The following is a 106915-nucleotide window of genomic DNA, read 5'->3' on the forward strand; positions in this document are numbered from 1 at the left end:
AAAAACAGAAAGTTGAAATTCTGTAAAAAGAAAGAAAAAAAAACTACGTAAAGTAAAAAATAAAGTAAAAAAAAAGTTAAAAATCAAAAAAAGAAAAAAAAAAACGGCAGAAATTAAAGCCGCTTTTCATAAAGTGCAATCATTTGTAGAAGACACCCCCGAAAAGGCTCACACAGGAACATTGTGAAAAGTAGGCAGAAGCAATCTTCCTTGGATAGTTACGTATGTATATTTTTTAAAGTGTACGTACGTACATATGTATCTGCCGTTTGTCCTCCTCCTCCTCTGCCGCCACTTTCGGAGATAGCCTCACTCGAAAGGTAAGCTTCCACATTTTACATACAGTATATTTCTTGTTACCATGTACACTAATATATACTTTATTTACAGCTTATATTTTGCATTTTTTTTTATTAATTTAGGTATTGAATGGTCCAAATTGTTGTAGTATTTCATTGTTTATAGGTCAATTTAGCTTTATTATGAAATTTACTGGGGTGTTTTTGGAGGGCTTGGAATGGATTAGCCATTTTACATGTAACATGTGGTCCAAGATACAAAAACCTCATGATACGAAGGGCGCCTCGGAACGGATTAATTTCGTATCTCGAGGTACTACTGTTCAGAAAATATCATCCACATACCTAAACCATATAAATTTTTGGGGCAAAATTCTTGGTAAGAGTTTTGTCTCAAAAAATGCCATGTAAATATTGCTAAGGACAGGATATAAGGGATTACCCATAGCAATGCCAAACTTTTGTACAAAAAATTCCCCATTACAACAAAATTTACTATCTTTGATACATAACCTTATGAAGCTAATGAGGTTTGCTACAGTTAAGGGAATAATGTTCTAATTCATCCTCCAAAAATTCAAGTAAATCATCTACAGGCACTCTTGTAAATAAAGAGAAAACATCAAAACTAACCATATTAAAATCAAAATTCAAATTTAAACTATTCAATTTGTTTATAAAATCAACATTTTTTTTTTTTTTACATTCATGTTAGAAATGTTTCCTACCAAAGGTCAAGTGTGCACTCTCGACCACAATGCGGTAAAAAGACCTGCTTCCTTAAAACACCATGATCTGGACACAGCTGGATTAAGCGGTCACAATGCCCCGAGTAATACGACGAGAAATCCTTGTAACTTAAGTTACAGGCCAGTGGTAGAGTGTCCTTAGGAAGGGACTCGGAGGAGCAGGAGGTTCCAGGGTTGCAGGCAGCCATGGGGTCCAGATGATCAGTGGACATGGATTAAGGTATAAAGGGAGGTATTGGCAGAAGGAAATTATGGTAGTGGATCGTAAGGAACAGGGTAGGTAGGATGGGATGGGTGTTAAGGGCAATAAAAAATAAACTGCCGGGAACAAAGCTAATGGCAAATGTGTAATAAATTTGCAATACCCATTAATATACACATACATATATACATATACATACATAACGAACACGATTAATGGTATATACTACTTAGTAATAAATGTTGAAACAACAATTAATTGTAATTAACACGTAAGAATATCAAGTAAACATTGTAAATAAACAGACATAAACATCTATACATATACATATTTAACGAACAGGTTATCATACTAACCTCTTAAAATTAACAAAATGATATTGTTATGATACAATAAAGTTTCATACATACTTACCTGGCAGATATATACTTAGCTATAGACTCCGTCGTACCCGACAGAAATTCAAATTTCGCACCACTCGCTACAGGTAGGTCAGGTGATCTACCGCCCTGCCCTGGGTGGCAGGACTAGGAACCATTCCTTTCTATCAGATTTTCTCTCTTCCACCTGTCTCCTGCGGGGAGGCTGGGTGGGCCATTAATCGTATATATCTGCCAGGTAAGTATGTATGAAACTTTATTGTATCATAACAATATCATTTTCATACAATCAACTTACCTGTCAGATATATACTTAGCTGATTGGCACCCTTTGGTGGAGGGTAAGAGACAGCTAATTACTGAAATAGACAGGTAAACAACATATGCTGTAGGTATTAATAAACCTTGGTTCCTACCTGATAGGTGGTAGACTTCATGGCTGTAGCCCAGGAGTCTGCATCACCTCAAGAGCCTTAGCAAGATATTTGATCTATGGCCAAGAGTTCTTGTGGGTCTGCCGATGGGGTCTTATCCCCTTACTCGGCAGAGCCTAAATGGTATTTGTCAATGGGTGCTGATCCACTTATATGACAACACACCTTATGAAGGAGCACACAACCGATCCCGATCACCTGATCCTAACCACCATGTTAGTACTAACGATTGTTAAGAGTTATCCCCCAACTCTTCACAAACAACCAGAACTCGAATAACACAGTACACACGCATACATAAAATTCAAAAAAAAAAATAAATACTCTTCTAAGAAGTTATCACAAGAGTTCCTCACTGAACAAAAATGAACGGCCGCCTGTGCGACATCCAGCACCTTTGCCAGCAGAAAGTCAAGAACATATCTAATAGAAGGTACGCAAGAAAATTAAGGATCAGTGCTAGCTCCCATACCCAGGATCGTATCCGCAGACACAAACGGACCCAGAGAAAAACATTTCTCGTAAGTCACACGAACGTCTTTTAAATAGTGCGATGCAAACACAGAGTTGCACCTCCAATAGGTCGCTTCAAAGATATTCTTTAGCGACATATTCCTTTGAAAAGAGATAGACGTCGCTACTGCTCTAACTTCATGAGCTCTTACTCTCAAAAGTTTATAAGCGTCATCAGGGCAGATCTTGTGTGCATCTGTGATGACACTTCTCACAAAGAAGGCCAAAGCATTCTTAGACATAAGTCTTGTTGGATCTTTAACAGAGCACCAAAGACCTTGTCTAGAACCTCCCATTTGTTTCTTTTTATCTAGGTAGAATTTAAGAGCTCTCACAGGGCAAAGAGACCTTTCTGCCTCTCTACCTACAAGATTCGACAAGCCTTTAACTTCGAAGTTTCTGGGCCAGGGTTTCGAAGGATTTTCGTTCTTTGCCATAAACAGTGCTTTAAACGAGCAGATGGCTGAGTCTCCTTTGAATCCTACCCTAGCATCTTGGGCGTGTAGCTCACTAACTCTTTTGGCTGTCGCCAGCGACAAAAGAAACAAGCACTTTCTTGTTACGTCTCGAAAAGAGGCAAGATGAGGAGGTTCGAACCTTTTGGAAGTCAGAAACTTCAGGACTACATCAAGGTTCCAGCTAGGAGGACCTGGTTCCTTAGACTTTGAAGTCTCAAAGGACCTAATTAGATTGTGTAGATCCTTATTTTCTGCAAGATCTAGGCCTCTATTTCTGAATACGGCCGAAAGCATACTCCTGTATCCTTTTATGGTTGATACAGAAAGGTGTGATTCCTCTCTAAGGAACAGCAGGAAATCAGCGATTTCGGTCACAGAGGTAGTGGAGGAGGACAGCTTCTTCGACCTACACCATCTTCTAAATACCTCCCACTTGGATTGATAGACTCGCATAGTGGAAGATCTGCGGGCTCTAGCGGTCGCGCTTGCAGCCTTGCGAGAAAAGCCTCTCGCTCTGACAAGTCTTTCAATAGTCGAAAGGCAGTCAGAGTGAGAGTGGGGAGGTTTTGATGATACCTCTCGAAGTGTGGTTGCCTGAGAAGATCCATCCTTCTTGGAAGGGATCTGGGGAAGTCCACTGTCAACTCCACCACCTCTGTGAACCAATCGTGTGCCGGCCAAAAGGGGGCTATCAGGGTCATTTTCGTCCCCTTTGAGGCCACAAACTTCTTTAGCACTTGCCCCAGAATCTTGAATGGGGGAAATGCATATACGTCTACATTGGACCAATCTAGAAGGAAGGCGTCGACTACTAGGGCTCTGGGGTCTTCTACCACTGAGCAAAAGACTTCCAGTCTCTTGGAGAGGAACGTGGCAAACAGGTCTACATGAGGAGTCCCCCAAAGAGACCAGAGACTCTGACACACTTCTGAGTGGAGGGTCCATTCTGTGTGAAGGACCTGGCTCCTCCTGCTCAGCCTGTCTGCTCTCACGTTCCTTACTCCCTGAACAAACCTTGTCAGGAGGGAGATGTTCCTTTGGGAAGCCCAAACTAGCAGATCTCTTGCGAGCTCGTACAGGAAAAACGAGTGCGTCCCTCCTTGCTTCCGAATGTAGGCTAGAGCGGTGGTGTTGTCCGAGTTTACTTGGACTACACCGTTTGTAACTAAAGGCTCGAAGCCCTTTAGAGCTAGGTGAACGGTAAAAGCTCCTAGCAGTTTATGTGCCAGGACACCTGGGCTGCACTCCAGGTGCCTGACACCTCTCTCGTTCCCAAGGTTGCTCCCCAACCCGTCTCCGACGTGTCGCAAAACAACACAAGGTTTGGGTTCCGAATCTCCAGGGAAATTCCCTTGTTCTCTTTTAACGGGGGCAACCACCATTCCAAGTGTTGTATCATCTCCACTGGAATGGGAAAAACGTCCGAGAGAAGTCCTGTCTTCCAGTTCCAAGATCTCTTGAGGAAGAACTGAAGAGGACGAAGATGAAGTCTTCCTAGAGGAAAGAACTGTTCAAGCGAGGAAAGGGTCCCTAGAAGGCTCAACCATTCCCTAGCCGAAGTGCGCTCTTTCCCTAAGAAGAGAGAGACTTTCTCTAAGCCTCTCACGAGTCTCTCTTGAGAAGGAAATACTCGAAAACCCCGAGAATCCATCTGAATCCCCAGATAGACCATGTTCTGGCTGGGGATCAGCTGCGACTTCTCGAGGTTTACGAGTAATCCCAACGACTTTATCAGGTTTAGGGCCAAAGCAAGGTCCTCCAAACACCGTTTCTCTGATCTGGCTCTGATGAGCCAGTCGTGTAGATAAAGAGAGATATTGACGCCCTTCAGGTGAAGCCATCTCGCCACATTCTTCATTAGGCTTGTGAATACCTGAGGAGCTGTGGACAGGGCGAAACACAAGGCCCTGAACTGATAGATCCTTCCCCCCATCATGAAACGGAGGTACTTCTTCAACGAAGGATGAATCGGGACGTGAAAATATGCATCCTGGAGATCTAGGGATACCATCCAATCCCCTTGGCGAAGAGCCGCAAGGACCGACGCGGAAGTCTCCATAGAGAACTTCTCCTTCTGAACAAATTTGTTCAGAGCGCTGACGTCTAGAACTGGTCTCCATCCCCCCGAGGCCTTTGCAACCAGAAAAAGGTGATTGTAAAACCCCGGGGAGTTTTGATCCAGCACTAGCTCTATTGCTCTCTTGTCCCACATCTGATCCACCATTAGCCGAAGAGTATCTCTCAGAACAGGGTCCTTGTAATTGGCGGACAGCTCCCGCCGAGTGTAAGTCAGAGGAGGACTGTCCTGGAAGAGGATGAAATATCCCTTCTTTATCACAGACATCGACCAAGCATCGGCATCTATGTGTGCCCAGGCCTCTGCAAATCCTTGGAGCCTGGCACCTACTGGTGTTTGGAGGCTCGTCATATTATTTCCCCCTTTTAAAGGGATGGAAGGAAGATCTACCTCTTTTCTCAGGTGCTTTCCTTTTTGAGGGAGCTCTGGAGGAAGGGCCTCCTCGAAAGGGCTGAAGAGAAGTACTCGTCCCTTTCTTCTTCTCTCCCACTACAGCAGGCCTCTTGTTCCGGGAAGACTGAAGGAGAAGGTCCTGGGTCGCCTTCTCAGTTAGTGAACGGGAAATGTCCTTCACCAACTGAGAAGGGAACAAAAAGTCAGACATGGGAGCAAACATAAAAGCTGCTCTTTGTGAGTGAGATACCGATTTAGTTAGAAAAGCGCTGAAAACAGCCCTCTTCTTTAAGAGTCCCACTCCAAAGAGAGAGGAGACTTCTCCTGAGCCATCCTGCACAGCCTTGTCTATGCATGACAAGATGCAGAGGAGAACTTCAGGGTCGAGACCCTCCGAGTCATGGGCCTTTTTGGCCATCACCCCAAGGGACCAATCCAGGAAATTGAATACTTCCAATACCTGGAAGAGTCCCTTGAGGAGACGATCAAGCTCTGAAAGGCCCCAAGTCACACGAGCCGAGTTCAGGCCCTGCCTTCTAGACGCATCCACCAGGCTAGAAAAATCCCCTTCCGCAGAAGCAGGGAGAGAAAGTCCCATATTCTCTCCTGTCCGGTACCAGATACCCCTTCTGCCTGTAAGCCTAGCAGGGGGCATACAGAAGACAGTTCTGACCAGATCCTTCTTCGTCTTCATCCAGGTATTGAGAGACTGGAGAGCTCTCTTCATAGAGATGGTCGGTCTCATCTTGAGAAAAGAAGAAGACTTCGGCGCCTTAGAACTTGAAAAGAGCGAGCGCGGAGAAGGAGGAGCGGCAGGAGTTAATGAATCTCCATATTCCTGTAGAAGAAGGGCTGTCAAGACTTTGTAGTTCGAAAGTCCTTCTCTACCGTGAGCCTCGTCTTCTGAGCCTTCGTCTATAAAAGGATCAGAAGGAGAATCAGCCTTGAAGTCTGGAGGATCTTTCCAAACATCTCTCTCTGAAGGAGACAAACTCCTAACCGGAGAGGGACTCCTAGTTCGATCCTGTAACAAAGCTGGCGTCTCGCGCCTGGCTAGCTCTTCGCGCCTGGCTGGCGCCTCAATCCTGGCTGGCGCCTCGCGCCTAGCTGACTCCTCGCGCCTGGAAAGCGCCTCGCGCCTGCTGGCGCCTCGCACCTGGTTGGCGCCTCGCGCCTGGCTGACACCTCGCTCCTGACTGACGCCTCGCGCCTGGCCGGATCCTCGCGCCTGGCTGACGCTTCGCTGCAAGTTGGATCCTCACGCTTGGCTGGCGCTTCACGCTTGGCTGGTGCTTCACGCCTGGCTGACGTCTCGCACCTGAAAGATGTCTCACGTTCGTTATGCATCTCGCGCCTGGCTGACGCCTCGCGCTTGGCAGGAGAATGAAGACGAGACTTTTTGACAGGAAGTCCGACGTCCTTCTTGCGAGGAGGATCTTTCGAAAGCACTCCAACCAAGGAAGCAAGCTGTTCTTGTACAGCCAAAAGGATCCTCTTGGAAGCCTCTCCTGCGTCCTCTTCAATAGGAGGAGAGGGAGACCTCGAAGGAGTTTGACCAACTCTGTCGGAACAGGGGGACGTCAAAACACACTTCGCCTTCTTGATCGAGGAGGGAGCTTCATCAGAAAAGCGCTCGGGACTTGAGTCGAACGAAGGCTCTTTCCAGTGCCTTTTCAGGGGCCTGGAAAGGTCCGAATCCTTCCACCCTCATTTAGGTGAAGGAGAACCAGACGACGAGAAGCAATCTCGGAGGACGCTTTTTCGAAAGCGGTCCTTAGCAGTCTGTTGCGCTACAGAGCCTGCTGAAGGGACGCCTGACCGGTGGGGATTCTCCACAACCTCCGTAAGGCTTTCGACTTTCCTTCTCCTCTGGGCTAGGGAGCTTGGAAGAGGTCTAGGCCTGGGAGCGTCGCACTCACTTCACTTAACAAGTCACTTTCAGTATCCTTACCTTCCAAGGCAGCCATTATGGATTTCATCCTTTGAAGAGTAGCCTTCAGATCAGCGATCTCAGAAGCCGAATCTGAAGGAAAAACCTGTGAGGGCCCTGATACAGAGGGAGAATCAAATACATGATGTACAGAAGAGTTAGAATCAGGAAAAGGCTCAATAGGCCTTATACTACCCACACCCTTAGATGCAGCCCTTCTTACTCTATCCCTCTCTAACTTCTTCAAGTAAGAAGTTAGAGTCTTCCATTCCTCAGCACTCAACCTTTCACACTCATGACAGGTGTTAGCTAAAGAACAATCAAACCCTCTACACTTACGGCATACAGTGTGAGGATCAACCGAAGCCTTCGGTATCCTCACCTTGCAGCCTACATTCACACAAACTCTCACACCAACATTCGAATCGAATCAGACATTCTGCAGAAAAATCCAAAGCAAGTCCAAATCCAGTCCATGGTAGCGAATGCCAAAACAACGATCCAGGTACGTCACCAAAATATCAGTCGAAAGAAGATCAATTGCCTTGAAAAAACAAATTCTAGTCAGGAGGTAGTAACAACAATGTTGATACCACCAGCGACAGAGAAAATCTGATAGAAAACGGGAATGGTTCCTAGTCCTGCCACCCAGGTAGATCACCTGACCTACCTGTAGCGAGTGGCGCGAAATTTGAATTTCTGTCGGGTACGACGGAGTCTATAGCTAAGTATATATCTGACAGGTAAGTTGATTGTATGAAAATTAAGGTTATCACAATAACGTAACCCACCTCACGTACCTAATGTACAAGAACACATTAACTGACTGTGGGGCTCTGACCCCCATACCCCTTCAAAGAAAATTTTTTAAAAGAGGACTGACATACAGGTTAGCATACTAACCTAACCAATGTAACCTAACATAACCTAGTACAAAGTATTACCTAGACCTGACCTGGGGAGGGGGCACTCCGTCCCCGTAACCCCCCTTAAGAAAAACAAACTTTTAAAGGAAGACTGATATACTATAGGTTAGGATACTAATTTAAGAAGACTAACATATAGGTTAGCATACTAACCTAATGCCAGTGGTGAATCGGCCCCCTTAACAAGTGCATAAAATTAAGGTGATCATAATTACCTAAACCACCTAACTCGCAAATTTAAATATTTGTAAATAGGAATAATACAATATAATATGAATATTATATAAATCATATGAAACAAAAATAATGGAAAACTAAAGTAATGGTTGGGTAACGCGTTGTAAACTCATGAAATGTAAATAGGACAAATGATGTATAAATCACGTAAGAAATAGTAGCTCCAGACAACGTCCAACTTGACATTGGCAAGAGAAAAGTATCGAAGTGTCCTAAAACCGTCTTCTAGTCCCACCCTTTAGGAATTCTCCAGGGGCCTGTCCTCAATTGTTAAGCAATAACCTAAGCTATATCTGGAGAGATTATGAAGTGAGCACACATCATTGCACACATTAATCAAATACTATGAGAAACAGAATAGAAATAAATGCTTGAAATAATATAACACGGTTATAAAAGAAACATGGAAAATAGTACATATAACTTGGTGCATGAATCCACCCAAAACCCATGATAATGTAGGTTTAATATTTTGGCATGATTGGCTAAATACATGTACCCCCCAAAAAAAACACCCTCCTTTGCTACCATCTTCTAGTTAAGTTTAAAAAAGTAAGAGAATGCAAAAAGTATTTGTAGTAATGATATACTTGTTTGGAAAATCCATACAGCCAGAAACAGATGACTTGCTATGAACAACCAATCCGATAAAAACAGCCTTTCTGCTTGCATTTCAACCATCATACAATAGTAAAAAATTACCATAGTTATGTTACAAATGACGTTAATGAGAATAGGACTGATATATTTTTACATTACAAGTAGTAGTCGACTTACTACCGCAATTGGTCACGAACAACCAGTCATAAATCGATTTGGACGTATGTCGGCCCATGTTAATTTACCGTAAGAATATTATACTAGCGTAGCCTACACTAGGGTAATCAGTACCATCTTTACATACAGAATAGCCTAGCCTACACTACACAGCATACTTTATAAATATATGCCATGTTAATTATTAATTTCAGCTAATTCTCTACGTTCAATGCACATTGGATCATGATGATTCAGTACAAAGAGAAATTGAATAACATTTAACAAGTTAGCCTCGCCTATACGATGATGATATCATGATACATATATCGTATATAAACGAATACAGTAGCCTAGCCTTCAGTATACTGTATACTACATAAACGATATAATTTAGTAATTTATTAATAAAAGCCTTGGAGTTTCAATGCATTCTGATTAAGACATAAGGCACATATGTATAAAAAAAAAAAAAAAAAAAAAAAACATGAAACGGGAATCAGAATCAGAGCGACATCACCATACCTAATTGAGCGATGTCAGGCTGCTGACGGCTAGTATATTTATGAAATAAATACACAATGAATATGTATTTTTTCTGATTCTTTTAAAAAGTTATACATTACAGTATCTAATAATATTGTGTGTATTCTCACATTGTATCATAAAATACTAACAAAGCAGTCAGTGTTTTGGTTTGGAAATCAGCTGATGGCAAATACAAGTTTATGTCTCCGTATTTAACTCAATTCAGAGCGAATTGCCTTTCTTATAGTTAGCGTAAAATATCTAGATACAGGCAGTCCCCGGGTTATGACGGGGGTTCCGTTCTTGAGACGCGTTGTAACCCGAAAATCGTCGTAAGCCGGAACATCATCAAAAATCCTAAGAAAACCATACTTTTAATGCTTTGGGTGCATTGAAAACTATGTAAACTGCATTCTAATTGCATTTTTCATCAAAAAACCCTCAAATATTGATTATTTTGCATTTTTGGTGTCATATTTCTTCTGCCAGATGAGCATTGTAGGCGTCGTAACCCTGGAAATAATTTCTGATGAATATAATTGAAAACGCCTTAACCTCGGAACATCGTAAGCCGAACCCGTCGTAACCCGGGGACTGCCTGTACTCTACTTATATAAGACAAGGTAATTTGTCATTATACGACGTGTTTTTAAGTCGAAATATGAATTTCATGCGTCTCATGAACTAAAGTATTTATTTCGTTAACAGATTGCTTTGTGGGCATGTTTATTGTGTAAAAATATTACATGATTCCATTCGCTATTTTCACTTCAATTCATTGTAGTACGAACTTTACCGTTACGTGACTTATCTTTAATCAGCGTGAAAACATCAGTAAAATGTGTTCTTTCAAGACCTGAAGTTTTGATTAAAATCATTTTCTCTCAATTTTATCTAAGGTTGTGTTTGATGGCATAAGTTTATTGGAGTTATAGCCTTACTCGCTATGGATAAAAGATCAGCAAGGGCATATACTGCTAAATTTAATCTGTAAGTTTTAGCTGAAGTTGAAGATAGAATGTTGATACGCTAACGACTATTATCATGCATCGGCAATGTGGAGGAAATTTTCGCAAACTTCGGTATAGTACCATCAAACTCGACCGTAAACAAAATTTGAGAGAAACGTGTTTTAATCAAAACTATTGGGCATGAAAAGAACACATATTACTGTTTTCACTCCAATAAAAGATAAATACGTAAAGCTCGTAGTATTCTGATGAGTTAAAGTGAAAATATCAAACAGAATGCTGATTTTTGTTTATGCAATAAACATGCCCTCAGCGCCATCTATAAACAAAAAAAAAACTAAATTTTGTTCACGAGATACGTTTTCTAGTGATATTTTCACTTGAAAACACTGTATATCGTAAAATAACCTAGTCTCATATAAATAGAGTATCTTGAGATTCATTTGCGTAACTACAGGCAAGAAAGTCGCTCTGATTTCAGTTCAACACAACAAAACAAACTTAATTCGCAATAGCCCTCAGCTGATTTCCAAAACAAAACATTGATTGCTATGTTTGTATTTTATAATACAAACAAATACAAAACTTTTTAAAATAACAATGGAAAAGATGCATAACTATTATGCTTGTATTTTATCATATGATACTAATATATGATTATTATATACTCGTACACTAATTAGTGATTATTTATCGTTGGAAAAACCCACGAATCCGGAGAACGTGAATATGGGGGCCCATTGTATATACCCACACACACAGATGTGTGCGTGTATGTGTGTGTGTGTGTGTGTGTGTGTGTATATATATATATATATATATATATATATATATAGAATGACAAAAAATTACTAATCTTACCTAATAGAGCAAAAGCTAAGAGTAAACACCATTCAAGATGAAATACTTTACCAAATTCCCTGGAAAATATTCGATCGATGTAATAAGGACTGCATACAGATACCGATGTTGGTCGGGAGCCGGCAGAAACCAAATTGGGATGTTTTGCTAAATTGTACCTGGCTATCCCAAAGGTGGGAGGGTCCCATTCACCTACACTTGTGATGGCAGCGCCACGGCTGAGGTAGGAAGCTTTCAGCTATGTAAATACTCGGTAAGTTACACCCTGCCAGGTTTCTAAACATAACAGATTAACCCTCTTACGCCAAAGCCCTAAAAATCAAAACCTCTCCCGTATGCCGGGGCGGGTTTGGAGTGAGCGCGGAAGCGGAAAAAATAATTTTTTCAAAAAATCACAGCGTGCTTAAGTTCAAGATTAAGAGTTCATTTTTGGCTCCTTTTTTTGGCATTGCCTCAAGTTTAGTATGCAACCATCAGAAAGGAAAAGAAATATCATTATCATATGTAAATAATGCGATATATGGTAGCAAAAAAAAAAATTCATACATAATTGTATTCAAATCGCGCTGTGCGAAAAACGGTTAAAGCTAACGAGTTACTTTTTTTTTTTATTTTACACTAAATTGCGATCATTTTGATATATAATACATTGTAAAACGATAAAAGCAACACTGGAAAAATATTATCACAAAATGATGCACGAATTTGTAACGCGCAGATGTAAAAAAATGTTTTTTTCAAAAATTCACTGTAAATCTAAATATTGTTCTAGAGACTTCCAATTTGTTTCAAAAAGAAGAAAAATTATTGATTATTATGATACTGTAAGATTTTTAGATTAGAATTGCAGATTTCAACCATTTCGGACGAGTTAAAGTTGACTGAATATCAAAATTTTTATATACTATATATATTTTTTCATATGCAAATATTTTGGAAATGAGAAAAGCTACAACCTTCAATTATTTTTTTTTTTTTATTCTTCATGAATTTGCGCACATTTTCATATTAGAAACTCTATAAAACGGCTAATATGAAAAGGAGCAAATATTAGGATAATGCGACGTACGCATTTCGGAGATTTTCGGCCGCTAATCTGCACGAGGAGGGAAAGAAAGTTTTTTTTTTAAATTCACCATAAATCTAAATATTGAGCTAGACACTTCGAATTTGTTTCAAAATGAAGATAAATGACTGTATATTACTAGATTGTAAGAGTTTTAGCTTACAATTGTGTTTTTCGACTGTTTCAGTAGAGTCAAATTTGACCAAACAGGGTTTTTTTTTTATTTATCGTGATTTATATGCAAATATTTCGAAAAAGAGAAAAGCTACAACCTTCAATCATTTTTTGTTGTATTCTACATGAAATTGCACACATTTTCATATATAAAACTTTATGTAACAGCTAATTTTAAATGGTGCAAACATTTCGACAATCGCACGAAAAAAATTCTGATTTTTTCGGAAGTTACCGCGCGGACGTAAGGAAAATTTTTTTTTTTTTCATAAATTCACCATAAATCGAAATATTGTGCTAGAGACTTCCAATTCATTGCAAAATGAAGGTAAATGATTGAATATTACTAGAATATAAGAGTTTTAGCTTACAAATGCATTTTTCGACCATTTCGGTAGAGTCAAAGTTGACCTAAGGTTGAAATTTTTGCACTTATCGTTATTTATATGAAAATATTTCAAAACTGATAAAAGCTACAACCATGGGTTGTTTTTAATTGTATTGTGCATGAAATTGCGCACATTTCCAAATATAAAACTTTATGTAACGGCTAATTTTAAATGGTGCAAACATTAGGACAATCGCACGAAAAAATTTATCAGATGAGTTACCGCGCAGACGTAAGGAAAAAGTTTTTTCATAAATTCACCATAAATCAAAATATTGTGATAGAGACGTCCAATTTGTTGCAAAATGAAGGCAAATGATTGAATATTACTAAAATATAAGAGTTTTTGCTTACAATTGCGTTTTTCTACCATTTCGGTAGAGTCAAAGTTGACCGAAGGTTGAAATTTTGGCATTTATCGTTATTTATATGAAAATATTTCAAAAATGATAAAAGCTACAATCATGAGTATTTTTTGTTGTATTTTCCATGAAATTGCGCACATTTTCATATATAATACTCCATATAACGGATAATTTAAAATGGTGCAAAAATTATGTCAAAGTGACGAAATAATTTTTGAGATGTCACTGATACTTTTTAGTGCGATAAGAAAGAAATTCGCGCTTTGCGCCTGCGTAACGATTGTAAACAAAACAACGCCTTGATCCGTGAACTCCCAGCATCCCCCAAGGCACGTGATTCAAAAGTTTTCGGCTGGTAGGCCTATAAGTACTTTTCCGCGAATTTAAAAAAAAAAACTTTTTTGAGTCGACGTATAATACGTCCAATCGGCATACGGGAGACATTTTGACTCGACGTTTAATACGTCCAGTCGCGTAAGAGGGTTAATCTAAATGTTAAAGATCACTATTTTATATGAAATACAGGCTCTTTACCAAGTAGACAAGTTCAGATGAGTATGAGAAAGGAGCAATGGAAGGCATATGTCAGTTACCCTGAAAACAAAGAAACCAACTACCCAGGTTTGACAGGGAAGTATTTGCCATGGTTTTTCTAGCATACGTAACAAATTATTCCATCAATTATGAAATCTATGAACTGTGATTTGTATTTTTCTAAATGTATCAGGCAACAAAGTATGATAACTTGCAGTCTTTTTAACCAACGTGCCAGTGTTACATACAAATGTGTAATGCCTTCTAACATGTGATGTACAAATAACACAACACCACATACATTGATGCTTTATTCACATTAAATAATTAAAAGATGCACTTCATAAAAAAACTACAATTACAAATATATCCAAAAACATACAAAAGTTTTGATATGGCACTAAATATAACTAATATTTCAGCAATAAAAAAACATCAGAAAAATATTCCAATTTACAAATTGTCATTGGGAACAAAGTTAAATAAAGTTATTGCATTATTTTACAAAGCTGTCTGTAGTATAGTTTATGAGTTTACGGGAATAATTCTTAGAAAAAATACTCCCTTAAACCAATGCATTGTATTCATCAATACAAGTAATGTCTTTATTAAAAAAGGAAAATATGGGCTAGAGCATGTACAACAAATAAAAACTAGAACACACATATGGTCAGTGATATAATGATAATGAAACATTATTGATAGTAAAATCTAGGAATGCTGCAAAACATCAGTAATGGAATGAACATGTGATTGAGAAAGGTTTGAACTTGCAAATAATGCATTAAATTAATATTATTTACCTGTACTGTACTCTAATGGGCGAAGGTCTGATGCCAGAGCGGGGAGGCAGTTTTGGAGGAGTTTCGGTGTTCTTTCCAATGGCTTTAAACTGGCTGAAAGGCCGAATGGGGGTTACTGGTGCAACAGGTGGCTTAAAACTTTTCTCAATACATGTTGGTGCTGGTGGAATTGTGGCTTCACCTTTAAAAGCCTTTGGTACTTCATGGGCATGTTCCTGTTGAACATTGATCCATGTGCTTTCCTTCAAGGGTGAAACTACTGCAACTTTGGCTAAATTAATGGGGGATCTATCAAACTGGAATGACCTCTGTCTTGCCTTTATCAACTCTCTTGGTGTTAAAGTACTTCGATTATTCATACTTTTTGAATAACTCAACCTAACATTGCGCCTTTCAGAAGCTGTACTATGAGGTGGAATGTTTTGCTGGGGTGTAGTAGAACGAAGTCGTGAATTACTTTGATGCATTGGAGATACAGTGTGCAAGTTATTAAAAAGCTGCACATTGGCAGTAACTTTTTTCTGCTTCATCAACGCAGCCAGTGAAGGCCTTCCATGATTTCCCTCAATTGCAAAAGCTCCTTGTTGTTCCTCCTTGTCTCCATAACTGAACTCTGCTGCTGGCACCCACTGTTCTTCCTCTACATCTTTGCCTGCCAAAATCACTGCTGGTAGAGCCATGACAGAAGACTGATTACCATGGTCATTTATGGGAGATTCTTGATTCTCAGTTCCACTCAAGTCCATATGATCCTTTGAGGAACTAATGCTGCTGTCTACGTCTGCAGAGTCAAAACCACTAAAGCTCTCAGAGGATGGAATTTTCAAAATAGGAAAAGACGACACCAATGATGAAAGGAGACTAGATCTCCTGCGGGTTAAGGGTCCAGGTAAAAGTTCAACAATGCTATCCATAAAATTTTCATCCAAACTTTGGTTAGATATACTCTGGCTTAGGAATGGTGTATCTCCCAGACTTCCTTTTAAGTCCAATTCTATGCTGTTTTTACTACTCTCATGACTACATGGCTGCTGGTGGGGACTTTTAGCAGAGGAAACCATATCAACCCTCTTACTGACAATGACTGTGCGATTTGAACAGTTTGCCAAGGCCTCCTCCTTCTGCAGAGGTGAAAATGAGCGCACTACAAAAGGAAGACCAGATTTGACAGAATTTGGTTTCCCCCTTCGTAGAGAGCCATTTACAGGAGTTTGCATGAGGGGTTCCTTCATTTTTGGGGTCTGGTGTGCTTGTGCTTTGGGAGTGTCTTCTATATTAATCATACTTTTAGCAGCATTCTGCACTAGTTCCCTTGAGCGGCGTCTTATAGTACCAATTTTACGTTCACTCGGGGATCTCATAACCCTGTGTTCGCCACTCCTACGATTACGTATCTTCAACTCCTTATCTAATCGCTTTGAGAGATTCTGGGATGGACTGCTGCCCAGATCTTTACTCTCCACTTTCATGCGTTCATAAGCACTCTGAATCATTTCTGAGTAACTCATGTTTTCTGAAGTCAGAGAACTATTTGGAAAGTAAGTTTCCTTCATCTGCTGTACATTTGTTTTGTCCATTTCAGCTTCCATTGTTTTGACAACTGCTTTTATGTCATCATAATGCTGTTCTAGTTCTTCCAGTGAGCTACTTACTTTTGGTTTGGGCATCATGCCATCACGTAAATTGCACTCTGCCCCGTCAGGTATGCCTCGAGGCCCTAATGTTGAGACATCAGCACCATCTGGTTCATTTCCAGTAGATCTCCAGTCCAAACTGCTCCGCCTCACAATCCGTTCTGGCTCTTCAAAATTACCAGCTCTTTTAACACCACCAAGAGGAACATCACAGCTCCTACGCTTCACAGCTCTAGTCTTTTTCAGTGGCATCAATTCAACAGAGAGATCAGAGTATGCTCGAGGATAACCTTTATCCTCTTTTGGTTGCCCTAAAGGTTCGACTCTATCAAAGCTTTGACGGTTCATACAACTGTGGACTGTGTGAACATTAAAACCCGGGGATTTGGAGAGTGTTCGGATCTTTGATGAAAATGACTCCTTAAAGCTCGATTTAGGGGTTGTTCTACATGGCGACTGGGAGAGTACATCCCATGTGTCTTCGATCTCTCGAATGGTAACGGGCTTAACAACTTTATTCCTCTGCCTCTCCTGGAAAATAAACAACCAATAAAAATGCAAGGCCAAAATACTCGACCATGTCACTGTCAAATGATAACTATCATGCATCCTGCTTTGTAATCTTGGATATTCTTTACATTAAACTTTCTCCTGACTAAAATCATCTTTAGAAAAATAAGTCAGATTAAATAGTTGAATTTTCAAATGTATCCCAAACCTCATTTTCCTAAACTCATAAAATAGAATAAATAAAAATGTAAAGTACTGTACTCCTGCCAATCAGTTACTGATCTCTCTTACTTATCAATGCATTTTCTTCAAAGTTAAACAAAAGTAAAGAGTCGCCTTCCTATAAATCTGGCAGCAGCCTTTTGAGTTCATTTTCATTAGAAAATGTGTGCTCACATCAGCTAAAAGAAACTTCAATAATTATATGAACTGTAGCGACATGCTTATTGTGTTGGAGTGGCTATGAAAAGTGTTTACAATCAGTAGCTGAAATATCACCTGAAAAACAAATCAAATCCCTAAATCAAACAATGCCTCTGTTTCAAAGTAGAACTGTCTGTAATAGACTTGGAAGTCAATATTTCTAGAAGTACTGTACTGTTACTACCCCACTTAAGAATGAGTTATGTTCTGGACAGCTACTCATATCTTGAATTGTTCACAAATTGGTTTATTTAATATGTAAGGCAAAATTTTTGTTCATGTTGACATTTCCGAGTTAACTCAAGAGTCATAGATTATAATATTTTCAATGCATTTTTAAATCATGCAGCACCATAAAGAATTACTTTGGATGCTAGAAAGCTAAAAGAAGAAAATAAAATTCAGATTCATGCAACAATAAAAATTTTGCTATTTTTTCCATGCTTTGAAAGCTATGAACTTGGAGAGAATTTTGCAGGGGCAGCGTCTGACATTGGAAATTCACAAAGTATACAATGCACACCTCCATCTATTGGGGAGAGGAAATTTAAGCAATGGGGATTCATCAAAGAATGAATTAAATCAGGAAGACAGCAATAAGTAGGAATATTTTACACATGTGAACGGATATTCCCTTGATTTTGAAAATATACATGGTGGTTAATCACAAGAATATTCAGGATAATCAGGGAAAGGGTAAAAGGAACAGGTTCTTCTTCTTTCTCACATTTTTCTGTTCTTTGCAAAATTTCTTACTAGCAGAATAGGCGTGCAGAAAAAAATTTGAACTTGTGATCCTGTCTGTTTGTATTTCTCAATGCTCGTAAGTAGGGTGGTGACTCTACACCCAACTGAAATATCTAATCTTCACTGACTACCAGTGCCATAAATGTCCCTTAAAACTATTGTCCTATAAACTCTCATTACATAAATCATGACGCTGGTACAAACAATGAAATATGTTGTCTGTGTGGGGATAAAGGGAGATGAAGATGCCATTAAAGCAGCTGGAGTGGCAAATACTATAACCTTACAAATAACATCCATTCCCATTATTGACTTTAAAATTTCTAAAAGCCATTTTAATAAATGACAAACTTCATGGAATCTGAAATTGATCAAAACCATCATTGGATTGTAGTATGCTGTCTTCAAACCAAAACAAGTGACTTGTCAAAGAAACTACCCAGTCTTTGAATTGATCACACTTATTGACACTGATATTAATAAATAACCCATATGACCTATCCTCCTATTGCAGAGAATGCAGACCAACACTAACAATTAAATACATTTTATGTGTATACCAAAACTTAACTAAGAGCAAATGTTGGAATGTAATGGAATACAGAATTTAAGCCAAAGGCCAAGCACTGGAACCTGTGATGTCATTCAGCACTGAAAGGGAAACCGAGAGCTGAAAGATTTTAAAATTGTAACAGGAGGAAAACCTCGCAGGTGCACTATGCAACAATTATTAGAAGAGGGTGGATAGCAAGATGAAAGAGACTATGAATGGCAGTACAGTAAAAGGAATGAAAGGGGTTGCAGGTACGGGCCAATGGAACGCAGCACAGAACCTTAAGTAAACCCTACAATACTCTGCCTGAGGTGCAATGACGGCACAGCACCCCCTACAAGGAACACCAAATGTTGAGCTTTGGAGAGACATAAATACAGGAAATTTCCTGTTAATCATATTCAACTTGACAGATAAGCAAATTAAAAAAAAAAAAAAAACTGCAATTATACCAGGAAATTTAATTTTCGGTACAAAAGATTTGCAGATTTCTCTCTGGACCATATATATCCATTATTCGCGGAAAATTCACCTAATCACAGTATTTTTCTACGATAAATGTCCAAAAAGGGATTTTGACGAAGGAAAAATCTATTTCTGGGCAACGACCTGTGTCGCCCTGTGAAATGGTTCCTTTGATACTATTTCTGAAGAATAAATATTGCTATTCATCCTAGAGAAAAAAAGAAACAATATAATGCCAAGATAAATGGCTCGCTCACTTCTTATAGAAGTGTCGTATAGTAAGGAGCGAGTGGAATCACTACCAGAGGTCCCTTGCCATTTAGCTTCTTCCTTCGACAAAACCCCGAACTACGGAGGAGCCGTGCTACAGCTCCCCGGTCTACTACTACCGTGAGCGCCTCCGACGCCTGAGACGTCATTCCTGAAGATAGCCTCCAAGCTTGGGTAAGCTGGGTGAGGATAATCTAACTACAGGGTGGGGTTTCACAGGGCGACACAGGTCGTTGCCCAGAAATAGATTTTTCCTTCGTCAAAATCCCTTTTCTGGGCTTGACCTGTGTCGGCCTGTGAAATAGTACCAGAGAATGCCAAACAACCAAGCGTTGAGGAACAGTACAGATAAATTAAGAAGGTAAAGTTAAACACTTGTAAGGTTAATAGTATAATAATCAACTAAAATTACAGTCTTACCCTAAGGGAAGTATAAGCCCTAAACACGGGTTATCACTTAAAATTAGTTAGCCTAACAACAAACAATAACAATACAGGTTAGGCAAAGACAAGATATAAGTTGATATATACAAAAGAATGGAACTGAATCCGATTAGAATGATGAACAAAAGCAAACTCAAGGTAACCCAATACATGGAGGCGACTAAACTAAGTAAGGGTGCAATGGGGCAGGTAGAAGGGAAGGCTACAAGAAGTTATAGTAAAAATTAAGAATCAGGAGAAACTGTGTTTCCAGCTGCCACTGCTGGAAATTTGAGGGCTTCTAAGGGTTTTAGGTAGTGCCGTTTGAAAACTGTCGGAGATTTCCAGCCTGTATACTTCTTAAGATCGTCAAAATTCATGTGTTGGAAATAATTAATAGATGTGGCCACCGCCCTAACATCGTGGGCCCGAGGAAAGGACTCTGGATTGGCCTGTTTAATGAAGTATAAAATTTGTTGCCTGATCCCTTTTAGGGATAAGTACCACCTCCCTTCCTAATGAACAATGGGCCTGAAGATTTCAGAGTTGTTCTGCTTAGGTAGGCTCTTAATGAGTTGACAGGACAAAGGGAAATGTCTTGAGGTAGTGGTAGGATTTTCCACGAGGACCATCTGTCCTGTGGGTCTTCATTTTTGGCTAGAAAATGGCGATCTGGGGATAAGAGGACTTCCCCTGAGGGGAGGAACTCAATGTGGCCTGGTTCCCTTGATAAAGCTGACAGTTCTGATATTCTAGCTCCGGAGGCTAAACTTAATAAGAATAGGGTTTTCCTCAGGAGGGATATATAATTGCAAGAGTCATTGTTAATGTCCGAGGCCAGTTTGAGGACATCATTTAAGAACCAAGAGACTGATTTAGGTCTCGTTGATGGTCTTAATCTAGCACAAGCTTTTTGGTATGGACGTAAAGTACGAATCCGTAAGGTCTATGCTAAAACCAAATTGGAAGATCTTTTTAAGAGCTGATTTGGTCGTAGTGATAGTGCTTGCTGCTAAGCCTTTCTCAAACAATGATCTGAAGAAAGTTATGGCTAGGTTCGTTGTCATGACTTGAGAATTTGACAACTTAAGGAACTCTGCTAGTTTCTTGACAGATGAATCATATTGTCGGAGAGTAGATTCTCTTTTTATCTGATTCCAAGAATGAGATATTCTGGGGATCAATTTCTGCATTCCTCATGGCTGCGAATTTCAGAAAATCCATAAAGTTAGGGTTTTCTGAATTCTTGAGGAAGCGGACACAGTCTGAGTTTTGCACTAACTGGGTTAGTTTGGGGTTGGGAATCCGTAGTGGTCGGAGTCTCAACTCTAGGAGTAGAGGGAACCAATTGCTCTTGGGCCAGTTGGGAGCTACTAGAGCTACTTGGCCTTTGAATGTCCTGAGTTTGTCTAAAACTTTCATGAGAAGGTTCACCGGAGGGAAGAGGTAAATATTCTTCCATTCGTTCCAATCGAGGATCATTGCATCCGTAGCGTATGCTAGAGGATCGAGGTTGGGTGCCACGTAACAAGGGAGTTTGTGGTTTGACTCCGTGGCGAAGAGGTCTACTTGGAGTCCGGGACTTGTAGACTGATCCAATTGAATGAACCTCCTGTCCAGTCCACTCCGATTCCAACGGAGCGGAGCGTGATAGAGCGTCTGCTACTACGTTCTTGACTCCTGCCAGGTGAGTGGCTGACAGGTGCCATTTGTTTTTGCATGCCAGAGAAAAGATGGCTATCATGACATGGTTCAAGTGGCTTGACTTGGATCCGCCCCTGTTGATGCAGTGTACTACTACTGCACTGTCCAGAACTAATTTGAAATGAGAGTTCTTGGGCGGACGGAGTCGTTTCAGTGTGAGGAATACTGCCATGGCCTCCAGTACATTGATATGTAGCTGGCGGAATGTTAACGACCAAGTTCCTTGAACTTTTTCGTACTGGGAGTATCCTCCCCACCCTTAGTGAGGCGTCTGTGTGGATCACTAATGATGGAGGGGGAAACTGTAGAGGAATTGCTTTTGAAAGGTTCTTTGTCTCCGTCCAGGGGCGGAGACGTTTCCGTAAGATTGCTGGGATAAAGGCTAGTTTGTCCCGTGATCTGCAATTCGCTCTTGAGCGCCATACTCTGTTTATATCTTTGAGTTTGGCTCTGAGCAGAACGTCTGTGACTGATGCAAAACTGGAGTGAGCCCAGGATCCTCTCCTGGCACCTCCTGGATGTTTGTTGTCGTTTGAGAAATTGTTTTGTAGCTCTTGCAATTTCTTTCCTTTCAACAACGGAATTGATAGAGTGTGCGATTGTAAGTCCCACTGAAAGGCCTAACCACTGGAATCGAGATTCCGGTGTTAGTCTGGACTTGGTTTTGTTTATTTGAAAAACCTACATGTTCCAGAATTTGATCACTCTGACCGTTGCTTCTTTGCATTCTTTGGGGTCTTTGCCCAAATAAGCCAATCGTCCAGATAAGCCACTAACATTATTCCCTGTTTCCTTAGCTCTTGCACTACTGCTTCCGCCAATTTGGTGATGAAGATCCTGGGGCTATGTTGAGCCCGAATGGCATTACCTTGAAGGAGTAGGATCTGTTGCCTAGTTTGAAGCCTAGGAATGGACGGAAGTGTCTGGCTATGGGAACATGATAGTAGGCATCTGTAAGATCTATAGAGGTTGTTGTGACGGCCCCACGGGGAAGTAAGGTCCGTACCTGCGAAACGGTCAGCATCCTGAACTTGTCGCAATGAATGAATAAGTTCAGATGGGACAAGTCTAAGATGATTCTTCGGTTTACCGAGTCTTTCTTTGGCACGCTGAACAAGCGTCCTTGAAATTTTAAATTGTTGACTCTTGAGACTACTCCTTTGAGAAGGAGGTCTTCGGTATACTCTACCAATTCCGTTGTTGGTGCTTGATAGAATCTGTTGTTGAGGAGGGCCCTCTAGCCAACTCCAACCTAGTCCCTTTGTTACTATACTTTGAGCCCAAGGGCAACTGAACCCCCACCGCTGGCGGAAGAGGTACAGCCTCCCTCCTACCTTGGGATTCTCACTGCTGGTTTGCCGAGGGGCGGCCGGCCACCTCTTGCTCCTCGGAAACCTCTTCCCTGTTAGCAGCCCTGCCGGATCCTCTGAATCAAGAGGCACCTCTTGCTCTACTGCCTCTCGCAAACCTATTGAAAGCCTGAAAGTTCTGGCTTTCATAGTTGGAATTGTAGGCTTGGCGAGACAGCAAAGGAAGTGGAGGGTTGAGATTGCTGGGACTGAGGGGTCAGAAACAAGGTATTGTTGTTTGACCCTTCGACGATGGTTGCCCTTGTTGATGCTGCACGGGTGCCTGAACGCTTTGTTGAGAAGGCTGGAAGGGAGAGAACTTCCTTGGTTTCTTCTTGTTCCTTGGGTTAGGACCAGAAGATTCCTGCCTCCGCTTTGCTACCAGTCCCCACCTGACTTTGAGGCACTGGTTGACCTTAGAAGCCTCATGAAGGACTTCTGCTACTACTGGTGCTGGAAAGAGGTCCGTTCCCAAATTGAGGAAGCAATCAGTTTATTCGGTTCATGGCGGATAGTAGCTTCCGCCAGAACGTGCTTCCTACAATTTTCTCCTGGCTATGAGGAAGTCGTAAAGGTCACACTGCATGGTGTGCAGCAGACCTTAGCCAAAACTTTAAATAACGGCTCTTGTTGGTATACAAGAGCCGTCATCTCCGCCATAGTCATGGAGGAAAGGGATCTCGCGAGCCTAGTCCGGGCGTCGTACTCCTCTGGATGAGAGAGTCGACAACCTGGGGAGTCTCTCACTAAAGAGAGAGGTGGCACAGTCCGCCTTTAGTTTTCCTACTGAGAAAGTAGGAACTGCCCCTTCGAAGTACGTCTCGGAGCCTGGGACTAAGAGAGAGGTGGGCTTTCGTCTCTCGTAGTTGAGGCAGGGGCTCGTCTTTCAGGGCGGCCTGAAAGGTTGCTTCCACTACCTTAAGGGTCAGTGGTAGCGGAGTCCCTTCCACCGGAGTAAAAATGGTGAAAGGACTCCTAAAGGCTGTGATGCGGGTGTTTTCACACCCCCATCTTCCAGACTTCTCATTAGAGTCTGCTGTGCTGTTCCCTCGGAAGGATCACTGTTTCCTTGGGAACCTTGCCTCTCTCATCATCGCTGCTTCCGTTAGTTCGACGTAGCCAATGAATGGTGGTTGAAGGTCTCTGGGGTGGAACTCGAAGTCCTCACGCCTTCGAGTTCCTATGCCTTCGATTGTCAACATTCCGTTGACAAACGGGGCATACGAAGCGATCCTCCAAGGGTTGGCCGCCTTGAATTCCGGCAGTTGGCTGGAATCTGGCATTGGAAGAGGAGAAGGTGGCACAGATAGAGGGGAACCTGCCGCAATCGAGGTTTGGATCCCGGCGATGGCATTCTCCTGAGCGGCCAGCCGTTCCGCCAGCGATTGGATCGACTGGCCGGAAGACGTAACAGAACTGGAGAGCTGGGAGAGCACCGAGCCGACCTTGTTGTCAACCAAGGCCCTACGATCACTCCCACCTGCTCCAGAATGTTAGCCGAAAAGGATTCGGGCGGATCAAAAAGAGGGACTTGAGCCCGATCCTTACGTGATCTATGTTTGGGGACCTCGACGCAGAGAAGAGGCCTCCCTTGACCTAACTGATCCGGGGTGGTGAGCCGGAGTTATAGTGTCTGTCAGGATGACCGATTTCTTGGGGAGAGACTTTTTAAGTTTCTCCTCGGTCATCTTAGCCTTGGGGATCACTGAAGTAGCCTTAGGACGGACAGACCGCTGCTCTTCAGTGAAGCCCCGGAAAGAAGTGGAAGTAGAAGGATCAGTAGAAGGTGATGGAGAAAGGGAATTCAGGAAAGGGCCCTGAGAACCCACAGGAGCTGCCCCTACTACACCCTTACCTGTACCCATGGAGTCAATAGCCATGGGTTTCAACGTCGAGGTTCATTGCCGCAACGTCTTCTGCAACGTCCTCTGGGAAATCCCCCTCCTGTAGGGAGATCATGACTTGAGGTCGGCCAGCAAAGGGGCGGCCGCTATCTGGGTCCACCACTGATCCTTTCTTGGCTCCTGGGAATATTAGGTCCGCCATATCCTGGGTAAGAATGTAGGGGCGGCCCTTAGAATTCCGGCCAAACCTCCCCCTACCCAAGCTTTGAGAGTCGACAAAGCTTTCTTCTTTTCTTCATCGGAACCCTGTAAAAAAGGGTCTAGAGTTAGGGAGAGGATAGGGGAGGAATGTCTGTTGTGTTGAGATTATATGAATATGTGTCTCATATGTGAAAGGTATAATATAACAACAAGTATTCCAGGTGACGAATGAATGAAGAAAGTGCTAAGTTAAACTTACTACTAGTGAGGCATCTCCTACTAGCAAGTAGCAGGTTTGGCAAGCTTCATGATGCCAAACGATAAAATCCTCCACTTTCACTGCACATCCTGCATGAGAACGGCATACTATATGGCCGCACAGGTCTTGGAGGATGGCACTGCACCCAATCTCCTGGCACAACATCTGTAAGTCAAAGGATACATGAGTACCAATGACAACCTCCGGTGGAATAATATGCAAACTATCCGTGGGTGGGCCGGAGTAGGACCGACGGATAGAGATCTACGTATGAATATTACGTAGAAAAATTACGAGGGGGGAAGAAAGTCTCTGCCTCCGCCTAAGCTCACTTTTGTCATATGACTAAAAATAGACTCCGTAGGGCCCGGAGTTCTCCGTATGGCCCGGAGTTAATTAATATTGAGTGAGCAATGTCAAACTTCTAACGAAGCAAGGGATAGTACGAGGCGAGGCGGAAATAAAAAAACCCCCCGGAGTAACGCAAAAGATTCTAAACATTAAATAACACAAAATAAAACAAAATAAAAACCCCTTATATCAGTAAGTGCTCGTGTGAACTATCCTAAGTGGATAGGAAACCCAGTGATTCCCTCCCCCCTCTCTATGTTCGGTAGCGGCGGATAGACACCTGCCGGACTGAACTGAGGGGGAAAGAGTAGGGAAGAATGTGGGGTAGGGGAGCCCTCCCCCCTGAGCGGCCAGTTAAGGACGGGAGAAGAAGGGGGAGGTCCCGAGCCCCCGAGGCACGTGACGAGTGAGAGTACCAGTAGGGGAGGGGAGATCCCCACCAGTCCCGTGAGTCACCCCCTCTCATGCAGACTCGGACGCTAGCTGTGAGAAACGAGTCATCACCCATCGACGTGGATGGCAATGTATGGAGGGGGGGAATGGGGGGACGGGAGGGGGACCCCGTAACCGGGTGGCTCACCGTGATAAACCGGTGGTCTTCCCAGCCAGGTAAAAGATACGAGGTGGGAAGAACCGTCGGAACAACATCAATATCACTGATATAAATAGGATTATTTATAATAATCAATCAAATAAAATAAAATTAAGCGATATCTTAAGCTAGACTAACACGGGGAAACACGAAGCTAAGCAAACAGAAAATTAGGTTAATCGCCGATCCGAAGAAAGGGGTATGTTAGCCTAATTTAACCTCTAGTTCAAGAAAACGGGGGCAGGCTAATCACAATCGACAATTGGGGTATGAAAGCCTAACTAAACGGTTAAAATAAATTATAACAATGGGAAGCTAAGTCGCCATCATACCGAAGCATGGTGTATGTTAGCCAACCTAGTACCTATAATATTATTAAAGGTAATCAGGAACTAGAGAAGGAAAGAGAGAACATCAGAATAATTAAGATGATATGACTCTCAATCGTGACTGATAAAACTCCTAACAATGTAAGGCGTAGCTAGACTAAGGTCCGAAACGTGCGGTCGGAGCGTGCCCCGTGGAGGCCTAACTAAAAAACTAACTGCATAAAGATATAGACTATGTATAAGTAACCATATCTAAAGTACTGAGAAAAGGGGAAATCTCTAACGGTATGGAAGACCGAAAGAGATAACCCGTACCGCCATGCGGTCGAGGGGCATACCGGCCGATAAGGCTCCGAATATGTATAAAACACGAAGATCATCATAAAATGAGATCAGTAACCCCAAACAGTACTTAACTTAGAAGCAGAAGTTGAAGACATCTTGAAAATAAATCCAAATAAATCCAAATAGAGCGAAACACAGCACCGAAAAAATTTAACGTTTGGTGTAACGCGCGCTATCGAAAGGAATGTCGTCTCAGGCGTCGGAGGCGCTCACGGTAGTAGTAGACCGGGAGCTGTAGCACGGCTCCTCCGTAGTTCGGGGTTTTGTCGAAGGAAGAAGCTAAATGGCAAGGGACCTCTGGTAGTGATTCCACTCGCTCCTTACTATACCGACACTTCTATAAGAAGTGAGCGAGCCATTTATCTTGGCATTATATTGTTTCTTTTTTTCTCTAGGATGAATAGCAATATTTATTCTTCAGAAATAGTATCAAAGGAACCATTTCACAGGCCGACACAGGTCAAGCCCAGAAATTAATGTTATTTTTTTTTTATCAATTTAATCATAAAATGCATTTTTTGAGGGTAAAACAAAAAAAAAAAAAATAGGTATAAACATTTATAGTGGGTTTTTCTTGAGTTTTAACTAACAAATAGGTAGTTTTAAATTTTTTTTATAGGGATTTCAACTATCCATGGGAAGGTCTGGTACCAAACCCCCATGAATACAGGGGGAACACTGTATTATTACTGTACGTATTAGATTTAGGTAAACTCTTTAAGCCAGGCCTATTAGAGTCAAAATGTTGTCTTAGCACTCAACTTATATTTCACCTTCTCAACTTGGCAAATGTTTCTTTGTTACAGCAAGTGACTTGTAAAGAAGCTATCAAAAGTTCATTTATTATCTGGTGTCAATAGTCGCTTGCTACCGCCGAAGGAAGTGACTGGCACCATGGGCACATGCAGGGAGTATTTATGTATACCAGAAAATGAGATTTCAAAAGAAGGGAAGATTTCTCATTGGTCGGTCATACTCCAAGAGCTCTCCTACTGGCTGCAACTCTGGCTAATTGGTTGGTGCTGGGGGGCTTCCTGAGTAATATTTAGAGTAGGTTTCCAACGTAGAAGGGTGAGGGTCCCCTTATAGTGGAGGCAGCATTGGCCTACATTGCCATTGAGGATTCTGGTGTTCATTACAATCTGCTGACTTTGCCTTGTTCCCTTGTGAGTATTGACACACCACCCCTTCCAGCAAATGGACAGCGATCCTCTTAGAAAGGCAAGTCATGTCATACCAATGTTAGAATGGTGGCAATTATTCTCAGGGCACAGTATTTGATATGATACTCTTCTCCTCCTCATGGGATCACTGCTGACAAAGGGACTGTTCTTCATGGGGCATTAGGCAGTTCTCCAATCATTCATGCAGCCCCTGTAGAATAATTTTCTGGTCCTTGTGCCCTCCTGAAAGGCACAGCTCTTCAGCTCATACCACCTGTCAACGCTGTTCCTCAACATCCTCACTACAGGCGGTCCCTTGTTAACGGCGGGGCTTCTGTTCCTGGACAAGCACTGCTAACCGAAAATAGCCAATAACCAAAAATCGGCAAAAATTATGATAATGAATTGCATTTACAACATCTTAACCACCAATAAACCGTTTATTGGCGCCAATAAACAACTTACTGATGCAAAACATTGCTTACCATCATTAGCCAAGCTCTGTAAAATCCCAATTTTTGATAGTATATTGTATTTTTCCTAACTATACAAACCTGAAGTCCTTTACGTAAGGAATCAAACCTGAGGTCCTTTACGTAAGGAATTACTTTCAGTGTACGCTGGAATATGGCCGTTAAATTCATGAACAAGGTGGTTAGGCAGTAACTACCCATCTGGTACCTACCTGCCTGCCCAGATGTAAACACTCCACTTTGCCTTTCGGCCCAAGTTTCAGATTGAAGAGTGGCATGAAGTGGGTATTAATGTGAAGGACCTCAGGTTTGTATAGTTAGGAAAAATACAATATAATTTCAAAAATTGTGATTTGTTCCTACACAATATACAAACCCTCGGTCCTTTACATAAGGAAGCCTCACAGATTGGTGGGAAGAATGTGAGTGAACCTCTAGAACTGACTGGAGTTCAGCACACCTGGGCTATTCCTCCTGGTCATAAGAACAAGGAGTGCCCTGCCTCTGACAACTTGATTGGAGTATAGGAGCTCCATGATCAAGAGCCAGACTTCTGGGCCTTTTCAAAATGAGTGAGGAGTTGTAACTCATCCGAAAAAGGGCTGGAAAGAACATTTAGAGTCGGAGGCACTAATGCAAAGTTCTGGGAAGGGATTGCATTATTGCCAGTCTCCCTCCCCTTGCTAGAGGAAGAGGTGGGATTGCTTCTATGATTCTGATAGGAAAAATAGAAATGAAGCTCAATGTGTAAGCTTACCGTATCAATCGCCCGACCAGCCAGTGTAAGTTCGAGTCCTATCCTCAACCTGAAGGAAGAGGAGTAGAAGGACGAGGAGGGGAAAGTGGAGAGGCCAGTCACCTCTAGAACCACACACCATAGGCGAGATGCAATTTGTCCTCTTGAAGGAGCTGAGTAAGCAAACACAACCTGTGAGCATCCACCACTGGTCCAAGTCCAAGGAAAAGAAGTTTCAAGGACCTGTAGGCAGACCCAAAGGAAGAAAGATATAAGTATGGTCGCAATGAGACCTCATCTATTTTCCAGTCTGACATATTCTTCGGAGTGATGAAACGTACCCAGCCACTGGACGTATCCAACTGCAGAGAAGTCTCACACGTGACACCCGCCTTTTGAAAGGTTATGCTGAGAACAACCATACAAATCGTCTACAGTGTTCGCCAACAATGTTGAGAGACGAGGTGATGATTCTCGCGAGGCATGTGCACAATACATGACAGTCAAGTGCCTTCTAGAGACCAAGGTCCCTGTAATGGCAAGACAGAAATTTCTCATCAGTAGTTGAATCTCAACCAAGGAGAAAAAATATTACATATATTACTTGTGAATGACTAAGGTGAATGCGGACCTATGTCTTCACAGCTGAATCAAGAGAAGTAAACTATCACGATTCTGATCATAGAAAAAGTCCCGTCGATGACACAAACCAGTGAAGACGACTTTAATCCCTGTTGTTTTACAGAGGACTGAAAAAGTTATTGCTCTATTTCATTATTGCATGGCAAGAAAGTTGGAGCTTGCAGTGAAGGCGGAGAGTCTTTCAGCAATGAAAACACAAGAACCGCTTCTTGTGGGTTGGATCAGGGAGGAAGTTCCTATTTACTTTGGAAGCAGAGCTAGTCGGGTGGGGAACAAGCGAAGTCTTCCATTATTCATTTACAATTCGGGGTGAACAAAGAATAATTGAACACATTACGAATTAGGAAATGTATATTAGAAGACAAAACTCAAATTGTCTGAAGAAAATCATTCTGCATCATCGCAGCAGCCGATGGGGCAGGTGCGATAGAAGAGAAGACTAGGCTACAGACTTATGTTATACCGTGGGGTAAACAGAATGATGATAACGAGTCTAATGAGATATATCTCTGCCTGAAAATTCTCGCAACAGCAAAGGTAGTGCAGGAGAGATGGGCATTATGCAAGAATTCCAAGCCAACCAGACACCTAAGTCTGTGATTGCCAGGTAGAGAGATTTGAATTGGTAGTTCATCCTCGACAGAGGAGAAACAATACCAAACCGAAGAGTGTCTCATAAAGCAAGCAGTATACCTAGGCAGAGCCGTATACCACTTGCTCCACTCGTTATACTGAGCTGCCTCAGTATAACCATCGAGCGCAAAAAAGATACACTCAAGCATCTGCATTTTAACCAAAATGGGATGGAAGAAAACCCTCCTGTTTGGTGATAATGCAAATCCTGTGGTATTGTTGGGAAAAAATACTACTAGTCATCTCAAAATCAAAACCAGTAACTCACGGGAGGCTCAAAAGATTGTCCTGAGTTTCAGGTTAATTAAGAGAAGGTACTATTCGTCTCGGTCACATACCAGAAGAATTAACTCACAGATATGCGCCTACTACTCGGACAATGCAACTGACAACAGAAGCATGACGCAATAGAAATATACTAGTATATCTGCAGGTTCCTGTAAATCACACTCCAGCCTAATTCTTCTTCATTTAAGGACTGGAAGCAGACCTCCTTCATTCTCTAATGAAAAGAGCAAAGGTGAAGGTTCCCAAAAGGTGACTTCTACGGTGATAACAGGATACCGAAGACGACTAGATCAAGCCTAACTGGTTGTTCCCAAAACAGTAGCACTGAAGAGGTGTTCAAACCTCTCAGTGCTATCCATCCTGAACTGATTAACGTATGTTCAGTAAGATCATAAGACTGAACCAAAAACATATTCTCTTGGGTTTGAACTCTGAGTAGACTCCATAGAATTCCTCTTATTTCCTTGCTAATTCCAGTATAACCAGGAAGAAGAGGAAAAAAGAGAGGAGGATTGACTGTTCTTGCCCACTCTTCTCTGAACTTGCGATGTTTTCACTCTGTTAAATGAATCATTAATTTCTTACAAACGTTTTGTTTGCACGAACGTGAGCGAAAGTTGAACCGGAGTTAAATGCAGTAAAAGCTGGCAAGAACTTGCCATATCTTGTTACCTATCTATCTTTTCCGTGATCAAACCTCACAAAGAGGACTACACAGAGGACCCCCTCCTATCTCCTTCAGATGCCTTGTCCCAAGAAATAGCGACATCAATCTTGGCACCTGAAAAATAGCCATTCCTGGCTTTCAAATGGGTCCGAGACACCAACGCGGCTCAATTCCTTCTCTCACCCTGCACCACTACCATGATGGATGTACACACTCAAAGAGACCCATACACAAGTAATACCCAATGCAGCCAAGGTTCCCTGAGCAGCGCCCTTGGAACCAGAGGCAGGAGAATGAACCTGGGTTCAAATTCCTGGGGCTCCTGAGACACCATATTTTGTAGATAGCATCCAGGTTCCCGCTCCAGAGGGAGCAGGTGAGCCGAAGAGACAGCCAATTACTTCCTCCTTCCTCCCCAGAGAAAGGATGCAAACCCTTAGAAGTTTCGAGGCAAGATTTCTTAAGGGGTGGAGAATACCTTCCTCTTCTTAAGATGTGGAACCCTTTGAAGAGGGAGGTTAGGAGGCGTCAGATGACAAAGACGAAAGACGATGACCCCATGAAAACTCGGTGCAACTCAGGAAGGGAGGGTGCAATGTCATGGCAAGGAACTGCACCGATCAAGTGCAGAGAGTTCGTTCATTAGAGCTGACCACTCGGCTTGGCAGAACTGTCTGGTCGAGCAGAGTCGAGTGAGCTGAGCAGATCACCACTACATAATTATGAGTGGTAATCGCCAACGAAGAACTATCACTTCTTCCCAATTAACTGTTCTCCTTCGAGGAAGAAGCTCCGAGAAGAAGAATAAAGAGGTATTCTGTGTCTGCTGTCCTACGCGTTCGGACCCTAAGGTCCAATACACGAGGACAGTACTTGACCAATCACCCAGGTGTTGCATGCAATTCCAAGCTCTGCATAACTCCAAACCAGACTGTGGAGTGAACTCATCTGTACTGGTAAAGCTCGTCTTGCTATCCAAGCACTTGTAATAGTGAGTGCTCGGCGAGCGTTAGAACTCTTAAGAATTTCCACGCTCGACAATAAAATCTGACTCTTGTAAGACAATATTCGGGCGAGCCTTGTCTCACCCTGGTACTCAGCCATATGATGAAGCCGAGCGCTCAGCGAGCGCCAGCGAAACCAAAGGATCCAGGCGCTCGGTGAGACTCCCAATTATTGTAATACTTATCGGGAATGCCTCTTGCCCGAGTGTTTGGAAATCACAGAAAACTCTGAGAACGCCAGAAATTCTAAGGAATTTAATGGCTTAGTGAACTCCTGATTTTTGTTATAATAGTTACTGGGGATGTCTGTCTCGTCTGAGTGTTTGGAAATTATAGAAAACCTTAACACTCTGAGAATGCAAGAAATTCCAAGGAATTCGAGCATTCTGTGAGATTCCGGGGTATTGTAGTAAAAATTACTATGAATTCTCATCTCGCCCGAGTGTTTGCAGATCATAGAAGAACAAAACACTTGGAGAGTGCTATAAATTCCAAAGAATTTAAGCACTCGGCGAGACCCCCGAATTTCATCAAATGATCATCGGGGTGGGGGCCCTCCTCTACTCCCGTAGAAATCGAGGAGGAACGGGCATAAAAACCAGTACTAAATGCAAACATTTAAGACTAGAAGGCAAGTACAATTCAACGGAATACAAGTATTCTACTTATGATGGGGTTAGGTTCCAGAAAACTACTCGTTTGTTGGAATAATCGTACTATCTCAGATATAACCTAGCTTGCACTAAGGTAATCAGTACTAACTTAACATACAAGGGTAGCCTAGTCTACATAATACATATTAATTCCAGCTAATTCTCTAGGTTCAATGCATATTGGCTTATGATAATTCAGTACAAAGAGAAATTGAATAACATTAACAAGTTAGCCTAGCGTATACAATGATAATAATGATATCATGGTATATCATATATGTACATACGAATACAGTAGCCTAGCCTACACTTAGTAATTTATTTATTAATATAAGCCAATTCTGGAGGTTCAGTGCATTCTGACTATGATATATCAGCACAAAAATTAAATTGGACACAAAACAGGAATCAGACTCGAACCGACATTGGCATGATTGGCCGATGTCCGGCGTCTGATGGCTATGTATATTTATTATGAAATAAAAACACAAAAATTGCCCTTCTACGGCTCCTGACACGCTAGGATCTGGGGACAGCATGACGGGTCCTGTTTCCGAAGAAACAGGTGAGCCAGCAGAAGACCCAACAGCCTCCTCAGTTCGAGGAGGCAGATCCTTTGAAGTCCTGTATTGAGACTTCTTAGGGGGGAAGACTACCTTCTTCTTCAGCAGGAAGCCTTAGAAGTCAAAGGGGTGGAGGCTGATTAAAAATATGATGATTCCAAAGAAGATGACGATACTTGACGGGCTCTCTTCCTCCTTGACTTCTTCAAATCCTGCAAGACTTCAGCAGGATGAGGTGCATTTACCAGCAGGAATACAGTTAATAATCACAGGGCAGTGACAAAGGCTTTGTCCAGTGATGAAACTACAGGATAGCAGCGGCAAATGAATGTGATTTCCAGCAGGGGAACAGTATACACACTCGAGGACCAATATCACAGCATGCTACGCATCGCAGGTACAAATCCAAGGTTAGGATACTCAACACGAAGAGATATCCAACCACCTACTGCTGTAATCAATCATCACCTTGTTAACCTGTAAAAGAAAGCAAATATCATTTAAAAAAATAAAGATACTCCTCTTGCATCCAAGGGTGCCGCCCTCTGAAATGAGAGGAAATCCCTTAAACACCAACATCACACGCCCCCTCTTCTATCTTCATCCGATAGCTAGCAAAAGGACGAAGAAGAAGAGGAAATACCGGAAGAAACAAAGGACAAACCTCCAAAATTCCTCTCAGTAATTTCAAGTGTAAGCATAAATTTTGGATGAATACATGTCTTGTCCCAATGTTAATGGGCAAAAATATGAAATAAGGGTGTTGGCACACCCTTGCCGCTGACCTTCAACACAAAGCAGAAAGGCAGCTAGCAAGGCTATCACAAAAAGTGGGTTGCATATTAATTATTAATGTCAACTAATTATTAATATCAAACAGTACAGTAGTGCCTCAGGTTACGAAATTAATCCGTTCCGAAGCAGCCTTCATAACCTGATTTTTTCGTATCTAGAACTACGTTTTACATGTAAACTGCCTAATTCGTTCCAAGCCCTACAAAAACACCACAGTAAATTTTATAATAAAGGTATATTGACCAATAAACAATGAAATACAACAATTTGGACCTTCAATACCTAATCTAACCATGACTGTACCTGTAAATAAAGTGTATTAGTGTACAGGGTACAAGACATACTGTACGTACATGTACGTACATATGAGTGAGGCAATGTCCGAAAGTAGCGACAGAGGAGGAGGACAAATGGCAGAAAACATGAACACTTAACTTTACGAAACACAATTAAAAAATGGCAGAAAACATTAACACTAAACTTTACGAAACACATTAACAAATAGCAGAAAACATTAACACTTCTTGATTATCTCCATCTTTGTCTCCATAGAAAGCATCCTCTTCTTTCCGTGAACTTCAGCAACATTCTTGGGACCCATGGCTAATAATGTAAGTAATTAAGTTCACACACAACACAATAAAGTAACTTACAGTACAACAAAAGCGAAATCATTAACGTGAATTTACGTTAACAAACAAAATCTATGTGAACGAACGAATTCTAGGTGTTTACGATAAAACTGCCGCACAAAATGGTCAAGGAACGCCTTCACATAGAGGCATGATGGGACAGATGCTGCCCAATTGGAGAGCAGGATCTTACGGCGTTGACTAGCATCACGAACCAATGTGAGAGCAGGAGGATGGTGGCGAGTCTACTGAGTTGGCGGCATGCGAGTTTTAAAATTGTTCTCGGCGGCCCGGGCGAATCTCGGACTTTACTCTTTCGCAACCTGAATTATTTTCATACACAGAAGCAAAAAAATCTTCGTCTTTGCCTTCATAACCTGGATTTTTCGTACGTAGGGGTATGACTGTACATACATATTAATTCAAAATAACAAATTAAAGATCCCACCGGGAAAATTGTAATTAACGGGTAGTCAGCAAGAGCTCACAAATATACGTCTTCATCTAAAGATGGCCAAAACCAAAGTGGGGTGTTTACATCCAGGCAGGCGGGCCTACCATCCTACTAGACAGTAGTTACTGCCTAACCACCATGTTCAAGAATTTAACGGCCATATTCCAGCCTACACTGAAAGTAATTCATTATGTAAAGGACCCAGGGTTTGTATATCATGTAGGAACAAACTGGAATGATGTTAACAGATGCCGCCAACAAACACAGGACTGCCTGTACTTGAAGATGAGATTATCTGTTGTTAACTAGTATCTGGGTGAAATGTTTAGGTTCGTTGGAGAATAAACACTACAGGAACAGAAGTGGGAGAGGACATAGCCAACATTCATTAATTAATGACATTTTCCATTCTTTTCAATAAAATAATAATAATAATAATAATAATAATAATAATAATAATAATAATAATAATAATAATAATAATAATAAACAAAATAATAATAATAATAATAATAATAATAATAATAATAATAATAATAATAATAATAACAATAATAATAATAAAAATAATCTACACTGAAGTAAGATACAGTTCTTCCTAATTTTCCAATTCCCTCAAAAAGCCTTAAACAGTCATGAACCTAGGTTAACTAATTATTCTAATCATACCATGCCTCACACATTCTAATAAACTTGTTATAGCAGATGCATTGTACAAGTACCATGTTAACCCTTAAACGCCGAAGCGGTATTTTAAAAATCATCTCCCGTATGCCAGCGGCGTTAGCGAGTGAGCGCTGAAGCGGAAAAAATGTTTATTAAAAAAATCACAGCACGCTTAGTTTTTAAGATTAAGAGTTCATTTTTGGCTCCTTTATTTGTCATTGCCTGAAGTTTAGTATGCAACCATCAGAAATGAAAAAAATATCATTATCACATATAAATATTGGGATATATGACAGCGCAAAAAAATTTTTAATATATAATTGTATACAAATCGTGGTGAGCAAAACGGTTAAAGCTAACGAGTTAATTTTTTTCATTGTATTGTACACTAAATTGCGATCCTTTTGGTATATAACACATTGTAAAATGATCAAGGCAAGACAGAAAAAATATTATCACAAAATGACACATGAATTCAAAACGCGCGGACGTAAAAAAAAGCTGTTTTCAAAAATTCACCATAAATCGAAATATTGTGCTATAGACTTCCCGTTTGTTGCAAAATGAAGTAATTGATTGAATGTTACTAGACTGTAAGTGTTGTAGCTTACAATTGCAGTTTTTGACCATTTCGGTCGAGTTAAAGTTGACCAAAGTACGAATTTTTTCTATTTATCGTTATTTATATGAAAATATTTCAAAACTGATCAAAGCTACAACCATAGGTTGGTTTTTGTTGTATTCAACATGAAATTACGCACATTTTCATATATAAAACTTTATGTAACGGCTAATTTAAAATGGTGCAAACATTACGACAATCGGACGAAAAAATTTATGATTTTTTCGGAAGATTTACCGCACGGACGTAAGGGAAATGTGTTTTTTTCATAAATTCACCATAAATTGAAATATTGTGTTAGAGACTTCCAATACATTGTAAAATAAAGGTAAATGATTGAATATTACTAGAATGTAATAGTTTTAGCTTACAATTGCGTTTTTTTTACCATTTCGGTCTAGTCAAAGTTGACCGAAGGTTGAAATTTTGGCACTTATCGTTATTTATATGAAAATATTTCAAAACTGATAAAAGCTACAACCATGGGTTGTTTTTAAATGTATTCTACATGAAATTGCACACATTTTCATATATAAAACGTTATGTAACGGCTAATTTAAAATGGTGCAAACATTACGACAATCGGACTAAAAAAGTTGATTTTTTTCGGAAGATTTACTGCACGGACATAAGGGAAATGTGTTTTTTTTTCATAAATTCACCATAAATCCAAATATTGTGCTAGAGACTTCCAATTTGTTGCAAAATAAAGGTAAATGATTGAATATTACTAGAATGTAAGAGTTTTAGCTTACAATTGCGTTTTTTTACCATTTCGGTTGAGTCAAAGTTGACCAAAGGTTGATATTTTGGCACTTATTGTTATTTATATGAAAATGTTTCAAAACTGATAAAAGCTACAACCATGGGTTGTTTATTGTTGTATTCTACATGAAATTGCACACATTTTCATATATAAAACTTTATGTAACGGCTAATTTAAAATAGTGCAAACATAAATTTTTTTCCGGAAGAGTTACTGCACGGAGGTAAGGAAAAAGTTTTTTCATAAATTCACCATAAATCGAAATTTTGTGCTAGAGACTTCCAATTTGTTGCAAAATGAAGGTAAATGATTGAATATTACTAGAATATAAGAGTTTTAGCTTACAATTGCGTTTTTCGACCATTTCCGTAGAGTCAAAGTAGACCGAAGGTTGAAATTTTGGCACATCGTTATTTATATGAACATATTTCAAAACTGATAAAAGCTACAACCATGAGTTGATTTTGTTGTATTCTACATGAAATTGCGCACATTTTCATATATAATACTCCATGTAACGGCTAATATAAAATGGTGCAAAAATTATGTCAAAGTGACGAAATAATTTCTGAGATGTGTCACTGATGCTTTTTAGTGTGAGAAGAAAGAAATTCGCGCTTGCGCACCTGGGTAATGATTGTAAACAAAACAACGCCTTAATCCATGAGCTCCCAGCATCCCCCAAGGTGCATGATTCAAAAGTTTTTGCCTAGTAGGCCTATAACTATTTTTCCGCGAATTTTTAAAAAACTTTTTTATATCAACGTACCATACGTCCAATCGGCACCCAACAGACAATTTATATCAACGTTTAATACGTCCAATCAGCGTTAAGGGGTTAACTAAATTTTAAATTTCCTTTCTGAAACAGTAGAGCCTGAAATTCTATCCATAATGTTCCTCCATCCTTTCTTGTATGATTTAAGGGGATCGGCTGCCTAAAAAACCCAAAAAATATGAAACATATTCGATTTGCTGAATAAATTCTATGGCTTCATAGAGCATTCAAGAATGTGTCCAAGAAGTATTATGCTAAAATTTGCCTTACTTTTCTAGTTATGGCCTGAAATGTAACAATAACTTTATACCCAAAAAACACCAGTAGCGCAAATGATTTAGTCTGGTATAGTTTTTGTGATATATGTTACGAAAACTTCCTTTGAAATGAAATATATAATGTCAATAATAGCCTAATTGGCACCTTCTTAGTTATTCCTAGACAAGACAAAGCACGCATCATGAGTCATGAGGCTCAGCGCATGGCCACTGGCCAACAGTTGCCTATAAAACTTGCACGTTATAGGGCACATTTTTTCATGCTCGCTAGCCTTGACTGAACTCTGTGTTTTCTGCGGTATTTTTAGTTTTTCACCAAGCCTAAAAGGTCCAAGACTTCACTTCATGCCTCTAGAATGCGGAAAAGCCAATTGGATATGCCCATCGAAGAAGCAGAACAGAGAATTCAAGAAACTAGTGCCATAGAGGGGAATGAAGCGATGACGAGAGAGAGAGAGAGGCCGCGCAGCAAATGGCGCATGCTATGATCTCTGCTGACCAGAGACCAAACACATCCACCCCTAATCGTCTCTTTATTCGTTCATCACTGCTAAAGGGCAAAGATATTTTAGAAGAAGAAAGCAGTAGATCGGAGGGTGATATTATCAACGATAGTGAAAATAAAATGATAATAAGTGAAGCAAGACTTGAAAAATTACTTGAATCACGAATACCGAATTGTGGATGTAAAGTAATTCTGAGGATCCATTTGGCAAGGGATGGATTTGAGACACTAGTAAAAAAGATATGTCCTAAATGCAGAGGGAAAATTATTTCAGAACCTGCAAAATGCCCACCAATTTCTACAGAAGGAAGGAAGGCTCCAATTTACAAAACCAATGTGGCAGTAATCTATCATTCTTTGTTGGAAGATTATGGATTCGCGGGACTGAAGAGATTACAAGGAACGCTTGGTATAAAACCAATGGGAAATAGCAAGTATTCACCCCATTTTAGATATCTTTATGATAAAATGGATACATATTTTCAGATGAAACAAGAGAAAATCTTTGAAAATATAAGAACATACTACAGGAAATATATGGGAATTGTGCCTGATGAAAATGGAATACTCAATATTGACGTATCCTACGATGGGACGTGGATGAAAAGAGGCCATGTTTCTAATGTAGGTATGGGAGTCATAATAGAAGTGTGCACAGGATATGTGATAGACTCTGAAGTGATGAACAAAGTTTGCAAAGCATGTGCCGCTAAAACGACTGAACTAAAAGAAATGAAAATAACAGAAGATTTCAACGTGTGGAGAACCCTTCATGCTGAAGATTGTAATATAAACTATGAAGGTACATCAGCAGGGATGGAAACAGAAGGCGCCATAAGGATGTTTTCAAGGTCGCAAGATTTGGGATTCCGCTACGCCACCTTTGTTGGAGATGAAGATTCCAGCGCTTATACATAATAGTGTTTTAGCAATGAACGGTGGAAATGGACCGTATGAAAATTTAAAAGTGGCGAAAGTAGAATGCATCAACCATGTAAAGAAAAGAATGACTAACAGAATGAAGAGACTAAGAGAAGATGAAAAAGAAGGGAGAGTAACAAGAACTGGAAAAAGAAGAAAATTTAGTGCTCTAAGTGGAAAGAATAAATTGTCGGATACAAACATTAGCATAATGACTAATTATTATGGCAGGGCAATCCACCGTAATATTGGTAAATCATGGATTGATATGAAGGATATAATGGCATCATTCAACCATATATTCAGTTCCAAAGAAAATCAACGTCATGGAATTTGTCCAAAAGGGGAAGATTCTTGGTGCTATTTTCAGCACAGCATAGCAATGGGTTAAGAAAGAGAGAAAATAGAGTTCAAGAGATCTTCAACAGTTATCAATTTAGATGCTGAGAGTGAAAGGAAAATAAAGGCTGTGTTTGAAGCACTGTCTGAAAAAGAATTGCTTGAACGCTGCGTTCGCGGCCTTACACAAAACACGAATGAAAGTTTTCATTCAAAAATTTGGAACAGAGCACACAAGACTAAGTTTGCTGGAGCACAAAGATAATCAATTAATTAATATTCCTATTCATAATGGATGGGTGTATGAGTTTTAGGGCTAAAGCCCAAGCACTGGGGCCAAAGACGCCATTCAGCGCCGTAATGGAGATTTAAATAAATTACATTATGAATGAGTTAATAAGTGTATGAAGAAAATGGTTCATAATATAACCATATGAGAAATGAATGAATTAATGAAGAAATAAATGAAGGAAATGCTTAATAAATAAATATATATATCTATGATGTGATAGATAAAAAATAATTAAATGTTATTAAAAATATTTATAGACTTTAAAAAGGAGATGAGAGCAGAAATATCTGCTTCATCTCCCAAAATACCAAATTTGTAACTAATTTGTATTTTTCATAACTAACAAACCTGAGGTCTTAACATTAGGATTTACTAGCGCCAAGCTGGAAACCGGTAGAATTAAAATTACACTTGTGAGATCCAGGGACTAATGGCATCTATACCAGGTCACGGGGCATGTATACCCAGAATGCCCACGGCTACCTGTGACCCATCAGTTATATTTCTAACCCAGTTTAGACTGCTAGAGGGGTGGTTCGAGGTGGGCCTTTAACTGTTAAGACCTCAGGTTTGTTAGTTATGAAAAATACAAATTAGTTACAAATTTGGTATTTGTTCATACACGAAACAAACCTTCGGTCTTAACATTAGGATAGACTTACTATTGGAGGGAGGTAAGTCTCTACAACTGACTGGGAGTTTGCCACCTTATCCATTTCCGAATATATAGGGAAATTCTAGAGAATGGACAATGAACCTAGGACCAAAGATATAAGCGGATCTATTGGTTTCCTCCCACTGGGTGTAGATACCATTCTACTGTTTACTCTTGTCCCTTGCGACTGGATCCACCTTCACCCCTCTTTTGCTTATTATCCAGAGGGGTGTGTTGCTACTGAAAAGTATATCATCAGCTAAGATAGCTTCACAGTATGGCTGACCATCTCACCTGCATCTAGTCCGTTCCAGCACATGACGGTACTCTCCTTCATATTGCCCGTAGTTAAAGGAGTAGGAAGAAAGTAGTAAAGAAAAAAGACAGTCATCCCATTCATTCTACTTTCATACCTTCATCTTAGACTAGACGCAAACTGACCCGCCAGGGGCACTGGATGAACTATCACATTGTTGGGCCGCCACCACTGGACCCAAGGATCTATGGGCAACATCTTTCAAATAAAAATGAGGTGAAAGTTGTTTGGCGCTTCCATGCAGCCTTCTTTTCAGAATTTTATCCACAGACATGTTCTTCTTAAATGCCAGGGAAGCACTCACACCCCTGATGTCATGAGCTCTAGCTCCCACCTGGCTATCTGACCCTCTGTCTTCTGCAGTATAAGCACTCTGATCGTCTCCCTTAGCCAAAACAAATGAAATTTTCATTATTAAAATGAAGTTTATTGTATACTTACCGAACAATTATAGAGCCGTGATTTCCACGAGCGGGCAGGATACTAAATTCAAATTTAGCGCGTCGGCGTCGCCAACACTGGTGGTGATGACGTCATCTCCCTCACTCGCGGGAGAAGAACGGTACAATCTGCCCAGGTGAACCAATTCTTTCTGCCCGTCCGTTCCACTAAGGGGAGGAGGGTGGGTATAATCATAATTGTTCGGTAAGTATACCAATAAAACTTCATTTTAATAATGAAAAATTTCATTTTTATTGTATGTCTTACCGAACAATTATAGAGCTGATTACACATTTATGGAGGTGGGATTCAGTGGACCTCTAGTATTTTTAAATGGTTACATTTATTGCAATACCAGTAAACACTCAAGGTGTCTGTTTGTACCTTACCTTGTAAGAGAGCTACAGCAGACTGATACTGCCTCTGGTCGGTGCTCTTCTTACTATTGTAGAGGAATTGGAATTTGACCAGTTAGCCTCTACAGGAGTGGAATCCTTCCGTCAGTTCAAGCGAGTCAAGGCTGACTGACGGAGGATAGTAACAACAAAGATTGCCCTTGCCCTGGGCTAAGACCAAAATTCAATTATACAAAACATTTGTCACCAACACCAGATTTAAAAACATATATACCCAACCATTGTAAAATCTGACCTAACAGATGGTGAGTATCCCAGGTACTCAGTACCCCCAGCTTCCCTTGAACTCGACAACCTATTCAAGGTGAAAAGTTAGCATAGAGGTGACGACCCTGTGCCGTTTCTCCCAAACACCATGCCAGAAAACCGCCACCTACCTAACGTTTTACAATTCTCGAAAAACCGTTTCTATCTCTTTGAGATAATGACTCGCAAAAAACCGAATTCGATCTCCAGAACGTGCTCTGAAGAATCGAAGCTAAAGATAAATTCTTTCTGAATGCTAAAGAAGTTGCCACTGCTCTAACCACGTGAGCTTTAACTCTCAGAACGGAAAGATTGTCGTTCTCGGACTGCGAGTGAGCTCCCTGATAAGCTCTCTAATAAAGAAGCGATATAGCATTCTTAGAAAGAGGACGAGAGGGATTTTGAACCGAGGTCCAGAGCTTAGAAGATTGTCCTCTAATACCCTTAGTGGCAAACAGATACTGCTTAATAGCCCTGACTGGACATAAGAGCCTTTCTTCCTCCTCATGTCCAACCAAAAATCAGATAAGTTCCTTACCACAAAAACTCCTCGGCCAAGGATTAGAAGGATTCTCATTTTTGGCTAGAAAGGTCAAAGATACCGAAAATACAGCATTGCCTTGAGAGAAACCGACTCTTTTGTCTATAGCGTGCAATTCGCTGACACGCTTAGCAGAAGCTAGTGCAATAAGAAAGAGTGCCTTCTTAGTCAAGTTCCTGAGTGAAGCCGACTTCAAAGGCTCAAACGGTGGCCCATGAGGAACTTAAGCACCACATCTAAGTTCCAAGCCACTGTATCTGCGGGAGCTTAGTGGTTTCGAAAGACCTAATGAGGTCCGACAGATCTGAATTGGAGGAAATATCCAAACCTCGATGTCGAAAAACCGAAGAGAGCATGGCTCTATATCCTCTGATCGTCGAAGGAGCCAGTTTCTTAGAGTTCCTAAGAAAATAGAAGAAAATCTGCTATTTCTGTTAAAGAGGTCGCAGAAGTAGAGACTTTAGCACTTCTACACCACTCTCTGAAGATTCTCCACTTCCCTTGATAGAGTTTGTTAGAAGACTCTCTCCTACAACGAGCGATAGCTTCTGCAGCTCTTCTTGAAAATCCTTTCGCTCTGACAAGATTCCGGACAGTCTGAACCCTGTCAGAGCTAGATCGGACAAGTTTTGGTGGAACCTCTTGAAGTGAGTTGTTTGAGAAGCCACTTCTCTGGAGGAAGAAGTCTGGGGAAGTCTACTAACAACTGGAGAAGTCCGGGAACCACTCTTTCCTGGGCCAAAAAGGGAGCGATTAACGTTAGTGTTACATTGCTGTGCGACATGAGCTTGTTCAGCACCTCTCTTATTAGACCGAACGGAGGGAATGCATAAGCTTCCAGACCCGACCAATCCAACAGCATTGCGTCCACCGACCAAGCTAGAGGATCTGGGACTGGAGAACAAAAGAGAGGAAGACGGTTGTTCCTTGATGTCGCGAACAGGTCTATTGACGGTCGTCCCCAAAGGCGCCAAAGTTTCTGACAAATCTTGTTGTCCAAAGTCCACTCCAGAGGTAACACTTGCTGTTGACGACTTAACTCGTCCGCCCAGGACGTTCATCTTTCCCGGAACAAATCTCGGGACTAGCTGAACCTTCGCTTCGTTTGACCACAGGAGGAGATCCTTGGCTAACTTCGTACAGAGAGAAAGACTGAGTCCCCGTTTCCGCACGTAGAGAGAGCCGTGGAGTTGTCGGAATGCACTGCCACTACTCGACCTTCTACTAAGCTCCGAACGTGCTGAGCCCCAAGAAAATTGCTAACAGTTCCTTACATTTATGTGGAACTTCTTCTCCTTCTCCGACCAAGCTCCTGAAGTCCGTTGATTTCCCAGTAGGGCTCCCCAAACCTGTGTCCGATGCATCGGGAAAAGAACTGTAGGTTCGGGAGGATGGGTCGTAAATCTAACCCTTCTTCCAACCTTGCTCGAGAGAGCCACCACCTTAGGTCCTCTTTTATTTGATCTGTGACAGGAAAGGTAATAGAGTCTGGTTGTGTCTTCCTGCACAAGAGGCTCTCAGGAAAAACTGCAGAGGTCTCATGTGCAGTCTTCCCAACGTCACAAATTTCTCCACTGACGTCAATTTGCCCAGGAGCCTCATCCACTGATTGGCAGAACTTACCTTTTTGTCCAAGAACTGCTGAACTGTCTCCAGACAGCCTTGAACCCTCTTCGGGACAGAAAAGCCCGAAAAACTTGAGCATTCAGAATCATCCCCAAATAAAGGATGCTCTGAGATGGAACCAACTGGGACTTCTGTTTGTTGACCAGAATTCCTAACTTTCTGGCAAGATCCAGAGTTGTTCAAGGTCCTTCATGCACCGACTCTCTGATTCCGACCGGAGAAGCCAATCGTCCAGATAGAGGGAGATTCTTACTCCTAATATGTGCAGCCAGCTTCCTATCGGGGATAGAACCCTGGTGAAAACTTGAGGAGCGGTCGCTAGTCCGAAGCAAAGCGCCCGAAACTGAAACACCTTGCCTTCGAACATGAACCTTAGGTACTTCCGAGATTCGCGATGTATCGGAATGTGAAAATAAGCGTCTTGCATGTCCAGAGAGACCATCCAATCCCTCTGTCTGATGGACTCCAGAACCGACCGAGTGGTCTCCATATGAAATTTTGTTTCTGGACATGCAAGTTCAGGGCGCTCACATCCAAAACCGGCCTCCAGCCCCCTGATGACGTTGGGAACTACAAAAAGGCGATTGTAAAAGCCTGGAGGAAAATCCCCTTCTATCTGTTCTATCGCTTCTTTGAGAACAAGCGCTTCCACTTCTGCGGCTAGCGCCAGAAATTTGTCTGAGCCCGGAGAGTATGCCTGGAATGGAATTGGCACAGGTGAGAGCGAGGGAGGTGAAACGAGAGGAATACGATAGCCGAACTTGAGTACTTGCACTACCCAGCTTTCTGCTCCTCTGTTTTCCCATTCCTCCCAAAAACAGAGCCAGCCTGGCTCCCACTGGTGCATGAAGAACCGAGCTTTCATTTGGAAGGTTTGTTAACCTTGGCCGAGGCCTTAGACTGAGGTCGCAAATTCGACTTCGGCCGAAAGAAGCGCTTGGGTTTTCTCCCTCGAAAAAGGCACTTGGGCCAGAGGAGAAACCGAATGGAAACAGTCTCCACAGGAGCTTTAGGTCTCTTAGTAGACTGTGCCAGTAAATCCGAAGTAGATTTCTTATCTAGCGCAGACGAAATTGACAAACACTACATCGTCTGGAAAGAGGTTATCTTCACCAAAAGGAGCAAACAAGAGAGCAGACTTTCTGTTGGGAAGTAACCCTTTAGAAGCAAAGGAGCACCAAACGTTGCCTTTTCTTAAGGGTACCAAAGGCGATGAGCGAAGCTAACTCATCACATCCATCCCTAATGGATTTGTCCGCACAGGACAGAACACCAATCCAATCCTCCGCTAACTCCTGAGAAAGAGAAGGGACAGTCTTCGATCTTGGCCGCTAAAGCCGCCAATAGTCCAATCAAGGAAGCTAAAGACTTTCCAAAAGTTTAAATTGATTCTTTACAACGTGGTCCAACTCCGCGCTGCTAAAGTAAACGGAAAACTTTCGCTGCGGCGAAAGCAGATCTTTCTAGAGGAGTCGATTAAACTGGGGAAAGAAAGGTCTCCTGGGAGGAGGCAGAAACTCCCAGAGAAGGAGCTTCCCCAGTTACATAAAACCAATATACCTCTTACGAAGCAACTTAGAGGGAGGGTAAGCAAAAAGAGCCTTCCCTAAGTCTCTTTTCATAGACATCCATTTCTCAGTCTCTTCAAACGAATGTCTAACCGCTTTAGATAGAACAAGTTTTGGGAGGAGAGGGTCTGAAGTTTTGTTTCCTCCTCATCAAAAAGTCGAAGTTGGGGAGCGCGGAGCAGCTTTCTCAAAATAATCTGGATAAGATACCAGAAGAAAACTAAGGAGACGTGAATAACACGAGAGGTGGTGTGAATCCTCCTCCTCTACTTCTTCTTCATTCTCCGATACCGCCGAACCCGAAGAAGTAGACGGAACTACAACCGGATCTTGAAGGTTTCGAACCACCCTTGGACTCATTCATCCAGTTGGTTAACAATCTCTAACTGCTTGCGCAAAGGCGCCAGAGACGAATCAAAAAACAGTAACGTAGGCTTGGAAGAGCCTAAAATGTTCAGCAGGAGGCAGAAAAAACTACTTGCGCCTCGCTCGGAGCCGCCGAAATTCGAGGCGAAACAGGGCGCATCAAGCGTAACAGACGAAAAAAGCGCCTAAAGAAACACCCTTAGAACTGCTAGCTACAGCGCTAAAACCACAATCTCTACTAGTAGATGGAGCCGAAAAAGGCACAGATTGAGGCGACGAATGAGCCGCTAACGGCCCGCGCGCAACCCTACTCTCAGGCTCCTTATACCGCTTGACTGGAGGAGGCGAAGAAGAATCGGCGCTGAACGCCTCTTTAAGGGATGCGAAACGGCCGCGAATCCTCGCCAAGGAGCGCCGCGCGACCGGAGACGAATCGCTTGAATCATTCGAAAGGCGTCTGACCGCAACACCTTTCCAACGCTTAACCGAGCCCATGTTGAGGCGCAACAGGCTCAACAAGAGAGGCGCCTGTCTGTGGGCAAATCCCGATCGGACTCCCTTGGACTTCCGGTATGTCTTCTCCCCCCCCGGTGCGGGGAGCGGACAGTGACCTTTGGTCTAGGAGACGTGTCAGGACAGACAGACGCACCCTCAAAACTACACTCTTACCTGAAGCCGCTTTCTCCAAAAAACGTCTTAACTGAATTACCTAGTTGCAAAACCGTATTCGCGAGTACCGAAAATGCTGATCTAACCTCGATTCCAGACTGGCAATGGTGTCGGAAGAAACTACACGGGAAGCCGGGAGGGGAAGTGGGATTAGGAGGAGGGAAATAGGAGGTGTAGTTAAAGGAGACATAACAATTTGAGGAGAAACAGAAGGAACAGATGCATCGCAAGACGAAGCAGAGCTAAGTCTACGTTTCCCTAAGCGCTGCTTTTCTAATTCTGTCTTTAGCTAATTTTCTCCGAGTATGAACTAAAAAAAAAAAAACTTCATTGAGAATCAGTCCAATCACTACACTCGTACATGTTCGATTCTGCTGAACAAACCTGTCCCCTACACTTAACACATTTAGTGTGAAGAATCATACTCTAACTTGGATAATCTAGTTTTACATCCTGAGATGCAAAACCTAACTGCCCGACGGACTAGAATCCGACATGGCAACGCCTAAATAAAAAAGCAAAATAACAACAACGCCAAAAAAGAGTACTTCACAATTCCGAAGATCAAACTCCACAAGAAAAAAAGCGAAGGAAAGTCCAATCCAACCGCACCGACCACCGATGTTCAATCCGGAACCGAACCGGTTCAGGAAAAACGAATTGAATTCAACCTGGGCAGTTGTACCTGGTTCTCCTGCGAGTGGAGGGAGATGACGTCATCACCACCAGTGTTGGCGACGCCGACGCGCTAAATTTGAATTTAGTATCCTGCCGCTCGTGGAAATCACGGCTCTATAATTGTTCGGTTAATGACACTACAATAAAATGATATTGTATTCTTGGACACTTCCTTCTTGTTCCGTCCTGTACTTACGAACAACCTCTGGCACCGGCCTGAGGTGCCTTGTTCTCTTTAAGTACTCCCTTAGTGCCCTGACGGGGCACAGGAGCATCTCAGCTTTGTGTCGTTGTCTACAAAGTCTGCCAAGGAAAGGTATGGTAAAGGAGTCGAATCTGCCGTCTACTATTGTTGGATTTTGGGTCTTTGCCACGAAATCTGGGACAAACTCACACACCATTTGATCTCCAACCTCTCGAGTGCTTTATGAGATATGAGAGGCCATGTAGCTCCCCCACCCTTTGGTTGAAGCCAGGGCCAATAAGAAGACTGTCTTCAGGGTCAGGCTCCTATCCGTGGACTGCCTTAGTGGTTCGTATGGGGGGTTTGTCAGGACTACTCAGTACCTTGGTCAGATCCCAAATCTGGGGCTTTTAGCTCCTTTGGTGGGCATGACTGTTCAAAGCCTTCCTCATCAGCATGGCCAACTCCCATGAAGACGATATGTCCACTCCTTTCATTCGTAAGACTGAGGCTAGAGCAGCCCTGTACCCCTTCACTGCAGATACAGACATATGTTTTTCTGTTCTGAGATATATCAAGAAATCTGCTAACTGCTGAATAGTGGTACCGAGTGGAGACACGTTCCCATCTACGACACCAATCACAGTATGCTGACCACTTTCCTTGGTATACTGTCGCAGATGATTTTCTGATATTACCTGCCATCTGAGTTGCTGCTTTCTGCGAAAAACCCTCGCTCTCGGAGGAGATTACTTGACAGTCTCCACCGTGAAGCGATAGGGACTTCACCGACTGGTGGTACCTCTACCACGTGAGGCTGACACAGAAGGTTGCTCCATGGAGGTAACTCTCTTGGCAACATCTACTAGGAGTTCCAGTAGGTCTGGAAACCACTCTGCTTTCGGACCATAACGGGGCTACCAGGGTCATCTTGAGGTTCTGAGACCGCATTACCCTGTTCAGAACCTGACGGATAGACAAAATGGAGGAAATGCGTACACGTCCAGATTGTCACCAGGGGTGTTGTAGCGCATCTTCTGCTACTGCCTCTGCGTCCGGGACTACTGAACAATACACTTCCAACTTTTTGTTGTACCTGGTTGCGAATAGGTCTATGATCGGTCCTTCCCACAACATGAGCATCCTGTCCACTACCTGTTGGTGTAGGGACCACTCCGTTCCCAGAATCTGATCCCTGCAGCTCAAACTGTCTGGACCACTATGTTTCTTTTTCCCGGAATATACCTGGCCTGATGTCTACCAGGTTCTCTATAGCCCACTGGTGAAGTTGAACTGTCATCAAACATGTAACTGCCAAGAAAAACTAGGCCTCCTTGCTTGTTTATATAAGCTACTACTGTGGTGTTGTCTGACATCAATACACTGAGTGTCCCTTTACTCTCTTCCACTGAATTCTTGTAGAGCCAGGAAAGCTGCTTTCAACTCCAGCACGTTTATATGGAGTTCTCTGTCCTTGCAACTCCATTTTGCTGACCACCATCAACTCCTCCATATGGGCTCCCAGCCTTCTAGTGACGCATCCGAGAACAGCAAGAGGTCTGGGAGGATTGTTGAAGGGGGACACCACTGTCAGATTGTCGTCGTCCACCCACCACAGCAAGTCTTTCCTCACTTCTGCCGACAAGGGGAATTTGCTCGTACGGGTGATCTACTGGTTGGTGACCAAAACTCCTTCATCCTCCATTGTAGGGACCGAAGGTGTAGCCTTCCTTGTGGTACTAGCTTCTCCAGGGAGGTAGGATTCCCAGCAACCACCTGCACTGTCTTGCTGGCTGTGTCTGCTTTTCCAGAAAGGCATTCACAACTTGTTTGCATTTCTTCTACTCTTTGGTCTGTTGGGAATACTTTGGCTTGTGTTGGTGTCTATCACCATTACCCAGATATTCCAAACGTTGACTTGGATCCAGCTGCGACTTCTGCTGATTCACCACAATACCTAGGCTGTGACAAAGCTGCAGGAGGGCCGCCCTGTCCCTGAGTAATTTCTCCCTGGACTTTGCTATCACCAGCCAATCGTCCAGATATCTCATTAGCCTGATCCCCATGAGCATGCGCCCACGCCGACACGAGGGTGAACACTCTTGTAAAAACTTGAGGAGACGTGTCAATCCGAAGCACAGGACCTTGAATTCGAAGCTTTCCCTGCAAGGACTAAAGCGGAGGAAATTTCCTTGAAGGACTGATGGACTGGTATCTGAAAGTATGCGTCCTTTAGATCGACTGTCAGCATAAAGTCCCTCCGATTCTGACTGCTTGTCAGAACCGTTTTCGGAGTTCCATCTTGAAAACTGGTTTTCCTTATAACACAGATTCAGCGTTGACAGGTCTATTACTGGTCCTCCACTCCCCGTTGGCTTTGGGTACCAGGAAAATCCATGCTGTAGAAGCCTTTGTCGGACTGCATACTTGTTGCACAGCTCCTTTTTTTCCATCATCTTCTTCACTTCGTCCTGCAGAATAGTGGCCCTTCTGAGATTTGTGGGCATAAGTGACGTGGGGTAATGGTTGATCTGTCAGGGGCGGGGTTACCTCGAACGGAATCAAATACCCGATCCTGAGAACATCCACCACCCACTGCTCTGCCCCTAGTTCCTGCCACACCTTCCAGTGATTTGCCAGGCAACCCCCCACTGGTTGTGGCCGAGTGATGGGAGGCGCCCATCCTATCTTTCTTGAGCCTCTCCCTCTTCCCCTATTGCCCCTTCTCTGTTGTTTCTATGTGAAAGGGACCGATGAGTTATCCTCTTTGGGGAAGAGGGTCTTGTGACTCTATTAGGATGCTATGTCTCACTGTCTTCTTTCGAGGACATCTGCTGTTGTCCTTTCCTCCAAAGGAGTAGTTTGACTATTAGACGTTTTCCTAACTGCATGTTGCACCAACCTATCGTAGTGTCCATCCTTCTTCTATCTATCGCCTCTTCCAGTATGACCTCTGGCAACAGTAGTTGCGATTCCAAGATATCCCCATTCCTCATTGCTAACAGGAATCCAAATCCACATTGCGGCTTAGTCTAGCCAATGCTGCATCTCTCCTCATTAGCTTGGATATTTTTGCCCAAACATTGGCACTTACGTTTGGTCAGGTACGCAATCGCCTTGGGACCCTGACTGTAGTAATCTAATGAAACAATGGTTCATCCACTACTTTCCTTGTGCTTACCGAGGATGCAATTTTCGCCACTGCTGTGACCAAAGGTCTAACCAGGACGCAGCCTGAAAGACAGAAGAAGCTGTGCCTTCTAACGTAAGCAGCCTCTTGGTACGTCATCGAAGGGCACAATCCAATTTTAACCTGATCCAAGGTTAATCCAGGCCTTAACCTTACAACATTAGGGTTCATTTGTCTAGACAGTAAAGGGACCTCGGTGTCGTATAATATTTCCTTTGCTTTATCCTTGGAGGGGGAATAAATTTAAATGATCTATTAGATCTTAAGGAATTATCCCTCCCTGCAATCTTTGCCGTTTACGTGTTGCATTGGCAGACCGATTCCGCATGACTCGAACAAGGCAAATTCATAACGACACCTTTGTATCCCTCTTTAGTCCAAAACGCCATGTCAATTCCAGGAGGAAGCATACTGGCCGGTGTTTCTGTCTCTCCGGAAAGGCTATTGAATTGGCGAATCAAATCAATAACCTCTGCATACGAGGCCAGAAACTCGTTGGTTTTCTCCTTCCTCCGGCTCTAGTGGGTTACCACTCTCCGTCCACGAGGGATGTGTCTCGCCTCTATCTTCTGACCAGAACGGCCCGGAATTCCACGGCCGCCTGGCCCCTACGGCCGCGGTCTCTTTGATCTTTGCTGGCCGCTGTTGGCCTCGATCCCGATAGTCAGCAGGGGAACGAGAACGTCTCACTCTTTCTCTGCTCATGGATCTAGAGCGAGAATCTCGTCTAGATCTCCAACGATGAAGGCTCCCTTAAGACAGAGGTAAGTCGTCTCTATTAGCATTGGCATCGTTTTCGAGCGTCGGCGAGCCCGGCCTCGGCCTTCTATCCAGACGGACACTGCCTTCCACGAACGTATCCGCCGAGGTTGCCAACTCTCTATTTTTCGTACTTTTAATAGAAGCCTTATCGTCCTTCGTACGTATTTTTTTGAACGGCCTTACGGGCGAAACTGGGGACCTGCATTCCATCCTCTGCTGCACCTTTCGCCGCCAACGTCGATTATACCAGAGGTATCGCAGTTTTGCGATCCGAAACTGGCAACTCCGCCTCGGCCGCTAGCTCGCCGGCCGTCACTCTCTCGCTTGTTCGGACTCTTGCGAACGGCTTCGTCTGCCAACCTTGTGCTTAATAGCCACTGATTTTCCGACCTTCTTGCTGACTTGGAAATGACAGTCTTGGTCTGAAGAAGAGGAAGAATTGATTCTTCTACCTCTTGGCCCGAGGATCCGCCAGGAACTCCCGAATCCTCCTCCAACGCTTGACTGGCGCTCGCCGTGACGTTATCGGACTTAGCGATGACGCCGAACTAGAGGAAGAGACGAAGAAGGCTAATCACACTTTTCTTTTTGTCTCTCTTATTCATTCTCTCCTCTATATCCTGTAATTTCTGCATTACAGTTTGCATTGACGGGTCAGAAGGCGTATTAGCGTCTGGGTGCAGCGAAAAAAGGCCGAGAATCGGTCTGTGACGTCATCCCAGCCTGCATCAGAGGTGGATGACTCTCCCTCTGAGAGAGACTGAGAGGTTTCTGCTGGCAACCGCACGTTTGCTGCCAAACTACCTCCCACATTCTGCATCGCTGTAAATACTGAGTGGGATGGTGAAGCCGCGGCATTAATTCCCATAAATTGCAAGCCCGGGGGATGAGGAACATTCAGCGCTGCCGGAACCCTGCTGGAACCGTGACGTCATATAATGCGCAAGCAGACCATCCAAGGTTGGTACGCCTGGTAGGCCTAGCGCTGACCACGTACCATCTAACCTATGCGCTTGAGTAGCAGGAGCCTGGAACAAAGATGGCGGATCTCCCCTCTACTTGCTGGGAACAAAGGAGAGTGCAAATTATTCAAAAAATTACCCAAGGCGCCCCTCCTGACGTTTCCGATACAGAACCGCTAGGAGAAACCGAAGGGGTATGAGACAATTCAAAAGCAGGTGGAGAAACATATGGAGCAGCCTGGTTTATTACCGATACAAAAGAAGCCGGTAAGGTTTGGTCATCCAAAGATGGCGTCACCCCTTCCTTTTGTATTGGCTTTTCTTCCCATAGAACTTCTTCCACTGTTCCACCGACCAACCGCGACAAACAGAACACGGATTAGTAACCGTACATACGTTTTCCCTGCACCTACTACACGTTGGATGAGGATCCGTCGACACCGAAGTTAGGAACCTAGAACATGGAAAGCCACTGACTCCTGGGCATTTCCTTTGTCTCCTCTTCGAAGCGGTAGACGATCCCGATGTTGAGGCAAAATTCTCCATCATACCACGTATACACTCTTACCACACACTGATCACATTGAGAAGAAAAGGAATGAAAAATAAAAAAATGAAATGGATAAAGAACGGGCAAACTGAAAAAACCGGCTTTCAAATGAGATAGACAGTAAAACACGTCTTATCTTAAGGCGGTAGGAAAATAACTGATGGGTCACAGGTAGCCGTGGGCATTCTGGGTATACATGCCCCGTGACCTGGTATAGATGCCATTAGTCCCTGGATCTCACAAGTGTAATTTTAATTCTACCGGTTTCCAGCTTGGCGCTAGTAAATCCTAATGTTAAGACCGAAGGTTTGTTTCGTGTATGAACAAATATCACAAAGGGATTTACCCCTAAGATATCTCTCTCTCTCTGGTTAAAATATCTGGGGCAAGCAACCAGAATGTGCTCCAATGTTAGCATCTCGCCACCACAAGCACACTCTGGGAGGCTGCCCCCTTCTATAAACTGATGGGTCAAATAAGGTGCCCAATCCTCAGTCTGCTTAAAACTATTTCTGTTCGCCTATCAGACTGGAAAGACGAAGGCCACGGCAATATATTATTTCTAATATTTCTGTACTTTCTATTATTGGCAAGATGAGGAGAAGTCCTATTCATAATAATTTTGCATTAATACTCAGTAATAAAAACTAAAACCATAAAATTAATGGTAACACAGTCTTCTACTTATTTTTATGTACCTAAAACTTTGAAGGCCCGTTTCTCCAAACATAAGTTTTTCACCTTCAAAATGTATCTCCTCCCTTAGTATTGGACCAATCTAAATGAAATTTCATATATAATATGGGGAAACATGGTAGATTATAAAAAAGCCGGGGATTTTTAATATTTTGAGTTTCTGATTTTTGGCAATTTTTTTCCAGTAATTTTTTCAGGAAAATTTCATAAAAAAAAAAAAATTCATATCTCGAAAAATAATTGAAAAATCAAAAATCCCCGGCTTTATATCGAAGGTCCATATGTGTTTTATAAGTGGTTCAAATCTCATCCCTTAAAACCAAAAAGCAAAGGAGGAGATGCATTTTGAAAAAGGCCATTTTTGGCCGAAAAATGCTCTGGCGTCACAAAACCTAAGGTCACTGAACAAAAATTTTTTCCCCAGAAGTTCCACACAATATCCTTTAACAAACCCCCTATATATCAACAACCTGTCGTTAAAAAAGTCGGAAACCGGCCAATCCCCTTAAGCTAAAACTTTAAAAAATTATAACCTAAAAATACTTGTAAATTTTCACAGAATATTTTGCCAAATTTTCTAAATTATCAATCTGATGGACTTAAATTTCGAAAAAATGAAACTGACTTTTAATAATGGTCATATCATACACTTCTAAATTTTCTACAGAAAGACTACTATACATCTAGGAAGGCAGAGAAGTTATTCAAGCAGTAACAGAAAAAAGAAATCACATCAAAACAGAAGAAACAGTGATGCAATCTAGTGATCAATATCAGTTTGAGAGTTGAAACAACTATGGTATTTAATTTAGGACCATGCATATAACTGCATTCTATACTCACACAAGGAGTAGCAGATGTAACAATAGTAGTAGGAAGGATATTGGAAACAGCAGGCGGTGTAACATCCAAATTAGTACGAGTAGAAGTAGCAGTAGCTGGAGAAGTGCAAGCCCCAACACCCACCTCACTTTCTACCCTCACCCTCTTGCTGGATGGAGGCGTTGTAACATAGTGGGCATCGTCTGCTGCATCTCTGCAATACAACATGCTGCAGTTAGATCACACACGTGTACGCCCCATGCTCAGCTCAAAGATGGGATGGGATGATATTACTTTAAAAATAAGAAAATAAAAATATTGAGTTATGTTCTATTAAACCAACAGATTACAAAAATAAAAGAAATAGTAAGGGCATTTTTGGGCAAAGCAGTGTATTATTATTGCTAAGAGGAAGACCACGCAACAGATTACTATAGGAATGGCTATAGATTAAAAAAGATCATGGAAAGATTACTGAGGGTATGAAGTATAAATTGTTAGGCAAAGAAGCAATTACCATCCCCATAGAAATACTACATACTGTGTTCAAGTGCTTGTATATTTCATATTTTCTGATTCCCTATACTGTAATATGGTATATACAACTATTTTTGTTCACTTTAATAGTGGTATATACAACTATTCTACTTGCTTTAATAGATTTCTTTCCCACCAAAAGCATTCAGTAATTCTTGAACCTAACACTGGATGAAGTTCTGTACTATCACTGAAACAGTTGCTTTCACCTTGCAAATAAGATAATGATGTAATGATGAAGTTAATGCACCCACAATGGAGACTGTCACCATGGACAGGTAAGTACCACAGCAGGGATATTTAAAAATAAAATTTATCTTGAAAATAGAAGTGATTAAATCTCAAGGTAAAAGACCTCAATACTTGTAAGCAGCTCAAGGTATAATTTCCAAAATCCAATGTAAACTTACAGTACGTTTTTCAATGCATCTTTCTGATAAAAATTCACTTATATGTAAGTTTGTATTGTATTCAGAGAAGTACAGAGAGGCCATTTAGTTGAATCGAGTGTGCAAACAGCAACATAAACCAAATAAAAAATAAATTTACCTGGGTGTTTCTGTGCACAATTCAAAGGCATCAGCAGATTTACGCTTTCTTGGCGATATGCTGTATGTTGGGGCTGGGGAGAGAGCAACACCTGGGTGCTGGTGAAGAGAATCAAGGTATTCAACACTTTCTGATGCTTTCAGTGGTGAACCGGATACAGATGAGTGCCCAACCACACGGCGCAATCCGGTCATCAGCCCTATAAAAAATTTATTACATTTCACTGAATAATCTTTAACAGTCAGTAGGTACAAATAAGAGACAGCTTTTCTAATACCATCAATGAAAAGTAATAAAACAATCCATCTCCACTGATTTCCATAAAGATAAAGATGGGAAATACAGTCCACTAGGCAAAATAATAGAAAATATTAATACTTTGATTAAAATTGAATCTAAGCACTAAAGATGTAAAACGTAGTGGGATATCACCAACCATCCACCAAAAGAACTTGAAACTGTGCATTACCTTCCTAGGAGCCCTAATGCTGCTATAAAGAAGCAAGATGAAATTAGAATACAGTGACTTATCACTGGGTCATAGTGCTAGCCTATTAAGGTATAGTTCACATTAAATCAAATATAAGCTAAATTATACAGTATTACTATGACAAAAAAGTTCTTGCAATCAATAATGTTTGAGATTAAATTACCATGGTCTGTCAGTTCAATTCATACTTTGTATTTACTAAATGTCTCTCTCACTTAAATTATATTGTTAAGCAAAACCTTTTCACAGTAAACAGTCAGTCTACCAAGGTATAATCCCATAAGCATGTAATTTGCAGTCTGCTACTAAAGAGCTATGGCTAAGGCCTAGTTTACATGCTTCCCATATACCACAATCTCTAAAGTAATAATTAGTTCAGTTTACTTCAACCTATCCACATAAGCATTTTTGTTGCTCGATAGACTGCTAAAGTTTCTTGAAATAAAAGAGGGGCCTTTAAACAATACTCATTATTCAACCTCTAAAATAAGAAATCTATTATTTGTAAGTTTCCAAAACTAATTCTGATTTTTCTAACTTACAAATATATGCAAATTTTTAGTCTTCAAGATGATTTCCTACAATGAATTTTAGTGTTCAACTCCATCCAAACATTTTCACATCTACTGATCAGTGGAGTTTTCAACTCCTCAATAATATCTAATTATCAAATCAAAAAGGCTCACGGTGTATTGATGCACTTCGACGTTTCTTCCTCACAGTAGAGTGTAGTTGGGATGCTAGGAGATTCTCAGTGGATTTACTCTGCTCTCGATGCTCAAGTGCCAGAGCCAAACCAGAAGGCATTTGGCAAAAACGGGACCCATTCTCAATAATCAGCTGGGACAAAAGCCACAGTTATTAGTTTATTTGCATAAGACTCAGGAGTAAACATGAAAAATAATACCAATGGCAACCTATCTGGTCAGTGTCATCAGAGAGAGAGAGAGAGAGAGAGAGAGAGAGAGAGAGAGAGAGAGAGAGAGAGAGAGAGAGAGAGAGAGAGAGAGAGAGAGAGAAAATCCTCATCTTTTTGTGCAATGCAAAAATTTGCAAGTCTTTTCTTTATCAAGGATTTGCAGATATTAAAATCATGAGAGATGTAGAGACCTGGGAGTGACCAAACAATAATTTAAGTAAACCCCATAAATAATTCATTAAACTAATCATACATTAATTAATGTTAAGATTAAAACTAGAAAATGGCTTTTTTATGATAAAACACTTTTAATTATACTTACCCAGTAGTTATATAGCTAAGAGTTTCACTTGCCGGCAGTTAAAACCCCACAATTCATGGGTCACGCTAATTTTCTATTTTGTTTTGGGTAGATAACAGCACCCCACCCACTTTGGGGTAAGAGAGAGGAACAACTTTGCAAAGAGCTCAGTTTGTTTATGCCTTACAAAATAAATCCATGCTAAGGGACAGGGGGTGGGCTCTGAATATATAATTACTGAACAAGTATAATTCAAACTTTATTTTAGAAAAATCCTATTTTTAATTATACAACTTACCCACTAATTATATAGCTGATTTCCACATTATGGGAAGGAGGGAAGCATAGATAATTCTGCTTCAACATTTCTTTAAAAACATAGATCAAGAAAAGAAAAAACTTTGCCAGCATTCATTTGTTGATTCCTTACCTGATATGAGAGTTGTAGCAGCAAAATACTGTCTTTGGTTGCCACTTACTATGTAACGGCGTAGTGGTAAAGCCACGTAGCGCCTATTACTTTAGTGGGACCTTTGTAGCAAAGGACAATTCCAATGGCTAACAAAGGATCAAAATAATTACCCCTGCCCAGGGTTCAGTACCAACAGATCACCAGTAAAAAACTGTTACCTACATCCAATACAATTACTAAAAACCCACCACCACCCTACCAAAGGACTGGAGGGTACTCCAGGTACTTCATACCTCCAGGCTTCCCATATAAAATATCACACCTTATATCAAAGAGAATAATCCTTTCCCAACACCACACCAGCCACAAGAAAAGGACCCAGGGTACTACAGTCTTCATACACTGTCTCCACATCATGGGGATAATATGATACAAACACAGATTTGCATTTCCAAAACATAGAACTAATAATATGTAGTTGAAAGAGATAAATTTCTCTTAAAAGCAAAAGAAGTGGCTATTGCTCTAATTCATGAGCTTTAGCCTTGCAAACCAGGAAAACGTCTTCCTGAACTGAAGTGTGCGCTTCTTGGATAACGTCCCTTAAGATAAAAATGCCAAAGCATTCTTTGACAAAAGTCTGGAGGGGTTTTTAACACCAAAGACAATCAAAACCTCCACGAATGTCTTTTGTTCTGTAAAGATAATACTTTAAGGACCTCATAGGGCACAGAGTCCATTCTGCATTGTCCTTACCCAGGACATGTCAAGTTAGGGATTGAAAAAGAATGAGGCCAGGAATTAGAGGGGGACTCATTCTTGGCTAGCGCATGCATCTCACTAATCCTTTTAGTGGTAGCCAAGGAAACTAGGAAGAGGGTTTTTCTAGTCAAGTCCCTCAGACTAAGCTCATGCACAGGCTTAAAATGAGGCCCAGACAACCATTTCAACATAATATCCAGATTCCAAGGTGCCATGGGAGAATCTTTGCATTTGGAGGTATCAAATAATCTAATGAGATCTGAAATGTCTAAGCTGGAACACAAATCCAAGCCTCTGTGAAGAAAAACCAAGGCCAACGTGGCCCTTTAGCCCTTGATGGTAGAGGTTGAAAGGTTTTTCATCCGCCAGAGCCAAAAACCTTTCTGATCCTCTTGAATAAGCCGTCATGACAACTGGTGTGCTGACTAAGGGAGGCTCCCTGATGGAAGGGATAACGTATCCCTCTTTCAGAACCTTGACAATCCATGGTTCTGCCCCTTTCTTTTTCCCAAACTTCCCAAAATATGAGAGGTCTGGCACTTACATGTGTGTGGAGAACAGTGTCCTCACATGCGAGAGGAACCTTTAGTAGAAATTTTCTTCTTGGACTTGGCAGTGAACCTCGTACTTCCTCTAGATCTGCAGAGGAATCTCTGTCTGGCCCGAAAGAGCTGAGCTCTTGAAGGAAGAGGTTGCCTTGAGACTACTGCTGGAGGGTCTCTAGGCCTTTTAGAGAACTGGGCAAAATCCTGTGCACTCTTCTCCAGATCCAAGGCAATGCCTACAACCATAGCTTGAGGAAATATATGCCTCTTATCCTAGGGAGAGTACAACAGTGCTGACCTCTGAGGAGGGCCAGAGTTCCCTCTTCTTGAGTGTTCCCATCATGTAGAGAGAGGCCAACTCATGGGAACCATCTCTAATCCCCTTACCAATACACGAGAGAACTCCCATCCAATCCACCAAGAGGTTCTTCAGAAGCGAAGGGGAAGACCTAATCTTGTGGGCCAGGGCAGCAATGGACCAGTCAAGAAAGTTGAAGACCTCAAAGACTTAAAACTGCCCTTCAAAAGATGCACCAACTCTGATGCAGAAAACAAAATCTTCGCCAAGGAAAAAGTTGAGCCCCTGGTTGTATCTACAAGACCGGAAAAATCTCCTTGTGAAGGTGCGAATACCCAAGGCAGGAGCATCATTCGTAGCATAAGACAAATATTTCCACCTGGAGATTCTGGAAGGCAGAAAACTAAAAAGAGGTCCTACCTTGTTCCCTCTTTCCTGCAAGCAAAGCGTCGATCTCGTTAAAGGCCTTCTTAGCTGAAAAAGACAGGACCATTTTAGGTACATTCAAGGGGCTAGAGGAAGGCATATCCATAACGAACGTTGATTCAGGAGACAGAGTGGTCGGCATGAAAAAAGACAGATATGTGGCCAGCAAATACTTCATTTAAGCCACATACGCTGAAGAAGAAGCCTCTTGCTCCTCTGTACCCTCCTTCTCTGACAAAACAAGAGGTAAAATCTGCATTTGCAGGAGCTTGAGGTGTAACTACATCCACCAGAGTCTGAGTCAAAACAGCCTCGGCAGGAGCTAGTGGCGCCGAAGCGTCTTGAGGTACCCAAGGAGTCAAGACAGAGGACGCTTTAACCACTAATGGCACTTGCTGAACTGTCGTGGGCACTAGTGGAGTCACAGCCGTTTGAACAGGAGGAGGCTTATTCAGTAAAAGCAAAATACTGTCCAGCTTTGACTGAGTAGGGTCCACTGCCACAGCAGAGGAAGCAGCAACAGGAGCCGTGGGTAGGTGCTATGCAAGTAGGCGTTGACTGAAGGGGGCTCGGGCCCTTGACTGCATCTGACTGCAAATTCACCGACAGCTCTGTAACTGCAGGTGGAGCATTACACAAAACAGACACGGGAGCTTGAAGAGGGTGCAGGAGCGTCAACTTCCAAGAGGCAGTCAGAAGAAATACGCTTGGGACTGTCCAAATAATTGCACAAAGGGTGCGGTTCTCTAGACTTCTTAGTCGGAACCACTGGAGCATGAACTGCATCAAAAGTGCTCCCCAAGAGCCACTAGCACCATGGAGAGGAATCATCCAAACTCGAAAGTCTGTACACATCCAATGAGAGAACTTTCCAACAGCTCTCCATTGCAAACTGGGAAGCGACAACAGGTTGAACTGAGGGGGCGACTGTTCGTGGGCATACCCCACTGACATCCCTTCGGCTACCAGTTTGAATCCTTCCTTGCACTGGGGAGTGTGACAGTGACCTTTGCCTAGGAGAGTCAATGGGACGAACAGCCACCTCCTCCACTGACACAGCATTATCACTTTTTGCCTTGTCCATCAGGACCTTAACACATGCACCAAGTTGCTCCATAGTTTGTGGTAACAGAGCAAAACGCTTATCGATCTTTCCCTCGAGACTGGTAATGGAGTTGGGATCGGAAGTGTGGGAGCCTGCGACTGGACATGGTGGTATAGCAAGAGAAGTGGGAGCAGGGGTTTAACCCCTTTGCCACCAGCCTGTTGTATTGCCGATACCACTTGCATACCGCATGAGACCCTGTCGACCACAACCATATCAATCATCACTTGCTCCCACTAAATTTTATGTTATTCATATATTTCCTTTACATTCTTATGTGAAAACATTGTGTATATATCAATTAATATTTTCTGCAATGTTAGCAACAAATAAAAATAAAAATATAATAAGGATATCGGAAAAAACAGGAATATTTAGTGGAAAAAGCAATTGCAGAAATAGAGTTATAAAGTAGCAGAAAAAGTAGTAAAGTATTAGTAAAATAGTACTAGTAGTAATAGCAGTACAGTGGACCCCCCATATTCGCGTTCTCTGGATTCGCGGACTCACTGATTCGGGAATTTTTCTCTGGGCCATGTCTACCCATTATTTATGATCCCATTGCCACGCCGTCAATCTGGCAATAAAGATGTCCTCTGTGGGTCGTGAATGGTGCCTTCTTGGTGCATATTTCAAGGAGGGCTTTTAGGGCTTCCTCGGGGATGTTCAAAGCCTGTGTGTCCTCACATCTATATACTCTATCGAGGATGTGTTCAATCGTCTCGTCGACTGGAACGTTCGTGAAGAGGCTCTCGACGTCAAGAGAGGCAATGATACCTGTAGACGGAGAGTCTCGGAGTTTACGTAAAAAGTCGGTAGACGACTGTAGACAATGAACTCCTCACGCCATATATCCCTGACAGGTATTGTCTACAATCGTCTACCGACTTTTTACGTAAACTCCGAGACTCTCCGTCTACAGGTATCATTGCCTCTCTTGACGTCGAGAGCCTCTTCACGAACGTTCCAGTCGACGAGACAATTGAACACATCCTCGATAGAGTATTGTATAGATGTGAGAACAAACAGGCTTTGAACATCCCCGAGGAAGCCCTAAAAGCCCTCCTTGAAATATGCACCAAGAAGGCACCATTCACGACCCACAGAGGACATCTTTCTTGCCAGATTGGGATCCCCAGTTGGGGCTTTATTTGCCAACTTCTACATGAGTGTCGTCGAAGAAAGGGTTTTTAATAAGATCCCCTGTCCTCCCCAATACTACCGCTACATAGACGACACCTTCATAAAATTTGACAGAGAAGAGGACCTTGAAACTTTAAAAAAGACTTTCGAAAAATGCTCCGTCCTCCACTTCACGTGTGAACGCAGCGTTGACGGTGCCCTACCCTTCCTGGACGTTCGGGTACAGCAGACCCCTACGGGATACACCACCACGGTTTACAAGAAACCCACAAACCCGGGTCTACGCCTTAATGGGTCTAGCGAGTGCCCAGACAGGTATAAAAGATCGGTGGTAGATGCCTTCGTCCGCCGCGCCCTTACACACTGTTCCACCTGGAGAGAAACCACCAGGGAGATCGAAAGGTCTACACAAGTCCTCATTAACAATAACTTTTCAAATCACATGGTCAAACGCCAAACGAGGGACTCCATAAATAAATGGCACCAGGAAAGAACAACCGAAACTAAAGACCAAAGTGGAGCTATAAAGATATTTTATAAAAATTATATGCACCACATGTATTTGGAAGACGAAAAGGCTATAAGGAAAATAATCAGTGAAAATGTCTCCCCCACTACAGAAAGTAATAAAATTAGCCTCATAATTTATTACAAAAACATGAAAACCAGCCAGCTGCTTCTTAGAAACAACCTGGTGCTCCCAGAAACGTCTTTGAAGAGAAGGAGTGTCATCTACGAATTCACATGCTCGGTGGATGGATGCCACCATTCTTATATCGGGATGACCACCACCAGACTCTCCGAGCGTCTCTCTTGCCACCTTCAAGAAGGGGCCATTTTCATTCACTATAGGGAAAAACATAACAGGAGACCAGAAAGAGCTGAGCTTATAACGAACATACAAATTATTGACCATGCACCGGACCAGAAACACCTACGTTATCTTGAAGCATTACACATATTAGAGAAAAAACCGACTATCAACACGGTAAAAGAAATGTTATTTTCATGATAAAATAAATTTTTGAACATACTCACCTAGGTTATATACATATATAGCTTACGTCCTGACGTCACGGCAGAATTTCAAAACTCGCGGCAATCGCCGATTGGGTAGTCAGGTGCACCTGTGCGCCCTCTACCAGGTACGTAGCACCATACCAACTATTCCTCAGATCTTCCATGCCATAGTTTCTAGAGGGGAGGAGGGTGGGAAGGGCTTTAATTATATATACTACCAGGTGAGTATGTTCAAAAATTTTTTATTTATCATGAAAATAAACATTTCAAACATCTAACTCACCCGGTAGTTATATATATAGCTGATTAACACCTTTGGTGGAGGGTCAGAAACAGCTATCATCGTTGGAATTGACATAAGTGTTAATAAAAACAACTTACGGGTTCGTACCTGTTAAGGAAGCTGACTTTAATGATATCCTGTCTCATTGTGTCTGCTTTCTTATGAGGTCCAGCGATCCACCCAGGGGGCTGAAGACCTCTTGGAGGACTGTTCAACCGGTCAAACCTCTATGTGACTAGACTCCCTACAATACTCTTGTTCCGGGCACTACTAAGGAACAAGTTTGATCACCTGACTAAAGATCATGATTGTGGAAGACTGCATCCAGTCTCCACAAACAACCATAACTTTTCAATAGTTCCAAGAGAAGAAAAAAGAGTATTGGATTATGGGTTTTAAGGGGTAGACCCTTTTCCCACTACTGAAAGAGCTGCTACAAACGGACCCAGTGTGTAGCAGTCTTCATACAAAGTTTGCACTTGCGTAAGATAGTGCGACGCAAAAACTGACTTGCTCCTCCAGAATGTTGCGTCAGGATATTCTGAAGAGATCTATTTTGTTTAAATGCTACCGAGGTTGCTACAGCTCTAACCTCGTGAGTCTTAACTTTAAGTAGCTTCATATCTGCTTCAGTACATGCTGAATGCGCTTCCCTAATTAATTGCCTTATAAAAAAGGATAGCGCATTCTTCGACATTTGCAGAGAGGGTTTCTTGACCGAACACCAAAAGCCCGTTCTGAAGTGCCACGTATTTGTCTCGTTCTCTCCAAGTAATGCCTCAGAGACCTTACGGACAAAGAACTCTCTCTACTTCCTCACCTGTGAGATCCGAGAGGTTCGGAATTTCGAATGACTTGGGCCAGGGTTGAGAGGGGCGTTCGTTTTTGGCTAGGAATCCCAACTGTAGCGAGCAGATGGCTTTGCCCTGTCTGAAACCTACAGTTTTGCTGAAGGCATGGATTTCGCTGACCCTCTTTGCTGTTGCTAGGCTAATCAGGAACAGAGTTTTCATGGTGAGGTCCTTAAGGGATGTTTCCTGTAAGGGTTCGAAACCTGTCACTCATGAGAAACTTGAGGACTACATCCAAATTCCAAGATGTTGAGGATTGTATTCTTTCCTTAGTTGTCCTCGAAGGATCTAAGAAGATCTTGTAGATCCTTATTATCAGATAGATTAAGGTTTCTATGCCTGAAGACAGCTGCTAGCATGCTCCTATAACCTTGATAGTAGAAGCAGAAAAGTTACGTCTCTTCTTGATGGTATAGCAGAAAATCTGCTATCTGAGTCACAGAGTACTGGAAGAGGAAATAGAGTTGTCCCTGCACCATCCTCTAAAAGTCTCCCACTTCGATTGGTATACCTTAATGGTTGAAGACCTCCTTGCTCTTGCAATTGCACTCGCTGCCTCCCTCGAAAATCCTCTAGCTCTTGTGAGTTTTTCGATAGTCTGAAGGCAGTTAGCTGAAGAGCTTGGAGGTTTTGGTGATACCTTTCCAAGTGGGGCTGTTTGAGTAGATCTACTCTTAACGGAAGGCTTCTTGGGGTGTCCACCATCCATTCCAGTACCTCTGTGAACCATTCTCTTGTCGGCCAGAAGGGTGCCACTAGAGTCATCCTGGTTCCTTCGTGAGCCACAAACTTTTGTAACACTCTGTGTACCACTTTGAATGGGGGAAAGGCGTACACGTCTAGATGTGTCCAATTCAGAAGGAACGCATCTATGTGGATTGCTTCGGGGTCTGGGACTGGAGAACAGTAAGTCTCCATCCGTCTTGTCTGCGCTGTTGCAAAGAGATCTATGCAAGGGCGCCCCCAGATTCGCCATAGACTCTTGCAAACTTCCTGATGGAGAGTCCATTCTGTTGTCAAGACTTGATGTTTTCTGCTCAGGATGTCTGCTCTCACATTCTTTTCTCCCTGAATGAAGCGTGTTACCAGAATCACGTTTTTTTCCTTTTGTCCAGAGGAGCAGTTCTCTTGCTGCTCTGTACAGAGAGACTGAGTGAGTCCTCCTTGCCTTGTTTGCTGATGTAGGCCAATGCCGTTGTGTTGTCGGAGTTGACCTGTACCACCTTGTTCCGGACTACGCTCTCTAATTCCTTGAGAGCTAGGAAAACTGCAGTCAATTCTTTCAGATTGATGTGGAACTTTACTGCTCCTTGTTCCAGAAGCCCGAGACTTCTAACTTCCCCAGTGTTGCTCCCAGCCCGAGTCCGAGGCGTCGGAAAACAACACTAGGTCTGGGTTCCTCTGCTCTAGGGAGAGGCCTTCCTGGAGCTTGACGGGATCGTTCCACCACTGTAGATAGTGTTTCATGTCGTTCGAAACAGGAATACACATTGACTCTAGTGTCTTCTTCTTGTCCCAATGCTGATTTAGATGAAACTGCAGAGGGCGTAGGTTCAGTCTTCCCAAGGAGACAAACTGTTCTAGCGAGGAAAAGGTCCCCAGCAGACTCATCACTCCCTCGCAGAGCACTTCTGTTTTCTTTAGGAAGTTTCTTATTTTCCCCAAAGCTTGTTCCGTTCTCCAAGTGGACGGAAAAGCCCGAAAAACCTGACTCTGAATCCTCATCCCCAAGTACAAGATTTCCTGGGATGGGATCAGTTGGGATTTCTGGTGGTTTATCAGAAGGCCTAGGTCTTCTGATAATCGAATTGTTTCTGAAGATTCTCCAGACAGTTGGCGTAGGAATGGGTCTGAGGAGCCAATCGTCCAGATACAATGAGGCTCTGATGCGTTTCTTGTGTAGCATTGCTGCTACGTGCTCATAAGTTTTGTGAAAATTTGAGGTGCGGTATTTAGACCGAAACAAAGAGCTCGGAATTGAAATGTTTCTGTCTTGTAAACAAAATCTTAGGTACTTTCTGGAGTTTGGGTGGATCGGACGTGAAAATAAGCATCCTGGAGATCCAACGAAACCATCCAGTCGTCTCGTCTGACTGCAGCAAAGAACTGATTTCGTTGTTCTCCATAGTGAATTTTGTTTTCTTCACGAAAAAATTCAGGGAACTCACGTCCAAAATCGGTCTCCATCCGCCCGAGTTCTTGGGGACCAGGAATAATCGATTGTAAAACCCCGGAGATTCCAGGTTCTGAACTCTTCTATTGCTTCCTTCTGAATTAGCATAGAAACCTCTTGTTGTATCGCTAGAGTCTTGGACTCCTCTCTGTACTTGGCTGACAGATCGATCGGTCTTTCTGCTAAGGGGGTTTTTTTTCCAGAAAGGGGATCTTGTATCCTTCTTGAGAAGCTGAATAGACCAAGGATCTGCTCCCTTTTTCTCCCATGTTTGCCAGAAATTTTTTGAGTCTGGCTCCTACCACTGTCTGAAGAAGAACTTTGTCAGACTTTATTTACTTCCTCCTCTGAAGCCTCTTTTCTTGGAGTTTTTTTGTAATAGGTCTTGCATTCCCTCTCCTGAGGGATCTACCTCGAAAGGGCCGAGAACTACGTGGTAGAGGAGTGGTTTCTTTAAGTTTCTGTCCTGCAAAAACTTGACGGAACAACTCTCCTTGCTGCTTTAGTCATCAAGATCTTGTGTCGCTTTTTGAGTCAGAGCTGAGGATACTTCTTTTACCAAACTATGCGGAAAAAGATGAGTCGAAAGGGAGCAAAAAGCAGTTCCGCTCTCTGAGTGAGCGTTACTCCACTCGAAAGGAAAAGAACAAAATTGGGCCCTTTTCTTCAAGATTCCAGCTGAGAAAAGGGCTGCTAGCTCGTTCGACCCGTCTCGAAGCGCTTTGTCAATGCATGACATAAAGGTGAACGAGTTCTTCCGTTTTTGGTAGACTTCAAGTTTTCAATTTTCTTTCCCAACGAACCCAGAGTCCAGTCTAGGAAGTTAAAGACTTCGAAGGCTCTAAAAATCCCTTTGAGGAGGTGGTCCATTTCAGAGGAAGACCAAAACACTTTCGTCTTCCCCATGGCCGTCCGACGAGAAGAGTCCACAAGACTAGAGAAGTCCCATGGGAAGAAGCTGGAACTCCCAAAACCTAGGACTTCTCCAGTGTCGTACCAGATGCTGGATCTGGAAGCTAATCTGGCCGGAGGAAATGAGAAAGCTGTTTTTCCTGGTCTTTCTTAGAGTCCATCCATTCCTTCATTAATTTCAAGCTCTTTCGAAGAGCGCGATAATACCAGCTTCGTAAAGTCGGATTCTTTAGAAGCCTTCCCTAAAGTGAACTCTGAAGGTGGAGAACGAGGGGCAGCTGGCACAAAACTTTCTGGAAAAAGTTCCGCAAAAACTTTCATAAGCCTTTTAAGATCTGCTGAAGGTTGTAGATCTGTTTGATATCTTCCTCGGAAACGACTTGCATCTGATCAAAAGGAGAATGGGGGATGTCTTCATTCCTTTCTTCTGATTGAGACACAACTGATGTAGCGATGTCATGTTGCGTTTTTGCATCCTGCTGTCCAGTTTTCTGATGCCTGGAGTCTTGTCGTCCAGTACCTTGATGCCTGGTGTCCTGGCGTCCTGTCTCATGACGATTTTCGTCCTGGCGTCTTGCTTCAAGACGTTTTTCGTCCTGGCGTCTTGCTTCAAGACGTTTTTCGTCCTTGCGTCTTGCTTCAAGACGTTTTTCGTCCTGGCGTCTTGCTTCAAGACGTTTTTCGTCCTGGTGTCTTCCTTCAAGACTTCTTTCGTCCTGGCGTCTTGCTTCAAGACGCTTATCGTCCTGCTGTCTTGCTTCAAGATGTTTTTCATCCTGGCGTCTTGCTTTAAAACGTTTTTCGTCCTGGCGTTTAACAGTAAGAGTAGCAGGTTGATATGACTGCATAAGAGAGGAGAGTTTCTGCTTAAAATCTTGCAGTACGGAAAACTGTGGAGCTTCTTGCTGCTGGGAACAGACTAGAGAAGTTGCAAAGTCAATCTCTCTCTCTTCATTCTGTTCGTCTTGAGATGAAAAGGCCTGAAGAACGCCAATCCGAAGGAGGAGCAGGAGCATGGACTGAAGGCATCCAATCGTCCGATGCTTCCTTTACTCCTATCAAAGACGACGGCGCCTGTGCGGTATCTTACGTCTTATAATGGTTGGAGAGCAAACATCGGAGACGAAAAGAGAAGCGAAAACAGGAGTTGTAGCACGCAACCGAAAGTCTCCCTTCGTCCGATCCTTCCTTACTTCCTGCCAAGACGACGGCCGCTTGTGCGACATCATGCGTCTTGATTTGGCAGGAGAGCAAGCATCGGAATCGAAAGAGAAACGATCCGGAGTTGCAGTTTTGCACCGAAGGTTGGGCCTTTCCCCCTTTCCAATATTTCCTTGCCTCCTACCAAAGACGATGGTCGCCTGTGCGACGTCTTACGTCTTAATTTGGTAGGAGAGCAAATATCGGAACCTGAAGGGAAGCGCTCGGGGCTGCTCCAATGACTACATCTGGACGCTCTTGACGTTATATCGTCCTGGTCGTCCAGTATCAAGACGCTCGGCGTCCTGGGATTTCCTTTTAATGGGTCTGGATTTAGAAGTCTGACGCCAGCCCCGTTCTGGGTTACTGCGTCGTCAGAAGACGAAGAAAAACACTTTAACCTCGCCTTTTCTATAGCGAGGGTGAGCGTCCTGGGGATCGTCTACAGGTACGCTCGACGGGGACGACCGCTCGGGAGCTAAAACCTCTCGCCTCCCTTCGTCGGTCGACTTTTTCTTCTCACAGGGGTTGGTGAGCTTGGAAGAGGTCTAGGACTAGGAGCACGACAAGTCCGAGCGGCCGCACCCTCCACTGCACTTGCACTAATTTCACTATTCACTTTAATATCTCTTCATATTAGACCATAATTTATCCCTGTCTTGTGCCAGGGATTCTACCCTGTTGACCAAGGGCTTGAATGGCCGTCATCATGTCCTGTAATGATGGACTTTTACCTGTTTCTGAAATGGATTTGTAATGATACAACAGGAGGAGGATCAATAGGATTATCGAGGGATAGAGAACTATCTATTCCTGACTGTCTATGGAGGAGCGAGGACAAGGTCTTCTTCGCTCTCCTTATCCTATCCTTCTCTAATTTACGCACATAGCGGTAATATTCAATCCATTCAGTCTCAGGCAAGCCTACACATTCATCACATCTATCACCTATCTCACAAACTTTTCCTCTGCATTTACTACAAATAGAATGAGGATCTAAAGAGGATTTAGCAAGTCTAGTCTTGCAACCTTTCACACACATTCTCAAACTTGAAGCAGAATCAGACATGATGAGAAATCAAAAAGAGATCAAAAACAAGCAAAGGTCAAACCAACAATATCGAAACGAAATCAAAATCCAATCAAGCGAAAGCCAAAGCCAAAGTGTACTTCACCAAATAATACTGCAAAAGACACGGGCTATAACGAGCGAAAGTTCCAACGATGTCACCGTAGCGGCGGCAGGGAAGATCTGAGGAATAGTTGGTATGGTGCTACGTACCTGGTAGAGGGCGCACAGGTGGTGCACCTGACTACCCAATCGGCGATTGCCGCGAGTTTTGAAATCTGCCGTGACGTCAGGGACGTAAAGCTATATATAATAACTACCGGGTGAGTTAGATGTTTGAAAACAAGAATTTCTTCCACCATCATAAGAAGAAATAGCACAAGAAACCAACCGACTCCGTATACCGCCACGAGAGAGAGAGAGAGAGAGAGAGAGAGAGAGAGAGAGAGAGAGAGAGAGAGAGAGAGGAACAGGGTGAGAGAGAGAGAGAGAAAGAGAGAGAGTGAGAAGGAGTGAACGAGAAAGAGAGAAAGAGAGAGAGGAACTTGCAGAGAGAGAAAGAGAGAGAGCAAGAGAGAGAGAAGGAGAGGAAAAAGCAGAGAGAGAAAGCGGGAGAGAACGAGCGGAAGATTTGTTAACTGCACAGCCTGCCGCCCAAGAGGTGGGTACCCCAACCAACACCCAACCGACGCTAATAACTCCGTCCAGACCACGGAGATCTGAACGCTTTACTGTTCCACTCAACACATTCCCACAAGTCAAAGTTGGAGAGCAAGTTTGACCCCTACACTCTACACAAACCGAATGTGGATCATAACAGGCCTTAATTAGTGCTGCAATACCTAATACTTTGAGAGCCGAGTCAGAGATGCTGACTACTCCTAACTCAAACAAAAGCAAAATCTGACTATTTTCCACAAAATGTTATGGCCTAGCATAACAATAGCTAAATATTGCTGAAATGCTACTGAAAACAGTAGAGTGCTTCACCAAACATCCACAGATATTCAATAAGAAGTAATTCTAAAATTCCTGCTGCTACAGAACTAGCTGTTGACAGCATCAGCCGGCAGACACAACTGTCTTTTCCATGCTGAGTTGATTCCTATCTCCCCCAGTAGAGGGCAGGGGTATCACCTAGCCACAATACAAGTAGTGCTGCCACAAATTTCAAAATTCTAGCTGCCGACAGTTTAGAAACTAGTTATGTAACTACTTGGGAAGTTACATACCGTATATTTCGGCGTATAAGTCGACCCTTTAGCCCCAAAAAATCATGCCAAAATTAGGGGGTCGACTTATCTAACGGTAACAAAAAGTGAATCTTGATTATTTTGGCATATCGGTACAGGAATCCAGGCTTTACAGTTGGCTAATAACAATGACAGCCTTGTTGAGGTAACTATGTATGTAAATACCAGTATTAAAAACATTTCGCACTGTAATACGACAATAATACATTAGAACATCCATTACTTTAAATAAAATAAAATGAAAAAAAATCAAAGTAACTTGAAGAAACCCCAATCGCACAGCAAGTGTAAACATTGCTTAGCCATTTGTAGTACCGTAACTAAGAAGGATGCGTTCACTCTGACAGTTTTGTATTTACCGGGTATTGTTCAAAAACATTTATATATGGTATGAAATCTTTATTTATCACATAAAATAAAATAAAAAAAAATTGTATTTAATGGTAAATATGTATTTAAAATCCTTTTAACAACCCAATCAAATCATTAACTTGAGTGGCAGTTTGTACATACATATATACGTAGGCTGTTATGCAGCGTTAGTTAGCGCTTTGTTTATTTACATTACACACGAGTAACGTATCTTTCGTTATATCATTTCTAATCCTATTTGCCGGTATCCATCTTTATATATTCACAGATTTTTTAATATACCGAGTATATACCAGTCTTTCATATGGTAAGTAGAGCAACTTATGTACCGTAATAACATTCAGGTTATTTTATATGATACGTTTTACCCTGCTGCTTATTTTGAGCGTACGGTTGGCCTCACATTTTATAGGTCGACTAATATACCCGATATTAGTTAAAATCATAAAAATTTACTCAGAATTGGGGGGTCGACTTATCTTCCGGTCGACTTGTACGCCGGAATATACGGTACATAAAATTCCAGTGTCAGTACTATAAACCAGTTTACACAGACCAATGAGTAACAATTCTGATCGCACAGGGCTGACCTGAAGGATTCATTTGAATATGAAAATTGTAGAAAGATATAAGCAAATTGGATTACCCTGTGGGACAAGATCAAAAGGAACACATAAAAAGTTAAGGAGTGGAGTTCAGACCTGCAAGCATACTGTAGATACTATAGGTTCTTTCTCAGGCACCAACTACATATATTACTTTTGTCTATTACCTTTCATCCATTCCCTCTGATCTCTTTCCAACTTTGTCAACTTCATTAACTCTAATTGTCCTGTCTCCATAAAGAATGAATCCTTTGGCCCAGAATTGCAGTTCAGTGGTCTCTTAAACTAACCTATAACATTAACAACAGTACAGCTGAGGGTCAAAAGGAACAGGGCAAAAAACCTTTACAAATGATCATAAGGCCTTGAGCAAAGCATACTGTAAGTTGTACTTTGAGAAATCCTGCAAAAGTTAAATCTCATAAACTTTCCTTTGAATAACAATTAATTCTGATAGTAAGAAAAAATTGGGGTAGTACTTTGAGAAATCGTGCAAAACAATTTGAATTTCATAAACTTTCCTTTGAAATATGATCAGTTCTGATAGTACAAAAAATGGGGGAGGCAGGGATTAATAAGGTTTGCTACCTCTCTACATACCTACTAAGAAGTAGTAAAAATAATCTAAACTTGGCACTAATTAAAACCACACCTGTAGTATTTCAATATTGGTAGTTAGAAGAACATCTTCTGATGGCATATTCTGGAAATTCTTCCTCCTTGTTGTTGGGGTGATAGTCGTGGGCAAAAGATTTGGAGCCAAAACTATCGCCAAATTATGAGCATCCATTAGGTTACTTCCACTAGATGCAACCACCTCTGTCAGGAACTAAAAATTAAGTGTTATTAAGAGAACACTATAAATTAAAACATTATGGCTAAAACATCATTAAGACTGAGCTGTAACAAAAGTGTCACAAGACCTACTCATTGCCTTCACCAAAGCCCACCATCAATTTGGATAATAACCAGCTGGTCACTGAGAAAATAATCAAATCAAATGTACACTAGCCTTCAACATCTGTACAGTATATGAGGATAATTTTAGTTTTCACTTACATCCATAAGGTAGATCAATGTGTGCCTGTGTCTCTCAGGAAGTAGTAATGTGCATAATGTTACAGCTTCTATCCTGAACTCCTCTGATAAATCCATGCATCTGTAAAATAGGAAATCATGAATGATAATGTATGTTATGCCCTGCACCCTACATTGAATAACCACAGTGACAAAACATTCTGCTGGATATATAAGTCATAAATTTGATTTGGCTTGTTTACTTGTCAAGTCCCATACACCCAGCTAAGAACTCATGACCTTAAAATTCAAAAGTTACCTCTTAACATTTTTTTCACAGGGACTGTAATAATTCAAGACATGCCTGTGCTTTCAAAGGATATAAGGGGCAACTGGAAGTTGTAATGTTTACTAAATATAATTTTAACCTAACCTCTGTAATTGTTGCTAGTTATCATTAATGTGCAGTACTAAAATATTGAGCTTTGAAGAGTCAGTTATTCTAACTTAGCTAAAGGACTATGGTGAGCAAGAACCTGCAGTAAAGAGGTATCACTTAGTGGGCCTTATGCAGCACAATGCAGACAGTATACTAAAGATTCATCCCAATTACTTCAGCCCTACTTACATTGCTTTCTGCGTTTTTCAACTTTTCATCTAATCCTTTTGGTCTATTCCTACTCTGCCTTCCAACTACCTCCATTTTACCTTGCTCCAATTTTCACATCTCTTTTAATAACAAATCATGTGGTCAAGGCCTATGTGAGTCCAGTAATGTGGTTAGGTTGTCATTATTGTATAAAAATAACTGAATACAGAACCTTCAGATATTTGATCTTCTTGATAAATAATTTAACAATCTGGATAATTGAAAAATATTCCCTACATGAGAGAGAGAGAGAGAGAGAGAGAGAGAGAGAGAGAGAGAGAGAGAGAGAGAGAGAGAGAGAGCACACAAATTCAACAAATATACTTCACTACTACATTATACATATGAAAAAACACTTACTTAATGATTTTAGAATGTACATCTGAAGTTAGAAGTGGCTCAGGGAGACATCTCAAAAACTGTTTTAGAAGGCAAGCACCATCTATTACATGGACATTGGTCGGAAGACCATTGTTGCTGTCAATCAGCTTCTGGGGGATTAAAAATTATAAATTGCATAAAGTATGAAAGCAGTCAACAAGAGAATATATACAATTGTTAATGTGTGTGAAGACATTTCCATAAGGAAAACATTAAATGCTTAACACAGAAAATGATCTATAATAATGGTTTAAAAATTTGATAAATGTCATTTACAAGTTAGTAATACAGAAAAACAATCTATAATAATGCTATGAAATTTTGCTGCATGCAATTTATAAGTTAGTTAACTAAAAGTTAAATTTTACTGTGCAGCCCCAGGTTATTGACAGACTCAGTTAATGGAGATCCAGTTTGAGCACCATAAAATCAGCAATTTTTTGTGCCATTATTTGCAGAGGACTGGTTATCGGCACCGATACATACCTAACAGAGGCGCAATTAACTGGTTATCAGCACCATAAATCACCAAGTTTAGGTTAATGGTGATTTTTGTTGATTGCGAAGCCCGTTGGAACGGAACCCCCACCGATAACCGGGGACTACCTGTGTATATATGAATATGTATATATATACAGGCAGTCCCCGGGTTACGACGTTCCAAGGTTAAGGTGCTTTTCAATTATATTCATCAGAATAAATGTGACACCAAAAATCCAAAATAATCAATATTTGAAGGTTTTTTTGATGAAAAATGCAATAAGAATGCAGTTTACATAGTTTTGAATGCACCCAAAGCATTAAAAGTAATGTTTTCTTAGGATTTTTGATGATGTTCCAACTTAAGACGATTTTCGGGTTACAACACTTCTCAAGAACGGAACCCCCGTCGTAACCCAGGGAATGCCTGTATGTATGTGTGTGTATAACTGAATCACGAGTTTGGAACCTGATAAATCCATAAATAAAGGTATAAGCCACGAAGGAAAGATAAACTGACTTACATGATAAATTCAGAGTACAGGAAAGGTCGTATAAGTGACAGACAGGGATTATAAGATTAGTACCTAGAATCCAATGCACCTGGAGAATGAGTAACTTTTCCAAACAAGCATAAACATGGGTACAATTCTCCTTGTATTTTAATAATCTGCTCAAATTCTTATTTACTTATTCATTAATAATAACCTGGGCCTGGTCCAGTATGTACTGAGCCTGGCAGCTGTCTGACAGCAGAGGACTTGAGGGGAATGTCCCTCAGTTAAGAGTGGTCTGTCTCCAAACACCTGGCCTCATTACCTGTATATCCAATAAGTTCTTCCAATATGATACGGGAATTCTCAGACTTTGAGCTCTCACTCAAAATGTATAGCTGTTCTTTACTGGAGAAAGTGTAAACACATTAGATTTCATCCTGAAGCCATAAAAAAAGGGTTCTTGGACACATCCTTATGCCAGCTGGTACAAAGAGGCCTTAGAGTTTGGGTCTATCTTAGAAAGTCAAGCATAGCTCACACCAGGACCCAGTTTGGATCATCACAAAAAATCCCAGGAGGGAATAATAACCTCCTGAATCTCATCAGATACAGATAGGTTCTGAGTTTTTGCCACAAACTCCGGAATGAATGAGAATGAATGATTCCTATCACTCAAAGATAGGAAAGGTCATGGCTCATGTTATTTGCTAATATGCTTCACCAAGGCTAAGATTAGCAAAAAGACAGTGAGTGTGACATGTTAGTCCAAGGGCCCATGCAGCACAATTAAAGCTGTGAAGGATGAGAGTCACATCCTACTCTGGAGGCCGAAGCTCCCATGGTGAGCAGAATTGTTCAAACATCCTCATGAACATTAACAATTCTACAGAGAAAGAGAGGTCTATGCCCTTGAGGCTGCAATAAATTGTTAACTCTAAAAGGACCTTGTCTCAATGAAGGTCAACTAGGAAGTCTGCAATCTACTGAATAGTTGCTCTATCCATAGACCCCTACAGCACCGATCACAGAAAATGGACCACTTTATCTGGTTAGTGGATCTTCAGATGTATTCAGACATCTCCAGTGCATTCCTATGATAATGTACAGGCAGTCCCGGGTTACGAAGGGTTTGGCTTACGGCGCTCCGAGGTTAAGGTGCTTTTCAATTGTATTCATCAGAAATTATTTCCAGGGTTACAACACATGTTCCAGGGTTACGGCACCTACAATGCTGGTCTGGCAGAAGAAATATGATTCCAAAAATGCAAAATAATCAATAATTGAATGTTTTTATAGGAAAAATGCAATAAGAATGCAGTTTACATAGTTTTGAATGCACCAAAAGCAGTAAAAGTTAGGTTTTTTTAGGATTTTTTACAATGTTCCAGCTTACAACGCGTCTCAAGAACAGAACCCCCATCATAACCCAGGGACTGCCTGTACCTGGTTGACAGCTTGACAGCATGGCAAACCATTCCCCAGTGCTTGATGTCACTTTGGTTTTGTTGCTCATCAACACTAAGGAATGGCCTATCACCCAATGTTGGAATGAATGCTTGCTGGCCTAGCAGTGCCACTGGCATTTCCAAGATGTTGGTTTACAAATGAGGTTTGTCCTCTGTCCACAGGTCTGAGGTAGGCTAGCCTCAAAGGAGTCAAAGAACAGAAGCATCTCTAGAAATGGGGAGTTCAGGGAAATTCCCACTAGAGGGTTTCTGTTCTTCAACCACCTCAAGGGCATGAACTGGGGGAAGGTCATTTGAGGTTGCCTGATGACACTGCAGTTACCAATGAAATGAGCATCAATGGACAAGCGTTTCTCCAGCAACAAAAAATTACCAAGAATCACCTGCCAAAGCTGAGCTGGTTGTTCCAGTAGTAAAAGGAACTGCACTGATACCTTCCTGAAGTTGCTGATGCAAGAGTCTGACTGGAAGACTCACTGTTGCCTTGTTTATCAGCATGCTCACTTTGTCTGATGCTTGTGTACAAACAGTGACTTCTCCCATTTTATTACATGAGGCAGTCTCTGGTCTTAGCAACTGTCTCTGACAATGCCAGAACTAGCCGCCAATCATTTAAATAAAGAGGAAAACACAAGGTACCTTCAATATGGGCCCAAGATGATACCCGGGTGAACACTAGAATGAACATGTGGGGTCTTTTGCCACAATAGCACAGAATTTCTAACCAGTAGACAGTCTTAGTTCAGTCAAAGCAAGGGTAGTGTGTTTCCCAAAGGATGAATAGACAGGACAGTGAAAGTACATGTCCTCTAGATGGAATCCTGAGTATGTACAAGAAAATTAGTCAGAGATCAATGACCAGTATCCAGTTGCCTTTTGCGTTCTTCACCAGGATGACTGTAAAATTGCAGAGTGGTCGTCTACAACTTCCAGCACATTCTTCTCTAACATCCCCCTCACTCTCTCAAAAGGATAAGTAGGAAACAGGACTGGTATGTGTGAGACAGAGGTAGCCATCAGTCCTTAAAAAGTAGTTTGTAAGTCTTGAGAGTTACATACTACCCACAGCCCTGCCCTTTGTCTCTGCCACACTGAGCAATGGTACGACAGGCATCTTCCTTCTCACAGCAGCTGGAGAGGGGAACTTGCTACATCAGCATCCACCTCCCTTCCTCTTCCCTTGCCTCCCCTTCTGAGGAAAACTGTAAGGGCTGGCTGAAAAGGCTGGGAAACTCCTCATTTTTTCTCAAGAAAGAAGAAACTTAGGTTCCTTGTCCCAGAATATAGATATTTCCCTGACACTGAACACAGGCATGGTCACCCTCAAAGAGTTTTGCCATGGCTCCCTTCACTGCCTCAAAAGAGACTGCACATTGGAGTATAGTGCTCCATACACCTTTTCTCAGCTGCCACAGGAGGAGGTCATTTGTCACCACACAGTATGAAGTCCAAATGTGAGGGAGCAACCTCCACATTTCCAGGAAATAAAAGTTCCTTTGTAGTGTCACAGGATCGAGGAGCTTGCTAGAATTGCTGGACAACATGGAACATGCAACCTTCTCTTCTGGAGATCAGATTGTTTATTACTACCAAAATGCCATGAACAAGCTGTGATCATGGCAATTTAAAGGACAGGCTCACTTCAGGAACACACCAAGGGTGAACTCAATCAACTCATGAAAATTATTCTTCAACTGGGCCTGCTGGGGTTCTAAAGGTGATGGACCATCCAGTAATCTCAAAACTCATAAGGAACAAGAAGAGTCCCCTCCCAAAGCAGGGATGATGTCAGTGTCCCTAGTAATTGTTAACAGGAACATCACAATCAATGCCAAAGGCACCTATCATCACACACACAACAAGGATGACTCTCAAATACAAGCTTATTCTGTAGAGAAGTTATACCTCCTATAGAATTCATTGTGAACAGTTGAAGCTGAACTAGATCAGGGTGCAGGTGTTACATGGTGCCATGTACTATATACATTTTGGGGGCTCTGGATGGCCCAGACACAGGCTGAGGTACTACATGACCATGACATGTGTTGTCACAGTAACCACAAGTACCATACAAGAACCAGCCCCACATAAGCCCTGTATATATATGCATGGATAATGAACCAGCATGAACATTCCTCAGAGGATAATTCAGGGGTGCAAGATCTACCCCAACAGCTAGCACAAAGTTGTTGGTTATCAAGCAACACAGAGGAAATAAAGTGGTCACACAACTGCCCTTGTCTTGCACACTTTCAAGTTCAGTTTTATTCTTTTCCATTATCACCTTGTCTTGCACACCTTCATGTTCGGTTTTATTCTTTTCCATCGTCAAAACACAAGCAACACCAAACAAATAACATAAACAAGTTTTCAACTTCCAGACAGTCAGATAAAAGTGAAGCATGGCATGTCCTAGATATCAGGAACAAAACATTTCTCAAACAGATTTAGCAGCAGTATGATCATTATAAAAGACTTGGGAAGACTCCGACATGGAATGTTACATTGTATTTATCAAAATCACGGACTAATGCAGCAGACAAGGACTGGACAGTTTTGAAATATAGATCTGCTGCATGATAATGACACTGAGTTGGAGATAGCACTAGAGCAGTGAAGAGGTGCTTATGATAGCAAGATGGAAAATGAATTTAACAAATTTCATCATACCAAAACAAAGAACTGGGTAGGGAATGTCTTGAATGCTCATTTTATTCAGTGCTGCATTTTTCATAAGTTTTGTATGCTCTAAATGATGACTTCAAACTTCCCCTTTTACACTACCAAGAATATCTCAGACTAACTGAATTTAAATTAAAAATTAAGGTTTATGACAAAAGATGCAGAGTTGAGGCATGTTATGAGAGTAAAAGGAGTATGAAGAAGTTAAAGAAAATATATACAATGATAAACCGTGGAAGTAGAAAGAAATTAGAGAAAATAAATCTTAAATAACATGAAACTATGCAGGAACTATTAGAAAGAGGAGACTTTCTTAGTGAGCATATTACTTAAAATTATACAAGTATTAAGTTCTTCAGAGCACATTTTAATCTTACCTTTAGATCACTCTGTCTTTGAGAGGAACCAGCCTTCCGAAAAATGCCCTCAACAGTGATGTTTCTTCGGATGAGGTTACAAACATCTACAAGAAACTCTGGCACAGTCACTTGTGTTCCATCTGCCATATATACACAGACTGATGCAACATCATCTAACTTTTGGCCAAAGACTTTCCCTGTCTGTAAAAATACAATGATTGAATTGCCATACTATTAAACTCTATCATTCATCAAACCTAGAGCAAATTTTGCTTCACAACCAGACAGAATAAACTTTTTAGTTCATAACAATCACTCTTTTTGAAGTGTACACACACACACACACACACATATATATATATATATGTATATAGAATATATATATATATATATATATATATATATATATATATATATATATATATATATATATATATATATATATATATATATATATATATATATATATATATATATATATATATATATATATATATCAACCATGCTTAATGCTGTAAGTCATCATCACTTATTTGTTGGTTACCATTAATATATTTTTTTACCATACTTTAGATATATACATACGTACGTATATATATAATTATACGTGTGTATATATATATATATATACATACATATTTATAGTACCACAGAATAATGATAGGCGGAAATCCAAGGGCTTTCTTCTTTATTAAGACATTATCAAAGAACAAATGAAATACAGTTAGAAAGAAAGTTACCAGGTAAACAAAAAGATCAAGAATACCAGATGGTTATAATTGTCAAAAAGGTAAAAATCAGAGATAATCCAGGATCATCGGATATCACAAGGTCACAAACTTAAACATAGATTTAACCATAAGAGAAGCTAAAATGTAGCCATACAAAGTCCAAAACATGCATAAAGCTGAATACCCTGTATATTAATTTGGCAATTCAATAGGAAAGGGGCGCATGGGCTTATAAAAAAAAGCAGTTACCTTGAGTTACAGGGAATAATGTACAGAATTCTTAGTCGTTAAGTGAGAAAATGCTTATCAGTCCCAAAACACAACACTTTAAAATGTATATAACAGTTTGTTCACAGCAAAGCCATGGCGGGAACAATTTTTCTCTTACTGTACAGGGTATCCATAAGTTTGTATTTATTGCTCAAAAACCATATTACATAGAGTAATGCAGTTTTTTGGAGAATGGAGTGCTCTGAATGTAAACTTGAATGTAGATGATTCTACAAAAAAACTGCATTACTCTATGTTATATGGTTTCTGAGCAATAAATACTTGTAATGGTTATTGGGACTTTTTGGACACCCTATACATACATCTGGCTGTCAAAAGCACCAGCGAGCAGACGGCAGATTAGTGAATTGTTTGTGACAAAAACTTTGTATTTTTTTATAACACTTTTCATTTATATATTATATCTAGGTATATTACTAATTTGACTTTCTTTATTTCTAATAATTGTACCTAAGCCTGAAATAAATGTAACCTTTAATGTTTGCATGCTAGGAATGGCAAAATTTTATCATTGCCAATTTAGTGGAGCTTCACACATACGCCGATGCATTTACAAACTGTTTCCATGAATTCTAGTTGTCATAGTAATGCAATAATGATAAAATTGCTCTAAAATGTATATATAATACAAATAGATACACTAATTTCTTATTTCCATGGTTTTGTGTAAGTCTTATACCCAGTTTGGAGGGTAAAGACATACCAATTGGCAACCCTGAAAAATAGGAGACCGGGAACTGTTCACAACAAAACCGTTGATATTCAAGTCAGGAATCTAGTTACTTTTTCAACAACAAATATTTTCAAATTAATTATCATGAATACATAATTAATTTATGTAATTCATAACCTTACACTGATGTTGAACTAGGGTAAAACATCACAGCAGGCCAAACAGGCCACCTACAATCAACGCTTGCCACCCTCCGAAAAAGTACATTATAACGCGTCCTGACACCGGAGACGGGCATCAGTCGCGACTTCTTGTTGGTGAGAAACGGAGCTAAAGACCTCTACTCTCCTTTCGAAGTAAGTATTTTCTCCAAAGTTAGAAATTAAGGCCAAATTTTAAGATTTAAACAGAGGGTACTGAAAAGGGTGGCTACGGCAGTGGAAATCTCACCAAAACGCTTTAGAAATTTTTACTTACAACTAAAAATGTTTTGAAGATTGACACCATCTTGATGTTTACGGAGTCGCTTGTGTCAACAAACTTCCCATTTCCTGTGCTAAATCTGCACACCACTTGTACCCATAGATGCTGGGGCACTTTCATCACAACAATCGTAAACCAACCTCTTACCAGCACTTATTCAAGGGGACTACGGCATTCTTTGCGGCGTTTTGCGCTCTTCAATTGTTTATCAGTGTTGTCAATTGGTATGTGTTTACCCTCCAAACTAGGTATAAGACTTACACAAAACCGGGGAAATAAGTGAAATTAGCGTATCTATTTGTAGTATATATACATATTAGAGCAATTTTATCATTACTGCATTACTATGACAACTAGAATTCATCGAAACAGTTTGTAAATGCATCGGCGTATGTGTGACGCTCCACTAGATTGGCAACGATGAGCCATGTTTCCTCACGTCGTCTGCTCGTAAGTATACATCCAAAACATTTGTAATTTTTGGGGGTTAATTTGGTTGCAAAAAAGGGATAATGGACATGAATTAAATAAACATTTTGAAGTAGAGTTAAACTAAATATTGAGTAAAGTAAACAATTAAGGGAATAAAGCTTTGCATCTCATAATCATTGTTGTCGTCTGCTGCTCGTAACTTTGTTTACGGAGTGAGTGCTTAGGAAACACGAACAGCAATGTGGTTCGAGTGCACTGTGGAGTGAATTAAGACCAAAATGTGTATAATTACAATCAAATAAGCACTGTGGAGTTTCAGTTGTGATGGCAGTAAGGATAAAACCACTGATTACAAGGTAAGAATGAATTCAGTTCCAACCATAACCCCGGGAATAACAAGTTTCATACTTTCACTAATATAGGCAACAAAATGTTGTTTTATTGTGCTGATTACAACTGCAATCTTGAGTAAGATCAATAAACGTTACATACATACGCTAACATTGTTCAAATGAGTGCTGGGAAGGCTGGGGAAAGATGGTGGCCGTCACTGATGAGAACCGTCCATGCAAAACGTAGCCGCCATATTGGATTTCAAAACTGCCTTGAAAACATATTTTACGAATAGCTCACATGCTTATTTTAGTTCGTATGGGGCTTTCATATATCACAATATGTTGACGAAACTTCAGTCTTTTAAATGGTATGCTTAGAGTTGCAATTGTATTCATGTTTCACCAATTAAATATCGAGTGAATAAGACCCGTCCACCGTGATGAGGGTTGGCCTGTCATGATATTCTACCCTAAATATCGAGTGAATAAGACCCGTCCACCGTGATGAGGGTTGGCCTGTCGTGATATTCTACCCTATTTAAAAATTAGCTAAGAGCACGCTTCTCGTCATCTTCTACCAAAACAGCTGTTTACTCCTGGCTTGTTGTTGGTGAGAAATCGTGTTTCGATTGTTGTGATAAAAGTGCTCCAGCGTCTGTGGGTACAAGTGGTGTGCGGATTTATCACAGGAAATGGAAAGTTTGTTGACACAAGCGACTCCGTAAACATCGAGATGGCGTCAATCTTCGAAACATTTTTAGTTGTAAGTAAAAATTTCTAAAGCGTTTTGGTGAGATTTCCACTGCCGTGGGCACCATTTTCAGTACCCACTGTTTAAATCTTAAAATTTTGCCTTAATTTCTAACTTTGGAGAAAATACTTACTTCGAAAGGAGAGTAGAGGTCTTTAGCTCCGTTTTTCACCAACAAAGAAGTCGCGACTGATGCCATCTCCGTGTCAGGACGCGTTATAATGTACTTTTTCGGAGGGTGGCTAGCGTTGATTGTAGGTGGCCTGCTTGGCCTGCTGTGATATTTTACCCTACCTAAATATTGAGTGAAAACAGTGACCATTTGTCTGATCAATGTCCGCACAGCGGTGTTTTACCCTAAGCTTAAATATTGAATTGTATTGTTTCACCCATTAAATTAAATAAAGAGGGAAAAAGTGTTCTTTTTTCCTATCGGTGGTCGCACAGCGGTGTTTCACCTTAGTTATACTTTTTGGGAAGATGGTTGCGCTACCGTCCAGGTGGTCGCCGGGAGGCCATTTGTTTCTTTACCCTATTCTAGCCTAAGTATTCCTCAATGGGCGTACTACCTATAAATTCTCACCTTATCCTTCGCATTTTGCTTGCGTTGTTCTGCCTTCCGCTTGGAGGTTGCAAAAGGCGACTTCTTCGGAGTTTTGTGCTTTCGTTCGTCACGGGCTCGATTCGCATTGTTCGTTTTTAAAAGTGGGCTCCTCGATCGTGGAGTTCTTGGGCTTCTCTTGATCTTATTCTTGGAGCGGAAATTATTAGACTTGATGTTTGAGGATGTGTTAATTCCTAGGAGTTTAGACCCATGACTGACATGGTGACTTTTCTTCCTCTCCAGTTCGGTTACGCCTAAACGTTTCAACTCCTCCAGAATCACATCTCTGATATCCTCTTTGTCTTCCTCCATCGGATCTGCGTTCTGGTCGCCTAACTTTTACAAGTCAATCACAGTAATAATCAATTGTACATGACAAGGTACACATGCACATTTAAAGACGACCCACTCCAACGACTAGCCTTTTAAATGGAACGATCTAGCCAATCAGCATCGAGTTCCTCCAAAACAACAACAAATCGCCCTGACATCTAGCGGTCAACTTTGGAAGCAACACCGAGTGCGAGATTTGGATTGAGGTGTATACCCGAGCTCAATGTCTTTTAAATCTACTCTCAGAATATATTTAAAGGCCCATGCTTGTACTGCATTTCACTTAAGATGGGTTTACACATTCATCCATCCGTCCGTTTGCCTTTATTTTGCCATGGCTCTGGTACCTAATGGTGCAGATACATAGTGCATAAAAATTATACAGTACTGTAGCCATATGTTCGTCCTTGCTACGACGTGGTTCTTGCATATGTTTGTTTGTACGAGTACATGTAAGCTTATTTAGGATTGATTGTGTTTATGTACATAGTGGAAGGTAATATTGATAATTTGTTGAAACGCAGACTCAAATAAGTACTGATCCTAATACCAATGAAAGACTAACGAGATACTAATAATGATGATGTTATGAGCATATCTTTTAAAACCAGGAGCAAACTTTGCCACTTATCCGATTTAATTTTCTTACTTTATTGGAGTGGAACATTTTCCATGTCTTACCGACATAATAGGGTTAGTTAAATCAATATATCTACTTAAGTGCAAGTTTATTGCTAAAAAATGGGTTATTGTTGGGTATTCTTGATAATCAAAATCTAAGTTCATACAGCCTATTCCAAATCCATCAAAGCCTTTGATAGTTTGAAAGACTACCTGTTTGGCAAAATAAAAAAGAAAAAAAAACTCTGTACTTGTACTTCGAGGATGATTCCTTGCAACGGCCCCTCTATTTTTTTATGGAGTACTGTCTAATATCACTGGCAGGATTGTGTTTTACTTTTCCGTATTTTCCATAATTCATGTATGAGTTTTTTTTATTTCTATTTCTTTTCTATCACAACTTCTCAAACCAAGTATATCGAATAGTGATTGAGATTCGTTTTCAATATAGGGTTGTTACAATAATTCATAATTCATTCTTGCTTCCTTGTACAGCTAACAATTCAGTATTAAATGTTCCAACGTCTCATCAACATGTCCACAGATACATACACTTCGAATCTTTATTTTTTAATCTACCTCTCCGATTCAAATATAGCTTTTACCAGCAAATTAATTTTAATTGTGTTTTCAAACCAACTAACTTCCACGCCTTTTTTTATATATATAAAACTATAATATTCTCAATGTTTCCTTATCTGCCATTTCTGACTTCCACATTTCAGTATCAACCTTTCTTACTTTTCTAACAGAAATACATCTAGTATTTCCATATATCTCTTTATTTTCTTAATGAATTTTGTTTCTTGGTCGTAAAATTGGTGTAGGAATATCTCTCTAAATAACTCATTACTTTGATTTTATAGAACTTGTTTAACAAAAAGAATTTTATGTTTAATATCTCTCGCTTTAGATGACGAAGCTCCGATCTCTGATCGCAGTGCAATGGCTCCATATATTCTTGGAAAACTCTTTAGTTCTTCTTCGGTGTCTTCTAATATTTCTGCTGCATAAAGAAATGGTGGCATTGCAATAAATTTCCAGAAAGTTTCTCCAATTTTATTACAATCATTAGCAACTGTGGAGTATATCAAAGTGTCTCGCCTTTAATACCAGTCATCTTTATCATCTTTGAAACATTCATTCTTGTCAGTTATCTTTATTCCTAAATACTTTATGCTTTCAACAATCTTTATATTTTCAATTACTTCTTGGTACAATTCTTTTCTGTTATATATCATTATATTGTTCTTTTGTCAATCCACATAAGGCTGCTATTTCTGTCGGTATATTTATAGATCTTATTGCTTCTTCAAAACTATGAGCAAATAAAAGACCATCACCAGCAAAGAACGGAGCTGCTATCTTGAAGAATTCATTTCTGTATCCTAGAGTTTCTGATTGGAACTTTTCTAGGATTATATAAGTGACAAGCGGGAACAATATTGTTGAGCCATTGCAAGTCTTATCCCTGAGGTTATTTCTATTTCTGCTTGCTTATTATTGTAAATGAAAAGTTTTGTACGGCCATGGGAGTAGTATATATTTGCAATGATTTCAAAGACGTTACCATCAATTTCATTTTTTCTATTAATTTGCCTCTATTAATAGAATCAAATGCCTTTTGAAAAGCAACTGAAATTACAAAGAGAGTCTGTTATCTCTTAAAACTATTTTCAATACAATGTTTTAATATGTAAAGGTTGTCTGTTAATCTTCCTTTCTTTGTAATCATCTTGTAAGAAATATTTGTTAAGGCAATGGGTCTAAAATCTTTAACTGTAAGCTTCACTACTTTTGGAATAAGTATAGTTTTTAATATGTCACAGTTTGCATTTTCCTCACCATTTTCCAAAATATACTTATATGACAACTTCAAACTCTTCATGCATATTTCACTATCTTCCATTGTTTTGAATACTCCTGGCTTAAGCCCATCAGGCCCGGGAGCTTTTCCATCCATGAGTTTTTTTATATGCTGTTTTATGCTATAACTTGTTATTTCAACTTTCTTCATTGGGGCAAAATCCCTTGGTATCACTGATGCTGCAGCGTCAATATTTCGTTCTCTCATAATTCTTGCCATCTCTCTTAAATCAGGTCCTGCGTCAATCCGCCATTTTTATAAATTTATGCTCATTCTTATTTCATCCTCACATGACCTCCTCTTCTCTGGGTTCCAAACTTGAATAATCGAGTTTTCATGTTTTTGATAGATGTTCTTCCAAAACTGTTTCAACTCTTTCTCTATATTTCAATTTTGGAATTGCTTTTTATTTTCCCCCCTCTAAGTTTCTTTATATACATATGTAAGCTTTTACTTCTATTCTGATTAAGCTTTATTTCATTTGGTAATTTTTTCTCATACTGATTTACTGCTTCATTCACTATATTTTGGACTGTTTGTGTTTGTTGTTGATATTGATTTTCAAATATTTTTCTCTTGTGAGCATTTAATGCACATCTTTTTTTCTTATTATAGTTTCGTCTTATACTAATTTCTTTTATTATACTTCCAAATTTTCTTTTACCGTTTCCTCTACTGAGATATGCTTAGCTTTATATTCAGATAGTTCTAATCGGCATTCATCTACTTTATGTTTGATCTCATTTTCAAATCTTCCAAAGGAATTTTTTCTTTGCATCTTCATTAATCTTCACATAAGTAATTATCTCTCTCTTCTTTCTTCCGGGGGTTGCCTGGTATTTCACTAAAAAAAAAAGTGCTTCTAATAAAAGGTGGTCATACAAATCGAATTTTGTTTTATTTTTATCAATAACATTTTTATTGTTTTATACATTATTTGACTGCATAAGATAGAGTCAATAGCACTTTCTGTACAGATTGGAAATTCACATTCCTGTTATAAAACACTAAGGGGAGGTGTAGCTACCCCCCAAGGAAATGGCCTAATACTATTTTGTGCGTCTGGATTGACAAACATTACACGGACATGGCGTAAAACTAAAAAATTTGCGGACGACACCAGTTGTCTCTGTGAATGAGGAACTTTTTGGTGTTCGTATTAGTATTAATGAATGGATGATATCTAAACAGTTAGAATTAAATGTAAATAAAACCGAATTTACGATGGGAAGGGAAAATATCTTGAGAAACCTCAGCAATTTTTCGGTAAAATCTAAGTAGTTATCCAATTCTGATTGCTGTCGTACTTGACTGGGGTGTGTTGTTGGACAGAGATTTGTCCTTAGTGATCATATCAGTAATGTTGTGAGGGTTATTGGCCATCGTCTCAGAAGTGTGGCATTCGTGAAAAATATCTTGATGAGTATTCTATAAAAAACGGGGATTAGTTGTGTAATGAAGAGATTGGACTATTGCAACTCTCTCTAGCATAATCTGCCTACGATGCACCTTTAGAAGCTGCAAAATCTATTGAATAGAGCGGTAACCCTGTTCTTTGAGTTGCTCAGGCTCCCTACCAAAAACAGAATGATGTTTAAAATATCTATGATGATTCATCAGCCTAGCAACACTGGATGGAGTCAACCTAGAATCAGCTACAGATGATATCAAGTTACTTGAGTCAATATACACTTCGAATGTTAGCTTTAGGGCATTAGGATCTGCAGCTCCAAGACTGTGCAATAAGCACCATATGAAATAAGGAGGATTTGAAATATCAAAGCTTTTAAGAAAATAGCTAAAGATTTCTCTTGTTCTCTGGGTGTTCTGACTATGTTAATTTGACAATTCATACATCAACCGGCAAGCGCTGTACAAACGTTAAAAGACTTCTGCATTATTGTGTACGTGACAAGTACCATATTTCAGAGACTGAAGAGGGAGACAGCAGTCTCTGAATATAGTACTTACTTTCTATATTTTGACGTTTCTATGGGCTCCTTTTATTAGATCGAACGCTGCTGTAACAGCACAGTTTTACCAGTCCACTCATATCTATATATATATAATATATAATTATATATATATATATATTATATATATATATATATATTATATAAGCGAATTCCAAGGGAAAATGATAGTCAGAAATCCAAGCGCTTTCGTCTTTACTCAGACATTGTCAAGGAGTTAATGAGGTACAATTGGAGAGAAAGGTCTCAGGTACAACACAAGATCAAGAATACCAGAGGGTTAATTGTCAAAAGAGTAAAAATTAAAAGAGATAATCCAGGATTATCGGATATCACACGGTCACAAACCTAAACAGATTGACCCTAACCGAAATATTACAGAGTTTCTTTACAGTCCAAAACATGTAAAAAAAAAACTGAATATATTAATTTTTGTTGCTTATATTTATCTACAACTTTTTTCATTATGAAAGCATCAAGTTTAAATAAACCAAGACTTAAATTTAGAACATTTCTATTATTTGACTTGATGCAACAAGATTCAATGATTTTCCTTTTAACTGTGTCCTCACATGGGATTAAGGCTCTTGCTTGACTCCAGTTAATAGGATGGTCTAAATCTCTCATATGTACAAATAATGCATTCGATATTTGCCCAGTTCTCACAGAATACTGATGCTGTTTGAGACGTTTGTGAAAGAGATTACCGGTTTGTCCGTAATAGACTTTATCACACTTTTGCAATGAAACTTAAATACCCAAGGACTTTTGTAGATGTGGCATGGAAAAGAGCTGGAAAAACATTTTATTCAACTAATGACAAACTTGAATTTAGTAAAAATAACATTCTAAAATTACCTTATGATGAAAGGTTTTTAGATATTCCTAGAATTTTAAAGCTTTTTAACATAAATGTTGTTTTCAGTAATATTAATGTCAAGAGTTTAATAATCAAAAATTCTCCTAAAGATCTTCCAGGCTGCATATATGAAAATTCCTTGCCAAAAAATAGTGAAGTTGATAAAGTCTTTTACGGGACAAACCGGTAAATCTCTTTCCTCCACAACGATCGTCTCAAACAGCATCAGTATTCTGTGAGATTGGCAAATATCGAATGCATTATTCGTACATATGAGAGATTTAGACCATCCTATTAACTGGAGTCAAGCAAAAGCCTTAATCCCATGTAATGACACAGTTAAATGGAATATCATTCAATCTTGTTTCATCAAGTCAAACAATAGAAATGTTCTAAATTTAAGTCTTGGTTTATTTAAACTTGATGCTTTCATAATGAAAAAAGTTGTAGATAAATATAAGCAACAAATTAATATATTTCAGTTTTTTACATGTTTTGGACTGTAAAGAAGCTTTGTAATTTCGGTAGGGTCAATCTGTTTAGGTTTGTGACCGTGTGATATTACCGAAATAATCCTGGATTATCTCTTTTAAATTTTACCCTTTTGGCAATTAACCATCTGGTATTCTTGATCCTGTGTTGTACCTGAGACCTTTCTCTCCAATTGTACCTCATTAACTCCTTGACAATGTCTGAGTAAAGACGAAATCGCTTGGATTTCTGACTATCATTTTCCTGTGGAATTCGCTTATTTATGAAGTCACGTGCATCTACTGTGATTTTTTGAGCACACACACACACACACACACACACACACACACACACACACACACATATATATATATATATATATATTCTATATACAGTATATATATATATATATATATATATATATATATAATATATATATATATATATATATATATGTGTGTGTGTGTGTGTGTGTGTGTGTGTGTGTGTGTGTTTGTTTTACAGAGAGGGTATTTAATAAGAATACTTAGAAATATACCATGGAAATCATTAGTGAGAAATATTATAAAGAGTGAGACACGTTAACTTGCGGATCTGAATCGGAGAAAGAGAGAGAGGAAATGAGCATTGTTGATCAAGCACTAAAGACAAAACAAAAATTTAACGGCTCTCGTTGCTGGATGGTGTCAAGCAACCTCAGCATTCTAGAGAATTTATGAAAACACCTCGCAAACCACATGGCGCGAACTCGATGGGGAGAGAAAGGAAATGCTGAGCAGAACAGTGTTATAGTGAAGCAAGTCAGAGAACGGTGACATATAGTCGACCACACCTTATAAACTATGACGCATCAACGGCAACATCAACAGGATGAAAGGGGGAGAAGGAGAGGCTGTCAGCGACAGTTAGAGAGAGAGAGAGAGAGAGAGAGAGAGAGAGAGAGAGAGAGAGAGAGTAGAGAGAGAGAGAGAGAATTAAACGTACAGGCTGTACGCCGAGCGTAGCATAAAAGTGTAGCCCATATCTCGGTAACTGGGAGGACTTAGAATTTTTTAAAGATCTCACATAAATTTTAAAAGTCCAAGTTTGGACTTGGTGTATTTCAGTCTCGAGTCCAGCCTACTCCCCTAAGAAGGAAATTTGTATTTCAGAGGGAATAATAATAATAATAATAATAATAATAATAATAATAATAATAATAATAATAATAATAATAATAATAATAATAATAATAATAATAATAAACCCTACGATGCTCATACGTAGCTATTAAGAACCTTGAGGAATTACTGTCGCCAAGTTGAACAAACATGTCCCTGAATGATAAAAACATATCGGTGGAAGTTTATATATATATATATATATATATATATATATATATATATATATATATATAGATATAGAATATATATATATATATATATATATATATATATATATATGTGTGTGTGTGTGTGTGTGTGTGTGTGTGTGTGTGTACTCGGATTGAGTATTACAGAAAAGAAAAACTACGCATAAACATGCAGACAGAGAAGAAAGAGCTCAACAAGACCATCAGACAATAAACAATTGTGCGGACGATGTTTGGGAGTTTAATTAAAGGTGGTAGTACAGTCAATTTGATGATAATAGATGCAAGTATTGTTAGATCGTTTTCTTTGTGTATCTGTCTTATTATTGAAATTTCTATTTTCCATAAGAGTTTTACATATTCTGGAATGATTCCTGATAATAGACTGTTCAGGGCTGGAGTACAGTCTGCTCCCTGTCCTGAAGTTGACTTCTCTATGCGAGCATCAGTGCGTACTCGCGACATCCTCCATAGAGTCCTTGACTATCTGGGGCATTTGTACTTAAATATGACGCTGGATGTAGATAAGGGACTACTGAGCTTGTCTTCAAATTTGAAGAGAGAAGAGAGCCAACTGTTCGGGGATTTATCAGATTGAGTTTGAGGTTGGGTGCCGGTAATTCCTTTTGAATATTTAGAAATTTCTTTCTGAAAGAATAATCTTGTTTAAAGGGGACGCCGCGTACAAATTATTCGCTGCGTACAAATTCATTTCACGGACAGTGTAAAATAGAATATGTTGCAACATCTTTTTATTCAACAGTGCCATTTAACAATTTGAAAAATAGTTTTGAAGGAAAACACTTGTTACTGAAATTTGGCAAGAGTCGTTACTAGTCATGAAAAGTCAGCCACTTAGATAACAGAGTAAACGCCTTGCGAAGTAGCCAGAAACAACATTTAATTTGAAATTGAAATAACAAGAGCCATAAAAATTTATACCCCCAGAGCCGTGATCGTCCCTTTATAATATATACCAGTGCAGGAACCTGCCTAGCTTCTAGAAACAAGAACGACCAAAACTGGGAGCATTGCTGCTAGATTCTTTTTCTAGCGTAATTTTTATGTTAGGGTGTTGGGTATTATCGAAGTCCAAGAAAGAGTCTGCATTAAAATCTCGTATTAATAAGACAAACGTGACACCAACAATTTTTTTTTAAATAAAAATAGAGGAAAGAGGGACAACTGACGTCCATTATGCGCTCTTCCAGAGAATTCATAAAAAATTTTGGCGAGCGTAGTTCCTAAAGGACTTCTCATGGCAATTCCATCCACCTATTTATAGTACAACGCACCATTAAAAATGAAGGTCGTGTTCAGCACGGCCAACTCTAAAAATGGTTTAATTAGATTCTTTATGAAATTATGAAATAAGACATTGCCTTTAGGGAAAAAGTTTATTTAAAATAATCTGAATTGTTTCCCCCACAGGAACATTGACGAACAAGGATTCGACGTCCAGGCTAACCATAAGTTGGGGTCCTGCTTGATACGTTCCTCCTTGAAGAGCGATAATGGACCCTTGAAAAGCGCATAATGGCCATCAATTACTGTGTAATTAGTTTACAGTCAGCCTTTTTATTCTATGGGTCGGTGGTGCAAGAATTGTATATCTTTTTGGTGTATCAATGCATCTTTAGGTTGCTAGCCTTGGTTGTTTCTATTGTCACCAGGAAACAATGGTATACCTATTTCTGGTCGGACAGACTGGGAGCAGAACAAGGACAATGTACACCGAGAGTTATCTCTCTCTCTCTCTCTCTCTCTCTCTCTCTCTCTCTCTCTATATATATATATATATATATATATATATATATATATATATATATATATATATATATATATATATATATATATATATCTAAGAATGGAAGACAAGCCAAAATGACGAGCACAATCGTGGAGTAGTAAGATGTCTACTATGTCAGCACGAGAGCGTTCGTTCAGTGCCACTCCTCCACCCCTCAAGCAAAGAAACCGGGAACTTCAGGTGTAAACAAATGTCTGCGCGATTATATTCGATTATCGAAATTCCTGGCTGTTGTCCGATTAGGTGGGTATGAGGAGTCGTCTTTCGTTGATTTACCTTAATCTTTTATGCAGTTGCTTCGTGAAAGCCCAGGGCAGTGATAGTTGTTCTTGGAAATGCTTTGTCTTTCCACAGATGGCCCAACGAGCCATGTTTAGGGTCGTTCTACCGGTAGACAAGCAAAGGTCAAGGTCTTGTCAGAGGTTAGGAAGGTTAACCAATAGGTAGGAGCTACTTACCAGTAGGGGTTAGGTAATATGTTGTTAACTAGGGTAAGGGATCAGGAATACTGCAGGCCTAGTAGCCATTTCTGTAGTAGCTATGCATTTTGGAGGGGATAGCTAGGTACCTAGGGTGAAACATCACAGCAGGCCAAGCAGGCCACCTACAATCAACACCTAGCCACCCTCCGAAAAAGTACATTATAACGCGTCCTGACACCCGAGATGGGCATCAGTCGCGACTTGTTGTTGGTGAGAAACGGAGCTAAAGACCTCTACTCTCCTTTCGAAGTAGTAAGTATTTTCTCCAAAGTTAGAAATTAAGGCCAAATTTTAAGATTTAAACAGAGGGTACTGAAAATGGCGCCCACGGCAGTGGAAATCTCACCAAAACGCTTTAGAAATTTTTTTACTTACAACAAAACTAAAAATGTTTCGAAGATTGACGCAATCTCGATGTTTACGGAGTCGCTTGTGTCAACAAACTTTCCATTTCCTGTGATAAATCCGCACACCACTTGTACCCACAGACGCTGGAGCACTTTTATCACAACAATCGAAACACGATTTCTCACCAACAACAAGCCAGGAGTAAACAGCTGTTTTGGTAGAAGATGACGAGAAGCGTGCTCTTAGCTAATTTAAAATAAGTAGTAAAACATCAATATTTTACATATTTATGATGATTAATTTGAAAATATTCGTTATTGAAAAAGTAACTCTACTCTGACTCAAATTTAAGTAATTATTTTTCTGAATTAGAACGTTCTTTTAAGTTCTGTATTATGACGTCACGACATCTTGACTTTCGTACCTATTGTAAATAATTGCTATACTCAACTGTCATTGCAGAACAGTTTTACCAGTTATTCATGCAGATTGTTATCAGCTATACATGTAATTGTTATAATCGTAATGCGCATATATATCTTTATTATTTACTTTTTGCTATATGAAGATGTTTTACTGCTGGATTATCGCCGTAGTGTGACGCAAATCGTTTTCGGTCCATGGGCCTCTGTCTGTTTTCGCACCATAAGAAATTATGGGGCTGAATTTGCAATGACCAGAAAGTCGTTAAAAAGAGGAAAGTTAGCATTGAGGGGCATATGTTTTGACTGATAAAAATACAAATTTATTCAATAGCTAGCTTGTAAAAATACTTGGTATAAAAACTTGATTGATAACTAAGCAGCATGTCTACTATGGGTTTTCAGAGACAGTGCAAGCACGTTTTTGGGCAATACCCTATTTCTGTAACCGAACACTGTCGTTAACAAACGAAAGCTTTTGGCTATAGTTGCAATTAACCCCAGTGCCGTAATTTATAAGGGTATCGTGAATCACTAATCGTAAAGAATAACGACACTTGTCCTTGTACCAAGAGACAAAAACTCCATTATGCAGAAATGGATACGAACACGTGTATAAAGCTCCACCACCCTCTCCCCCCCCCCCCCTCCGCCATCCCCTTTTCTCTTCGTCACCGCCTTTTTTTCTTTTCTTTTTCGTTCCTCCGCCTTCCTTCTCTCTCTCTCTCTCTCTCTCTCTCTCTCTCTCTCTCTCTCTCTCTCTCTCTCTCTCTCTCTGTTGCCATTCGGTATGTGTTGACCCTCCAAACTGGGTATAAGACTACACACAAAACGTTGAAATTGGTGAAATTAGGCTATGTATTGGAAGTATAATATACATAAATATTAAAGCAATTTTATCATTATTGCATTACTATGACAACTAGAATTCATGGAAACAGTTTATAATAATGGAACGGCGTATGTGTGAAGCCTCCACTAATGTGGCAACGATGATTTTGCCATTCTTAGCATGCAAACATTAAAGCATGCAAAGGCATTAAAGGTTACATTTATTTCTGGCATACGAAATTATTAAAGAAATTCAAAAAAAAAATACTAATAAAAGACTGAAAATCAAATGAAAGTGGGCTACAAAAAAACAAAAAAGCAAAAAAAAAAAAAACTTAGTCGTTCCTCTGCACTTTTCCGTATTCGTTCCTCTATGGTTTTCGGCAGCCAGATGTACGAAAAACGTTATAAACATTTGATTTTATCTACTTTAGAAATATCTGTAATTTTTTCGGGGTAATTTGGTTGCAAAAAAAGGGATAATATACATGAATTAAATCAAAATTTTTAAATAACAAAGTAAATTTAAACTAAATAACGAGTAAAGTAAACAGTTTAGGGAATAAAACTTTGCAGTTTTCGTCGTCTGTCGTCGTCTGCTGTTCGAAATTGTGTTTATGGTGCGCGCGCTAGAAACCAGGAACAGCAACGGGTAAAGTGCAATGTGGGAGTGAACTGAGACCAAAATGTGTATAATAACAATCAAATAAGCACTGTGGAGTTTCAGTTGTGATGGCAGTAAGGATAAAACCGCCGATTACAAGGTAAGAATGAATTCAGTTCCAACCATAACCCCACGGGAATAACAAGTTTCATACTTTCACTAATATAGGCAACAAAATGTTGTTTTATTGTGCTGATTACAACTGCAATCTTGAGTAAGATCAATAAACGTTACATACATACGCTAACATTGTTCAAATGAGTGCTGGGAAGGCTGGGGAAAGATGGTGGCCGTCACTGATGAGAACCGTCCATGCAAAACGTAGCCGCCATATTTGGATTTCAAAAACTGCCTGAAATATACGAAGAGCTCACATGCTTATTTTAGTTCTATGGGGCTTTCATATATCACAATATGTTGACGAAACTTCAGTCTTTTAAATGGTATGCTTAGAGTTGCAATTGTATTCATGTTTCACCAATTAAATATCGAGTGAATAAGACCCGTCTACCGTGATGAGGGTTGGCCTGTCGTGATGTTTCACCCTAGCTAGCTAGTAGCTACCTAGGTATACCTAACAACCTAGCCTAGCTACCTAGCCTAGTAGGTAGCTAGGTTAGTAGTAGGGTCATCTAACCCTACTTACCTTTACTTAGTAACCCAACCTTGGACTGGTCTTGCCATGTTAGGCTACCTAGCCTCTGCCTCAATGTCAGACATGTAGCCTAATGCTTAGGTAAATCCTGTAAATAAATCTGTAACCTTGGACACCATGTCCTTACCAGTCTAGAGGTTCCACCCCAAGTAATTTGTGACCCCCAACTCTGCATTTAGTATCTAAGGGGAAGTGCAGAGTACCTAGCCTAGGGGGTCAGGGCTACTGTAGGTACATTGAGTAGCCTAGGTAGTAGTATTTTGCATAATTAGCTTTCCATATAACCTAGTCTGTACTAGGTAGGTAGTCTCAACCTCCATCCAATTTCAGTACTTATTGTGTTGTTTAAATAGTAGATACTCACTGCATACCTAGGGTAAATGATCGAGCGGCATCATACTAGCCACCAATCCCGGAATGTGGCCACCTTCCCATTAAAGTACATACGTACTTGAATTTGCTGCCATGAGCATCAGTCAAGAGTTATGGCCCATCTTGGCAGCACACTGAGACCTCTCATGCTTCTCTGGAAGTAGGCGTTTTCTCTTAAATTATGAAATACAGGCAGTATGACGTTCCGAGGTTAAGGTGCTTTTCAATTATTTTCATCAGAAATTATTTCCAGGGTTACGACACCTACAGTGCTCATCTGGCAGAAGAAATATGACACCAAAAATGCAACATAATATTTGAAGGTTTTTTTATGAAAAATGCAATAAGAATGTAGTTTACATAGTTTTCAATGCACCCAAAGCATTAGAAGTAAGGTTTTCTTAGGATTTTTTATGATGTTCCGGCTTACGATGATTTTCGGGTTACAACGTGTCTCAAGAACGGAACCCCCGTCGTAACCCGGGGACTGCCTGTAATGGCATAATTCAAGCGCTTTTTTTGGGAAGCGGCCACGTTCCGAGAGAGGTGGCGGCTATGTCGCCGTCTGGTCATTTACACTATAGATGATCCAGGCTGTTCTTGCCAGGTTTACTTTTACTGATGCAGAAGTGGGAGAAGTCTTAACTGCCAATAGACTAGCTGTGAGTCTATAGACCCAAAGGCATTTAGTTGAGGATGCAGTAGTTCACTAAAGGTTCCTAAGAAATCAAAAGGCTACACAAGTGGTTTGTAAATAACACAAATATCTACAAACCTTTGTTCTTTACAATAGGATTATTCCTACATGGTATACAAACCATCGGTCCTTTACATTAGGAATTTCCTTCAGTGAAGCTGGAAATGGCCGCTAGACTTTTATAGCAAGGTAGTTTGGTAGTTGAACCGCTTCCTGGGTGGGAGAGCTCCTTCAACCCGCCTATACCACTTTGCTTTTGGCCGCCATCAGGTTTGGACATTTATCACATCGCTCTGCTTGACTGTCACTAACTTTTCCTTACTTGTGTATCACGGTGAAATCTTTCCTTATTTTTAGTGTGAATTAATATTTTAAGTGTGTTTCCTGTTGTTTGTGACCAATTTCCAACATGCAAACCCATGATCATGTTAAGGCGGCTTCTAAGCATTCCGCCCCAAGTGTGTGTGTCCCGGGGCTGGGAGGTAAGAAATGCAATAACTGGCAATTAACTATGTCAATCCTCATACACTCTGCACATCTTGCAGAGGGCAGGATTGCAATCCCAAACTGACTTGCAACAAGTGAGTTTCTTGGTCCCCTGTATAATGTGTGAAGTTTGCTGGGAGGAAACGTTATCGAAGGAAGGACACCAAGATGCCGTTAGAGTGGTACATGCCTCTAATGACTCCTTTGGTGCCAGACCTCTCATCCTCGTTTCTTTTTCCCAGCAAGCTCCCCCACCTTGCTCCCTCTTCTATAGAGAAGGTCTCCTCTTTGTCCTCTTCGTTCGATTCATTGGATGGAAGAGAGGCAGGGGTTCAAGACGTTCTCAGGTCTCTCCAAGGGAGTTGAGTTTCCCTCAGGGCAAAAAGGGGTTCTTCCCCTAATCTGAATTTTCCTTCTTCAGGTTTGATGGAGGAGCAAACTTTGGATCTCGTGGCTGTGTGGCGTTCTCTGGGCTAAGCGGGAACCCCGTCGTTGCAAGCCCTGTTGTCGCAACTGGCTGCTCTTTACGTCTCATATGGTGGGCACCCCTACCACCACCTCAATAACCACTAATGCGTTTACCATGGTGGTGCATCTGGTGTACTGCCACCATCTGACTAGTACAACTCCCTCGGTGGTGACAGGCACCACTGTGCACCTTCCAACACCTTGAGTTGTGGCATCTCCCCCTCTTGGCTTTATGACGCCCCTGACCATCATCACTTTGTCTGCTGTTCCAGAGGGCCAAAGCACTAGCAAGGGTGGAGCCTTTAATTACACCTGTGGTTGCTATGGCCTCTGATATCCAGGCAGCTTCTGTTCCTGAGTCGCAACTACCCTCCTGAATTAAAGACCGCTGCAATCCTGAAGAAGGTAACAAAGAAGAGATCCCGTAGTGTGTCATCATCGTCTTCTTCCTTGTCCTCATCATTGTCTGCTGTCTCCCCCCCTCTTCCTTCCAAGGCTTCTCAGCACGCTAGGCGAGAACCACTTTATTTCTCTTGGGATAGTGCCTCTCCTCAAGGGTGCTCTCCCCAACTTATATCGCAATTTTCATCGTATGACGATCGCATACGGCTTACCTCTCCTGACTGCCTGGTGGGTAAGGGAGATGAGAGTGCTGGGCCTCCCTCATCTTTTCCCTCAAACTCCTGGGCTTTTACTAGGAGGCTTGACTCAAACAGGGAGGAATCCATGATCCTCCACATACCAGCCCTGCTTCTCAAGCTTATGCCCCTGGCTTGGTCCTTAGACCAACCAGGGCATATGCTGAGGTAGTGAGGGAAGGACCTCAGGAGTCTGGTGAGGTTCTCCTCCCGAGGGGAGGGTAAATTGGGAAGACTGCACCTTTGAAGGACTCAATGGTCCTCTGCCCCAAGATACAGATACTCCAAAATATAGAGGATGTTTGCGTAGATCAAAGCGCTGATTCGTCAGCACAATAATCTAAGGGAAGGACCTACGGTTTTGTCTGGAGAACTCCCCTCTCGACTGGAGTCTTCATGGGGCCCGAAGAGGGGATCCAAGGCATCAGTGGGGCTGCCATGGTCTTCTCTTGCTGACGGAGTCCTCGACCAGGTGGACACTTGTCTCTGGACAAGAGAACTCCCTCAGGTTGAACTGCTTAGACAAGTTGCTTCCTCCTCTACCTCACCAGAAGTGATTTTATCAACCTTCAGAGAGGTCATTGGCAGCCTAGCAGGTTGACCTGGGTCTAGTTCGACTAGACTCCAGTCTCTCGCTGCAAAAACTAACTGCAGAGGCGGTTTCCCTCTCGCAGCAAGAAGCAGCAACCCTGGAGACTACTGTCTTGGCATACTTCGAGGCAGTCTCGTGGCTTGATCTTTGGTGCTTTACAGTGGCCAAGATACTGGCCTCCTCAGGGGCTTTGGTCCCAGGGGAGGATTCCACGTTTGCGAGACTATGCCAGTCTGGAGGTAGGACAATTTCCTACCTAGCCCACCAGACAGCAAACCTGTTGACTAACTGAGTCCTGAAGAGGAGAGATGCTGTCTTGACTTGCCTGACCAGGACCTTGGGATCCAAGTCCTCCATGACCCTAAGGAATGTACCGCTGCTGGGTTCTTCCTCTCTCTTTCCTAGAGAGATGGTGGCTGCTGCCGTAGACAAGCGAAGGGTCAACAATAATAATTGCCTCGGCAAATCAGGCAGTGACGAAGTCATTGGGACCTTTGCGCGTCCCCGTGGCCTGACTGGCTCCCTCTTCCTCAGGCCCTAAGAAGACTCAAGCTTTGAAGGGCACTGGGGGAAAGATCCAGTATTCTTCTTTCTCTTCTGAGCAGAATTGTTCCTTTCAGCCCTCCTCTTCCTCAGGAGAGCCATGTAAGGGTAGCAAAAAGAAAAGAAGGGGAAAGGTGCCTGTCGTGCCATTGGGCAACTTGGCAGTGATATGGAGCTGAGACCTGGGTAGTGGATGTCCTTGGGAAGGGGTATCTACTCCCCTTCAAGTCGTGGCCTCCCCTCACTGATCTCCCAGACCATCTCCAGACTTCTGTACCCGGTTTGCCGAGAGACATGGCACTGAAGGAAGAAGCACAAGCCATGCTGACCAAGAGCGCGATAGAAGTCAATTCGGACTAGTCCCCAGGGTTTTACAGCTGCATCTTTCTCATAGAGAAAGCCTCAGAGGGTTGGAGACTGGTCATAGACCTTTTTCCCCTGAACCGATTTGGTTACCAGACTGTTCACAATTTAGATAACACGTTTGGCGCTCGCCTCTGTCAGGGAGAACAACTTTATGCTGACGGTGGATTTGAAAGATGCGTATTTACAAATATCCATCCATCAATCCTCTTGGAAGTACCTTCGTTTTATCCTCGGGGAGACTGTATTTCAGTTCAAGGCACTTACCTCTCAGGTGTTCATGAGAGTGTTCACCCTCGTCTCTTCTTGAGTCTACTCGCAGGGGATACGCTTGTTGAGGTACTCGACGATTGGTTAGTCCTGACGGATTCCCACTCACAGTTGCTTCAGGACAGAGATTGACTTGTCAAGTTTTGCCACACCCTTGGGATAGTGATAAACTTAGAGAAGTCAGATCTCATACCCGAACAGAGGATAAAGTACTTGGGCATGGTGATCAATATGGTAGCAGCAAGAGTCCTCCCACAGACTCACGCATCAGCAAGTTCAGGAAGATAGCGCAGCTGTTCCTGTCTCGATGAGAACAACAAGCACTGCAATGGCAAGTTGTGGTTGGTCACCTGTCATCCTTGGAGAAGCTGATCCTCATGCCTCCATCTACGTTCTCTTCAATGGAGAATGAGGAAATACTGGTCCGAGTCTCAAGATCCTCAATCCTTCCTCATCCCTCTATCAGAGGAGGTGAGTTGGGACTTGGATTGGTGGCTGGACAACAGGAACCTCTTGATAGGAGTACTCTGCATACTCCTCCTCCCAACATGCTTCTGTATTTGGGTGCATCAACTGAGGGATGGGGCGCACACCTCAATGAGTTGCTGACTTTAGGGTTGTGAGACCAACACGACAGACACCTCCACATTAACGTCCTGGAATTGAAGGCAACCTTCCTGGCCCTTCAAGAATTCCAGGATAGAGTGATGGGGCACTTTGTGATGCTGATGAGTGACAACACCACAACAGTGGCATATGTCAACAATCAGGGGGGCCTCTTTTTCCTCAGCTCCACCAGTTGACAATGCAGGTACATGAGTGGGCAGTAGCTCATTGTGGAGTTGTCATCCAGATGCATTCCAGACAGGAGGAATGTAGTGGCAGACAAATGCAGCTACCAAAATCAGGTGATAGGGACAGAGTGGTCCCTATACCAGGATGTAGCCGAGATGTTCAGCCTGTGGGGGAGACCAGTAATATACTTTTTGTTCATGACACTTACCTGTCAGATATATATATATAGCTGTATTCTCCGAAGCCCGACAGAATTTCAAAACTCCCGGCACACGCAGTGGTCGGTCAGGTGGTTAGTACCCATTCCCGCCGCTGGGAGGCGGGTGTCAGGAACTATTCCCCATCTTCTATTCAGATTTTCTTCTGTCGCCGGTAATGTAAACACCTGTTTTCATTACTTCCGTCTAGGATTTTGGAAACTTCATTGCCGCTTAAGTATCTTGGTTGTTTTCTTTTTGGTTTATTAACTTGGATTTGCGGCTAGGCATACGCTATCATAAATTGATTTAATTTTGAATTTCTTGACATAAGAAGTCTGATTCTAGTTAGACTAGTTTCAGACTTTGTTGTCCGCAAGGGGTTAGGTGAGAATAACGAAACTTTCGATATATTCTCACTTAATATGCACAACGTGTCATCAATGTAATTAGTGTAATAATTGACTGATTCCGAAAGAAGATGTATGATTCGTTCGTATGTACGCAAATTAGAGCGTAATAGAATCAGGAAGTTTTCCTCCAAGATTAGTAAACAGAGTAAACTTTATTTTGCCTAACCTTGTGGTATGGCCTACGGGCCTAGAGGAAGTGTCTGTGAGAGGTAATGCCCTTTCTGTTATGGTGGATTACATCAGTAATCGGAATCTAAGGTGCTCGCTCTCCAATCAGTGTTGTGAGTGTAGTGATGTTGATTTAGTGCCCCTAGTGTGGAGGGGGCGTCAGATCGGCCTTATAATGCCTCTAGGTCTAGAACCTCTGTCGGACTCCCAGGACCACAGGGAGAGGGCATGTCGAAAGCCGAAGGAGGGTTACGAGGAACCCCCACCGATCTGGCGTCCCTTCGGCAAGACCTGAAGACGCTTCTCAGGCTGCCAAAGATCGTGCACGTGCACGAATCCTGAAGGATTGCTTCTCGTCCTCTGAGGCGTCCTCCCCGTACAGGGGTTGGAGCTCTCGGAAGGACTCGCGCCCTTTAAATAGAAGCTTATTGAGGAGGACGCTTCACGTCCTCTCTCGATTGTCATGCGATTGTAATCGCCGCCTTAACAATTTGACGACTTTCCAACACATGGGAGAAAGAAGAAGGAAATAGGAAGAACGCTGTTAAGCGCCCAGATCGCCTTATCATTCTTACTGTGAAAAGGAAGAAGGCGTACCCTCGTCTTCTCACAGGTTCAGCCCTTCTCGGTTGGCCTCGTTTTCGCCAAAAGAAGGGCAAAACACATTTACTGAAGGAAGGATTTGAGGCTGTCTGTCTGTCAAGTCAGGCAGTCTTCTTCTCCTTTTCCTTGCTCGTCGCTTTCTACATCCTCGCACCCAAGAACACAAAGGCGTCCTTTTGAGTGCGTTTCTGGAAGTGTCGATAAGCGTGACAGAGACGCAAGATGTCGCACAAGCGGCCGCCGTCTTTGTCAGGAGTTGCGAACGTCCATAATACTCGTCCGGACGACGATCACGTACATCGGCTTATGACTAGCACGCTCATGAGCGGCGCTCCCCTGAAGACAGGACGCTTTTGAGGACGCTTTTCGGGACGCCTCCGTATTTGATAAGCAAACAGTCATGTCGAAGTTTTTACCAAGACGTTCGGGAGAAACCTCGGTTTCTTAATAAGAATCTTATCGACGTTTGGGTATGATGGCGGATAGGAAATATCTACTTCCTTCCGTAAACCCTAGAGATGAACAGGAATTCTGTCTCTTCCGCGATTTATGAGGAAATTACGAAGTTTAAGAGTTCCTGGATTAACTTCCTTCCTTAAGGAGATATATATTACTCTTTCTATCGTTCTATTAACGAAAGAACGAAGATAGTAAAGTTTTTTCCTTTCTCTATCTGCCTCGGCAGGGAAAGAAGGTAGTAGAGTATCTGCTGTATGATAATACGATACGGTCAAATCATAAGCACATACCGTAGTGACTTCTTTGCTGTGCAACTCTATTACCAGTATCCTTACAGGACTTTTCTAGGAAGGACTACGCTTAAAGGGATTGTTATGACAATACCTAATTAGCTTCTAGATTTATCGAAGTCTTGTTTCGCTTAAATATACATTAATAAGAACTTCCTGAAGTTCGATAATAATTTTATAAGATTCCTTTATTGAATGGTAGCTGGCAACTCTGAAGGAGTAAGGCCAGACAGCTAACGGAGGAGGCTGCTATCGCTTAGACCAACGCAGTAACCATCTATTGCTCAGTCATGAGAGGTCGGTCCTGCGGGATGGAATGACTAACCGTATCTCTCCCCTACAATCGCGGTCTTAGCGCCTCGGATTGAGGGGATAGTTAAGCAAAATAAATAAAAATATGTCTGCCTTTTGCTAAGAAAACTTTCAATAAGAAAGATATTACAGCCTTTCAATGCTGATTTACCGTAGGTAACATCATTAAAGGAATCTAACGCAGCAGAACACTATACGTATATTATATAATGTTCTCATGCTTACTAAGCATGGCTTATTAGAGTACATGCTTAGTGAGAAGATGAATGTAGTAGAGAATTCACTTTAAGTCTACGGTATGGTCAAGTCTTATGGCCTTTCATGCATCAGGGCGCTCGACAAGATCCTCTCTGAGATGCCGTTCAGAACCCTTGGTGTTCTATGCACCAATACGCTCGGTAAGACTCTCGCGAGGACGTCTCTTGAAGATGCTCAACGTCCTACGCATTGAGACGTGAGGAAGCTTTTGCCGATGCTCGACGTCCTACACGAAGAGACGCTCATCAGGACGCTCTGGAAGACGCTCGACATCATAAACATTGATAAGCTTTTTGGAAGACTGCTCGATGTCTTACAACATCTGGACGCTCGCCAGGACGCTAGCGAGGACGCTTTTGAAGACGTTCGGCATCCTACACGTCATGTCGCTCAGCAGAGCACTTACCAGGACGTTCTTCAGAACGTTAGGCGTCCTACGCATCTTCGAAGAAGAGGAAGGAGTTTGGTCTCGTCAAGATGTCTACTTTGCTTTCTACGAAGGGACCGTTCAATAGAATCCATGACTTGATGAATTCCAGAAAAACGGTAAGCAGATTTCGGTGTCATAAAACGCCTCGTCTGCTTTCGGGACTGCACTGCCGAAGGGGAACATTAAGGTCCTACCTGTCGTAAGCCCAGTCTCTGATTAGGAATCCTGCCCCTTCCTCGATTTCTGCGGGAATCGGGAAAACTATAGCTCGAATTCCTGGGATTAACTTTCTGTCATGGTAAATGGGTTAGTTCTTATTGACAAAGTTCTTCATAACATTTTTATCGCTTAAGCGGATTAAGCTTCTCATTAACAAAATTCGATGAGAGCTCTCATTCATTAGTCGGAGGCTCATCCAGGAAAAAGACTTGTAGACTACGTCCATGAAGTCTTATGTCCAATATCATAAGAAGCTTGGAACTGTCCTTTTCGATCAATCGGTTTCTCACTTGATCTCCATTCGAATAATGTTAATTCGTTCTCTTGGCAAAGAGAACGAAGACAGTCGATTTCCATTCTCTCTCTCTTCCTCGTCGAGGAAAGAATGTAGTAGAGAATTTTATGTTTAAGTGACTACAATACTTACGTATTTTATCTTTGCGTCATATTACTAATGTAGGGTTCAAGTCATATACGCATATCATGGTTACCTCTACAGATGGCAACAGAAAAGACGGTTATTGTAAGTGTATTTAATCGGTCCTTCCTGCAAACTTCCAGGAGTTTCCGCTGTAAGGACAACGCTAAAAGGTATTGTTACAACAACACTAACTCAGCTTCTGTATTTAGCGAATTCTGTTTCGCTTAAATTATGCCAACTTGAGAGTTTCTGTTCAAATAATGTAAAATCTATTCCTTAGATGAATAGAATAGCTGGCAACTCGGCATAAGACTGCGAGAAGGTGAACATAAGCTGCTGCCTGTGACTGTCACAGTGTCACCAACTCAGTATCAGGTAGCTCGCTGTTATGCTCGGTAGTTTACGTCTCTCTCTCCCGCGAGATTGATTGACGAACCGTATCTCTACCCTACAATCATGACTTTCGCCTCGGGTTGAGGGGATTTCTAGTAATCATGAATAAACACGACTTCCTATTGCTAAGAAATTTTCAACAGAGATATCTCTTAGACCTGTTCAGCGCTGCTTACCGCACTGT

At 41.3% G+C, this 106915-nt stretch overlaps 1 protein-coding gene across 2 annotated transcripts; it reads right to left on the minus strand.

The window, feature by feature from the left end:
- Positions 1-14537: 14537 nt before the first annotated feature.
- LOC135196997 (uncharacterized) lies at positions 14538-85117 on the minus strand. 2 transcript variants are annotated; one of them, XM_064223885.1, is made up of 9 exons: positions 84637-85117; positions 80376-80558; positions 74853-74983; positions 73886-73985; positions 73479-73655; positions 57864-58017; positions 56688-56886; positions 55746-55815; positions 14538-17209 (listed from the first exon to the last, which is right to left on the minus strand). In XM_064223885.1, the coding sequence occupies exons 1-9, from the start codon at positions 84967-84969 to the stop codon at positions 15041-15043; spliced, it is 3516 nt and encodes a 1171-aa protein (XP_064079955.1). In that variant the 5' UTR covers positions 84970-85117; the 3' UTR covers positions 14538-15040. The 2 variants fall into 2 exon arrangements, with proteins under 2 accessions (XP_064079955.1, XP_064079954.1); XM_064223884.1 differs by having other exon boundaries at positions 55623-55815; positions 84637-85116.
- Positions 85118-106915: the final 21798 nt, after the last annotated feature.

The sequence above is a fragment of the Macrobrachium nipponense genome, chromosome 18, assembly GCF_015104395.2.
Source record: "Macrobrachium nipponense isolate FS-2020 chromosome 18, ASM1510439v2, whole genome shotgun sequence".
NCBI lineage: Eukaryota > Metazoa > Arthropoda > Malacostraca > Decapoda > Palaemonidae > Macrobrachium > Macrobrachium nipponense.

What these genes read in the sequence shown, in the direction of transcription:
- LOC135196997 (XM_064223884.1), bottom strand. Translation starts at nt 84,969, where the DNA reads ATGGAGGAAGACAAAGAGGATATCAGAGATGTGATTCTGGAGGAGTTG. An exon ending in AGCAAAATGCGAAGGATAAG is followed by an intron (nt 80,559 to 84,636) that starts GTGAGAATTTAT and finishes GTATTTTTACAG; the next exon opens with ACAGGGAAAGTCTTTGGCCA. An exon ending in CCAATATTGAAATACTACAG is followed by an intron (nt 58,018 to 73,478) that starts GTGTGGTTTTAA and finishes CTTTTGTCCCAG; the next exon opens with CTGATTATTGAGAATGGGTC.